At 43.2% G+C, this 127,240-nt stretch overlaps 2 protein-coding genes and 1 long non-coding RNA gene across 3 annotated transcripts in view; 1 reads left to right on the top strand and 2 right to left on the bottom strand.

Annotated features, from left to right (window-relative positions):
• The window catches only part of NUAK2 (NUAK family kinase 2), a 31,123-nt gene extending 30,358 nt beyond the window's left edge, over positions 1 to 765 (bottom strand). Inside the window, exon 1 of the mRNA XM_056558068.1 lies at positions 606 to 765. Within this exon, the coding sequence (XP_056414043.1) occupies positions 606 to 755 (150 nt within the window). The 5' untranslated portion in view covers positions 756 to 765. The remainder of the gene's footprint in view (positions 1 to 605) is intronic.
• Positions 766 to 1,101: 336 nt separating this feature from the next.
• LOC130356471 (uncharacterized) lies at positions 1,102 to 25,458 on the top strand. Its single transcript, XR_008888892.1, has 4 exons — positions 1,102 to 1,231; positions 3,858 to 3,907; positions 22,739 to 22,849; positions 25,100 to 25,458. It is a non-coding gene; the product is annotated as an uncharacterized LOC130356471 (long non-coding RNA).
• A 34,011-nt stretch (positions 25,459 to 59,469) lies between these two features.
• KLHDC8A (kelch domain containing 8A) lies at positions 59,470 to 126,482 on the bottom strand. Its single transcript, XM_056558070.1, has 6 exons — positions 126,208 to 126,482; positions 78,345 to 78,771; positions 75,288 to 75,452; positions 64,422 to 64,637; positions 62,755 to 62,856; positions 59,470 to 61,399 (listed from the first exon to the last, which is right to left on the bottom strand). Exons 2-6 carry the CDS (start codon positions 78,718 to 78,720, stop codon positions 61,206 to 61,208), a joined length of 1,053 nt encoding a protein of 350 aa, XP_056414045.1. The 5' UTR covers positions 78,721 to 78,771; positions 126,208 to 126,482; the 3' UTR covers positions 59,470 to 61,205.
• Positions 126,483 to 127,240: the final 758 nt, after the last annotated feature.

The following is a 127,240-nucleotide window of genomic DNA, read 5'->3' as shown; positions in this document are numbered from 1 at the left end:
TACTCTGTATATAATGTACACGCTCTCCTATACTCTGTATATAATGTACACGCTCTCCCATACTCTGTATATAATGTACACGCTCTCCCATACTCTGTATACAATGTACACGCTCTCCCATACTCTGTATACAATGTACACGCTCTCCCATACTCTGTATACAATGTACACGCTCTCCTATACTCTGTATATAATGTACACGCTCTCCTATACTCTGTATATAATGTACACGCTCTCCCATACTCTGTATATAATGTACACGCTCTCCCATACTCTGTATACAATGTACACGCTCTCCTATACTCTGTATACAATGTACACGCTCTCCCATACTCTGTATACAATGTCCACGCTCTCCTATACTCTGTATACAATGTACACGCTCTCCTATACTCTGTATATAACCAGTATACACAGACACATGTATACATTATCTCATATATACTCCCTGAGGAGTGAAGCTGTAATAAGTGAGCTGAGGAATTATTCATAAAGCACACCTGACACCGCCCGCTCATGTTTCCCGATCATGCATACACCAGGGAGAAGTACCATGTGCCATGCAGATTACACCCGCCCAGACACAGCCTGCAGCCGACTCTCACCTCAACCCCCTGCTTGTCCCGGGCTCTCTTCACCGTGCCATACGTGCCCTTCCCCAGAGTCTCCAGGAACTCGTAGCGGTGCTTCAGGTTGTGCTTGTGAAGATGCCTCTTGACTGCCAGGCGGCGCACACCGGCTTCCCTCAGCTCCATGGCGGGCACTGCACAGCCCGGTGACTGTATACAGGGCGCTATGACACTATACAGAGGCAGCGGACACAAAGCGCATTCAGTCTGCACGAGAACTAACACTAGGTGAGATACAGCATTCTACCGGGTCTCTCTTCAGCCCCGCCCACTCGTTACTGGTTGGCTGCGTTCATCACCTACAGCCTCTCGTCCCTCCTCCTCTACGAGCTGATTGGTTAATCTTCCAACTGAGTTACAAGAAGCGCTTTTTACGGGAAACGCAGCAGGTGAGGGTTGCTAGGAATGTAGTCATCGCCATGTGTGGACAGGACAGGACGGCCAGAGCACGGCTTCTTACTAATGAAAGGAAGTTTATACCAAACAACATTAATAAAAGGAATGACAGAATGGAATGTCCGTAGGCTATCACAGGGAAGTAGAATGTCTATAGAGAATAAGGAAACAAACTAGAACACTATGGGAAAAAAAAGGTAGAGAAGGTAGGTAAAGAAGTGTCTGTGAAATAGACAAGTTTGTGTGGTATGAAGGGGTGTGAGGGGCAGGCAGGGGCGTACCTAGAGCATTTGGCACCTGGGGCGGACCCTTTGTTTGGCACACCCCCCTTAATTACACCCCCTCCCCCCAGGAGCGGACTGACAACACTCGGGGCCCCCGGACCAAAAAAAAAAAGGCAAGGGCCCCTGCTAGGCTCTGCAGCTCGTCAATCTTCTGCCACGCTCCTATTCCACCTAAATCCCACACACAATAAACTAAAATTTATATATGTAAGAAACATTTTAACGTAGGGAAATTTCCATGACCAATAATACTGGTATACAAGGAGTAAATATATACCACCACACAATAACTGGATAATACCGCCATACTGTATAAAACCATTATATACAGACCAGTATACTATAAAGGATCTGTACACAATATAAGTGATTATATACAGGACCATATGGCGGTAGATATTAGCTGTACACAGGATGTGTTTACCATATAAGTGATTACAGTTACATTTTGGGACTCACAATTACGTCTTTTCTGATCAACGTCCTCTTTCCTTTTCTTCTCCGTCTGGATAAGACCGCCATGTGGATCTCTTAATATCTGCAGGAAAAACATGTCAGACTCTGCATATATTCAGTGCCCTCTTCTCCTCTACACAATCTTTCCATATATAGGCCCACAAACTGTAATAATTCCCTCCTTGGTGTCCTGCACAGTAAAAGGGCAGGTAGGTAGGTAGCCATGTAACGCCCTCTTTCCCATAGGTATATGCAGAGTTACATCTCCCCCCCCCTCTTTCCCATAGGTATATGCAGAGTTACATCCCCCCCCTTTCCCATAGGTATATACAGAGTTACACCCCCCTCTTTCCCATAGGTATATGCAGAGCTACACCCCCCCTCTTTCCCATAGATATATGCAGTTACACCCCCCCTCTTTCCCATAGGTATGTGCAGAGCTACACCCCCCTTCCCCATAGGTATATGCAGAGCTACACCCCCTCTTCCCCATAGGTATATGCAGAGCTACACCCCCTGTTCCCCATAGGTATATGCAGAGCTACACCCCCCCCTTCCCCATAGGTATATGCAGAGCTACAACCCCATCTCCCTCCCTTTCCCATAGGAATATGCAGAGCACCCCCCTCTCCCTCCCTTCCCTATAGGTATATGCAGAGCACCCCCCCCCCTCTCCCTCCCTTCCCTATAGGTATATGCAGAGCACCCCCTCTCCCCCCCTTCCCTATAGGTACAGTATATGCAGAGCACCCCCTCTCCCCCCTTCCCTATAGGTACAGTATATGCAGAGCACCCCCCCCTTCCCTATAGGTACAGTATATGCAGAGCAGTCCCCCCTTCCCTATAGGTACAGTATATGCAGAGCACCCCCCTCTCCCCCCTTCCCTATAGGTACAGTATATGCAGAGCACCCCCCTCTCCCCCCCTTCCCTATAGGTACAGTATATGCAGAGCCCCCCCCCTTCCCTATAGGTACAGTATATGCAGAGCACCCCCCTCTCCCCCCCTTCCCTATAGGTACAGTATATGCAGAGCACCCCCCCTCTCCCCCCCCTTCCCTATAGGTACAGTACATGCAGAGCACACCCCCTGCCCCCCTTCCCTATAGGTACAGTATATGCAGAGCCCCCTCCCCTATAGGTACAGTATATGCAGAGCACCCCCCTTCCCTATAGGTACAGTATATGCAGAGCACCCCCCTCTCCCCCCTTCCCTATAGGTACAGTATATGCAGAGCACCCCCCTCTCCCCCCCCTTCCCTATAGGTACAGTATATGCAGAGCCCCTCTCCCCCTTCCCTATAGGTACAGTATATGCAGAGCACCCCCCCTCCCCTATAGGTACAGTATATGCAGAGCCTCCCCCCTTCCCTATAAGTATATGGAGAGCACCCCCCCCCCCCTAATAGGTAAAGGCAGGGTTAAAAATAAATAAATAAAAAAGGATGCTCACCTGATATCCCACGCAGCGATCTCCTCAGCTGCAGGGCCCACGTCTTCTCCCCTCCACAGTACAGGCACCGGATGAGTGACGTCACCGGCGCCTGTACTGTGTGCTGCATGGGGGCGGAGGTCACGCCTCCTCTGTGTAGCTGCAGATGCCTTCTCCTGTATGTGCGTGTATCGCGCATACAGGAGAAGGCACCGCTGTCTGCTGGGGATCTGGGAAGAGCGTCCCGGACCTCAGCAGCGGTGGCGGCGGGTCAGTCCGCCCCTGGCACCCGCCTTGAGAGTGGCACCCAGGGCGGGCCGCTCCCCCGGGTCGCCCCCCCCCCCCTTAGTACGCCACTGGGTGCAGGGCAGATGTTGTTACCCTAGGGGCAGATGGTATTAACCTCTTGTGTTTGTGACACCAGGGCGTGGTTTAGCCTTTACCACCCGAAGGTATACCGCTAGATCCTGGGCTAGACACGGGGGCAATGAAGACAGAGTTACGGACAACGGTAGCTTTACTGAGGGTAGACAGTTGTTACAGTCTATGCAGTACAGCCAGGGCCCACGGAGGTGACCAGTTACACAGAGACCTCGCAGGTTTGCTGGGACTTGTAGTAGACTGTAAGTGAAAGTTTGTTTTGTCTTTTTTTGCATTGCAGCCCGGGCAGGATGGAATCGAAAAAGTCCGCACCGGACATCTCCTTTAAAGGTACAATACACAATATAATACATAACCTATTTACATGGGGGGGAAACAACTCCTGGGGACACTGCCTGACAGGGCAGGGAAGGTACGAGAAACACCATCCTGTACTGGGCCACCACATTTGTAAGTGTAGTCCTTGGGTGGCGCACCTTTGCGAAATGATAGTGCCTATTGCACATTTTCTTTCATTATTTAGATTTATCAAAACCTGTCCAGAGGAAAAGTTGCTGAGTTGCAACAGAGAAGAAAGCTGTCAAAGTCTCTAACGCGTTTCATGCCAGTGGCGCTTAATCATAGAGTGATTACTCTATGATCAAGCGCCAATGGCTTGAAACTCGTTAAAGACTTTTATCCTGTATTTCTGAACCTTTGTATGTAACCTTTAATAAAGCCGGAATTGTTTTTCCTATACATCGATAGTGCTGGACAGCTTTCTTCTCTGTTGCATCTAAGTTGAAGCCATGGGCGGTGCTGGTGGGTCCGAGCACAGGCATGTGCATTAGAACGGGTGAGCTGTTACCTGCTTCTACTATATGAAAAGTTGCCGAGTTGCCCATAGCAACCAATCAGATCGCTTTTTTCATTTTTTTTTTAAAGGCCTCTAAAAAATGAAAGAAGCACAGCTTTTCCTCTGGACAGGTTTTGATAAATCTCCCCCTCAGGAGGATCCACCAAAAAAAGATTACTACGAGTAGACACAGGAAATTTATCAAAACCCATGCAGAGGAAAAGTTGACCAGTTGCTCATAGTAACCAATCAGATTGTTTGTTTATTCTGAGGTCTTTTTACAATTAAGCCCTTAAGGACTCAGCCCTTTTTTGCAAATCTGATGACTGTCACTTTAAGCATTAATAACTCTGGGATGCTTTTACTTTTCATTCTGATTCTGAGATAGTTTTTTCGTGACATATTCTACTTTATGTTAGTGGTAAATTTTGTCAATACTTGCATCATTTCTTTGTGAAAAATTCAAAAATGTGAAGAAAATTTAGCATTTTCTTTACTTTGAAACTCTCTGCTTCTAAGCAAAATGGACATCCCAAATAAATTATATATTAATTCACATATACAATATGTTTACTTTATGATTGCATCACAAAATTGACAAGTTTTTACTTTTGGAAGACATCAGAGGGCTTCAAAGTTCAGCAGCAATTTTCCAATTTTTCACAAAATTTTCTAAACCTGATTTTTTCAGGGACCAGTTGAGATTTGAAGTGGATTTGAAGGGTCTTCATATTAGAAATACCCCATAAATGACCCCATTATAAAAACTGCACCCCTCAAAGTATTCAAAATGACATTCAGTAAGTGTTGTTAACCCAGTTTCACAGGAATAGCAGCAAAGTGAAGGAGAAGATTCTAAAACTTCATTTTTTTACACTGGCATGTTCTTGTAGATCCAGCTTTTGAATTTTTACAAGGGGTAAAAGGATAGAAATCTCCCTAAAATTTGTAACTCAATTTCTTTCTAGTAAGGAAATATCTCATATGTGTATGTCAAGTGCTCTGTGGGTGCACTACAAGGCTCAGAAGGGAAGGAGCGACAGTGGGATTTTGGATAGTGAGTTTTTCTGAAATGGTTTTGGGGGGCATGTCACATTTAGGAAGTCCCTATGGTGCCAGAACAGCAAAAAAATAAAAAAAATAAAAATAAAAACACACATGGTAAACTATTTTGGAAACTACACCCCTCAAGGCACGTAGCAAGGGGTTCAGTGAGCCTTAACACCCCACAGCTGTTTGACAACTTTTCATTGAAGTTGGATGTGTAAATAATTTTTTTTTTTTTTCACTAAAATACTGGTGGCGGGACTCCCACGATCAGGCATCTTATACCCTATCCTTTGGATAGGGGATAAGATGTCTAATCACTGGAGTACCCCTTTAAATACTTTTTATGTATTTGTTTTGCTTTCTTTGGCCGCCTGCCTTTCATTGTATATTTCTGGTGCATTCATTACCTTTTTAGGGCTCGTTTACACTGAAGATATTCCGCAGGCAGACTTCTGTCGTTCATTCTTTGGACAGACGTACTTTCAACTGGTGGAATTCTGCCGCAGAAAATCTGCAGTGTGCACAGAGAAGCAAAATCTCATTAAAAACAAAGGAACTCTGCTGTAAGCTAAAGCTGACCCCTCTGATATGTATTTAAAAAAAAAAATTGTTTACTTTATTTACCTTAAATATTAGTTGTCATCCATATAGGATTTAGTTTCATTCATTTATACTTATTCCCCATAGGTATACATTTAGCAGTATAGTTATTCAGATCTGATTTGAAGATCTCTCATTTATCATCTGTATCAGTATTTGACACCTCCTCCCTGTCTATGTCCTGAAGTGCAGCATTTAACCCGGGAAATGTGTCCTTTTAAAATTAAATACATTTGCCTTTCCAATGTGTTAGTTGTAGAAAACAGCTGGCTGAAAATAACTATATTGTGATCCCTTTGTCACACATCTTCATCAAGTTCTATGTGGCAAAAAAAGACTCGTTGACTCTTTTCATAGACCTCAACCATATAGCTCTTATATCTTCCATCACTTCTATGATACTAAATGTGAACTAGTGCAAACAGAGGCAATTGAGGCAAGCATGGAAGGCCGATGCCTCTACCAACCAGAACTGTGTCATGGCATTCTTCTCTATGCAACTAGCATGATGTCATCTGTGATTCAACCCCATACAATGAAACAGCAGATGCCAATGATCAGATCAGAAGCATCAGCAATACACATTGGCTCAGCTTGCACTTCTTTTGTCTACAGGGAGTTGGCTTTAGGTCTGGACATGTTGATGGACAAGTCTTTAAAGGAGTACTCCACTGGAAAAAAAAATTCTTAAATCAACTGATGACAGAAAGTTAAACAGATTTGTAAATTACTTATTAAAAAAATCTTTATCCTTCTAGTACTTATAGGCTTCTGTATGCTCCACAGGAAGTTCTTTTCATTTTGAATTTATTTTCAGTCTGACCACAGTGCTCTCTGCTGACACCTCTATCCATACCAGGAACTGTCCAGAGCAGGAGAGGTTTGCTATGGGGATTTTCTCCTACTCTGGACAGTTCCTAAAATGAACAGAGGTGTCAGCAGAGAGCACTCTGGTCAGACAGAAAGGAAATTCTAAAAGAAAAGAACTTCCTGTGGAGCATACAGAAGCCTATATGTACTAGAAGGATTTAAGATTTTTTTAATAGAAGTAATTTACAAATCTGAAATTGGAGGTGGGGGGCTCACACTAAATAGGTGATGAATGAGTATCGAGGTGCTGTATGATACACGTTAACCCTACGTGTCTAGGTATAATATAGGAAAATATATGGAGATACAGACCTCTAGATACTCATATGCTAATACTCTATGTGGGATGTCAAGATGGGATATGTAGTGATTAATGGTCTGGTGTCGGGATGTGGTGATAGTATTTTAATTATTGTGTATTACTGACTGGATGTTATGTCAGATAGCTAAAAAAAAAACATAATTAGATTAGATAAATGTAGTATTAATAAATAGATTATATATAATAAAATTAATTCAGGCTAAGTCATAGAAGTTATATTAATATAGATTTTAATGATTTAGTATTTCGTGTGTGGTTGTGCAGGGCCCTTACACTGACCACACCTTTAATGACTAATTAAAACAAAGAAGATAAAATACATTGAATAGATATAAATATATGCAATAGATAGTGTTACGCCGAGCGCTCCGGGTCCCCGCTCCTCCCCGGAGCGCTCGCTTCTCTCTCGCTACCGCAGCGCTCCGGGCAGCTCCACTGACCCGGTGCGCTGCGATACCGTCTCCAGCCGGGATGCGATTCGCGATGCGGGTAGCGCCCGCTCGCGATGCGCATCCCGGCTCCCGTACCTGACTCGCTCTCCGTCTGTCCTGTCCCGGCGCGCGCGGCCCCGCTCCCTAGGGCGCGCGCGCGCCGGGTCTCTGCGATTTAAAGGGCCACTGCGCCGCTGATTGGCGCAGTGGTTCCAATTAGTGTGTTCACCTGTGCACTCCCTATTTATACCTCACTTCCCCTTCACTCCCTCGCCGGATCTTGTTGCCATTGTGCCAGTGAAAGCGTTTCCTTGTGTGTTCCTAGCCTGTGTTCCAGACCTCCTGCCGTTGCCCCTGACTACGATCCTTGCTGCCTGCCCCGACCTTCTGCTACGTCCGACCTTGCTTCTGTCTACTCCCTTGTACCGCGCCTATCTTCAGCAGTCAGAGAGGTTGAGCCGTTGCTAGTGGATACGACCTGGTCACTACCGCCGCAGCAAGACCATCCCGCTTTGCGGCGGGCTCTGGTGAAAACCAGTAGTGACTTAGAACCGATCCACTAGCACGGTCCACGCCAATCCCTCTCTGGCACAGAGGATCCACTACCTGCCAGCCGGCATCGTGACAGTAGATCCGGCCATGGATCCCGCTGAAGTTCCTCTGCCAGTTGTCGCCGACCTCACCACGGTGGTCGCCCAGCAGTCACAACAGATAGCGCAACAAGGCCAACAGCTGTCTCAACTGATCGTGATGCTACAGCAGCTACTACCACAGCTTCAGCAATCATCTCCTCCGCCAGCTCCTGCACCTCCTCCGCAGCGAGTGGCCGCTTCTGGTCTACGACTATCCTTGCCGGATAAATTTGATGGGGACTCTAAATTCTGCCGTGGCTTTCTTTCCCAATGTTCCCTGCACTTGGAGATGATGTCGGACCAGTTTCCTACTGAAAGGTCTAAGGTGGCTTTCGTAGTCAGCCTTTTGTCTGGAAAAGCTCTGTCATGGGCCACACCGCTCTGGGACCGCAATGACCCCGTCACTGCCTCTATACACTCCTTCTTCTCGGAAATTCGAAGTGTCTTTGAGGAACCTGCCCGAGCCTCTTCTGCTGAGACTGCCCTGTTGAACCTGGTCCAGGGTAATTCTTCCGTTGGCGAGTACGCCGTACAATTCCGTACTCTTGCTTCAGAATTATCCTGGAATAATGAGGCCCTCTGCGCGACCTTTAAAAAAGGCCTATCCAGCAACATTAAAGATGTTCTGGCCGCACGAGAAATCCCTGCTAACCTACATGAACTCATCCATCTTGCCACTCGCATTGACATGCGTTTTTCCGAAAGGCGTCAGGAGCTCCGCCAGGATATGGACTTTGTTCGCACAAGGCGTTTTTTCTCCCCGGCTCCTCTCTCCTCTGGTCCCCTGCAATCCGTTCCTGTGCCTCCCGCCGTGGAGGCTATGCAGGTCGACCGGTCTCGCCTGACACCTCAAGAGAGGACACGACGCCGCATGGAGAATCTCTGCCTGTACTGTGCCAGTACCGAACACTTCCTGAAGGATTGTCCTATCCGTCCTCCCCGCCTGGAAAGACGTACGCTGACTCCGCACAAGGGTGAGACAGTCCTTGATGTCTACTCTGCTTCTCCACGTCTTACTGTGCCTGTGCGGATATCTGCCTCTGCCTTCTCCTTCTCTACTATGGCCTTCTTGGATTCCGGATCTGCAGGAAATTTTATTTTGGCCTCTCTCGTCAACAGGTTCAACATCCCAGTGACCAGTCTCGCCAGACCCCTCTACATCAATTGTGTAAACAATGAAAGATTGGACTGTACCATACGTCTCCGCACGGAGCCCCTTCTAATGTGCATCGGACCTCATCACGAGAAGATTGAATTTTTGGTCCTCCCCAATTGCACTTCCGAAATCCTCCTTGGACTACCCTGGCTTCAACTCCATTCCCCAACCCTGGATTGGTCCACTGGGGAGATCAAGAGTTGGGGGCCCTCTTGTTTCAAGGACTGCCTAAAACCGGTTCCCAGTACCCCTTGCCGTGACTCTGTGGTTCCCCCTGTAACCGGTCTCCCTAAGGCCTATATGGACTTTGCGGATGTTTTTTGCAAAAAACAAGCTGAGACTCTACCTCCTCACAGGCCTTATGATTGTCCTATTGACCTCCTCCCGGGCACTACTCCACCCCGGGGCAGAATCTATCCTCTGTCCGCCCCAGAGACTCTTGCTATGTCGGAGTACATCCAGGAAAATTTAAAAAAAGGCTTTATCCGTAAATCCTCCTCTCCTGCCGGAGCCGGATTTTTCTTTGTGTCCAAAAAAGATGGCTCTCTACGTCCTTGCATTGACTACCGCGGTCTTAATAAAATCACGGTAAAGAACCGCTACCCCCTACCCCTCATCTCTGAACTCTTTGATCGCCTCCAAGGTGCCCACATCTTTACCAAACTGGACTTAAGAGGTGCTTATAATCTCATCCGCATCAGAGAGGGGGATGAATGGAAAACGGCATTTAACACTAGAGATGGACACTTTGAGTATCTGGTCATGCCCTTTGGCCTGTGCAACGCCCCTGCCGTCTTCCAAGACTTTGTTAATGAAATTTTTCGTGATCTCTTATACTCCTGTGTTGTTGTATATCTGGACGATATCCTGATTTTTTCTGCCAATCTAGAAGAACACCGCCAGCATGTCCGTATGGTTCTTCAGAGACTTCGTGACAATCAACTTTATGCCAAGATAGAGAAATGTCTGTTTGAATGCCAATCTCTTCCTTTCCTAGGATACTTGGTCTCTGGCCAAGGACTACAAATGGATCCAGACAAACTCTCTGCCGTCTTAGATTGGCCACGCCCCTCCGGACTCCGTGCTATCCAAAGTTTTTTGGGGTTCGCCAATTATTACAGGCAATTTATTCCACATTTTTCTACCGTTGTGGCCCCTATCGTGGCTTTAACCAAAAAAAATGCCAATCCCAAGTCTTGGCCTCCTCAAGCGGAAGACGCCTTTAAACGGCTCAAGTCTGCCTTTTCTTCGGCTCCTGTGCTCTCCAGACCTGACCCATCTAAACCCTTCCTATTGGAGGTTGATGCCTCCTCTGTAGGAGCTGGAGCGGTCCTTCTACAAAAAAATTCTTCCGGGCATGCTGTTACTTGTGGTTTTTTTTCTAGGACCTTCTCTCCGGCGGAGAGGAACTACTCCATCGGGGATCGAGAGCTTCTAGCCATTAAATTAGCACTTGAGGAATGGAGGCATCTGCTGGAGGGATCAAGATTTCCAGTTATTATTTACACCGATCACAAGAACCTCTCCTATCTCCAGTCTGCCCAACGGCTGAATCCTCGCCAGGCCAGGTGGTCTCTGTTCTTTGCCCGATTTAATTTTGAAATTCACTTTCGGCCTGCCGATAAGAACATTAGGGCCGATGCTCTCTCTCGTTCCTCGGATGCCTCGGAAGTTGAACTCTCTCCGCAACACATCATTCCTCCTGACTGCCTGATTTCCACTTCTCCAGCCTCCATCAGGCAAACTCCTCCAGGGAAGACCTTCGTCACTCCACGCCAACGCCTCGGAATCCTCAAATGGGGTCACTCCTCCCATCTCGCAGGCCATGCGGGCATCAAGAAATCTGTGCAACTCATCTCTCGCTTCTATTGGTGGCCGACTCTGGAGACGGATGTCGTGGACTTTGTGCGAGCCTGCACTGTCTGTGCCCGGGACAAGACTCCTCGCCAGAAGCCCGCTGGTTTTCTTCATCCTCTGCCTGTCCCCGAACAGCCTTGGTCTCTGATTGGTATGGATTTTATTACAGACCTACCCCCATCCCGTGGCAACACTGTTGTTTGGGTGGTCGTTGATCGATTCTCCAAGATGGCACATTTCATCCCTCTTCCTGGTCTTCCTTCAGCGCCTCAGTTGGCTAAACAATTTTTTGTACACATTTTTCGTCTTCACGGGTTGCCCACACAGATAGTCTCGGATAGAGGCGTCCAATTCGTGTCAAAATTCTGGAGGGCTCTCTGTAAACAACTCAAGATTAAATTAAACTTTTCTTCTGCATATCATCCTCAATCCAATGGACAAGTAGAAAGAATTAACCAGGTCTTGGGTGATTATTTACGACATTTTGTTTCCTCCCGCCAGGATGATTGGGCAGATCTTCTACCATGGGCCGAATTCTCGTATAACTTTAGAGTCTCTGAATCTTCCTCCAAATCCCCATTTTTCGTGGTGTACGGCCGTCACCCTCTTCCCCCCCTCCCTACTCCCTTGCCCTCTGGTTTGCCCGCTGTAGATGAAGTGACTCGTGATCTTTCCACCATATGGAAAGAGACCCAAGATTCTCTTTTACAGGCTTCATCTCGCATGAAAAAGTTTGCCGATAAGAAAAGAAGAGCTCCCCCCATTTTTGCTCCCGGAGACAAGGTATGGCTCTCCGCTAAATATGTCCGCTTTCGTGTCCCCAGTTACAAACTGGGTCCACGCTATCTTGGTCCTTTCAAAGTCTTGTGCCAAATTAATCCTGTCTCTTACAAACTTCTTCTTCCTCCTTCTCTCCGTATTCCTAATGCCTTTCATGTCTCTCTTCTTAAACCACTCATCATCAACCGTTTCTCTCCCAAATTAGTTTCTCCCACTCCTGTCTCCGGTTCTTCTGACGTCTTCTCAGTGAAAGAGATACTGGCCTCCAAGACGGTCAGAGGAAAAAGGTTCTTTTTAGTGGATTGGGAGGGCTGTGGACCTGAAGAGAGATCCTGGGAACCTGAGGACAACATCCTAGACAAAAGTCTGCTCCTCAGGTTCTCAGGCTCTAAGAAGAGGGGGAGACCCAAGGGGGGGGGTACTGTTACGCCGAGCGCTCCGGGTCCCCGCTCCTCCCCGGAGCGCTCGCTTCTCTCTCGCTACCGCAGCGCTCCGGGCAGCTCCACTGACCCGGTGCGCTGCGATACCGTCTCCAGCCGGGATGCGATTCGCGATGCGGGTAGCGCCCGCTCGCGATGCGCATCCCAGCTCCCGTACCTGACTCGCTCTCCGTCTGTCCTGTCCCGGCGCGCGCGGCCCCGCTCCCTAGGGCGCGCGCGCGCCGGGTCTCTGCGATTTAAAGGGCCACTGCGCCGCTGATTGGCGCAGTGGTTCCAATTAGTGTGTTCACCTGTGCACTCCCTATTTATACCTCACTTCCCCTTCACTCCCTCGCCGGATCTTGTTGCCATTGTGCCAGTGAAAGCGTTTCCTTGTGTGTTCCTAGCCTGTGTTCCAGACCTCCTGCCGTTGCCCCTGACTACGATCCTTGCTGCCTGCCCCGACCTTCTGCTACGTCCGACCTTGCTTCTGTCTACTCCCTTGTACCGCGCCTATCTTCAGCAGTCAGAGAGGTTGAGCCGTTGCTAGTGGATACGACCTGGTCACTACCGCCGCAGCAAGACCATCCCGCTTTGCGGCGGGCTCTGGTGAAAACCAGTAGTAACTTAGAACCGATCCACTAGCACGGTCCACGCCAATCCCTCTCTGGCACAGAGGATCCACTACCTGCCAGCCGGCATCGTGACAGATAGCTGTAATAAATTGGTGCAATGGATTGATCCAATAGAGATTGATGCAATAAAAAATTCATGCAATAAAAAATAAATGCAATAAAAAATTCATGCAATAAAAGAACAGCAGTCCCTAATTGCAGCAGCTGGAGATGAAGTTCTATGGGAAAGAATATTTCTTAATTCCTCAATGGTTGTGCACTGTAGCAAAATTCAAAGTGCTATGCAGAGTTCAAAGTGCTTGTGCAAAATTCACTGTAGCATAATTCAAAGTGCTGAGCAGAGTTCAAAGTGCTATATAATAAAATAGGAAGTTCAAAGTGCTACACAAAGAATGATTCCAATCCTCCACTGGGTAAGTAGATATTTATAAAGAAGTTACTGTTGCAATTGTAGCAGTTTTAACAGAGGACCGTTGTAGCAACTGTATCCTAGTACATAAGAAAGTTGTTGGTGCACAGCACCGCTCACCGCTTCCCTGATGTGCTCCGATCTGTAGAACGGTCCTTCTCAGGCTGGCACAGCTCGGCAGCTGGCCTGATGGAAAAAACCTGGGATCTGCCCTGCGCTGGCTCAGGATCTAGGTACCGGGAGTTGGTGAATGCCGGGAAGCCGGTAATGCCGTGGAGCCGATGTTCTGCACTGGGGGGAGGCTGTACTTGGATGGTCCGGAGGCTGGCACAGATCTGCGTGTGGCCGATGGATAGAGCGGGTGCAGATGAGCTGTAAAGGTTACAGAGCCACGTCCTCGTGCGAAAGTGCGCACTCCTAGGTTGAACAGTGGTCCCAAAACAGGGGGGTTCCAGCAGTTGCAAATGGGACTTAGCTGATTGAGTTAGGTATGATGCCAAACGCGTTTCGGGGTGTCCCCTTCTTCAGTGGCTATATAATTACATTTATCTAATCTAATTATGTTTTTTTTTAGCTATGACATAACATCCAGTCAGTAATACACAATAATTAACATACTATCACCACATCCTGACACCAGACCATTAATCAATACATATCCCATCTTGACATCCCACATAGAATATTAGAATATGAGTATCTAGAGGTCTGTATCTCCATATATTTTCCTAATTTACAAATCTGTTTTAACTTTCTGGCACCAGTTGATTTAAAAATAAATGTTTTCCAGCGGAGTACCCCTTTAATGCACTTTAACTCCTTAAGGACTTAGGGCATACCTGTACACCCTGAATCTGCTCCCGTTCTATAACATAGCGGATCGGGCCCGGCCTCTAACAATGACTGGGACTCGGGGCTAATAGCGCGCGGCACTGATCGCGGTGCCGTGTGCTAATAACCCTTTAGACGCAGCGTTCAAAGTTGATTGCTGCATCTAAAGTGAAAGTAAAACGCTGCCGGTTAGTTGGGGGCTCTTCGGGACCTGAACAGCTGTGGCATGAGCAGTCAAGCCGCAGAATCATTGATCAATGGTTTCCTATGAGAAACCATTGATCAATGTAAAAGACCAGTTAGTGCAGTGTTATAGCCCTCTATAAAGATCATATACCCCTTCCCATTTAAAAAAAAAAAAAAAAAAAAAAAAGTGTAAATAAAAATAAACATTTGGTATCGCCGCGTGTTGAAATGTCCGAATTATAAAAATATATTGTTAATTATACCGCACGGTCAATGGCGTACACTCAAAAAAAATTCCAAAGTCCAAAATAGCGTATTTTTGGTCACTTTATATCATAAAAAAATGAATAAAAAGCAATCAAAAAGACCGATCAATACAAAAATGGCACCGCTAAAAACTTCAGATCACGGTGCAAAAAATGAGCCCTCATACCGCCCCGTACACAGAAAAATAAAAAAGATATAGGGGTCAGAAGATGACAATTTTAAACGTAAAAATTTTCCTGCATGTAGTAGGAAAAGTACGACAAAATCCTATATAAGTAGGGTACCATTTTAATTATATGGACCTACAGAATAAAGAGAAGGTGTAATTTTTACCGAAAAATGTACTGCGTAGAAACGGAAGCCCCTAAAAGTTACAAAATGGTGTGGTTTTTTTCTTCAATTTTGTCACACAATTATTTTTTTCCATTTTGCCCTAGATTTTTGGATAAAATGACTGATGTCATTACAAAGTAGAATTGGTGGTGCAAAAAATAAGCCATCATATGCATTTTTGGTGCAAAATTGAAAGGGCTAGGATTTTTAAAAGGTAAGGAGGAGAAAACAAAAGTGCAAAAAACAGAAAAATGCTCAGTCGTTAAGGGGTTAATGTTTTCTGCCCTAGTATTTTGGAGTAAAATTACAGTAGTATTAAGACTGGGCCGAAGATAAAGTAATTGAGATGTTTGAAGAATGGCAGTTACATTCTACGATGGGTTTTGTAGTCGATCAACTTCTAGAAAGCCAAATGTGTACATAACAGTTCATAGATTTCCGTAAAGAATAAGGAAAAATCCAAGTATGACCTAGTCAACAATTTATGAGAAATCTTTTCAGGGAGCCCTGGAGAATTTTTGCACTTTTGTTTTACTTTCAAAATGACAGCCGATGTTCTCCTTTAGAATGCCTCCATAAACATAGTAATTCAGAAAGCTGATCCAGAGAGTGCCCCCATAAACAGTGCTATCTAGCGTATGCCCCCATAAACAGTGTCATTCAGAGAGCTTTCCCATAAAGAATGTCATTCAGAGAGGGCCCCCATAAACAGTACCCTCTAGAATGTGCAACAATATGATACAGTGAGCTCTCCCATAAACAGTGTCATCCAATATCAACCTTCTTTAAAAGGCCCTTTCAGATAAACCAGATAGATAAAAAATTGGCAGTGAGTGACTGCCAAAATGATAACTTAATCAATCATGTGGTCATCCACTAGCATCATTGTTGACAGCATTTCCCCTGTTTACACAGGTTGATGGGTGTAACACTTATGTTTAAGTAGACAGGACACAGGTGGTAGTGGATCTGCTGGCAGATGACACGGACCGTACCAGGGAGCGGAGTCTAAGGTGCCGCTGGTTTTCACCAGAGCCCGCCGCAAAGCCGGATGGACTTTCTGTAGCAGGCGGCACCCAGGTCTCTACCCCTTGCATGGCTCGATCACATAGGCGACTGAGGAAACTCATGGTCAGGAAAGCAGGAGGTCAGGGCAGGTGGCACAGTAGCGAAGTCAGGGACATAGTAGGTGGTCGGTAGGCAGGTGGCAAAGGAGCAAGGTCAGGTCACAGAACAAGGGTATGATACACGGCAAGGTAATACTCTGGAACGCTTCCTATTAGGCACTAGGGCAACAAAGATCTGGCAGGGAAGTGTGGGAGGTTTAGGAATTTATTAAGTGAGCACAGGTGTTATTTAATTAATGGGCGCACTGGCCCGTTATATTTCAGAGCTCCGGCGCAGCACAGAAGCCAAGGAGAGTGCAGGAGGAGCAGGTGGTGAGTGACAGGCTGGAATTCGCATGCGGGCACGTCCCACGGATCCCAGCCACGCCGGCGGCAGCAGGAGACAGGGCCATGCACTCACGGCCAGCGTGTGCGGCCGGAGCGCTAAACATGACCATGGGGGCCATCTAATGTTGACTTTAAGGCCTGCATGATCCCTGCGATCATAACTAATCATTTGCTTGTTCATTCACTTATTGCTATGCCTTTTAGGCCAGATTCACATCTGTCAGTTTGGATCATCAAACCTGCAGTCAAGCCAGGGTCCCAGTGGTCCGATCTCTTGTACTGGCCCCTGTCTTGGCACCGGATTTGTGCTGTTAGAGCGCGTTTCGTACCCAGCACATCAGCTGGTTGAAATACGCCCCCTCCATTCATCTCTATGGGAGGGGCAGAAAAGAATGGAGGATGCGTGTTTGTACCAGCTAAAACGTCACACACAGCAGGGGGTCCCAGCGGTCGGAGCCCCCGTGATCAGATATTTATCAACCTATCCTGCGAATAGGGGATACATTTCTTTGCACTGGAAATGCAACCATAGGAATTGTTTATCTGTTCCTGGTCCTTATGTAAACTTGAGAGAAAGAAGTTACCCTGAAGGTATACATTTTTAGGACCTGTTATTACTTCCAATGAACACTATTAGAGCCTTATCTGACATGGCAACTTACAGTATAACTGTACAGATGGTGTTCAGCTGCAGCAAATCTAGATAAGATGTTTCAGGTTTAACTTGAGTTTACATATAACAATTAGTGGAAAGATTACAATGAGAAATAACTACATATAACCCTAGCCACATTGTGTACGGAGTGTGAATTAGCTAAAAACAGCTTCATATGTTTTTTTAATTTTTTTTATGTGAAGGTGGTACAAAACTGGTTTAAGAAGTTAGCCACTTTTAAAGGGACTCTCCGATTTAAATAGAAAATTACAGCCTTCTAGGGCTGTAAAATAATAAAATACAGCATGCTCATCTTGGTGCGTCCAGTACCAAGTTCTAATGATGAGCTCTCTCTGCTCCACTGATGTTGTTCTGTGCCACCTGCAGATGGGCCTCAGTAACAGGTTGTAGATTGGGACATCGGGGAGAGAGTGTCAGACAGGGTGGTAAACAGATGCCCCAGGGAGACTGGAAAGCTAGTGCTGGACTGGGCAAGGTAACTATAGAGTATTTTTTTTATTTTACACACCTATCGGGCTGTAATTTGTTTTTTTACTTAGATCGGAGAACCCCTTTAAAGGGGTTGTGCGCTGTCCTGACTTTCGGAGCTCCGCTCACAGCGTCCAGAAGTTCATTACTCCAAACGCTGTGTGCGGGCTTCTGTGTTCGCAGCCGCCGGGCGTGACGTCACGCCCGGCCCCTCGCGACGTCTCGCCCGCCCCCTCGTGACGTCTCGCCCGCCCCCCCAACGAAAGTCTATGGGAAGGGGGCGCGACCGCTGACGTCACGAGGGGGCGGGCGAGATGTCACGAGGGGCCTGGCGTGACGTCACACCCGGCGGCCGCGAACACGGAAGCCCCCACACAGCGTTCGGAGTAATGAACTTCCGGATGCTGTGAGCGGAGCTCCGAAAATTAGGGCAGCGCACAACCCCTTTAAGGCTAGCTTGACTGTGGTGAACATTTGGCACATATGCCAGGAGAATATTCTGATGTATATGCTAATGTGCCCTTAAGACTTTAAAGGCAAAACATTTGCCAAAAGGGGTTCCCATTAGGCATACATTTAGTCAGTACAGGATACTGTACGTTCCATTGTATCGAAAAACTGACAATACAATACGTCACCCAAGATCTGGCCTGGTACTCCAACCATATGGTTATCTACCTTTCTGCTGAGTCTATGTTGATAGAAGATAAGCTTTTGGTGACCCATGCCCTCAGGCCCGTAGGTCTTGTATACTGGATGACCTTCCTTTTGGTGTGTATTCCAGAGTGTACTTAAATTCTTTAAATATTTTACTTTCCAATGCTGTACATCTCAGAAATTTACACAAGAATTTTTACAATATACAATTGTTCACTGCTGTAATAGTAGTTCTGGGAAAAGTAAATTTGTGTTTCCTTGTGTGATAATCCAGTGATTATCTGTTATGTCACTTCAGTGCAGTAGATGAGACAGCATCCGCTATTATCCAGCTTTATGCTGTAAGCACTAACACAAATAAATAGCCTCTGAATTACTACTTTTTTTTTTCTTTTTTTTTTTTAGCTTACTATGAAACTGGCTTGTGTGTTGTCCTGTAAAGGCAAGCCATGCAGCAATAAGCTCATTGTGTAAGGAAAATATATATAATGAATATATATATATATATATATATATATATATATATATATTCAAAGATCATTTAAAGCAGATTTTTTCAGCACCTAACAAAGAGAAATCCCGGGTCTCCTTTTGTGATGTCCATAGGCTATAACAAGATATATGGAAAGGGAGCTGTATTGGTGGGGCAATCATGGGTTGACCATGCCTATATCTACATTATTTGACGTTCCATTTACAGGATGTCTGCCATTTTGACTCCTTCTAGCCCTCTGATATGGTTCCACAAATGTAGCCGGCATTTTTCATGATGGCTTTGCAAAGGCTAGTCTCATCACATTGTACTTGCATATCTCTAAATCCTAGTTAAAGACATTGAATGCCTTCAGCAGTAGTACATCAGTGAGATAGAACTTCTTTCCCCTAATGGTATACCTTTGTCATGTGGCTGCACACTGCTTTCTCCAGCTTGTGATGGGTTTCTCTCTGTCACCTCTAACAAGCAGAGGAAGGTGATACCAATGTGAAGCTGCATAATACAGAGAGATCTGGGGAAACTGGAGGATTGGGTTGAGAAATGTCAATTTAATTTTAATGTATATAAATGTAAGGTTATGCTCTTTAGCTGTAAAAACAAAATGTACAATTTCATGCTAAAGAAAAAAAATATAAGGTAAAACTTTTAACTAAAAGATTTAGGGCAGGGGTATTCAACTGGCGGATCGTGGTCCAGATCCGGACCGCAGTGCCAGTCATCCGGACTGCCGCCGTATCTCCCCACATTCATTTATATAGGTGTCTCTAAGACACCGATACAAATGAATAGCAGTGGCCCGGAGCAAGGGAGCACTGTGTTCCCTGCCCGGCAATTCTCCTGTGATGCAGGCGGCGTGATTAGCGCTGCCTGCATCATCTGCTCTGGCCAGGCCTGACTAGAAGAGGCCAGGCAACGGAGCAGCATGGGACCTGGGGCGGGGAGACAAAGTTCAGGTAAAAATTTGTGTTCCCCCCACGTGTGACTCTCCAGTTGTTTTACAACTACAACTCCTATCATGACCTTCTGTCTGTGCATGAGGGGAGTTGTAGTTTGCAACAGCTGGAGAGTCACAGTGGCAAAGTTCATGTGGGGGCACAGGGACATCTTTCATTCTGGGGGCACAGTGGCATCATTAATTCTGGGGGCACAGCGGCATCATTAATTCTGGGGTCACAGCGGCATCATTAATTCTGGGGGCACAGTGGCATCATTAATTAAGGGGGCACAGTGGCATCATTAATTCTCGGGGCACAGTGGCATCATTAATTCTGGGGGCACAGCGGCATCATTAATTCTGGGGGCACAGTTGCATCATTAATTCTGGGGGCACAGCGGCATCATTAATTCTGGGGGCACAGTGGCATCATTAATTAAGGGGGCACAGTGGCATCATTAATTCTGGGGGCACAGTGGCATCATTAATTCTGGGGGCACAGCGGCATCATTAATTCTGGGGGCACAGTTGCATCATTAATTCTGGGGGCACAACGGCATAATTAATTCTGGGGGCACAGTGGCATCATTAATTCTGGGGGCACAGTGGCATCATTAATTCTGGGGGCACAGCGGCATCATTAATTCTGGGGGCACAGCGGCATCATTAATTCTGGGGGCACAGTTGCATCATTAATTCTGGGGGCACAGCGGCATCATTAATTCTGGGGGCACAGTGGCATCATTAATTCTGGGGGCATAGTGGCATCATTAATTCTGGGGGCACAGCGGCATCATTAATTCTGGGGGCACAGTGGCATCATTAATTCTGGGAGCATAGTGGCATAACAAATTCTGGGGGGACAGTGGCATAATTAATTCTGGGGGCATGGCGGCATAATTAATTCTGGGGGCACGGCGGGATAATTAATTCTGGGGGCACAGTAGCATAATTAATTCTGGGGGCACAGCGGCATCATTAATTCCGTGGGCATAGTGGCATCATTAATTCTGGGGGCATAGTGGCACAACTAATTCTGGGTAACAGTAGCATAATTAATTCTGGGGTAACAGCTGCATCATTAATTCTGGGAGCATAGTGGCATAATTAATCCTGGGGGCACAGCGGCACCATTAATTCTGAGGGCATAGTGGCATAATTAATTTTGGGAGCACAGCAGCATCATTAATTCTGAAGGCATAGTGGCATAATTAATTCTAGGGGCACAGTGGCATCATTAATTCTGGGGGAACAATGGCATCATTAATTCTGGGGGCACAGCAGCATCATTAATTCTGGGCGCATAGTGGCATAATTAATTCTGGGGGCACAATGGCATCAATAATTCTTTGGGGCACAGAGGTACAATCAGTCGGTACAGGGCACAGTGTTTGTCAAAAATATATTTGGGGTCATAGTGTGTGGCAGTAATATTGCAGTGGAATAGCGTGTGGCAGTAAGATTGCAGGGGAATAGTGTGTGGCAGTATTATATTCAGGGAGTACAGTGTGTGGCACAATTATTTTCAGGGGCACAGTGTGTGGCAGTAATATACCCGGTGTACAGTGTGTGGCAGTAATATACCAGGGGCTCAGTGTGTGGCAGGATTATATTCAGGAGGTACAGTGTGTTGGCATAATATACCAGGAGTCCTGTGTGGCAGTATTATATTAAGGGCATGCAGTCTGTGGCAGTGTTATACTTAGGGGGCACAATGTGTGGCAGTAATGTATTCAGGGGTACAGTGTGTGGTAGTAATATACCAGGGGCCCAGTGTGTGGCATTATTATATTCAAAGGGTACAGTGTGCGGCAGTATTATATTTAGAGGGTACAGTGTGCGGCAGTATTATATTTAGAGGGTACAGTGTGTGGCATTATTATATTCAGATGGTACAGTGTGCGGCAGTATTATATTCAGGGGTACTGTGTATGGCAGTATTATATTCAGGGGCTCAGTGTGCGGCAGTATTATATTCAGAGGGTATAGTGTGTGTGTGGCAATATTTTATTCAGAGGCTACAGTGTGTGGTAGTATTATATTCAGGGGTGCAGTGTGTGGCTGTATTCAGGTCATACATCCTCCACAATTCAGTCGCTCGTTTGCTCTTTCCTTCATGGCACTGAGGCTGCTATGTGTGAACCAGGCCTTAGCATTAAGCTCGGACCTTTACCGAATGTCAGACCTGAATAAGCGGACCCTCTCTAAAAATAGTTGAGTACCCCTGGACTAGGAGGTACTACTGGACAATAAGCTAGCGGCTGTCAAGGGTAATAGGTAATAAAATCATGGGAAGTATCAAGAGAGGCATAGAGGCCTGTGTCAGAAACATGGGATGAAATAAATGACTGCAGGAATAGTGGTGGTGAGCTAGCAGTATATGGGCAAATAGTACTTTATAAAGAAAGAGTGCTGTAATTTTACTTCAATGTAAATTGCATAAAGTATTAGTGGGGTTGGCCAATGAACAGCATTTATCACCTATAGGTGATAAATGACCACTGTGCTCTCCTGCCACCATGAGAATACAGGTCCCATGATCCCCTGTGTGAATGGAAGGGTAGTGTTCACATGTGGATAGGTGACGGATGTTGTATGTGGGCCAACCCCTTTAGGTCATGAGTGCCTTAGGATCAAAAGGTGCAGATTATAGCTATTCACAGCTCTACACCAAAGAGAGCATTCACAGGGCGTATTCTCAGCCCAGGTTTCATCAGCTTATTTCTTGCCAAAAATGGATAAGGTTTCCATTAGAGGAGATTAGGGAAATCTCTTCTTTCACAAATATAAGACAAACATTTTCTTGCTAGTTATGTCCTAAAAGCAGTGTTTTTTTTTTTTCTTGTTTTCTTCTCTATTTTAGTTAACATATCTTGTGAGCAAGTGGGAAGGAAAGTGTTAACCTAGTTCAGGTGGGGCAAAGAACGGTGGTCTTGTTACTGTAAAGAAGGTATGAAAGTTGTCATTTCACAGGGTAAGACATTTTGTTAATTTCAGCAAGTCTATTTTTTTGGGTGACAGGTGCATTTTATAGTCATGTCGAACCCAAGGTCTTGTCTGTAAGTAAATGAAGAGACTGGTTACACAGGCCAGTGGCAGACAATACACCCACTTAAATGGCATTCCTGTTATTCAGTGTGAAAGCACTGTACAGTTCTGTAGCTTAGGGCTGGGCGGTATGACCAAATATGTGTATCACGGTATTTTTTGAACTTACGGCGGTTCCACGGTATATAACTGTATTTTCACCCTGCCCCAATCATGTGACCCGCACGCGGTGTTCGGCTCCCCCCCCCCCCCCAAATCATGTGACCCACCAGCGCTGTTCTGCTCCCCCCAATTAATGATCAGCCCAGCGGGGTACTACTCACAGATGTCACCTTCAAGCACTGCCCTCCTCCTCTTTGTTGGGGGCCGCCGGTGATGGAACTCACTGTACGCCAGTGGTCTCCAACCTGTGAACCTCCAGTTGTTGCAAAACTACAACTCCCAACATGCCCGGACAGCCAATGGGAGTTGTAGTTTTGCAACAGCTGGAGGTCCGCAGGTTGGAGACCACTGCTGTACACTGGATACCTATGCCCGGGCTGCAAAAGATACAGAAAATAAACTGTAACTCGCCTACGTTGGCCTTACTCTGGGGATTGGAACGTCGGACAGCAGTCAGCCTATCACCGGCCGGAGCGATGTCCCACCCCAGCCGGCTTCTTACATGACAGTGGGCTCAGCCTATCACTGGCCGGTGCGGGACATCGCTCCGGCCGGTGATAGGCTGCCGGCTGTCCGACGTTCCCGTCCCCAGCGTGTGGCTGATGTAGGTGAGTACAGTTTATTTTCTTTGTCTTTTGCAGCCTGGGAATAGGGTTACAGCGTACAGCAGTGGTCTCAAACCTGCAGACCTCCAGCTGTTGCAAAACTACAACTCCCGGCATGCCCGGACAGCCGTTGGCTGTCCAGGCATGCTGGGAGTTGTAGTTTTGCAACATCTGGAGGGCTGCAGGTTGGAGACCACTGGCGTACGGTATAGAGTTTCAGCGCCCGGCGGCCCCCAACAAAGAGGAGGAGGGCAGTGCTTGACATATGTGAGTAGTACTCCGCTGGGCTGATCATTAATTGGGGGGGGGGGGGGCAGAACAGTGCTGGCGGGTCACATAGGATTAGTTACCCGATGTGGAGACAGCGCAGCGCTGGGCTGATAATACATTTCCGAGGGGGATGGGCCCAACTGGTATTGCGGTATGGGGGAAAATTCATATTGTGTACCCCAAAAAATTTGGTATGAACTGGTATACCGCCCAGCCCTACTGTAGCTCCAAGAAATCCTTTAGATACTTAGTTGTTTGCTGGCTATTTCTGTTGTACTTACTACTTTACCTAGAGACACAGTGACCCTTAGACAGCTTTCCTTTACACTCGTATACACCCTGGGGATATCGTTATGGGATTACAGCAGGAGAATATTGCTGAATTACAGAGCCTACAGTACTGTCTATTACCCTGTAATTACTCATTTTATGGCTCTTTACGTCAATTCTGTACGTTACCTGGAAGCTCCATGCAGCCAGTTGTCCTGCAAAAGTTATAAGATGGTAAATTTTACATACATTGGTGGGGAATATGTTAAAATGTTTACACTAAAGTTAACAAATATCGCTCAAAGACTAATAGCCCTTTTCCACTTCTCTTTTTATTGAGAAACGTGTGTTTTGTTTTCTCTCTGGGAACTGATAGAATTACCAAGACTTATGCCACCACGAACAGAAGTGACAAATTCATTAGAAAATGCGTTCCTAAATCAAAATAGTACTTGTCCCTCATGGCTTGTCCAACTGCAGTGGATTTCTGGTGTAAATGATGGTAAATCTAACAGGGCGCTAACTTCTAAAAGTGAGGTAGTTGGGATAAAAAGGGAAAAGGATGCAAATGTTTGTGATGTTTACACATCAGAAAACTGCTGTGGGAGCTTATAAATGTAATCCCATCATTTTTCTAAATAGACAGAATAAATAGAATATATAGAAAATAAATACCCTATACAGTGTATCATGGAGGGAGATTTGCTTAGGCATATGCATGAGAAACCTTGAAATGCGTTGTTTTGGCAGATGGGCGCTTTCTAATTTTGGAGACCAGATTAACAAATAAAGCACTAGGTTCAGTATTGTTTATTCAATGCTTTAAGCACCTTCCTAGTTCATCAAGCTGCCCTTTCTTTCCTAAGCAGGAGGTTTAGCGTCTGTGCTGGATTTGATCCTTGTCACATGGATTCTTACAGAATGATCAGAATCTGGAGTTGCTCCCCTGCTGGGGGTGAAGTCAGGACTCTCTTACCCTGGACAGCTCAGGAATTTGGTGTGGAGGTCATGGATCACTGCTCTGAGGAATGTACCCAGCTGGTCAATTCTTTGCAACCATCTGAAGTTTGGATAAACAGGTCTAGTTTAAAAAGGCTATCTAGGAATAGAAAAACAGTGCTGATTTCTTCCAAAACAGCACCACACCTGTCCTCAGGTTGTTTCTGGTATTACAACTTGGCTCCATTTACCTCAGTAGAACTGAGCTGCAAAACCATACCCAACCTGTGGACAAATGTTGTGCAGTTTTTTTTTTTTTTTTAAGAAATCAGCTCTGTTTTTCTGGATAACCCCTTTAAATGGGCACTCTCATTAAAACTATTTTTTACTATTGCACTCCTTATGGTAAATAAAAAATCTTTCTAATGTACTTTGTTTAAAAAAAAAAGTTTTCTATGTTTTATTTATGTTTAAAAAAGCTGCCACTAGGTGTCATCTACTTGTCCAGAGCACATTTACTCCCATCTCTTGCACAGACTTTGGACTCCTGCTGACATGCCAGAAGTCCAAAATCAGGAAATGCAGTCTGGAGTGCTGAGAGGGGTGTGTGCAGCCAATCATAGCTCATCTCACACACTGAACTGCTCTGGGCTGTGTGTAGCAGAGTGAGGGGGGAAAGTTCTCCCCTGTATGGCATCAGATGATGTCATGCCCTCGGGGGAATGCCCCTTCCCAATCTGTGAATCTGACTGAGACTAAGCAGAAAATACAGAGCAATATCAAGGTAGAAAACTAAAAAATAATAAAAAATAAAAGCAGGGGGTAGTTTATCATGAAAGGGCAGTGAACTGGGAGGATTATAACATTTAACAAGATCATGACAGGTACTTTTTAATTCATTTGTCTAGTCTCTATGATGGATTTTGTGACAGGTCCTTCTATTGCTGTTTGATTTTGCCACATGCAGAAACTACAAGTTACTACTTGGGAAAGAGTATGCCTCACTCTCATGCGCCTGGTATGCCAAGTATGCCATACATCTCCACAACTGCACCAAATCTGAATTTTTTTTTCTTCAGAATGGACATTTTGTGGGTGTGTTCTGGTACACCATAAGATCATATATTTATTTATTTTTTTATAAATATTACGTATGATATATTTTTAGAAAGGACAGTGGGGGAACTTACTGTGGTGGCCCTGTACAGAAGTGGGCCTTCTGTACACTGTTTGGTCCTTTCAGGTGGACTCAGTCCAAGTCCCCTGGCCCCACACTCCTCATGACTCTCATCACCATCTTATGTATAGAGTAACCACTTAAGGACTCAGGGCGTTCCTGTATGCCCTGAGTCCGCTCCCTTTCTATAACGTGGGGCCACGGCGTGACCCTGCATCATAGCGGGTCTGGCCCAGCCTCTAACAATGGCCAGCACCCATGGCTAATAGCGTGCGGCACTGATCGCGGTTAACCCCCCTTAAGACGTGGCGTTCAAAGTTGATCGCCGTGTTTAAAGTGAAAGTAAAGTACTGCTGGTTAGCTCAGTGGGCAGTTCGGGACTGCTGCAATCTCGCCGCGGCGGTCCTGAACAGCCCACAGACATAGGGAGGGTCCTTACCTGCCTCCTGCGTCGCCGATCGCCGTATGACTGTTAAGTGCCTGAGATCCAGGCATGAGCAGTCAAGCGGTGTTATCCTATGAGATTACAAAGATCGTTGTAAAAGATCAGTGTGTGCAGTGTTATAGCCCCCCTATGTAAATAAAAATAAACATGTGGTATCGCCGCATGCGGAAATGTCAGAATTATAAAAATCTATAATTAATTAAACCGCACGGTCAATGGCGTACGCGCAAAAAAATTCCAAAGTCCAAAATAGCGTTTTTTTGGTAACTTTTTATATGATGAAAAAATGAATTGAAAGCGATCAAAAAGTCCGATCAATACAAAAATGGTACCGCTAAAAATAAAAAAAAAATTAAAAAAAGTTATAGGGGTCAGAAGATGACAATTTTAAATGTATACATTTTCATGCATGTAGTTATGATTTTTTCCAGAAGTACGACAAAATCAAACCTATATCAGTAGGGTATCATTTTAATCGTATGGACTTACAAAAAAAAGAGAAGGTGTAATTTTTACCGAAAAATTTACTGCATAGAAACGGAAGCCCCCAAAATTTACAAAATGCCTTTTTTTCTTCAATTTTGTTGCACAATTATTTTTTATTCCATTTCCCCATAGATTTTTGGGTAAAATGACTGATGTCCTTACAAAACAGAATTGGTGGTGCAAAAAATAAGCCATCATTTGGATTTTTAGGTGCAAAATTGAAAGAATTATGATTTTTTTAAAGGTAAGGAGGAAAAAACAAAAGTGCAAAAACGGAAAAACCATGAGTCCTTAAGGGTTTAATATATTATAGTTATGTGGTAAATAAGTTTATACCTTTAAATGTTGTTACTAAGCCTCTGTAACCAAGGAAGGTGCAAGTGACCAGGTAACTTGTTGGAGACCTATTGTACTCCTCCAAATTACTCCCATATATAGGCAAGTCTGTCAAGTCTAAAGTCAGCGTGGGACTTTGAGTCAAAGTCCACTACAAGTCCCAGCGAGCCCACAAGTCTCCTAAAGTCACCGGTCATCTCCATGGGCCTAACTGAGCTGTAAAGACTATAACACCTGTCTGCCTCAGTAAAGCTGCCGTTGTTCCGTAACCTTGCATTGGAGTGATTATTTGCCCCGCGCCTGGCCCAGGAACCAGCGGCCATACCTCGGGTGGTGTGGAGGATAACCCCGGTTTCGCATCACGAATACTAAGGGTTAATAACATCTGCCCTAAAGGTAATAACATCTGCCCTTCATCACCCCCTCACCACAACTTTTGGATTCAGGGCGTACCTGTCCTTTATGTGTCTGTACTGCCGAAAATTTGCCCGCCAATGCAAAAAGAAATTGCACCCAAAAGTCTACGGGAAAATTCTTTGTCGAGAGGTGCTTGTGAAATAGAGTGGGAGGTGAAGAAACGTTTATTGTCTGCCATTGTGAACAGTGTTGAAATTGTGCCCGCCATGTGTCAAATCCGTACTGAAGCTATGCCACGTGGTGAAATGCTTGTTGTACCTGAAAGGGTTAAAGCCATAGATGACAAACACGCGAAAAGATGCTTAAAAGTCCCGCTGCCAGAAGATGATGAACAGTGGCCAGCGACTCCGGAGGGAGTGTCGCCAATGAGACTGTCTCCACACCATCGATCCTGGGGGTCCTGGGCTGAGATGCCTACAGAGGAGTCTGATGTGAGTACTCTGGCGGAAGCTGCATTTTCTACCCCTTCCAGCCAGTTCAGCCCAGAGTCCACCCCCCAGGCCCAGAAGCCCGCAGCACGCCCCAGATCATCCCCCACTTCCAGAGTGGGTTTTCGGCGAAGAGTCGCAACTTATTAGGTATATGCACTAGTACCTACTTCCTCTGACCGGAAAAGAGCATCCCCCTGTCCCAGCAGTAGTGTCCAAGAAGGCCAGACAGGAAGCCCAAGTAGCTGCCATCATAGAAGAAATGAGGGCGCAGAGGAGGCCTGAGTACGGCCCAAAAGAGATGCCATATGAGGTGCGACAGGCCCAACAATCAGACACCAAAAATTGGGAGCGCCTGTATAACTGCATGTTGGTTCACCCCAGAGCAGGAGAACCACCCCTAGAGAGGTGACTAGCCATAGTAATCAAATTTGACAGAATCTGGGGGTTCGGAACCTTAATGGACTGCTACCAAGGGGGCACCGTCCTTGTGAATCGTTGGGCAATCAAGAGAGACTACCTCCCTACACATCTACACTCCTTGGTGAGCGAACAGATAGTGGCGTACACCCCAGTCTGCAGTGCAAGAGGAGAATGGGCGGCAGCAGTGACAAGTGCAAAGAATTCCACACAGCTCCCCTTAGCTTCTCCTCGGAGGATTGGGAGTTGGATCCCTTTGGCCTATGACCTCCACAAGTCAGAGGTCAAGTCATGGAGATAGAGTTCCTGCCAAAGGCACCCGTCATGGAACCTAAGTATTGTTCAGAAACAAAGAAGAAGTCATCTACAGATGTTCCCAGGCCTACTCCTGGTGTTAAGGAGGTTTGGCCTACTCAACGGGCACCAACTAAAGTGCCTCGGCCTACTCCTGCTGAGGAGGAGGTTTGGCCGGCCCAACAGGCACCAATGCTTTGTCCCCCAGTGGCGCAAGCTGCTGTGGTACAGATGGTGATAACAGTGAGCCCCACCATCACTGATTCCAAGCTATTCCAAGTGTTTGGAACACACAAGCCAGTCCCTTGGAGGGAGCACAGTCTTGTGGTCCCCGCTACATGTTCCAACCTAGAAAGCACCCTGACAGGTGAAGTTGTGATGGAAAATTTTCAGGATGAACTCACATGTTTTAATATTGTTTCTTTTCCTACCATTCAGTCATGAGACTAACATTGTTGTGTGGAGTACCACCATTGTTTTGCAGGTTTTATGTAACGCTCAAGCAATGTGCCCGGCGGACTAGCCATGAACTACCAGTACCCAAAAATTGTAAGCTTTTGTGCCTGGCTTAAAACGTGATCCATTACTACAGACTCTTAAGTACCAGAACCAGATAGCTCTCTTGCAGACGGCAGAACGGCACCCCCCATCAAGAGGACGCTCTAGGCAGCAGCCTATTTTGCCTATAGGTGGAGCCGGCCCTGAGTGACCTTATGGGCTTGGAGAATCTGCAACAAAAATGTGTCTGATTTTTGTATAAGATAGATAGTAACCAATCTCAGCTCAATTTCCATTTCTCTGGTAAAATGAAGCTGAGCTGTGAATTGGATGCTATGGGCTAAGAAGACACATTTTTGTCTATATGCCTGATGGTACCATATCCACAGGTGGCTGTGTAATACTAAGCATCACTGCACTGTGAATTAAAGGCTAATGCAGTGTTTTCCAAACAGTGTGCCTCCAGCTATTTATTGCAAGACTACAACGCCCAGCATACCCGGACAGCCTTTGGCTCTGTATTTCATGTAGCTGCACCAGCTAACTTGTGCCCAGTATTGGTAATGGTCACATAAAGATACCCTATCCTATGTATAGATGTGACCTTGAGATCTTTTCTTGTGTTGAATGTATATTTCCCAATACAGATCAAAAAACTGATTCTGTATTCATTTTAGGTTTGTAATTTTAAAGTAACAAAGCAGAATGATCTGTAAAGCTAGTGTGGGTGGGTGCAATGAAAAGGCAGATGTTATTACCCTAGGGGCAGATGGCATTAACCTCTTGTATTCGTGACGCCAGGGCGTGTTTATCCTCCACACCACCTGAGGGATGGCCGCTGGTTCCTGGGCTAGGCGTGAGGCAAATAACTCTGATGCAAAGTTACAGAACAGCAGCTTTACTGAGGCATACAGATGGAATAGTCTTTACAGCTCAGTTAGGCCCAAGGAGATGACCAGTGACTTAGGAGACTTGCGGGCTCGCTGGGACTTGGACTTAATTATGCAGACTAACGCTGACTAGACTTCACCCCTTTGGTTGCTTACCATGCTTTGACATTCACCTGAAGGGGCACTTGGTGATAGAAACGTGGCTGTGTGGTTAGGCCTAGGTCTCCCTTAGGAAACCAGACACTCTCAGGTCTTGACTGTACTGCTCCTCAGCAAGAACTCAGACTGAACTAGCTCCTCCCTTGGTTTATATGGGAGCAATTTGGAGGGGTCCTATTTGTCACTACACAAGTCACCTGTGGTCACTGACACCTTCCCTGGTTACACAGGACTTGGTAACAACATAAAGGCATATGAACATTAGAAAGACAAATCAATGAATAACATAGGACACTGTTATCCATTTAGGATACACATAATGAAGGTGGACTCGGGGACACTGAAATAGATTCTGCCGCACAGGACAGAAAGGGTACAGCTCCTGTACTGGGCCACCACAAGCTCCCCCTCTTAACAAGCTCCCCCTCTGTGTGCAGTCCTGGAGGGCGGAAGAGATGAAGTGACCACTGGAGGCCACGATGTAACAATAGTAAAGACAGTTCCTGGGGCATTGCGCCAAATGTCCTGCACAGGGCTGAACTGAGGAAGAGTCCATGTGGCATTTTGAAAAACGTCCATACATGCTCAAACTTTAGGGTGTTGTAACTGGGATAAAATGAACAACATACTGTATGAGTTTCCTTGACCTTATAACTGCTTTGTGGTAAGTGGTTTTGGATCGGGCTGCCTACCCTGATGCCTGTGCTGATGGGGCCCATCAGCTTAAGCTTCTTCTCCCCATAACAATTGATTAGCAGTTATTTACCTTTTTACAACACATGACAATATTACATATGTACACAATAGCTCTGCCACTTGTGTGCTACTTACGACCTTCAGGTGATCTGTCTGGCCACAGGAGAACTCTGTGGGCAGGAAATAATAGACATTAGACATAACATAACACATTTTGTGGACTGAATATACATTGACTATATGGCTACAGTCCTAACTGAAGAGGACATGTAACTATCACAAAATATACTATCTACATTACTGACTAATGTATATTTAGATTGACTTTCTGTACATGAAATTACTCAAGAATTAGAGACTAGACAATAGTACATTTTTGGACTACTGACTTATATATACATAAGTGCTATTTACACTAACAAGCATTTTATGGCAATGAAGTAAGTAGATATGCTTTTCCTGATAGGCACAGGATACTTCCTGTACAGATGCCATGGATAGAAAGAACATTAGACAATATAGACATTTGTGCAAACATCTTTATATGCACTTTATTACAAGGTGTCCAATAAATTAATTTCACTAAAATACTTCTGGGATGCAAGAGTCTGCAGTAAAGGATCATGGCATTAAGCCGGGCACATAAACTTACGCAGAATGGTTACAAATAGTTCTTGGTTAGTCCACCAGGCGCATCACTTGAGCGTTACTGTAGAACCTGTAAAACAATGGTGGTACTCCACAAAACAAAGTCTCCCGACTTGGTAGTAAAATTAAACAAGGTGAATATATTGGAGCGTAACCTGGAAATTTTCCATCCTAACCTCGCCTGTCAGGTTTCTTTCTAGGTTGGGACATGTAGCGGGGACCACGGGACTGTCGCCTACTAAGGGACTGACTCTGGTGTTCCACGACACCTGGGACAATGTAGAATCAGTGATGGTGGGGCTCACTGTTACCACCATCTGTACTGCAGCAGCTTGCGCCACTAAGGTACAAAGGGTTGGTGCCTGTTGGGCCGGCCAAACCTCCTCCTCAGTAGGAGTAGGCCGAGGCACTTTAGTTGGTGCCCAATGAGCAGGCCTAACCTCCTCAATGCCAGGAGTAGGCCCGGGCACTTCTGTAGATAACTTCTTCTGGTGATACCTAGGTGCCATGACGGGCACCTCGGGCAGGTACTCTTCCTCCTTGACTTGACTCCGGCTTCTGACTGCTGGAGGTAGTAGCCCGAAGGGATCCGACTCTCAGTCCTCCGTGGGGAAGCAGACAAAGGGGAGCTTTGTGGGGTTCTTCAGTCTAGTCACAGCTGCCGTCCATTCTCCTCTTGCACTGCGGACTGGGGTATATTCCACTAGCTCCCCACTCTCTAGGGAGTGTAGGTGCAGGGGAAGGTAGTCCCTCTTGATGGCCTGATGGTTTACAAGGATGGTGCCCCCATGGAAGCAGTCCATTAAGGTTAACCATTTAGGATACACATAATGAAGGTGGACTCAGGGGACACTGAAATAGAGTCCCCTATACACGACAGAAAGGGTACAGGAGAGCAACTTCTGTACTGAGCTACCACACAAGCCTCACACTACATAATCGGCCACCGGAGATTCTGAGTGCAGCCAGCAGCGACTGAATCAGTTGGCGCTAGGTCCACATGGACATTGATGTCCCAATTGATGTAATTGTGGGAATTTTTGTCTCGGAATTCTGTGATGGAAATTCTACAGAGAAAATTCTGCAGTGTGAATGGGTTAAAGAGTACCTGTCACCAAGTAAACTTTTTATATATGTTACATGATGTAATTTCAATGTAAATCATTATGATTAGCTCTGTTCTCTTCTTAAGCGCTATGAATACAGTGAGTTTGGCCTCCCAGCGGGGCAGAAGACCAACTCAGGAAGTGTGACGGCAAAAAGAGATCAGACGGGCAGGAGCAAGCGATGCGCCCGCCGAGCGGCGTGCTCCCTGACTTCACCGCCGTCATCAGGCTCAGTGCAGCGCTGGAGGCTGAAGAGGAGTTCTGCGCAATCAGAAGTACAGGGAGCGTAGCAGAGTTGTGAGGGCAGAAGCAGTCCCCCAGCAGGCTTTAGCCACGTTACATCTGCTGGGGCATGCCCACATCCTTCTGCCAGCAGCTCACACTGTGTGAGCAAGAAGAAGGTTAAGAAACAGAGCTTTTTAAAGCTCTAAAAAAAAGTGTAAGGGTAGGGGATGTTAGGTGTAGTTGGGGCACACAGTGGGAGTTAGTTTTGTATAGTTAGTTTGATGACAGGTACTCTTTACCGGAAAACCCATTCAGCTGCATGCTACCTTCTGAGCGAAAGTATGAACCCAGGCGAAGAGTGTAGCTAGCTGAGGCCGGTTTTATAAAGACCATTTTTTTGTGTGGCTTTTTTATGGCATATTTGTGTTTGTCTTTTTCTTTGCCCATAATGATGTTGCAAATGTTAAATCTTAGTCTGTAGTGGAGTGTAATGGGGTACTTCAGTCCTAAGACATCTTATTCCCTGTCTAAAAGAAAGGGGATAAGATGTCTGATCATGGGGGTCCCCTGCTATCTCGCATGCAGCACCCACAGCGCTGCAGCCCCCTCCCATAGACTTACGTTGTGGGGGCAGGGCGTGACGTCACATGGGGGCGGAGTCGTGACATCATGATACTCCAGCCCTGTAGTCGTGACCCGGCAGACTCCGAGGCTGCATGCGAGATAGCAGGGGTCCCCAGCAGCGGGACCCCCGCAATCAGACATCCTATTGGATAGGGGATAAAATGTCTTAGGGCCAGAGTACCCATTTAAATCCACTTCATACAGCATTTCGGTTTCTGGTGTTTCTTTCAAATTGCAGCATGAACAAAAAAAAAACAACACATCCAATGTAATGAAATAAAAATCACCATCAAAAACACATTTAAATGATGCTATAAAAAATAAATTCATGGCATATTTTTTTTTCTTTTCGTTTGAAAACACTTTTTTATGTTACGGATGCCTTAAGGCAGCATTAGGAATAGAAAGCCATAGCTGTGAACCTGATTTAAATTATAACATTCCATTCAAAACTAGTATATGACTGCAGGATATAACATTTCTACAAGAAAATGGGATGAAAGACAGGTCTGAGCAAAAGTCAGATATAGATCCGGCACATAAGCAAACACCGATATCTAGATATAGCAGCATTGCTAAAATCCTTTAAAGGGGTACTCCGGTGGTCAACGTGTTTTTCAGTTTTTGACTTACCCTATTTGTTTTGTTTCATTTCTATTCTTGTTGTTTAGCCTACTCTATTTCCGTTCTTTGTTGTCTTTTTATCCCCCCACTTTGTTCTCCTATCTTTGCTTCTATTTCCTGTTTCTTGCTGTGCTGAAAACTACAAATCCCAGCATGCCACATGCCTTGCTGGTTTGGGGCGGCTCCTTTTTTTTTTTTTGTTCCGCCCTTTACCCATCCTACTATTTTCCCGGGTCAGCCCCCTTATACACAGCACACTAATATAATCAGCCCTGGTTGGGATACACTGTCATACACACACAAAAGGGACAACAACTCCCAGCATGTGTCATTCAAGAGTCTTTAGTCTGTGGTATAACACCAGCATGCTGCCTCTGTAGTCTCCTGGGGGTTGTAGTTCACCCCACCTCTGTAGGGCATACACCAGTGTTTCCCAACCAGGGTGCCTCCAGGTGTTGCAAAACTACAACTCCCAGCATGCCCTGACAGCCTTTGGGCATGGTAGGAGTTGTAGTTTTGCAACAGCTGGAGGCACACTGGTTGGAAAACACTGGTGTAACATGATGTGATGCTGAATAGGCTAGAACAGTGTTTCCCAACCAGTGTGCCTTCAGCTGTTGCAAATCTACAACTCCCAGAATGCCCAAAGTCTGTCAGGGCATGCTGGGAGTTGTAGTTTTGCAACAGTTGGAGGCACACTGATTTGTAAACACTAGCACACACACACACACAGCAGGGACTACAACTCCCAGCATGTGTCATTCAGGAGTCCCCCCCCCCCACCCCTTGACATATAGAGATCATTCCCAGTATGAGATTTATTCCCCTGCAGTCCATACATCCCCAGCCCGTGCACCTTCTCATCCTCCCCTTCAGATAACATTTATCTTCTCTGTGAGGTCCTTCTCCTGTGCAGACCTGAGTCCTTAGAAAACAGAGCAGGGGGGAGGGGAGGGGAGGAGCTGTGTACTCAGCTGGATGAGATGAGGGGGCGTGGCTTATTTCTCATGCAGACAGAAAAAAAAAAGAGCTATGACATCTTGTCCACCACAGACTCAGAACTGTGGACAACAGTAAAAGAAAACCCTCTGAACTACAGAACTTCCTGCCCAACAAACAGGTAAGAAAAAGACAGACATGCTGCCAAAACATATCACACATGTATATTGCAAAAATACTAAACTTACAAAGAAGATGCCATATAGTCAAAAAAAATTAACCACCGGGGTACCCCTTTAAAGGAAATCTGTCACCAGTTCACCTGCGCTAACCTGTCGGTACCGAGAGGTTAATGCAGGTGACACTGAGGACAACGGTACTTACCTTGTCCCATTCCGTGGAGATAATCTCCGGTAATCTTCTCTTTTAGCTCCAGCTCCGGGCACCCAGCTTGGGGCACTGGCAGAGTTTAGTGACGTCACCGCTGCTGCTCCCTGCTGGGTCCCGCTGCTAGAGAACAGCTAAGCTCCGACCATGCCCCAAGCCGCTGCTGCTGTTGAAGCTTAACGGAGAAGATTACCGGAGATCCCCGCCACGGAACGGGACAAGGTAAGTACCGTTGTCATCACTGTCACCTGCACTAACCTGTTGGTACTGACAGGTTAGTGCAGTGGACACTGGTGAAAAATTTCCTTTTAAAGTGTACCTGTCGTCAACAAAAGCTTTTTATATTATGTAGATAATTCCATTATATATATATATTTTAATATACATTGGTTAAAAAATGTGTATATTTTTGTCACTGCAGCTACTGCATGTGTGTTTCTATGATGAGTCCAAGCAGGGCTATGAGTGGACAAGCAGGGCTCTGTACACTGAGGACAAGCAGGACTGTGTGCACTGATAATGTATATTACAAATATACATATTATGGTATTATCCACATTATATAAAAAGTTTTTGTTGACACTTTCAGCATGACAATGATCCCAAACACACCGCTCGGGCAACGAAGGAGTGGCTTCGTAAGAAGCATTTCAAGGTCCTGGAGTGGCCTAGCCAGTCTCCAGATCTCAACCCCATAGAAAACCTTTGGAGGGAGCTGAAAGTCCGTGTTACCCAGCGACAGCCCCAAAACATCACTGCTCTAGAGGAAATCTGCATGGAGGAATGGGACAAAATACCAGCAACAGTGTGTGAAAACCTTGTGAAGACTTATAGAAAACACAGGCAGGATACATCCTATGAGCTGCAGATTGTGCCCCTGAGCATTACCAAGAAAACTGTGGACTGAATTGAAGCATAATGCAAACAGACATTTTATATACAGATCCTTGTTTATGAAGATCAGCAAAACAGGACCCATAGAAATGTATTTCATTGTACTTCTGTATGCATCAGAACTTATATAACCTTGGGGTAGGGTAATATATGCCGTATATTGCTGTGTATTTGCTGCTGCATATTTTACTACTCATTGAAGTCAATGGGTAGCAAAATCAGCTGCTGAAAACACGTACGAAAAAATGGCACATGTGACCCTCCCCTTAGAGAGTTTTTTTTTCTGCCTAGTGGACCCCATTGCTTGCTGTATTAGGAGGATGTGGAGGATTTTCTGCTGCAGATTTGATGTGGAGGATTTTCTGCTGCAGATTTCAGTGTAAACTAAATGACTGAGCACAGCTTCTAATTGGCAGTTAAAAATCCTGCGCATCAAATCTGTGCAGGATCCTGTACGTGTAAATCTACCCTTATAGAGATTTCCAAAACATGCAGTTAAAAACTTCTCAGTTTATTGAAAGCTTGAACATGGACATGTTTCTGGTGCCAAGACATCCTAAATCATAGAAAATGCATTGCTTCTTGTGGAGAATACAGCATGGCATGGAGGCATTATATAGCAGCACATGGCTCCAGAATTTACTCTGCCTTGTGCGTAAGGCCTAAATGTTTGAGCTGCTGCTTTCAATGCCCCTGGGGCAACTCTCCTGCTGCTAGTCCAGCTTCTATGGGAAGGTAATACGCAATGCTTTAAATGTGGATGATTCTTGGGAAAACAGGTAGTGTCACAGCATACAAAAGAATGCTATTCTGCATGAATGCCCCATTTATAAAGGTTTCTGGCACTGTCAAAGGTGGTGAAAAAAATGAGTTGTGTCCATTTAGTCACCTATGCATTGACATATTTTCTCACCATTGTTCTGTGTAGGACTCTGGCATTGTTCAGAAGCTGTGCCCCTCAGTATACAGCGTCATGTTGAGGTATATGGTGCTACTGTAAAATGACATGGGATAATGGCTATGTTCACATCATGTTTGTGATCTATGCCTAATGTGTACATTGGAAAAGCACATTACACATGTCCATCTTGTTACATGAGCCAGAAAGAAGCCAAAACTGTAACCTCTTCACTGCCACATTGCTGTTGCTCATTGATATATCACTGAAAAAGTATTGTATGCTATTCCATACAACAGAGTGTAAAAAAAAAATGCATATTGTGCTGTATACTTTTTCTTACAATCTGAATTATAGTTAGTGGGTACCATTGTATGTTGTCACATATGTCTGTCACATTCTTTTAACATATATCTTATGTACCTTATACAATACATACAATATTTAGGGCCATCATCATATCTATATCACATACTTATCATATAGTCCTGGCATACATTATAAACATGACAGAACAGAGCCCAAGCAGGGGTGAATGTAAATTCAATGAATATATTGTAGTATTTTATTGCCCTCTAGTGGAGGAATAGAAACATGCATAATAGACCTTTGAGCAAGTTACATACATAGATGGTTAGAGAACGTATCCACCTCATTGAAATTAGATCATATTTGGAATATGAAGGGACGGGGACAAGTTACAAAATAGCACCTGTAGAGAAATCTTTTGGAAATTATCTAAAGTTCATAGATATGTAAATCAAGTTAATACATCCAGGACTTGTTGAATAGGGTACCAAATAATTCTTATGTTACAGTGAATGTTATAGACTATTCTGAGGACAGGTCTGCCCTCCTTTTGCCCAAAGCAGCACAAAAACCATTGTACTGTTTGGGTAATAGGAGTGAGCAGAGAATACACCAGACAGGTAGTTTAGGAGTATTGTGTATTCATGAGTGTTTCCCCCCACTCCTCTTAGTGATGATTAATGTATCTGCATATACATCAGCTAGTCTTTGCATTTTTTTACCAGCCTATGGGAGTTTTTTTTTTAAATGCTTATAAAAGATCCCATGAATGAATATCATCATCATGTCATGTTTGTGGTGGTGTTTTTTATGAAAGGGGTATTCTGGGATCTAACATTTTATCTCTTATCCAAAGATGTTTGATCACGGGGGGGCCCACCGCTTGGCCCCCCCGCGATCTCGCCGCAGCACCAGCATTGTGTGCGGAGCTGCGTCTCCAGTTTCGTGACGTAATGCCATGCCCCCTCCATTCTTGTCTATGGGAGTGGGCATAATGGACGGAGGTTTCTGGAACTGGAGATGCAGCTCCACATACAATGCTGCAGCGAGGTCGTGGGGGATAAAATGTTAGATCCCAGCATACCCCTTTAAGTAACATGCATTTATCTGGAATTTTTCAAGCACTACAGAGAAGTTTGTGGGAAACAATCCCCAGGACGGCCATTTTAGGTCCCCAAAAAAAGGCCCAAGCTGCCTTTTTCCCCATTGAATTCTATAATTTAATGGGATATACACACAAGAGAAAAAGGAGTCATTTCACCAATTCATATAAATCATATATTTCTTTATTAAGTTGCATAAAAACAAGAGAGGAAACAATCCCCAAGGGGAGACGACAAGTGGCAAAAAACAAAAAGGTGTCACTCCGAGCCCCTCCAGTAACCCTTAACAATATACAATTATGAAGTATTGCTGTCCCCAATAAAGTGCATATGCATAAATCAGGTAACAGGATACCTATATGTGCAATAATGCAAAACAGTACTAAAGTGCAACAATATTACATAGTAAAAAATAACACTATCCAGTGTCCCATAAGAAAAGTCAAAAGCAGCACCACAGGGTATATATACAAGATTAGAGGGTATACATACAAAAAATATCACAAGTAGGGAGGAGGAGGAGATCGGAGCGACACATGTGCTCTATGTGTCATAGATGTGTCATAGAGCACATAATATATTTGGGTCAGTTCTATTGATTATTTCACCTAATGGTGGTTATCCACTAACATTATTATTAGACCCACAATCGAATACAGGTTTTTGGTTTATAATTTAATGGGATAATATCCATTGGTTTTCCTCACAGTTAAATTTTACAACCGTAATCATTAGAAGTGTAAAATTGAATGCAAGAGATTTCTTTTTTTTTGCCTATTTATGTACATATTTTGAGTGTAAACATCCCTAAAAAGTTTCAATAGCAAAATTTCAGATTTCGTGGTATAGCTTGTACAGTAGACCAAAAAACACTGGAAAACATTATTTCAAAATAAAACAAAGAACAGCTTCCTTCCCTGTCATAGCCAATGTGATTCCTAACCTATTTTTAGGTCAGGTCGGGGGGTTCTCTACAGCCTGTGTAGGCACCATTAAGTCATACATTATTCTGTACTGATACAAGGCTGGAGAACAGTGGTCTATGCTGTGGACAGGAGTCTAAAGAAGAGAAGACACCTCTGTAGACAGGGGTTTGGAGTAGAGGATTCTGGGTTTTGAGGTCAGGGGTCTGGGGGACAAAGTGGTTTGGGAGACTCTGGATCCAACCCTGATCTGTGGCAAGACAGGAGCCACATCTGTCTGTATTCCTGGTGCGCTGTGATGACATGTCCTTGTAAAGACCGTAACAGGAGATGTCAGTAGCCCAGCAACTGCCAGATGCGGTGCAAGAGCTGTGTCTGAGCTTCTGCTTCATGGTCATTGCCGGCTCCATTTGGTGACTGAGTCAAAAGCTCAGTCAATAACCCCTTTAGATCTCATGATCAAAGTCTATTGTGGGGCCCAAAGCCAGTAAAATACTGGTGTCGGTCTTTTTACCAAATCATAAGTGTAACTCCAAAACCAATAAAAGATCAGACAAGGCTGATATTCACCAGACTGCAACATGTACAACCGATATAATGTTAATCACAGAGTTCTGATGTGTAGGACTCTCATGTGCTCTCTGATAGCATCACTCCTGACGTGTTTCTATCACAACGCGTGAAGTCTTCAGGGGAGACCACATAAACCCATAGCACAGCATCCGTGAGAATAGGAAATCACAGTTACAGTAAACCTAATATAGCAAATGGTTTGTGTGAATGTAAGTAGGCTTATACACTACCTCAATCCCTCACTTGGTGCTAATGAGCCTTGTAATTAAGAGATCAAACATAAACTACATGTCATATAGATATGGTGATACCAATAATAGCAACCTAAAAGCACGAGGAGATTGCCGCCATCTAGAGGATACCTAGAGGAAAAGAGAAGATAAATTACCATCAGGAGGATAATAATAAGTATATCTATGGAGATTGCAGCTATGTGGCTACTCACAGCCATTCCAGGCTAAGTAACTGTACAGCCGTCCTGAGAACCTAAACCAAAGAATACAATCCCCCATAAATATGTGTTCTAGTGGAAAGAAAGAAAGGGAGTTGTTGCCCTGCGGGTACCTATATGTCTCCTGGTCAGGCTCACATGTAAGAGTGCAGACCTGCAGTGGCAGGGAGCCGCTGGCTTGGCTACTGTGCACCCTGCCATGTGGACTGAGCGTCTGTCGTCATATTCTCTGCCAAAGCCACCCGTCACAAGGCCGCAGCTCAGTTACAATGTAATTCCGGCAGAAAAAAACAAATAACTAAATCACAAAATGTGATATTGGCGGTTTATTAAAAAGTATCCTTGTAAGCATGATGGACATAATCTGAAACAATTAAGAATTGGTCTCCCGGAAGGGAGATAATACATTCTGATAAAGCTTAGTTCTGCTTCTCTCTGTTGGTTAGAATAGCTTCTTTTGGGTAAGAGCGGTTCATACAAGACGACCAAAGACTTTGCATGACCTGGAGGCATTTTGCCAAGATGAATGGGCAGCTATACCACCTACAAGAATTCGGGGTCTCAGACAACTATTACAGAAGACTGTCACTGATGCTAATTTTTGAACATTCTGTTATAACCTACCATTTAAAAATGGTACATATATTACCAATTCTTCAAGGGTATGCAAACTTTAGAGCAAAACTGTAGGCATAGATGTACAAACCCTGCAGTTGCAGTTCAGCAGGCTTCTTGTCATTAAAGGAGAGCTCCGGAATATAAAAATTGTCACCCATGCTGCCGGCAGTAAAAAAAATAAAGATGTACATACCTTCCTCCGCTCCCCGGGGGCTCCGGTAACCGGCTCCGGTCTCCGCCGCGATCCACTTCCTGGTTGCCGGTGGTCGGATGAATCAGCCAATCACCAGCCGCAGTGCAGTCCGACTCGGCCAGCGATAGGCTGAGCGGCAGTGTGAAAACGCTTCAGGACACAAAATTCTTCACTACACCGGCACCTGCGGCCGGGGCTGAAAACGCCAGCCAAGTCGGACTGCGCTGCGGCTGGTGTTTGGCTGATTCATCCGACCACTGGCAGCCAGGAAGTGGATCGATGTGGTTACCGGAGGCCCCGGGGGAGTGGAGGAAGGTATGTACCTCTTTATTTTTTTACTGACGGCAGTATAGGGGACAATTTTTATGTTCTGGAGTTCTCCTTTAAGACTATTTACATCCACCTCAGTGGACCTAGGCAAATTGGCTGTGAGCAAGTAAGGGTTAATTGTCCTACCTATTCCTCTGACCTGGGCATTGTTCTTGAATCCTAATAAGCATTCATGTATGTAAGAGAAAGGGTTACTAGTCAAGTGTATGATCTAATTATAATTTAGATTGATGAATACATTAGCAAGATGCAAATCTCCTTCACAGACAACGTGTGAGAATTTCTCTTCTCACGCACATCCTAAGTGTCCATCTCACTTCCTCAGATCCGTGTAATAAAAAAAAGAGATTAGCATCAATAGATTAGAGGGAGTAGGAGGAGTGCTGTTTCTGGGAACACAGGAAAGACAGCAGGGCTAACTTCACACCAGAGCTTAAAAATGAGACCAAATGAGTGTAATATCAGGGCATAGGGTATATGCAGGATACTCTAGTTATTCTATGTATGTGTTTGGCCTCAATGTTCACTTGATAGCATGTGTGCATCGAATGCAGTGAATTCTGGATGGCCTGACACTTTTACTGCAGTGAATGTATACAGGAGCAGGGACTCCTGACGTTTGACAACCTCCTGCAGGTTCTTTTCATTGACCCTACCCAATGCGCTGGGCACCGCTTACCCAATGCTCTGAACCTAGCCCAACAAATTTGAACTGATCAGTGTATGTCTCACCGTTTAGTGTAAAGGAGCAGTGACTCCTGCCTTTGACAAGAGTCCCTGCTTCTGTACCTGATTTGCCCGAAATTAATCCCAATAAATTCAAATTCGGACAAGTCATAATTTTTTGGGAACAATTGAAGCAAAATCAGTTCTAAAGAAATTAAATCACTCATCTTTCCCAGGCTGACTGTGTGAAAATGCCCACCATGCAATGCTAATAAAACCTGTCAATATAAACAAAATGAACAAGAGAGAGGTGCTGACAGACAGTTTTATCTACAATAACATAGAATAATGCCATGCTGTGTCAGTAGTTCCAAGTTCTCCACCAGTTTTGAAGCGAAGATGTGTTGTCCTGCCAAGAAAAGCACTGGCAGAGGAAAAACATCAGAAAGGTGCAAAAAAGTAAAAAAAAATATATATAAATATATACATTGCAATTTCATTTTTAAATACTGATGTAATTGTTACGCCGAGCGCTCCTGGTCCCCGCTCCTCCCCGGAGCGCTCGCTACACTCTCGTTACTGCAGCGCCCCGGTCAGATCCACTGACCGGGTGCGCTGCGATACCGCCTCCAGCCGGGATGCGATTCGCGATGCGGGTGGCGCCCGCTCGCGATGCGCACCCCGGCTCCCGTACCTGACTCGCTCTCCGTCGGTCCTGTCCCGGCGCGCGCGGCCCCGCTCCCTAGGGCGCGCGCGCGCCGGGTCTCTGCGATTTAAAGGGCCACTGCGCCGCTGATTGGCGCAGTGGTTCTAATTAGTGTGTTCACCTGTGCACTCCATATATATACCTCACTTCCCCTGCACTCCCTCGCCGGATCTTGTTGCCCTTGTGCCTAGTGAAAGCGTTCCCTTGTGTGTTCCTAGCCTGTGTTCCAGACCTCCTGCCGTTGCCCCTGACTACGATCCTTGCTGCCTGCCCCGACCTTCTGCTACGTCCGACCTTGCTTCTGTCTACTCCCTTGTACCGCGCCCATCTTCAGCAGTCAGAGAGGTTGAGCCGTTGCTAGTGGATACGACCTGGTCACTACCGCCGCAGCAAGACCATCCCGCTTTGCGGCGGGCTCTGGTGAATACCAGTAGTGACTTAGAACCGGTCCACTAGCACGGTCCACGCCAATCCCTCTCTGGCACAGAGGATCCACCTCCTGCCAGCCGGCATCGTGACAGTAGATCCGGCCATGGATCCCGCTGAAGTACCTCTGCCAGTTGTCGCTGACCTCACCACGGTGGTCGCCTAGCAGTCACAACAGATAGCGCAACAAGGCCACCAGCTGTCTCAACTGACCGTGATGCTACAGCAGCTACTACCACAGCTTCAGCAATCATCTCCTCCGCCAGCTCCTGCACCTCCTCCGCAGCGAGTGGCCGCTTCAGGCCTACGACTATCCTTGCCGGACAAATTTGATGGGGACTCTAAGTTTTGCCGTGGCTTTCTTTCACAATGTTCCCTGCACTTGGAGATGATGTCGGACCAGTTTCCTACTGAAAGGTCTAAGGTGGCTTTCGTAGTCAGCCTTCTGTCTGGAAAAGCTCTGTCATGGGCCACACCGCTCTGGGACCGCAATGACCCCGTCACTGCCTCAGTACACTCCTTCTTCTCGGAAATTCGTAGTGTCTTTGAGGAACCTGCCCGAGCCTCCTCTGCTGAGACTGCCCTGCTGAACCTGGTCCAGGGTAATTCTTCCGTTGGCGAGTACGCCATACAATTCCGTACTCTTGCTTCTGAACTATCCTGGAATAATGAGGCCCTCTGCGCGACCTTTAAAAAAGGCCTATCCAGCAACATTAAAGATGTTCTGGCCGCACGAGAAATTCCTGCTAATCTACATGAACTCATTCATCTTGCCACTCGCATTGACATGCGTTTTTCCGAAAGGCGTCAGGAGCTCCGCCAGGATATGGACTTTGTTCGCACGAGGCGTTTTTTCTCCCCGGCTCCTCTCTCCTCTGGTCCTCTGCAATCCGTTCCTGTGCCTCCCGCCGTGGAGGCTATGCAAGTTGACCGGTCTCGCCTGACACCTCAAGAGAGGACACGACGCCGCATGGAGAATCTCTGCCTGTACTGTGCCGGTACCGAACACTTCCTGAAGGATTGTCCTATCCGTCCTCCCCGCCTGGAAAGACGCACGCAGACTCCGCACAAAAGTGAGACAGTCTTTGATGTCAACTCTGCTTCTCCACGTCTTACTGTGCCTGTGCGGATATCTGCATCTACCTTCTCCTTCTCTACTATGGCCTTCTTGGATTCCGGATTTGCAGGAAACTTTATTTTGGCCTCTCTCATCAACAGGTTCAACATCCCGGTAACCAGTCTCGCCAGGCCCCTCTACATCAATTGTGTTAACAATGAAAGATTGGACTGTACCATACGTTACCGCACGGAGCCCCTTCTAATGTGCATCGGACCTCATCAAGAAAAAATTGAGTTCTTGGTCCTCCCCAATTGCACTTCCGAAATTCTCCTTGGACTACCGTGGCTCCAACACCATTCCCCAACCCTGGATTGGTCCACGGGGGAGATCAAGAGCTGGGGTATCTCTTGTTTCAAGGACTGCCTTAAACCGGTTCCCAGTACTCCCTGCCGTGACCCTGTGGTTCCCCCTGTAACCGGTCTCCCTAAGGCCTATATGGACTTTGCTGATGTGTTTTGCAAAAAACAAGCTGAGACTCTACCTCCTCACAGGCCTTATGACTGTCCTATTGATCTCCTCCCGGGCACTACTCCACTCCGGGGCAGAATTTATCCTCTGTCCGCCCCAGAGACTCTTGCTATGTCTGAGTACATCCAGGAAAATTTAAAAAAGGGGTTTATCCGCAAATCCTCCTCTCCTGCCGGAGCTGGATTTTTCTTTGTGTCCAAAAAAGATGGCTCCCTACGTCCTTGCATTGACTACCGCGGTCTTAATAAAATCACGGTAAAGAACCGCTACCCTCTACCTCTTATCTCTGAACTCTTTGATCGCCTCCAAGGTGCCCACATCTTTACCAAACTGGACTTAAGAGGTGCTTATAATCTCATCCGCATCAGGGAGGGGGGTGAATGGAAAACGGCATTTAACACTAGAGATGGACACTTTGAGTATCTGGTCATGCCCTTTGGCCTGTGCAACGCCCCTGCCGTCTTCCAAGACTTTGTTAATGAAATTTTTCGTGATCTCTTATATTCCTGTGTTGTTGTGTATCTGAACGATATTCTGATTTTTTCTGCCAACCTAGAAGAACACCGCCAGCATGTCCGCATGGTTCTTCAGAGACTTCGTGACAATCAACTTTATGCCAAAATGGAGAAATGTCTGTTTGAATGTCAATCTCTTCCTTTCCTAGGATACTTGGTCTCTGGCCAGGGACTACAAATGGATCCAGACAAACTCTCTGCCGTCTTAGATTGGCCACGCCCCTCCGGACTCCGTGCTATCCAACGTTTTTTGGGGTTCGCCAATTATTACAGACAATTTATTCCACATTTTTCCACCATTGTGGCTCCTATCGTGGCTTTAACCAAGAAGAATGCCAATCCTAAGTCCTGGCCTCCTCAAGCGGAAGACGCCTTTAAACGGCTCAAGTCGGCCTTTTCTTCTGCTCCCGTGCTCTCCAGACCTGACCCATCTAAACCCTTCCTATTGGAGGTTGATGCCTCCTCAGTAGGAGCTGGAGCGGTTCTTCTACAAAAAAATTCTTCCGGGCATGCTGTTACCTGTGGTTTTTTTTCTAGGACCTTCTCTCCGGCGGAGAGGAACTACTCCATCGGGGATCGAGAGCTACTGGCCATTAAATTAGCACTTGAGGAATGGAGGCATCTGCTGGAGGGATCTAAATTTCCAGTTATTATTTACACCGATCACAAGAATCTCTCCTATCTCCAGTCTGCCCAATGGCTGAATCCTCGCCAGGCCAGGTGGTCTCTGTTCTTTGCCCGGTTTAATTTTGAAATTCACTTTCGCCCTGCCGATAAGAACATCAGGGCCGATGCTCTCTCTCGTTCCTCGGATGCCTCGGAAGTAGAGCTCTCTCCGCAACACATCATTCCTCCTGACTGCCTGATCTCCACTTCTCCAGCCTCCATCAGGCAAACTCCTCCAGGGAAGACCTTCGTCTCTCCACGCCAACGCCTCGGAATCCTCAAATGGGGTCACTCCTCCCATCTCGCAGGCCATGCGGGCATCAAGAAATCCGTGCAACTCATCTCTCGTTTCTATTGGTGGCCGACTCTGGAGACGGATGTTGTTGATTTTGTGCGGGCCTGCACTGTCTGTGCCCGGGACAAGACTCCTCGCCAGAAGCCTGCTGGTCTCCTTCACCCTCTGCCTGTCCCCGAACAGCCTTGGTCTCTGATTGGTATGGACTTTATTACAGACTTACCCCCATCCCGTGGCAACACTGTTGTTTGGGTGGTCGTTGATCGATTTTCCAAGATGGCACATTTTATTCCTCTTCCTGGTCTTCCTTCAGCGCCTCAGTTGGCAAAACAATTTTTTGTACACACTTTTCGTCTTCACGGGTTGCCCACGCAGATCGTCTCGGATAGAGGCGTCCAATTCGTGTCAAAATTCTGGAGGGCTCTCTGTAAACAACTCAAGATTAAATTAAACTTTTCTTCTGCTTATCATCCTCAATCCAATGGGCAAGTAAAAAGAATTAACCAGGTCCTGGGTGATTATTTACGGCATTTTGTTTCCTCCCGCCAGGATGACTGGGCAGATCTTCTACCATGGGCCGAATTCTCGTATAACTTCAGAGTCTCTGAATCTTCTTCCAAATCCCCATTTTTCGTGGTGTACGGCCGTCACCCTCTTCCCCCCCTCCCTACTCCCTTGCCCTCTGGTTTGCCCGCTGTGGATGAAATAACTCGTGATCTTTCCACCATATGGAAAGAGACCCAAAATTCTCTCTTACAGGCTTCATCACGCATGAAGAAGTTTGCTGATAAGAAAAGAAGAGCTCCCCCCATTTTTTCTCCCGGAGACAAGGTATGGCTCTCCGCTAAATATGTCCGCTTCCGTGTTCCCAGCTACAAATTGGGACCACGCTATCTTGGTCCTTTCAAAGTTTTGTGCCAGATTAATCCTGTCTCTTACAAACTTCTTCTTCCTCCTTCTCTTCGTATTCCTAATGCCTTTCATGTCTCTCTTCTTAAACCACTCATCCTCAACCGTTTCTCTCCTAAACTTATTTCTCCCACTCCTGTCTCCGGTTCTTCGGACATCTTCCCTGTAAAGGAGATACTGGCCTCCAAAAAGGTCAGAGGGAAAACCTTTTTTTTGGTTGACTGGGAGGGCTGTGGTCCTGAAGAGATCCTGGGAACCTGAGGACAATATCCTAGATAAAAGTCTGGTCCTCAGGTTCTCAGGCTCTAAGAAGAGGGGGAGACCCAAGGGGGGGGGGTACTGTTACGCCGAGCGCTCCGGGTCCCCGCTCCTCCCCGGAGCGCTCGCTACACTCTCGTTACTGCAGCGCCCCGGTCAGATCCACTGACCGGGTGCGCTGCGATACCGCCTCCAGCCGGGATGCGATTCGCGATGCGGGTGGCGCCCGCTCGCGATGCGCACCCCGGCTCCCGTACCTGACTCGCTCTCCGTGGGTCCTGTCCCGGCGCGCGCGCGCGCCGGGTCTCTGCGATTTAAAGGGCCACTGCGCCGCTGATTGGCGCAGTGGTTCTAATTAGTGTGTTCACCTGTGCACTCCATATATATACCTCACTTCCCCTGCACTCCCTCGCCGGATCTTGTTGCCCTTGTGCCTAGTGAAAGCGTTCCCTTGTGTGTTCCTAGCCTGTGTTCCAGACCTCCTGCCGTTGCCCCTGACTACGATCCTTGCTGCCTGTCCCGACCTTCTGCTACGTCCGACCTTGCTTCTGTCTACTCCCTTGTACCGCGCCTATCTTCAGCAGTCAGAGAGGTTGAGCCGTTGCTAGTGGATACGACCTGGTCACTACCGCCGCAGCAAGACCATCCCGCTTTGCGGCGGGCTCTGGTGAATACCAGTAGTGACTTAGAACCGGTCCACTAGCACGGTCCACGCCAATCCCTCTCTGGCACAGAGGATCCACCTCCTGCCAGCCGGCATCGTGACAGTAATGAATATATTTTAAGGTTGAAAATATTTTTATTGAATTTTCAAAATACAGTCACAGCAGTGAAGTGAAAAAGAATGGGCAGGAGGAGGGGGATTAGTCAACTGTTGTTTCTGTATATCTTGTTGTCTCTGAGGGTATATAGTTTGAAGTTTATCAAGTGCTAAACTATGCTCTCATAGCAGGAAGTATTTTAATCTGCTCAACGTTCTCTGCTCTTCCATTCTCTTTAGGATGTTGATTGCATTTACCTCCATAACTTTCAGGGGGGTAATTGAAGAGCTCCAAAGCCGGGCTATAACTTGCCACATTGCCTTGATAACGAAGCTAAGCAGGGGTAAGAATAGTCAAAACTGATAAGAGGAAATTATGTATGAATAAAAACATTAGGTGTATGTATACTAATGCTAAAAGTCTCAATAATAAGATTGAGGAACTGGAACTATTTATGTTGAAAGAAGACCATGACATAGTGGGGATAAGTAAGACATGGTTGCATGCAAGCTATGACTGGGGCGTTATTCTACAGGGTTACAGTCTGTTCAGAAATGACCAATCAAGTAAGAAAGGGGGAGGGGTTTTGCTCCTACCTAACTCATGCTTTGATCATCAAAATGGTCATGTGGAGTTACTAGGGGTGAAAATAAGAAAAGGGGGTAAGAATAATAAATTACTGATAAGAGTTTGTTATGAGAATCAAAGTATAATGGAGGCAGCAGAAAACCTACTAATAAGACAAATCGATATCTGGGCAGCAAAAAGGTTGAAGTCATTTTTATGAGGGACTTCAACTACCCCAATATAAACTGGGAAGCTAAAACCTGTAGGTCCAGCAAGGTTTTTGGCAATAATAAAGGACACTTACCTTTACCATATAGTGCAGGGCCCAACAAGATAGGAGGGAGCACTTATGAACCTTATACTAACCAATAGTGTTGCTCGCGAATATTCGCAATTCGAATTTTATTCGCGAATATCGCATATTCGAATATTCCGCTATATATTCGTAATTACGAATATTCGTTTTTTTTTTACAGTACACATCACAGTGATCATCCCTCTCTACTTCCAGCTTATGTGGTGTAAGAAGGCTCTAATACTACTGTGTGAGACTGGTGCGCTTATGCTTATTTTTGTATATGCAAATTTCCGCATATGTTAATTTTCGCACACGCAAATATTCGCATATGCGAAAATAAAACGAGAATATTACGAATATGCGAATATTCGCGAATATGACGAATATTCGTCCATATATTCGCGAATATTCGCGAATTCGAATATGGCCTATGCCGCTCAACACTACTAACCGTAACCAATAGGCCAAGAGGATTTATTGTTTGCTTTTGGTAGAATACCTTGGAGGTTGTGTATTTTATAGGGGGTTTGACTCCATTGCCTGTATTTGACTTGATGTTTCTGTGGTATTACTTTGCCTGCACTGTGCCTTCCATATTGATTGAATTTATACCTATGGAGTGACGTTTACTACCTACCCTACCTTGCCTCCCTATGATATGTGTTGCTGAGTGAGATTATTAAATGCCATAATATATACGTATTTGTGTTTTTAATATATTTTTATATGTTTTAATAAAGATTTATACATTTCATCTAGTTCAACCAAGGGAAGGGGTATGTGTAAATGAAGGGGGAAGGGATTCTATATTTATACATAAGCATTAATGTTATTTTGTTCTAGGAATGTATCTAACCCTGTTTTGAAGCCCTCAACTATATGACCAGTTCCTGTTCCATAAATTCACAGTTCTTATGGTAAAGAAGGCTTGTTGCCCCTTGAGACTAAACCTTTTTCTCTCCAGATGGAGGGAGTGCCCCCTTTTCTTTTTATGGTGTTTTACCTGGAATAGTTTTTCCCCATATTTTTTTTGTATGGGCCATTTATATAATCAAATGAGTTGATCATATCCCTCCTTAAACGTCTTTTCCCAAGACTAAACAACTGTAATTCCCTTAATCTTTCCTCGTAACTAAGATGTTCCATGAGCCTTATTAGTTTAGGTGCACGTCTCTGTACCGTTTCCAGCTCCATAACATCCCTTTTATGAACCGGTGCCCAAAACCTAACAGCATAGTCCCGCGGAGGGCAATAATGATTGTATATAAGTAGTTTGTAGGACGCATAACCAAAAGGCCAGACATAATATCCGAAGTAGAAGTGTGGGGGTCATCTTGGTAAAAGTGACCACAACATAATAGGTTTTCATTTATCCTATAAGAAGATGTATACTAATGAGGGTTACAAAAACATTAAACTATCAGGAAGCCTTATTTCCTCCAAATAAGAGAGGATCATAGTGACATTGAGTGGGACGTTGTCCTCACGAATAAAAGTACACATGTTAAATGATAAGATGACAGTGTTCAGACTACTGAAACAAGAATGTAGTAGAACGATTTAAAAAAATATTAGAAGGATAAATTCTGTAAAACAAATTGACAAATAGTGCCACATAGAGGAGGACTGCCACGGAAAGTAAAAAGAACCCAAAATTCCCCCTGCCTACATAAATAATATGAAACTTAAAACTAAAAATGTTGCCCTCCTAAGAGTGTAATGGTGAAGGAGGATGAGGAAAATTTACTGAATATCTTCTTCTATTCTGTATTTATACAGAAAAATACAATGTCAGATAACATGATAACATAAGTTGGGATAATCAAAGTTGTCTAGCAAATCTCACCTGTTTAACCCAACAAGAAGTGCAACGCTGTCTTATTAACACAAATCACTTTGCCCAGATGACATCCATCCCAAAGTTTTGCAGGAATTAAGTACTGTGCTAGACAGACCATGTGGTACATATATTCAAAAAGGAATCAAAAAAGGGACATCCTGGAAATTATAGGCCTCTGTTGTGATAAAAATTTTTGAGGGTTTTCTGAGAGATGCTATTCTGGAGTATCTTAATAAAAAATGACCTTCTAACACAGCACCAGCATGGGTTTATGTGTGATCAGTCCTCTTGGACTAATCTGATCAGCTTGTATGAGGAGGTCAGTTGTGGGTGTTGTATTTGGAGTTTTCTAAGGCATTTCATACTGTGCTACACAAAAGGTTAGTACATGAAATGTACTAACCTTTCTTAGTGATAGGAAGGAGAGGGGGTGTGTATCAATGGAACTTACCCTGGTTGAGTGACAGTTACTAATGGAGTACCATAGGGGACAGTACTGGGTCCACTTCTTTTCAATATGTGTATAAATGACTTTGTAGGGGGATTACAGAGTAGTATTCCAATATTTACAGATGACACTAAACTTGGTAAGGTGATCACTGGAGATGAGCGAACTTACAGTAAATTCGATTCGTCACGAACTTCTCGGCTCGGCAGTTGATGGCTTTTCCTGCATAAATTAGTTTGGCTTTCAGGTGCTCCGGTGGGCTGGAAAAGGTGGATACAATTCGGATCGGAGGAAGGTCACAGGTTGACCGAAACATTATATGTTAAATGGATTTAAAATTAAATAAAATTCATAATACTGAAACAAGGGCCAAGTTGTTATGTGCACAGAGGAAGATATATTATTAGAGGGATCTGGGGAAGCTGGAGGCTTGGGCACAGACATAGCAAATGAAGTACAATTTAAATTTAAGCTTATGCACTCTGGCCAAAGAACAAAATGTACAATTATGTGCTAAATTATAAAACATTAGATAAAACTACTACTAAAAAGGAATTGTACTGGGCACAGGTGGACAGGTAGCTCAACTTTAGTGACCAGTGCCAGACAGTGGCTGCCAAGGCTAATAAAGTAATGGAAATTTATGGTATGGGAGGATTACAGTATCAAGATAGGCTGCTAAGCTTAGGGTTATTTAGTTTGGAGAAAAAACATCTTAGGGGTGATCTGATCACAATGTACAAACATATGAATGGACAGGACAGAGGTCTTTCTAGGGATATTTTTAAACCTAGGCCGGTAACCATGACAAGGGGGCACTTTTTAGATCCAGAGGAAAGAAGGTTTTACCATCATCACAGACAGAGATTCTTTACTAGAGCAGTGAGACTATGGAACTCTCTGACGCATGATGTTGTGATATCTGACTCAATAAACAAGTTTAAGGGGGGCCTGGATGTTCTTCTGGAAGTTATGAATATTAGGTTTATGAGGATAGAACATTGATCCAGGGATTCATTCTGGTAGTCATATTGGAGTCGGGAAGGAATTTTTTCCTCTGTCATGGGGCAATTGGCATCAGCCTCATAAGGGATTTTTTTCCCCTTCCTCTAGATTGACAAGGTAGAGTTTTCGGTTAAACTTGATGGACTCATGCCTTTTTTCAACCTTATAAACTATGAAAATGTTCTTTTAGATACTAAATCTATGATGCAATTTTCATGACATTTCCTGTATTTGTGGGACACATAAATAGAGATGATCCAGTGAGGTAAATCACTAAAATAAGTATTGTTTATTCCTTCATGATTAAAAGTCATGCTCTCTCAGCAATGACTAAGGGTGCGGCTGCACATAAAACATGTAGGTTTTAGGATTCTTTTTTGTATGTTGGTATCGTCAATGCTGTTTGGCTTTTAATCGTTTGACTTTTAAATACCTCGCTGGATCATCTCTATTTTTTTTTCATCCCGGAGTTTGAGTGGCAACTGTGTCCATGCTGGAGGATATTCACCATCCACATTGGTGAGCTGATTTCTCTTTATTATTACCCATTTGTGGGACATATGCATGAGATTTTTCAGATAGTGAACCTCTACGATACCCCACATAGTCTAGTCAGTCTCTAACAAGTGTATATTAAGACATTAATATTTCCAGTGTTTTTTAAATGACTGGAGGGTGGAGCCTAAATAAAAAAAGAGAAATTATGCCTTACCTGTAATTCCATCACTGCTTTAGCCCCACCAAGCTCCTGTCGCCCCCGCTAGGCCATCTGCTATCACATCATTTGCTCATGTGACCTTCCAGCCAGTCACTGGCCTCAGCAGTCACATACCATACACGCAGAAAGAGACCCCATTAAAGTGAAAGAAACAACCTGTGTATGGTGTCAAAAAGTATACACAGTATAAAGTTATTAACCATACTGACTGGATCTCTTCATACCAGTTATGCTCTCCCTCTTGTAGCTCTGACATTTTACGTCACAGGCTGTGAATGCAGATCTCCTGCCTCCCTCTCCTCCCCCCCCCCCCCCTCCTGTTTGCTTAGGGAGAGACCATTCATGTCAATAATAATGCTCATTAGATTATTAGGTAGCAGGAAGCCTTTCTCAGATCAAAACATCAGTGAGCCTGTTATGAGTGAAATTACTGTGACTTAGAAAGACTTCCTTCTGCCTTAAAATCTAATGAGCAGTAGTATGAGCTCCCCTTCTTCACATTAATGGACTGTTTCTAAGCAGACAGGATGTGAGGGGGGCAGGAATCGAGCAGCTCTGCATCAAAGGCTGTGATAGAATGTCACATCTACAAGTGAGACAGCTCAATCTGTGCACTATGGCTAATAACATTATATTAGTATGGGGCTTTATTATACTTTTTGACACCATACACAGGTTGTTCCTTTTACTGGACTGGGCTGTATTAATTATTGAAAACTGGATGAAGAATAAACTAAAGAAAAAGTCAAGGAGACTTCAAGAAATAGAAGCCTATTATTGCTCATTTATATTCTGTTGCATAAATGACTTGACTCATGCAGACTGACAGACTCACATATTGGTATAATATAAAGTCATCGGAATGTTCCAATGCATTATTAGGTCGTCAGAAGGACAGTCCTAAGGAGATGGGGAAGATTATTTTCTTTCTTATACAAATCTTATACAAAACAAAAAACAAATGTGAAGAAATAGAATCTATTAAATATACTGAGCAGTATTGTACTGCTGCAATGTATCTCAAAGATTTATCAAAACTTGTCCAAAGGAAAAGTTGCTGAGATGCCTATAGCAACCAATCAGATTGCTTCTTTCATGTTTGAAAAGGCCACTGAAAAATGAAAGAAACGATCTGATTGGTTGCTATGGGCAACTCAGCAACTTTCCCTCTGGACAGGTTTTGATAAATCTCCCACCTGTCTTCAAATATGCCAGATTTATCACAGTATATGAGGTTGATTAATAAATCTGGTGTATCTGTGGACTGTATCTGTATGTTTAGAGCAACTATATATTGGCTTACTTTATGCCAGAATCATACCAAAATGTTGGCGCATTTTTGGTGCACAGCGATGAAAAAATACTTTCTGACAAAGCCCCAACCATTTCCCAATAAGCCGCAGTATGTAAAAGTGTTTAAAATACACAACAGATTTTGCGTAAGATGTAGTGCTAAATCTGCCCCAATATGTACCAGAATATTGGTGAATATTGATTGATAACTCAACCTCAGTGGCCCTCATTTACTAAGAGTGGAGTGTAGGTTTCTTTGTGGGTTTTAATTCCCTACAATTTTATTTCCACGGTTTTTACTAAGGTTTCCCTACATTTTCCACTTTCCCTACATTTTGCTTTTTTTACACATGCTCTGATCTGTCTGGTTTTCCTCAGCTCAAATCCACCACATTTTATGTGGAAACCTTAGTAAATATGTAGTTTTTTTGTGAAAATGTCGGGAACACTCCCCTTTTGAGACCACACCTCCTTTCCTTAGCGACCACGCCCTTTTTTCGTTTTCTCTTAGCAAAATGGAGAGTTAGTTGGGGCTTTTTTAATTCTGGCGCAAATTCTGGCGCAGACAGAATTTCTGACGCAATGCGACAGAATCTGGCGCACAACCCGACAAAACATGTTGGGTTGGAATAGTAAATTAGGGCCAGTGTGTATTAGTCTCAGACAGAAAGAAAAATACTTATGACACCATATAAGCATAGGGCTCCATAAAACAAGAATGTCCTGCCACGGCTTGCTGTACAAGAATAGACATGACAGCAAGGTCTTTCAAGTACACATCAAAGTTATCCTTCAACACCTGTAAAACAATGAGGGTAGATAATGTATTCTGCTTTTCCCAGCAATCCACATACTCCATCTGAACATCCATTTAGGATGTGTATTGCTGTCCAGGAAAGCTACAGTCTGTCCGTGTTCTCTGTGTACATTACAAATACTGACAAATGAAGCTCTGCATTAACAGATGTGATATCACTTTATTATTAAGTACACATGGGTCAGACGGCTTAGTGACCATTCCTGTTATCTAGGTCTATTTTATTACAAAAGTGGAATCCACAAGCTACTGCAGAAACACATTGCCCTGAAGACACATCATAGACTATGTATATTAATACTGTAGAGATGGATCACATCAGGTCTCATGATTGTACCTACAATACGGAGGGACATATTTGTACCTGACTGAACATTGTAACAAAACATAAAAGTATATTGCAAGTTTATTTAAAATAAATAGTACATAAAGCTACAAAAACTGCTTGTACTTTATAGATGGAAGTGAATAGCAAGGATCTGACATTCTTTTCCTTGTTATCACTTTCATTCTTCCTAAACCACCAGCATTAATAGATAGAGCTCTCCCTGAACCCAGAGGTTGTGTTCACACAATGGAATTTCCATGTGGAATCAGCATAAGAATTATGCACAGAGATTCTGCAGCAGAGTCCCATTGATATCAATGGGATTCTGCTGCGCTGTGCACACGGCAGAATTTCACGACATGTCTATTCTTTCTGCGGAGTCCGCATAGAAATGTAGCAGTCCTAGCATTGGCATGTTCTAAAGGCAAAATATAAACCAGCTCACCGCCATACAATCGCAGTAGTATATTCAGAGACATTCATAGGGATCAGGAAGCAGGAAGAACAATCCAAGCTGCATCCTTAGTGTGAACAGAATCTAAACAAAAGGTGCTAAAAATATTTGCAAAAGAACTCCAGCTCTCATGAAAAAAATAAAGAAAAAATACAGTCATGGCCATAAATGTTGGCACCTCTGAATTTTTTCAAGAAAATGAAATATTTCTCACAGAAAAGGATTGCAGTAACACATGTTTTGCTATACACGTTTATTCCCTTTGTGTGCATTGGAATAAAACCAAAAAAGGGAGGAAAAAAAGCAAATTGGACATAATGTCACACCAAACTCCAAAAATGGGCTGGGCAAAATTGGCACCCCTTCAAAATTGTGGAAAAATAAGATTGTTTCAAGAATGTGATGCTCCTATAATCTCAGCTGGGGCAAGTAACAGGTGTGGGCAATAGAATAATCACACCTGAAAGCAGATAAAAATGAGAGAAGTTCACTTAGTCTTTGCATTGTGTGTCTGTGTATACAACACTAAGCATGGACAACAGAAAGAGGAGAAGAGAAGTGTCTGAGGACTTGAGGACCAAAACTGTGGTGGAAAAATGTAAACAACCTCAAGGTTACAAGTCCATCTCCAGAGATTTATATTTGCCTTTGTCCACAGTGCACAACATTATCAAGAAGTTGGCAACCCATGGCATTGTAGCTAATCTCCCTGGGCGTGGACTGAAGAGAAAAATTGATGAAAGGGGTCAACCCAGCATAGTGCCTATGGTGGATAAGCAGCCCCAAACAAGTTCCAAAGATATTCAAGCTGTCCTGCAGGCTCAGGGAGCATCAGTGTCAGCGCGAACTATCCGTCGACATCTAAATGAAATTAATCGCTATGGCAGGAGGACCCAGGAGGACCTCACTGCTGACACAGAGACATTAAAAAGCGAGACTACATTTTGCCAAAATGAACTTGAGTAAGACAAAATCCTTCTGGGAAAACGTCTTGTGGACAGATGAGACCAAGATAGAGCTTTTTGGTATAGCACATCATTCTACTGTTTACCGAAAACAAAATGAGGCCTACAAAGAAAAGAACACAGTACCTACAGTGAAATATGGTGGAGGTTCAATGATGTTTTGGGGTTGTTTTGCTGCCTCATGGACGGGGTGCCTTGAATATGTGCAATCTGAAAGTAGGAGAAAGAGAAAGGCACACTCCTAGTGTAATATTGCCAGTGTACAGATGTTCAAGTGCTGGTTATTGCACCTTATTGTTGTGCGTTGTGCTGAGAGCACAACACCTCAATGTGCGTGTAGACTCGCTCAGATTTCATGATGCCTTGCACACATTCAAGAGTAATTAGGGTAAAAATGGGACGAGGTAACGGCGCCTTCCTTCAATAAAACTTGTCAGGGTTGTGTAAAACCAAAAAAGCTTTTTTGGTTTTACACAACCCTGGCAAGTTTTATTGAAGGAAGGCGCCGTTATCTCAATCCATTTTTACCCTAATTACTCTTGAATGTGTGCAAGGCATCATGAAATCTGAGGAAAACGGATTTTGGGTCGCACTGTAGAGCCCAGTGTCAGAAATCTGGGTTTGCGCCCGAGATCTTGGGTCTTCCAGCAGGACAATGACCCCAAACATATGTCAAAAAGCACCCAGAAATGGATGGCAACAAAGCACTGGAGAGTTCTGAAGTGGCCAGCAATGAGTCCAGATCTAAATCCCATTGAACACCTGTGGAGAGATCTTAAAATTGCTGTTGGGAAAAGGCTCCCTTCCAATAAGAGAGACCTGGAGCAGTTTGCAAAGGAAGAGTGGTCCAACATTCCGGCTGAGAGGTGTAAGAAGCTTATTGATGTTTATAGGAAAAGACTGATTTCAGTTATTTATTTCAAAGGGTGTGCAACCAAATATTAAGTTAAGAGTGCCAATAATTTTGTCCAGCCCATTTTTGGAGTTTGTTGTGACATTATGTCCAATTTGCTTTTTTTACTCCCTTTTTGGTTTTGTTCCAATACACACAAAGGGAATAAACATGTGTATAGCAAAACATGTTACCACAATCCTTTTCTGTGAGAAATACTTAATTTTCTAGAAAAACTGTATATAAAAACTGTATATAAAAATACAAAAATGTATTGGTACATGATTAAAAAGTTAGCAAGGTACACAAAAGAAAGGATAAAAGCTAGGTAAAAAAGTTGACGCGTTTTAAACCCGTCCGGTTCTTAGTCATGGCACATATGTGTTGTATGCTTATGTTATTTATATGTTTTGTTATGTATATCCCTGTTGGTTTAGTATATGACTTCACAGGTATAATTCCAGGAAGCATGTTAGTACTGGGCGTTGCACATACTAACTATAGGATATAAAGGACTTGTGGTTGGCCGTTATATCTGTGCCATGACTAAGAACCGTACTGGTTCAAAATGCGTTGGGGTTTCTACCTAGCTTTTATCATTTCTTTTTTTGTACTTTGTACAGAATTAGTACATGATTTTAATGTTTGCATTGTTGTATTTATATATATATATATATATATATATATATATATATATATATATTATTATTTTTTTTTTTTTTCATGGAAGCTGGAGTTTTTTTTTACAATTTTTTTTGCACCTTTTCTTAGATACTGGTATTTTCTGCCGACGCTCCGCTGGGGGGGGGGGGGGGGGGGGAGGGGGAGTGTGTGTATCTGCATGGAAATTTTCCATGCGGACATTCTCCCATGTCAACATAGCCAAACAGAGAGAGAACTATCAGTCAGGCCAGTGCACAGGAAGAAGTCAACTGTGACCACCCTGATGACATGTGGTATAGACAGTATGAAAGTGATGACAGGTTCCCCTTATACATTCAGTTATTATGTCAAATGACTATGCATATGCACATATGCACATATCCAGGGCATAGTAACACTGCCAAAACATTAGATAAATGTTGATGGATCCAGCTGATGTCAACCGAGACAAGTGTGCAAAATGACATCAAGCGTGAGAGCTGTCTTATGTATAGAGAGGTATACATAACTGCCATATTTTTATAACTGTAATCGACTTCAGTGGAGTAAGTCACACTTGCATTTGCATCTAATACAAGTGTGTACCATGTAAAATTAAAATGGGAAAGCAAGATGGCTTTTGTTTCATCAATGGATATAAGAAATCCTAAGTGATACCTTTTAATATGCCTGCTTCACATTTTATGGGGGCCAAAAATAGTTCATGTGAAAATAAAAAAGTGCAAAGAAAAGATCAGGTTAAAAAATAAGGGTAAGGCCTTGTTTCACAGTGGTTTATAAATAAATAAAAAACAATAAGAGAAAAGACATATACTCCACTTTTTGTATGCAATCTTAGTTTTGGCAGAATAAAATGCACAATAAAATTTGTGAGAAAAAATAGCAATATGTGAATATGGCCTCTAACAACCATATTGTATCTAAACAGGAAAGTGTATAAACATGTGCAAATGGTTTATACATGGTTATTACACCAATTTTAATAGGCGCACAAAGCACTGTGCATGGACAGCACACAAGCATTATTCAGCGCAACTGCAGAAAACAACATTTTAACTCAGAATTCTCCTTAATATATCTAAGCAATCTTCTAAAGTTCATCTACACAATTGTTTATTCTGAATTAAAGCATCTGTATAATTCTGTTCTTCTGCCCAATCTGATATTGGGCATAGAGAGATGCAGGGGGCACTTTGGGTACAGCATGTAAAATGTGTGTGTTTTATTGAATAGAATAGTAATTCTAGTGACACTTTAGTTCCATATAATTCTTTAAAAGTTAAGGAGCTCTTATGGGCTGAATTTATAACAGTTCTTGGTCTAGTTTACTGGTTTATATACATATAATTATGTGCCTGGCCGGTGCCATGTACATTATTGGATATAAATCCTGTATTTTGAAGGGTGCACACTGCTATAACGTGGTCGGGCTTGTCCACTCATATCATATGAGTTTGTGCACAAATAATAATTAACTTAAAAATAATAAATAACTTTGTGACATGTTAAATATTATTTAGATCTATATAGATATTTTCATGATCCAACAAGCTTGTAAACATTTAATATGCATTTTTCGAGTTGGTCAATTACCCCAAAATTTACGTGAAGGTTTTGAAGTAGATAGAAATTTCCTTGATGCTGGATATTAGACGTCACTTAATTAGCCTTTGGCAATAGCAATCTGTTTCTTTGTATACGCTCACAAATTCCAGATGCCTTGCATACACCATCAAAATTGGAAGGATGCTTTGGCATAGATGGCTTGACAAACAAGAACAGTCTTATGCCCAGAGTATGAAGCACACACACTGAAACTTGTTCAAACCTACATACAGTACCTACAGCATACTATGAAACACCTTGGTCAAGATTCTACCAAACTCAACATGTCTACTGCAGAACTGGGGCCTTGGTTTACACCCCCTATGGCATAGAGTCTGTTCTTCAGGACAATAGTTGCACAGGCACATCTTGGGTTGGGCATGGGACTTATGTTTTCCCATCTGTTCTTTAATGGATGGAAAATCTCTGCTGTTTCCAAAACTGAAGGCTGGTTTCCTGATGAGGAAAAAACATAAGTTATTAATATTACACTTGGAATTTTAACCATAACTGGGTATTCCGCGCAAAAAAATCTTATCCCCTGATCGCGGGGAGGCCGCCGCTGGGACCCCCTGCGATCTCCCTGCAGCACCCGCATTCTATGCGGGGCTGCGTCTCCAGTTTCAGAAACCTCCGGATTTCCGGGACTGGAGACGTGATTTAACATCATGCCCCTTGTGACATCACGCCACGCCCCCCTCCATTAGTGTCTATGGGAGGGGGTGTAACAGCCATCACGCCCCCTCCCATAGACTTGAAAGGAGGGGGCATGGTGTGATTCACAAGGGGCGTGGCATTAAATCACGTCTCCAGTCCCAAAAAACCCGGAGGTTTCAGAAACCAGAGACGCAGCCCCGCATAGAATGCGGGTGCTGCAGGGAGATCACTTGGGGGTCCCAGCGTTTTTTGGCCAGAATACCTCTTTAATACATGATACTTCTGCTAATGTCCTTATTATAAAGTGGTGACTTCTGTCTCACAGAGTAAGGACCCTATTACATGTGCTGAAGCGCAATGTAAATCAGCAGCAATCTATTAGATCAGCGCTTGCTTACTGAACCTATCATTGCACAGGGAGGGCCACATGTGCGGTTGCTGGACTGTTAGCAAAGCACTCTGGTTCCATCATTTGTCAGCCGAACATCCCCATGTACGCGAAAACATTTTTTTTTTACCAGGTCAGAATAAAGTGATCAGCTTACCAATGAGAAATGTTGGTGGATCGCTGGCCCTACTACATAGGGGGATATTGGCCTGTACTGCCAATAATCTCCCCATGTTATAGGACCCTAGGGTGCTTCACATGGCCATAACATGACTGCATTTTTGACTCCATATGACAGCTACAAGTCGCGGCCTGTTCATAGGTGTGATGAACCGAACTGGAAGCCGTGAGTTCGAATCACAAGTAACATGGTTTAGGTGAGACTTGTCAGGGTAATACCGATGCAAAAATGCTGCCATTTCACATTTGTGTGAAACCAGCCTAGGTGTCTGGTAGTAGGCTGCTTCTTGGCACATCACAGTATGTTAACGTGATCAGAATACCTTGTTAATCCATTCCTATTATTGTCTCACCTGTCACATCCAAACCCCGTGTAATCTATGCAGACAATCTGCATTCTGTATGATGTGCCTATGCTTCAGGCCTCAAACGGAAGTATTTTGTCTATTCGTGTTATGTAATGAGGTGAGGTTCAATGAAAATAGACTTTGCACAATGAGAATGTTCTTGATATTAATTCTGTATAGAATGCAATAAATATTATCTAGGATATAATCTTGAACATAAAAGACATTTTAAGCCTTACCGAGACCTCCAGCCACAACAACTCTCCCGTGTATTGCCCCTGCAACAAAATCCGCTCTTCTTTTTCTTAGAAAGCAGGAACGATCTGTCTTCATCCAGCCCCCTGAAAATCAGAGATGTCAGCTCCTGGGAATTTCTTTTAACTAGATTTAATATAATCTGAGAATACTACATATCCAGCAATTTCGTGACTTTAAGAATGTCTTAAATAGGGTCAAACTGAGACTCTGTTCTACACTAGCCTTTTGTATGTCACATTGTCACATATATAACACATCTGCCCATCCTAAGTGGTAGTATTGTGCCAAGGCACCTACATAGTTCTAGACACAGGATTGACACCGAGCAGTAGTTTGTACTGCCAGTTTCCAAGAAACTTAATGAACCACTACAGTAATTCAGTTGCTTGCTTAGCAGCAGTCCTATGTTGAGTTTTGTGGCATTGTCCAGCTTGCATTGTGTATTTTCTGTGTTTGATCCAGCCTGCCCGACTCCATTTAATCTTGGATATTCATTTTTGTATCACTGACCTGACTCTTTGACCATATAATACCATGCCTGTTACTGACCATGATCTGCATGGTCAGTTACCCTACTATCTGTTGGAAACTATCCTGAGGACAGTAACCTAGGTAGAAGTTAAGGTCACACTTAGTTGTGGTATTAAGTGTGAAGAATAGGAGGACCCCTTGGATCATGCATCTCAGATTAACTTGTGCCAACCCAATAAGGGTCTCTAAGAATTGCTCTCTGCATTTGCTGTCAAGCTTCTTTAATGTGACGTCTGATTTAGTTATGCTGCTTGCTGTACATCTACTGTATATATTTCTGTGAAGAAAACCTGCCATCTGCCTAACTGTTATCATCTGCCCGGCAATCGGCACAAAAATATGCTCTTAAAGTAAAAAAAAAAAAAAAAAGAGCAGACAACCATTTTAATCACTGTAAAGTAAAAAGTAATTTTGCAGCCAGATGCAGAGACTAGTGTACACCTGAAGGAATAGGAATCTGGGAAACCCCATTCTCCAAAGGTGGGGCCCACTTCCTATGAAACATTTTTGCACATTCTGTAAAACACTGTTAACGCAGATTAGGCCTGGGCTCATGACCATTCCTATAAATTTGGGTAAACTGGTGATGTAGTTAAAGGGAACTCTGGTGGAAAACAAATGTTTTCAAATCAAATGGTGCAAGAAAGTTAAACAGATTTGTAAATTACTTCTATTTCAAAATCTTAACCCTTCCAGTACTTACCAGCTGCTGCATACTACAGAGGACATTGTATAGTTCTTTTCTGTCTGACCACAGTGCTCTCTGCTGACACCTCTGTCCGTGTCTGGAACTGTCCAGATTAGAAGCCAATCCCCAAACCTCTCCTGCTCTGGACAGATCCTGACATGGACATGGACAAGTGTCAGCAGAGAGCATTGTGGTCAGACAGAAAGGAAATTCACATATTTTTAGTATATCTGTAGTATACAGCAGCTGATAAGTACTGGGGTGGATTCATATTTTTAAATAGAAGTCACTTACAAATCTGATTAACTTTCTGGCACCAGTTGATTTGAAAAAAATTTTTTTTCCACCAGAGTTCCCCTTTAACATAAATTGAGTTTACAAGAATATATAAATGTTTATTATCAAGTTTTTATTTATGCTTGAACTTGCCTTGTTCCATATCAAATATATCCACAGTCTTTGTAAATTTGGGCCGCCGGTATGTTCCTCCTTGTCGTAATCCTCCCAAACTGTAGAGGGAGCCTTCACTTATAACATATCTTGAATATGCTCTTTTGTTGGGAATACTGGGGAATTTGATCCAGGAACGGGTGTCTGTGTCAAAAACCTCAAAGGCATTTACCGCATACTTCGACTGCCTACCGCCTATAGGTAGAGAAACAATACATGTACATCATATAATTGTGCAATAAGGCTATGTAGATGATGACTCTTTCACTGTCTGACTATCCACATTGCAATATCAATACTAGGAAGATCTTGCCTAATATAAAATCACATGAGATTTCCATATCACACATAGGATGCTGGGAAAGCTGCCTAGAATTCAGATTCTTTCTTCCTGGTAATTTCACACCTCACATATCCACATAGATAACAATGGTAAACATTTTGTTTGGAATACTTTTGCTATATACTGTAAACTGGGAAGTGTTAGGTTTTCTAAAATGCCAGAATATTACAACAACTTTGCTAAGCTGTAAAGCGGCATAGAATGTAGAAGTTCAGGTTTTGGTAGGATTATGCAGATCCACAATTACCCGTGACAGCTTGCAGCTATGAACCTCATAGCCTTAAAGGGGTACTCCGGTGGAAAACACTTTTTTTTTTTTTTTTTTTTATCAAATGGTGCCAGAAATTTAAACAGATTTGTAAATTACTTCTATTAAAAAATCTTAATCCTTCCAGTACTTAGCTGCTGAATACTACATTGGAAATTCTTTTCTTTTTGGAACACAGAGCTCTCTGCTGACATCATGACCACAGTGCTCTCTGCTGACATCTCTGTACATTTTAAGAACTGTCCAGAGTAGGAGAAAATCCCCATAGAAAACATATGCTGCTCTGGACAGTTCCTAAAATGGACTGAGATGTCAGCAGAGAGCACTGTGGTCATGATGTCAGCAGAGAGCACTGTGTTCAAAAAAGAAAATACTTTCCTCTGTAGTATTCAGCAGCTAATAAGTACTGGAAGGATTAAGATTTTTTTAATAGAAGTAATTTACAAATCTGTTTAACTTTCTGGCACAGTTGGGGAAAAAAAAAAAAAAAAAAGTTTTCCACCGGAGTACCCTTTTAACCCCTTAACCTCTTAAGGACCAGGCGTTTTTCGTTTTTTGCACTTTCGTTTTTTCCTCCTTACCTTTAAAAAATCATAACTCTTTCAATTTTGCACCTGAAAATCTGTATTATGGCATATTTTTTGCGCCACCAATTCTACTTTGTAATGGCATCAGTCATTGTACCCAAAAATCGACGGTGAAACAGAAAAAAAAATAATTGTGCGACAAAATTGAAAAAAATACAGCCATTTTGTAAATTTTGGGGGCTTCCGTTTCTACGTAGTACATTTTTCGTTAAAAATTACACTATATCTTTATTCTCTAGGTCCATACGGTTAAAATGATACCCTACTTGTATAGGTTTGATTTTGTTCTACTACTGAAAAAAAATCATAACTACATGCAGGAAAATGTATACGTATAAAATTGTCATTTTCTGAGCCCTATAACTTTTTTATTTTTCCATGTTCAGGGGGCTATGAGGGCTCATTTTTTGCGCCGTGATCTGAAGTTTTTGTTGTTACCATTTTTGCATTGATCGGACTTTTTGATCGCTTTTTATTCATCTTTTCATGTTATAAAAAGTGACAAAATACGCTATTTTGGACTTTGGAATTTTTTGCGCGTACGCCATTGAATGTGCGGTTTGAAAAGCAGTATATTTTTACAATTCAGACATTTCCGCATGCGGCGATACCACATATGTTTATTTTTATTTTTAATTTACACAGTTTTTTTTTTATTCTTGGAAATGCCGGGTGATTCAAACTTTTATTAGGGGAAGGGATAATTGAAAGGGTTAATGATTTTTTTACACTTTTTTTATGCAATATTATAGCTCCCATAAGGGGCTATAACATTGCATTTACTGATCTTTAACAGTGTTCAATGCATCTCCATAGAGATGTATTGATCATTGTTTTCGGCGATTGATTGCTCAAGCCTGGATCTCAGGCTTGAAGCATTCAATCGGCGATCGGACAGCGCAGGAAGGAAGGTAAGAGACCTTCCTCCTGTGCTATATTATACCGATTATACCGTGGCGATCCCGAACAGCTCCCTGAGCTAACCGGCCACTTTCACTTTCGTTTTTAGCCGATCAGTGCCGCGCGCTATTAGAGGCGGGTCCCGGCTTCACTATGACGCCGGGCCCGCCGTGATATGATGCGGGGCTACCGTGTAACCCCGCGTTATATCACAGGAGCAGGACTCAGGGCGTAAGTTTACGCCCTTGGTCCTTAACAGGTTAAGGACTCAGCCCATTTGGACCTTAAGGACTCAGACAATTTTATTTTTACGCTTTCGTTTTTTCCTCCTCCCCTTCAAAAAATCATAACTCTTTTATATTTTCATCCACAGACTAGTATGAGGGCTTGTTTTTTGCGCAACCAGTTCTCCATTGTAATGCCATCATTCACTTTACCATAGAATGTATGGCGCAACAAAAAAAAATACTATTTGTGTGGGGAAATTAAAAAGAAAACCGCAATTTTGCAAATTTTGGAAGGTTTTGTTTTCACGCCGTACAATTTATGTTAAAAATGACGTGTTTTTAATTCTCTGAATCAATACGATTAAAATGATACCCATGATTATACACTTTTCTATTACTGTTGCGCTTAAAAAAAATTGCAAACTTTTTAACCAAATTAGTACGTTTAAAATCCCCCTATTTTGAAGACCTATAACTTTTTCAATTTTCCGTATAAGCGGTGGTATGAGGGCTCATTTTTTGCGCCGTGATCTGTACTTTTTATTAATACCATATTTGCTTATACAAAACTTTTATATAATTTTTTATAATTTTTTGGGGGAATAAAATGTTATAAAAAAGCAGCTATTTTGGACTTTTTTTTTTTTTTACGTTCACGCCGTTCACCGTACGGGATCATTTACATTTTATTTTAATAGTACGGATATTTACAAACGCGGCGATACCAAATCATTTTTTTTACACTTTTTGGGGGGTAAAATAGGGAAAATGGGACAATTTACGTTTTTATTGGGGGAGGGGTTTTTTCACATTTTACTTTATATTTTTTTACTTTTTTTTACTTTTATTTTTACACTCTTATAGTCCCCATAGGGGACAATTTATAGCAACCATTTGATTGCTAATCCTGTTCAGTGCTATGTATAGGACATAGCACTGATCAGGGTTATCGGTCATCTTCTGCTCTGGTCTGCGGGAAGGCAGATCAGAGCAGAAGACTCCCGGAAGACAGCGGAGGCAGGTGAGGGGACCTCCGTCTGCTGTGCAGGATGATCGGATCGCCGCGGCAGCGATGCGGGCGATCCGATCATCCTGTTAAGTGAGCGCGATGCTGCAGATGCCGTGATCTGTATTGATCACGGCATCTGAGGGGTTAATGGCGGACATCCGCGTGATCGCGGGTGTCCGCCATTACCGGCGAGTCCCTGGCTGCGATCCATAGCCGGGACCTGCCGCGCATGATGCCGGCATCGCTCCGATGCTCGCGGTTATGCTCAGGACATAAATGTACGTCCTGGTGCGTTAAGTACCACATCACCAGGACGTACATTTACGTCCTGCGTCGTTAAGTGGTTAAGCAGATGCATATTGTTCTAAGAAAATTTGTAGGGAATGTACAAGGCAGCAAGCCTTCTAATACATTAAGTAGAGATGAGCGAATTTAAAAAAAAAAAATCAATTTTGCCGATTCGCTGAATTTTCCAGAAAAATTAGTTTTGTCCGAATTTATTCGCAGTGAATCGCTATTAAAAACGGCTATTTCTGGCCTACAGAGAGCCTCAATAGGGGTGTAGAACACTTTGCCTTGTCCTAACATGCAAAGGTAGTGTTCTGTGAAATAATACTGTTATTCAGTATGACATGAAGATTACAGGCATCGCTATTAGAATCACTGCCGCAGAGCGTCTAAATGTGGTAGCAGGGAGACCAAATGGGGTAAAAATTTAAGAGAATAAATAGATTTTTATGTAATTTTTACTTAATTTAATTTGGATTTACTTACATTTTTGAGTACCCATTCTGGTAAGAATCGAGCTGGCGATTTACAGCAAGGCGAGCTACCACCTGTTCCAGCCCGGTGATGAAGGTGGGTGAAAAAAGGAGAATTGTGTGGCATCAGGCGGGTGGCAGGATCAGAATAGTAGCTGAGGCAGGTAGGCAGAAGAAAACGGTCTCTTTTCAAAAGTGTTAGTGTGCACAAGTAAGTATTGAGGATATGCATTACATAAGACTTAACTTTCAATAATATGCCTAGGATAAAATATATGGCCCCCAATTTTTGTTTTTTTATCAAACCATAGGAAAGATGTGCAAAAAACACAATGTGCCACCTACACCACCAAGTATTGATGTGATGCAAACACCTCTAAAAGGTGGAAGATAACAACGTATGGTCCATTGTAACCAGTGGGGGTAAATTCCTCTGTAAGGCCCTACTCTCACATTATTAATTCCCTTCTTGGCAAGCCTAAAAAGGGCGGCCACACACAGGAAATTATCCCTATTTCCACCTACAAACACTGCCATTTCCCAGGGTTTTTAGGTGGAAATAGGGATTGGTTCCTGTGTGGGGCTGCCCTTTTTAAGACGAGTTACACTTTCCTCGAAAAGGTGGAAGGGAACAACGTATTGTCCATTGTAGCAGGTGGGGGTAAAAACTTCCCCTGTAAGGCCCTACTCTCACCCTATTAATTCCCTTCTTGGCAAGTGTTACACTAAAAAAGGTGGCCCCACACAGGAAACTCTCTCTCTATTTCCACCTAAAAACCATGGGAAATGGCAGTGTTTGTACAGGGAAATAGGGAGAGAATCCTGAGTGGGGCCGCCCTTGTTAGGGTGAGTAAAACTTGCAAAGAAGGGAATTAATGATGCGAGAGTAGGGCCTTACAGGGGAAGTTTTTACCCCCACCGGATACAATGGACAATACGTTGTTCCCTTTCACCTTTTAGAGGTCTTTGCATCACATCAATATTTGGTGGTGTAGGTGGCACAGGGTGTTTGTTGCACACTTTTCCTTTTTTATTTTAAAGTACATATATTTTATCCTAAGAAAAGTAAAGTTTTAGCTAATGCATATCCTCAATAGTCACTTGTGGTCTGACGGTGAGGAATGTCTGTAAGTGGGGAGCAGCGCCCTAAATATGTTTGGCACTATCCATATTTGTGAAGTGTTGGTGTGGCACCATGGTCAATCTACTTTGATGCATCAGGCATTGGTCGGAGGAAATCCTGGCTGATCCATGCCTGATTCATCTTCACAAAGGTCAGTCTCTCCACATTTTTTGTGGACAGAGGAGTTCTCCTTGGGGTAACTATGGCCCCCGCAGCACTAAACACCCGCTCTGATGACACACTACTGGCCGGGCAGGACAGCTTTTCCAGGGCAAACTCTGCTAGTTGTGGCCACAAATCAAGTTTGGCTGCCCAGAAGTCCAGTGGATCTTCAAGTTGTGTTGGCATGGTTATGTCAAGGTATGCCACCACCTGCTAGTTCAGGTCTTGCTCCAGGTCTACCTGCTGCTGATGAGTTGCTTCACTATGCGGCTGAAGAAAGCTACACATTAGCGGCTGCAGACTCAGGCTGCTGCTGATGGAGCTAGTACTGCTCCTGCCACCACACCCCTCCCCAGCAGCCATGGCAGTGGAAGGTGAGCGCAGAGGGCCCCCCAAGTCAGACCTGTGAGAGGATGGACAATGGTGCAGATAGGCATCGGCCAACTGACTACGTAGGAGGTCCCTGTAGTAGGTCAATTTGTCCCCCCTCTCAGTGTAAAAAAGACCCCCATTTTATGTCGATAGCGACCCAGAAGTCATCCCGCTGCCGAATGGTGACAATGTGGCCGAGATGTAGGCACCATGTCTCCAGTGCCCTGACCAGCCATCTTTTCCAACATGTGTTGTAGTAGAAGAAGCAGTTGTGCATCCCATAATCTTGGCGACTGACTAATACTTTGGCTTCCTCAAAGGGCCTGAGCAAACGGCAGGTGTCACGTATGAGCTGCCACTGGTTGACATTGAAGTTACACAGGGGAGTCCTCCTATCCGCTTGGATCATCAAGAAATCGGTGATGGCTTTTCTCAGTTCATTTAGTCGGTACAACATACGGAGGGTGGAATTCCAAAGTGTGGAAACATCGCAAGTCAGACTATGTTGGGCACTAATATTCTGACTCTGCAGCTCAAGGAGGGTGTGCTTTGCAGCTCAAGGTGGCTGAAGTGCATGCAAAACTTCCTTACCATTGTTAGGATATCTTGCAGATGGGGGGAACACTTCAGGAACCACTTGACAACCAGAGTAAAAATGTGTGCCATGCAGGGCACATGTCTCAGGCTTCCCTGTCACAGCACAGACAAGATGTTCTTCCCATTGTCGGTCACCATTTCCAGTTTACTTGGATGAATGACTTTTAGCAATTCCTTCCCTGTGTGACTCCGTTCGCCAAAGCAAACCATGTGAAGAACAGCGTGACACCGCCGTGCCCTGCACACGTTATGCTGGAGGGGCAGAGACTTGTCCATGCAGTTGAGGCTGAGGACACTGTGGAGGATGAGGAGGTGAAGTCACACACTGTCACAGGACCAACGGCCTGAGAACGTGGAGGCAGAAGCGGCGTGACCTGTCCAAGTTGCTGTTGTTGTGGCTGTGCAGGAACAACATTCACCCAGTTATCTGTAAATTACATGTATTGTCCCTTACCGTAGTTACAGCTCCAAACATGTGCACTTTGGTACACACCTACAGGCTCAAGGACTGGCCCACCATCTGATCCACAAAATTGTGCAGGGCTGGTACTGCCTTCTTCGCAAAGAAATGACGGCTTGGCATTCTGCACTTCGGCTCGGCACAAGCCATCAGTTCTCTGAAAGGTGCGGGGTCCACCACTTGAAAAGGGAGGGACTGCAGCACCAGCAAACTTGGACAGGAGCACATTCAGCTTCTGCGCCGTTGGATGAGTGGGCCCATACTGTTGTCTCTTGGACATGGCTTCGCCGATGGATTGCTGGCAGAATGACTGACTCGAAGTAGGAGGAGCAGGAGCATCTGGAGCGAAAGAAGATGGGTATGACACACAGCTAACTTCGGCGAAGGTGGTGGAGCCTTGGCTGGCTGAAACAGAGCGGCGTGCCACTGGGTGATGCAGCAGGCTGGACCACCACATTGGAGCCACAGTTCTCGCTTTATGGTGACGCTGCATATGTTGACGCAGGGCCGTGGTGCCAACATTGGGACCCTGGCCACGCTTCACCTTCTACCGACACATCATGCATGTGGCAATATTAACCTCCGGATGTTTTGTGAAAAACTGCCACACCGCTGAGTAGCTGATTTTCCCCCCAAAAGTCTGCACTAATTGACTACTTCTGCTGCCATCTCCAGGAACCCCTGTTCGACTACCTCCCAGGAAGGTAGGTTGCTGCGAAGCAGGTTGTCTACCCCGGGCACGTTTGGCTCCAGACTTTCCACTTCTGCCACCATGCTGACTGCCAACCATTCTACCACCTTGCTTGCTCAGCTTCTGCCTCACGGGCAACCTGCAACCCTCTTCTCCTGATGATGATGAAGTCTCTTCTGCAACCGGCTCCCAAGTGCGATTGGCTTCATTATCATCATCGAGTTGTGTCTGCACGAGTTGTGTCCTCAACAGTGTCTGCTTCAGGAGCCTGAATACTTGCAACACCACCTCCCACGCCACTCTCCTAATCACTACTGGCCCGCCTAGTGGAGGAAGCGGCAGATGTCAATTCTTGGATGGTTAGTAGCTGCTGACTGTCCTCTAGATCGTCCTTACTAAATAGTGGAGGTGAACCCACAGCATAAGATACTTCTGTGGGGGGAGGGAACAGCATAGGACAGAGGCAATGGGAGGACAGGGACTGCTCGCGGGCCATGCCAACTGAGGTTGTGTCTGAGGATCCCACCGATTGTTGACTGGGGGTGTCAGATGTCACTTGTGATGAAGTGGATGCCCTTGTTAACCAATCGATGACTGCAGATGAGTAGCTGGTCGAGACACGACCGCTAGCTGATACCGGGAGCTCAGGCCTCTTGCTGCGACTTCTGCTGCCACTCGCTCCTAGTCTGCTGCGACCTCTGCCTGATGAATTTAGGCCTCTGCCACTCCTCTGTGCACGTCCAGACACATCTCTTGCCTGACATACTTAGTGCGTATATGAGGGGAGTACAATACGCTTAAAAAAGTATTTGTGTACAACACCAGCCGGTGAGCACTTCTGCCTGGCCTTTCACAGTGTCTATGCCCTTGAGACTTTAACAGGTACAAAATAGTACACCACTTAGATGTACGTATGTGGTATGTACTTATTAGGGGAGAAAAATGCGCTACAGTACGCTTAAAAAAGTATTTGTGTACAACACCAGCCGGTGAGTACTTTTGGCTGGCCTTTCACAGTATCTAGGCCCTTGAGACTTTAACATGTACAAAATAGTACACCACTTAGATGTGAAAAGGCTGAGAAAGGCTGAAGTGACTGGCCGCAATATTGCTCCCGATTATATAGGGCTGTGACATCACAGGGGTAGCTGGCTACTGATAGGCTGCATCCTGCATGCGATTCAGGGTCATCCTGCCTACCCTTGTTACCGCCTTCCCAGGATTCCTTGCCCCATGTCCTCACATGTGGATCCGCCATTTTAGATTCCCTGGAGCCTGCACCGCACTAAATGGAGATTAATGAAGCGATTTGCACTGCAGAATCATGGTGATATTCCCATTAGTTGCGTATCAAATTTTTCCTGAAATTCGTAATGAATTAGGATTCGTCAGATTCGATTCGCTCATCCCTAACAAAAAGTGTCACATGTTGTAGAATGTACAGCTTCTTAATGCAATGCAATATCATACCATAGTTTAGATATTATCATCACAAGATCTCCACTCCCCATTTTTTCTTCAGGGTAAAAAAATATTCTCTCTCTCTTCTTTCATTGTCATTGTGTAGCATATTATGTCACTAATTTCAGGCATGAAAAAAATGTACCAGCTCCTTATTTTGTCCTAAGAACACTTGTGTTACCGCCTCAGTATTAGTAATGTAATAATAAAGATATTTCTAATATGCAATTCTAATAGTGCTGTACAATCAATTATATAAACTGGTCAGGGTGGTTTAAGTTCTCTTTACATGTGTGTCATTTCCTCTGTTTCTAACAGTGCCAGATCCATCATACATGTATTTCCAATGGTGCCAAGTGGACTCCATTGACTTATTGTGGGCCCTTTGGGTTTTGCTGTGGTGTCCATTGTTTGACAGCAGAATTAGTGCTGCAGTCTCCATTACTATTGCAGTCAAAAGTGGTTGAACTGCCTTTTGATGACAGCGTGATCAGAGCCCATCACTTTTGTGACCATATTGTACACTACACACTTAAAATGTTTCTAACAATTACCCTAACAATTCATATTTACACAAGGCAAACAGCCATTCTGCCCACTGCAAAATTTAAAAGCGCAGCCATATTATTGTCACCTGTGTTGCCTTGTATGGAAATTGTTTCTAACATAATTGAAAGGTGATGACCAATATGGCTGCAATTCCTATTTCATTTGTTACATAAATATCTACTCCAATGTAACTTAAAGGAAATCTGTCAAATTGCTTCAAACAGTGTAACTAGTCACTGCACCAGGTAGGAGTTATAAGCACCATTACAGGAATACCTTGGGACAGAAGAACTTCTACTTGATTGGCTTTAGTTCACTCGCTGCTCGCACTCTCCTCCTGCAGTGGAGTGACAGCTTTTGTTCTGCGTGCTATAAGGGATGAAAATGATGGGCACCTAAGGGGATAGGCTCCACCCTGTGGGCACTTGCTTCTTATTTGCATATATAAAAAAAACACAAATTGCTCAACTCACAAGGAAAAGTTCCCAAATCTAAAGGAGCTGTGAATACTGTGTGAAGCCATTCGATGGATTTCCTTTCAGAATGCCAATAGGATTCTCTGTGTCGCCTCATTACCATTTCATAACTCGTTAGCTATGGATCTACAGAACAGCATGGAGGCCTCCATATAAAACACGTTACAATGTTGAATCATCTTCAAAAACTGCTTATATTTAATAATCAAATATACAAATTGCCAAGGTGAAAGGTGAAACTACACTGTCCAGTATGACCTATCCAGTGGTAAGAGTATACTGCAACTGTTGTTTCACTCATCATAACTGCAGAACTTACAAATGACTACAGCACCGATGGGCCATAGTCAGTTAGAATACACAATAATATCAGTGACTCACTGGTGACTTTCTGATTGCTGGTGGTCAACTCCTCACACTGTGGCTCAGCTAATTGCCGGCTGCAGCAATAGGCTGAGCGTCAGTGTGATGCATTGACCACCGACACTGGATATGTGGGTTTATAATTTGTCTGACTGTTCAGTGAAACAGATGGGCATGAACCTGGGAGTGAATATCAGGTAATGGGCGGGATTATACAGTCTGGAGTAATGAATGTTGTGCATTATGGAGCATGTACGCCTAATACATGCCCCCTGACGGTATAATTCCGCACATCACTTGATATTCACTCCCATTATTAAAATTAAGTTATAATAATTTTTAAGTTGTAATAATTTTTTTCAGTATTTAACATAAATATTCAAAATTACATTCAAAGTACATATTAGAAACCAGGCAGGCAAACAATACAGTACTATCAGTGTCAGGGTCAGTACACAAACATTACATGCACCAGCGAGGGATCCCTAGTACTTACCTAATACATAAATCTTGGTGCCACGGAGGAAGGATGTAGCACCATAACGAGGTGTCGGCATTGGTGCAAAATAGACCCAAATATCTTTTAACATGTCAAACTGCTGCAAGAAACAGTGTGGTCGCAAATCTGAACCCATTCCTCCAGCAGCATAAACCCTGCAGTCTGAGAAAGGACGAAACACATAAAAATGTCTATGGAATACAGTTTTTCATGAGATATGTTAAAGGGGTATTCCAGGAAAAACCTTTTTTTTTTTTTTTTTTTAATATTAACTGGCTCCACAAAATTAAACAGATTTGTAAATTACTTCCAATAATTATCAGCTGCTGAAGTTGAGTTGTTCTTTTCTGTCTGGCAACAGTGCTCTCTGCTGACATCTCTGCTTGTCTCGGGAACTGCACAGAGTAGAAGAGGTTTGCTATGGGGATTTGCTTCTACTCTGGACAGGATTAAGATTTTTTAATAGAAGTCATTTACAAATCTATTTAACTTTCTGGAGCCAGTTGATATATATATATAAAAAAAAGTTTTTTTTTTCTGGATAACCCCTTTAAGCAAAAAACATATAACACATACATAATGACATAAGTCTATTAAAAGGATAGTAGTAAATACATGTTATATTTGGTTCAGGTTATAGACATATTTAGTATTGGGCATAATATGTGCAGATTTATTTTCTAGGTTTAAATTACATTTAAAGCTTCTTAAAAAACAACTATATTTTTCCTAATCTTAATTATACCCTGTAATGCCAAAGTGAAAACAGAATGCTAGAAATCTTTGTTAATTTATTGAAAACAAAAAAGTAGAATATTGCATTGACATAAGTATTCAGACCCTTTACCCAGTACTTGAAGCCCCTTTGGCACAGGTTACAGCCTCCAGTTGTCTTGGGTATGAAGGTTTACACACCTGGATTTGGGGATTTTCTTCTATTGCTCTCTGCAGGTAATCTCAAACGCTGTGACTTTGGATGGGGACCACTGGTAGCCACTCATTTTCTGATCTCTCTCTAGGACCACTCAACGACATTCACAGAGATGTCCCTAAGCCGCTCCTGTGTTTTCTTGGCTGTGTGCTCAGGGTCATTGTCTTGTTATAAAGTGAACCGTCAGCTCAGTGTGTGGTTCAGAGCATTCTGCATCAGGTTTTCATTAAAGGGGTACTCCGGTGGAAACATTTTTTTTTTTAAATCAACAGGTGCCAGAAAGTAAAACAGATTTTTAAGTCTATTAAAAAATCTTATTCCTTTCAGTCCTTATCAGTTGCTGTATACTACAGAGGAAGTTCTTTTCTTTTTAAATTTATTTTCTGTCTGACCACAGTTCTCTCTGCTGACACCTCTGTCCATGTCAGGAACTGTCCAGAGTAGGAGCAAATCCCCATAGCAAACCTATCCTGCTCTGGACAGTTCTTGACATGGACAGAGGTGTCAGCAGAGAGCACTGTGGTCATACAGAAAAGAACTTCCTCTGGAGCATACAGCAGCTGATAAGTACTGGAAGGACTAAGACTTTTAATAGAGGTAATTTAAAATCTGTTTTACTTTCTGGCACCAGTTTATTTAAAAAAAATAAAAAAAAATGTTTTCCACCGGAGTACCCCTTTAAGATTATATCTGTACTTTGCTGCATTCAGCTTTTCCTCAATCCTGACCAAGTTCCAACCACCAAAAAACACCCCCACAGCATAATTCTGCCACCACCATACTTAACTGTGGGGATGGTATTGGGCAGGTGATGAGTAGGGTCTGTTTTCCTTAAAGGGGTTATCCAGGAAAAAACTTTTTTTTTTTATATATCAACTGCCTCCAGAAAGTTAAACAGATTTGTAAATTACTTCTATTAAAAAATATTAATCCTTTCAGTACTTATGAGCTTCTGAAGTTAAGGTTGTTCTTTTCTGTCTAAGTTCTCTGATGACACCTGTCTCGGGAAACGCCCAGTTTAGAAGCAAATCCACATAGTAAACCTCCTCTAAACTGGGCGGTTCCCGAGACAAGTGTCATCAGAGAGCACTTAGACAGAAAAGAACAACCTTAACTTCAGAAGCTCACAAGTACTGAAAGGATTACGATTTTTTAATAGAAGTAATTTACAAATCTGTTTAACTTTCTGGAGCCAGTTGATATATATATATATAAACTTTTTTCCTGGAATACCCCTTTAAGACATGACCCTTATAATTGAGGCTTAAAACTTCAATCTTGGTTTCATCAGACCAGATTTCAGGTTTCACAGTCTGAGAGTCCTATAGGTGCTTTTTTTCACATACTTTCATTTGTCTTTTATTGAGGAGAGGCTTCTTTCTGGCCACTCTGCCATAAAGCCCAGTGATGGTTGACTGTCTGTAAGTTCCTCCCATCTGTGCACAGGATCTTTGGAGCTCAGCCAGAGAGACTTTTTGCTTTACCTCTTTTACCAAGGCTCCTTCCTCCCAAATACTTTGTTTGGTGGGGCGGCCAACTGTAGGTAGAGTCCCAGTTGTTCTAAATTTGTGGAAATTTAGGTGCTCTCAGGAAATTTTAGTGCAGCATGCTTTTTTTTTTTTTTAAAACCTTTCTCTAGATCTGTGCTCTACAGGTAGTTCATGTTGCTCTGATATGTATTGTCAGTTGAGAGACCTTATATAGACAGGCGTGTCTTTCCAAATCCTGTCCAATCAGCTGAATTTACCACAGGTGACACCAGTAAAGATGTAGAAACATCTCAGAGATGATCAAAAGAAATGGGAGGAGCCAGAGCTAAATTTTAAGGGTCATAACAAAGGCCTGATGAATACTTGTGTCCATGTGAAGTTTTAGTTTTTCCTTTTTTACTAAATTTGCCAAGAATTCTAAAATTCTGTTTTCACATTCTTATTAAGAAATACTGAGTGCAGATTGATGGGGGAAAACCTGACATTTTTTATTTTAGCACAAGCCTCAACATAACAAAATGTGAACAAAGCAAAAGGGTCTAAAGACTTTCTGAATGCATTGTATATACACCTTTCTGGGATGATGTTTGTTCCCCTCTCTTAGCAGACATTAGAAGGAATCCTAAAGTTTACCTCGAGCAGTGATCGATATGCCCATGGCAGCCTCGCGTAAGGAGCTCTTTTTCTTCCACTTGCCCTCGTCAATATTGTAGACCTCTACGACCTTAAGAGGCGTCTGGTTTTCCCCCACTCCTCCAACCACCATGATTCTTTTGCCTAAGGAAACCACTGCAACTCCAGCTCTGGCAGAAGGCATGGATGCCAGGCTAGTCCAACAGTTCACCTCAGGGGAAAACACCTCAAATGTATTCATTGGGGTTCCTGCTTCATCACATCCTCCAATAGCAAAGATTTGTCCTCCAGCTTCTACCAGAGAACAGTATACACGTGGACTAGAGAGGGGTGCTAATGTCTGCCACTGGAAGTCTTTGGCAGGTGGTACCTCCATGTTGGATCAATACAGCAGCAGACATGCATCTGTCTGTTCAGCAGCTGACTCCTTGAATGGTAAAATAAGAAGAGGATAACAGAAAGTAAAGTATTAGTAATTGTCAATGGCCACTATTAATTTATGACACAGCTTTTAAATCCATTATGCACCATAGTAGCATCAATAAAAAAAAAAAAAATTGCCTTTCAGTATTTGTAATTATATGAGATTTGGCTGCAGCAGAGGATACCCAGTCTTCAGTTTATGAGACACACAGTCTGCATATTCTAAATTATGAACATTTCTGCAGATGCACAGCAGATGTTGGCTGTATATATGAGAATAATTCTGCTGATTACTTTCATTATCCATTAGAACACGCTGAACACATTTTTCATAGGCTCCATATCATCTAAATTTGAAAACATTGAAAAACATAATACTTTATATACACTATGAAATGAAGTAAAGAAACTTTATTTTAGATTGACACTTGGCGAAGCTTAAACCTGCAGAAACTTATGTATTCCTGCTTCAGCCAAACTTATGGATCGGCATCTCGCATTGACCTTCTTCTCTGTAATAAATTTGCATTACATTATATTAAGAAGGCCAATTATGGGGTAAGAACAATTTCCGATCATGTTCGTCTTTATGCAGAGTGGGAGTTTGAGGGGCAGGGAATGAGCAGACCTAACTTTAGACTCAACTCTCACTGGTTGACAGTATTGAATAATAAAGAAGAAATAGCTAGGGAACTGGAAGCATTTTGGGATATCAATTTAGGAACAACTGATGGGTTAATATTATGGGATACTATGAAAGCCTATTTGAGGGGGATATATCTCACACAAATAAGTAGAAAGAAAGAATGGAATGAAAAAGAACTTACGCTTAAGAGGGAAGTAGAAACCCTACAAGAACTACATGCTAAAACCCCTACTGTAGGCTCTTTCTCTAATTTAGAGGACAAACAGCGAAAATATAGTGATTTGATTAGAGAGAAACCCAAACACAGATTATCCTTTTTAGGATGCAAACTTCAGAGTGGTCCGCCTAATAAAATGCTATCTAATTTCCTAAACGGCCAGCAAAGCTCCTCCCCCATCCAAACAATCAGGGACAGGAATATTTGATAAAAAATTAATTGGGTTAGAATTTACATCCTATTTTTCAGAATTGTATACATCTGAAGGTACCTCAAATGTGGTGGAAATAGAAGCTTTTTTGAATAAAATTAACCTGCCAGTACTTGCTGCTCAAACTTGTCTTGAACTGGATAAAGAAATAACAGTAGAGGAATTGCAATTAGCCTTAGGTACAATTGGAGGTAACTCATTCCCTGGCTTAGATTGCCTTCCTTTCCAGGGTTTTAGGGAATTAAGCGATTGCCTTTTGCCCAAGTTGATGGCGACTTTAGTTGAATCCAGTAAGGGGGGAACCCTGCCTAGGTCCATGCGGGAAGCAAACATTGTCCTAATTAAAAAGAAAGGGAAGGATGAGCATGATATGGGGGCATATCGCCCCATATCGTTGCTAAATACTGAAGTTAAAATCTTTGCTAAAGCTTTTTCTAATAGACTAAAGAAAATAATGCATTGCTTGGTGAGTGAAGATCAAAGTGGCTTCATGCCCGGCAGAACAATATACCCTAACATACATTGAGTTTTCACAAGTATTCAAACAACTAAGCCTGGCTCTATACTATCGCTCAATGCCTCTAAGGCATTCGATAGAGTTGAATGGGAATATTTGTGGATTGTGTTAAAGAAATTTGGGTTGGAAATCAGATTAATGGGCTATATTAAAACTTTTTATAATTGTCCGGAAGCCAGAATTATCATCAATGGTGAACTTTCTAAAGAAACCTTATTTAAACACGCTTGATGGACATAAAATTAGCTAAAGGCTTAGAATTCTTAAGTATTTTTAAGTAACTTTAAAGGCTGTGCAGTATTTGATGCTAATGGAAATCTTTACCATTACCACTGCATCGGAATCCTATGACCTTAGATCTTTTTGGGAGCAATGTGACAGCAAGCCAGAAGTCTTGTTATTCCATTTTGTGCCACAAACTTTTGCAAAGATCAGTCCAGGATCACCAAGTATACCAAAAACCACTAAGGGTGGGTTTACACTGCATTTGTGTGACAATTGCACTGTTTCCATTCCAATACATTTAATTTTGATGTCGACAAAAACAGTCAACTTAGCTGTAGTGTACGGCAAAAAAAGGTATACATTGCAATCCAAAAATCAGTGAATCTATGGCATACAGCAGTATAAGTTGTTACCATACGTTAATGTATACATGTTTTTTCTTTATAGATATATATTAGGGCAGCACGATATGGGGAAAAATGTGCAATTGCAATTATGGGCCTAAATATAGCGATTTCGATATAATAAATAAATAGTGAAAGCCCCCCCCCATTTTATGTCCAATCTCCTCCATTTCACATATATCCACCTATTTTATGCCCAACACCCATTTCACATCACCCCAATTTAATTTCTATCTAACCCTGTCACATTCTCTCCCCATATCACATCCCCCCGTCACATTCTCCCCCGTCACAGTCTCCTCCCTGTCACATTCTCTCCCCATATCACATCCCCCGCCCTCATATAACATTCCCCCCCCCTCGTCACATTCTCCCCCGTCAAAGAGAGGGGATAAAAAAGTAAAAAAAAACAGGGGGCGCTCCCTGATAAGGTGTATCCACTGGTTTGTATCCTTCACCTCACCTAGGTGATATACCGACCTTGTGAATAGCTGCGCTGGACTGTGCAGCTCTGGAGAGAGTAGAGATGATTGCGGTTGCTAGCTGCTGTACTCTTGCCGGTATCGGGCCCCAATATTGGTGACCAATGGGGAGTAGTAAAAGGGGTAGTAAGTTAGAAAAACGGTTGGATGAGGCGCTGCCTGCTTTGACAGATCGAGACAGCACAGCAACACACAGGACCTCTTTCCCAGTACCAAGTACCAACAGCAACTGGGAACTGTAAGTGGACCTGAGGAAGGCATTAGTGTATGCCGAAACGCATTGTCCCTGTTATACCAATAAAGATTTTATTGTCCTGTGCTGCGAGTCCTTCTTACCCGACCTAAAACTGGGCAGCGCCTCACCCAACCGGTTTTTCACCTAACTACCCCTTTCACTACCCCCCCCCCCCCCCCCGTCACATATCCCCCATCACATTCTCTCCCCCCCCCCCCCCCCCCCACACTGTCACATTCTCCCCCCTGCAAGTAGCTTTTTGTACTGCAGCAAATACACTGGGTTTCCCTGACGGTTTTCAAATCTTCCACGGGATCCGGGAAACCTAGTGTGTTTGACTGATGGGAAAAGGTCTATTGCGGCTGCAATCATTGGCTTGACACGTGACACCATAGCGGCCAGTGATTGGCGGAAAAGGGAAAGGTCCTACTGCTTGTATGGAAAAGAGAGGAGGCATAAGACCTCACGGAGACAAACGGCATCTGCAGGGACCGGGAGTAGGTGAGCAGAAGTTTATATCGTGCAGCCCTATATATACACACACACACACACATACATACAGAGATAAAAACAAAGTGTGAACCCTCCCTAATCCAGCATGAGCACATTTTAGGTTTGCATTGCAGACATTTATTGCAGGAAGAATTATCAGCTGTTGATAATTTTTACTAAATGTTCAGTATTCATTCAAAAGGGGTACATGCTTAAGGCACAGTAAGATAAGCAATGCAGGGCGCAGGATTATTGAGGGGGGGGGAGGGGGGATTCCTAACTTGCCCATTGCATTGCTTCCATTGTTCTTTTAAGTTACAGCAGCAGGAACTTCTTACTGGCTGCTGTAACTTGATCCCGGCAGTAGCTGTCGGGATGGGCAAAAGAGGGTAGAGGTGGCAGTCTACAGAAAGGCTCTGACCTTTGTTTACCACAGCTATCTCTCCACTGCTGGCATGTGGAAGCCCTGAAGAAAAGGTAAGCTTGTATAATGTGTATTTATATACATGTAAGGCTATAATCAGGGCTCAAGGCCTGCAGGAACTCATGGGAACGGAGTTCCTGCACTTTTTCACAACAGGAACGTAGTTCCTGATAGTAGGAGTCCTTCAGGACCAGCCCTTAAAGGGTACTCTGCCCCTACACATCTTATCCCCTATCCAAAGGAAGGGGGCAGAGGCTCCTGACATCACTGCCATGACCCCTCAATGCAAGTCTATGGGAGGGCGGTGTGATGGCCATCACGCCCCATCCCATAGACTTGCATTGGGGGTCGTGGCCGTGATGTTACGAGCCTTTGGCACGTCACCCAACACTCTAAATGAACGCCGGGTGCAGCAGGGAGAATGCGGGGGTCCCCAGCGGCGGGAACCCCACGATCAGACATCTTATTCCCTATCCTTTGGATAAGGGATAAGATATCTAGGGGTGGAGTACCCCTTTAAGTGAAAATCTTGGGTAAGTTCCCCCACTTTTCTTTCCCAGGACTTGACCCCTGGCTATAATTCTATCATCTCAGTCTACGTTGCCCATATATGCCAGACAGTTCCTGCCATACCTGCCAAACAGATCCATAATATAGGAATATTGGGTACAGAGAAAGCACATGACATTATATAGGTGACATAACCTTACTATTAAAATACAAGGAATAAGTTTAGCGAAACCAAAGATGCTCTAAAAATAAATAATTATAATTATAAAAATAATTATTGTGCAGAAACACATCGTAAAGCTCTTGCATTGTTAGCATTAGCTTTTTATTTATTGGGTATAGCTTTCAAGAAATGCAGCTTCCAGATCATAGAAAGAACTGTGTGCATGCAGTTACAGCTGCACAGTCCTCTCTATATAGCGGGAGATTTATCAAAACCTGTCCAGAGGAAAAATTGCCCAGTTGCCCATAGCAGATTGCTTCTTTCATTTTTGAAAAGGCCTCTGAAAAATGAAAGAAGCAATCTGATTGGTTGCTATGGGCAACTCAGCAATATTTTCTCTGCACCGGTTTTGAAAAATGTCCCCCCATATGTCCCCTCACTGCACTGATCTCTATGATGAGCGCACAAAGAGAACAAGAATCATATAGCCAGTACAATGCTTGAGCTTGGAAAGGTGCGTAATAGCCTAGACCACATGACCGCATTAACTCACCTTCCACCCAAAAGCACCAAAGATTTTAACATAATACCCTTTAATCTTGCATCTCTGCCTTGGACCATGAAGGCTACTTGTATTAACCAGTTCTGTGTATGCAATGTGTGTGTATCAATATCGGGGGCGGATCCAGAGTCTAGTCTCGGGAGGGGCACTATTAGAGTATTTTGTTTAAGACTCATAGGTCATGTTCACACGTCAGAATTTCCCATACGGAATTTGGCACGGACATTACGCTGTAGCACAGAGTCCCATTGAATTCAACAGGATTGTGCTGTGCTTATGGCAGAATATCCAGATGTTTCCAGCACGGAAATTCAGTTTTCTGTATCCGCAGAAAGAATGAACACGTTCATTCTTTCTGCAGACACCGCGCGGAATGCTTATCCATCTAGGAGACGGCTGTCTGCACAAAGATTTTTCCTGTGGACATTTTCTTTGCGGACAGATAGGATATGTTTAAACAGATATATCAATATTACAAAGATCATAAGACATTTTAACCCCTTAAGGACTCAGTGTTTTTTTGTTTTTGCATCTTCATTTTTTCCTCATCACCTTCTAAAAATTATAACGCTTTAAATTTTGCACACAAAATTCCATATGATGGCTTATTTTTTGCGCCACCAATTCTACTTTGCAGTGACATCAGTCATTTAACCCAAAAATCCATGGCGAAATGGAAAAAAAAATTCATTGTGCGACAAAATTGAAGAAAAAAAACACAATTTTGTAAATTTTGGGGGCTTCCGTTTCTACGTAATACATTTTTCGGTAAAAATGAAACCTTATCTTTATTCTGTAGGTCCATACGGTTAAAATGATACCCTACTTATATAGGTTGGATTTTGTCGTACTTCTGAAAAAAATCCTAAATACATGCAGGAAAATGTATCCGTTAAAAATTCTCATCTTCTGACCCCTATAACTTTTTTATTTATCTGCGTATGGGCCGGTATGAGGGCTTATTTTTTGCGCCCTGATCGGTACCACTTTTGTTTTGATTGAACTTTTTGATCGCTTTTTATTCATTTTTTCATGATATAAATTTTTTTATAATTCGGACATTTACGCACACGGCGATACCATATACGTTTATTTTTATTCACACTTTTTTTATGGAAAAAGGGGGGTGATTCAAACTTTTATTAGGGAAGGGGTTAAATGACCTTTATTATCTTTTTTTCACTTTTTTTTGCAGTGTTATAGCTCCCATAGGGGCTATAACACTGCACACACTGATCTTTTACACTGATCCCTGCAAAGCCATAGCTTTGCATTGATCAGTGTTATAGGTGGTCGATTGCTCAAGCCTGAATCTCAGGCTTGGAGCAATCAATCGCCGATCGGACGTGACGGAGACAGGTGAGGGGACCTCCGCTCGTGTGCTAGCTGATCGCGATGGTCCCGATCAGCCCGACTGAGCTGCCGGGAAGCTTTTACTTTCATTTTAGACGCGGTGATCAACTTTGATCATTAGCCGCTGGGATCGACCCGGTATGACCCTGCGTTATATACCGGGACCGGGCGCAGCGTGTACAGGTACGCCCTGCGTCCTTAAGACTTCCTTATTAGAATGTTTACATAAACAGGACTACACATAGGACACATGGTCACACATTTAGTTGGAAATATATCAAAACCTGTCCAGAGGAAAAGTTGACCAGTTGCCCATAGCAACAAAGTCCTTTTTAAAAATGAAAGAAGCGATCTAATTGGTTGCTATGGGCAACTAAGCAACTTTTCCTCTACACAGGTTTTATAAATATCCCCCACTTAGACTGGAAGAAAGGAGATTTTGTCTAAGGCAAAGGAAGGGTTTTTTACACTAATAACAATAAGGAGGTGGAATCCTCTGCCTGCAGATGCGCTTTTATGAGAGTCTGTACAGACGATTATACAACAACTGGATGAATACTTGCAAAAACATAACACTAAGGGATATAGGCCCTGATTTTTTTTAGCATGTTGTGATGCCCGCACTGTAGCATGTTGTGATGCACGTGGTGTAGCATGTTGTGATGCACGCGGTGTAGCATGTTGTGATGCACGCGGTGTAGCATGTTGTGATGCACGTGGTGTAGCATGTTGCAGAAAATTATTTCCAGTATAATAATCAAATATACCAATTGCCACAGAATGGGAAAGTGCTAAAGAAGTTACCATTTAAAACTACAGCTTCCAGTATGACCTTAACCCCTTCATGACCCAGCTAGTTTTGGCCTTCATGACCCAGTCCGTTTTTTCAAATCTGACGTGTCTCTTTAAGTGGTAATAACTTTGAATTGCTTTATCTGGCAAAGTGATTCAGAGATTGTTTTTTCGAGACATATTGTACTTTATATTAGTGGTAAATTTTTGTTGATACAAAAAGCGATTTTTGTGAAAAACTCTAAAATATTGTGAAAAATTGGAAAAATGTTCATTTCTCTAGTCATGCCAAATCCATTTTCATTTCTCTAGTCATGCCAAATAAATTTAGTTATTAATTCACATCCACAACATGACTACTTTATGCTGGCATTATTTGTTAAACATTCTTTTACTTTTTTACGACATTAGAAGGCTTATATTATTATGAGCATTTTTTCAAATTTTCTACAAAAGTTCAAAATCACATTTTTTGGGGGGGAAAATAAAATTTTTAATATATGTGTGTGTATATATAACCTATATACACACATTTTATATATATATATATATATATATATATATATATATATATATATACACACACACACACATATATAGATATATATGTGTATATATATATATATATATATATATACACACACATTTATTTTTTTACTTCTGTACAACAGCTCCCTAGTGTCTAGTGCACAAAACATGCAGTAACAGGTTTAGGACACTAGGGGGAGCTGTTGTACAACTAAACAGCTCCTTTACAAAAAAAAAAAGTGAAAGGGAGTCTAAAGCATGCCGGCAGGCACGGGTAAGGGACAACACGGGGGAAGGGGGACAGGTAAGGGACACTGGGGTCCCCTAGCAGGATCGGGACACACACTGTAATGTATTGTGGCCCATAAAAACCATATTACCCCCCCAAATATATATAATTTTATATCTATCTATATCTATATATCTCCTCTCTCTCTCTCTATATATATATATATACATAGTAATAATGCCCCATCCTGTGCCCCCACATATAATGATAATAACTCCTCCTGTTCCCCCACAAATTAATAATGCCCTCTGTCCTGTGCCCCTCACATATAATGCCCCTGTCCTGCCCCCTCAGGGGGCATTATATGTGAGGGGCACAGGACAGGGGGGGCATTATAAGTGAGGGGCAGTTGACGGGGGGGGGGGGCATTATAAGTAAGGGGCAAATGTCAGGGGGGCAGTGTATGTGCATTATTGTGCCCCTTACATGTAATGCCCTAATATCCTGTGCCCCTCACATAAAATGCCCCCCTGACATGTGCCCCTCATTTATAATTTGACCTTTTCTGTGCATTCATAATTACCTTGTACCATACCGCGCCCGAACAGCTCTCTCCAGCTGTCAGCTTTTTCACACGCTGCTCCGTTCTTGCAGTGGGAGTGAGAGCCGCGGGGAAGTGATCTCCGGGCGCCGGCGCGTTGATGTGATGTCATCGTGCCGGCGTGCCGTGGATGGCGTCCCGGCGACTCTCACTGCAACAATGGAGCAGCGTGTGAGAAAGGTGAGGGAATGATGGAGCAGGACAACTGACAGCTATGCTATGGTACAATTGTCCCGTTGCCGAGCCCCCCCCTGGATCCGCCACTGATCAATATATGTGTATATTGCAGCACTGGGGTCCTGGGTTGAAATCCCCATGTTCTCCCCATGGGGTTCCTCCAGGTACTCTGGTTTTCTCCCACACTCCAAAACACACTGATTTTAGGTTTAGATTGTGAGTCCCAATGGGGAAAGGGATCAATTTGAATGATAAGCTATGTACAGCGCTATAGAACGTGTATTCTATATAAAAATAAAGGAATTATAAAAATGATTGTATGTTGTGTGTGTGTGTAAAGTACAAAGCAAAGTTAAACGTTTTACTTTTGTGTGTATGTAGGAAGTAGGGTTGCTTCACTGAATCTTTAATGCTCCAAGTGATGAAATATATCCCGTAAAGACGTGTGTAAATGAAATCAATCCGTTTTGAAATGTCAAGACTCTGAATTGATAGTGGGAGGATAATATCGGACACCTGCTACATAAAGAGGGGTTCATTGATGAGAACCTGATGTATATATGCTGTACACTGTGAGCTACAAAAGACTATGGATTGATTTTTACAGATGACAACTGCTGTGCACAAAATTGCATTCAATGCAGTTGTATTGCCTTGGCCTGCAGCTGAAGCTCAATCTGTAGCATTCCATAAAATCTCCATTTACCCTCGTCTAATTGGGACTGCCCACTGATTTCTATTGATGCGATGTAATGCTTTATTCCTCTGAAATGAACACTTGCAGCTGGGTTCCTCCATGGGTGTCACCAATGAGGTCCTACTTATAAAAAATAAAAATAAAAAAAAATAAAAAAAAAGAAGGATAACCGGATCAGTCAACCTCTTGAAAATAAAAACATATCTAAATTTCCACCCACTTTCACAGAAATAATAAATTTCACAGGATAAATTTATTAAATGTAACTTAATGAAATGCAAAGTGAGAAAATGATGCTTTACCTGTTAAGGACGAAGGGTGTACAGGCACACCCTTGCGTCCTGGTCCTTAACCCCTTAAGGACCAGGGGTTTTTCCATTTTGCATTTTCGTTTTTTCCTCCTTACCTTTAAAAAATCATAACTCTTTCAATTTTGCACCTAAAAATCCATATGATGACTTATTTTTTTGCGCCACCAATTCTACTTTGTAATGAAATCAGTCATTTTACCCAAAAATCTACGGCGAAACGGGAAAAAAAATCATTGTGAGACAAAATTGAAAAAAAAAAAAAACTATTTTTAACTTTTGGGGGCTTCCATTTCTACACAGTAAATTTTTCTGTAAAAATGACACCTTATCTTTATTCTGTAGGTTCATACGATTAAAATGATACCCTACTTATATAGGTTTGATTTTGTCGCACTTCTGAAAAAAATCATAACTACATGCAGGAAAATTTATACGTTTAAAATTGTCATCTTCTGACCCCTATAACTTTTATTTTTCCGTGTATGGGGCGGTATGAGGGCTCAATTTTTGCGCCGTGATCTGAAGATTTTAGTGGTACCATTTTTGTATTGATCGGACTTCTTGATCGCTTTTTATTCATTTTTTCATTATTTAAAAAGTGACAAAAATACGCTATCTTGGACTTTTGAATTTTTTTGCGCATACGCTATTGACCGTGCGGTTTAATTAATGATATATTTTTATAATTTGGACATTTCCGCATGCGGCGATACCACATATGTTTATTTATATTTTTATTTACACTTTTTTTTTTTTTTTTTTTAAATGGGAAAAGGGGGGTGATTCAAACTTTTATTATGGAAGGGGTTAAATGATCTTAATGATCACTGCACACATTGATCTTTTACATTGTTCAATGGTTTCTCATAGGAAACCATTGATCAATGATTCTGCCGCTTGACTGCTCATGCCTGGATCTCAGGCAATGAGCAGTCATTCAGCGATCGGACAGCATGGAGGGGCTGTCCTATAAGCTGGAGGGGCTGTCCTGTAAGCTGTTCGGGATGCCGCGATTTCACCGCGGCCATCCCGAACAGCCCCCTGAGCTAACCGGCATTGTTTTACCTTCACTTTAGATACAGCGTTCAACTTTGAACGCCGCGTCTAAAGGGTTAATAACGCATGGCACCACGATCAGTGCCGCGCGCTATTAGCCACGGGTCCTGGCCGGGCCCGACCCGCGTTATAGAATGGTAGCGGACTTAGGACGTACCGGTACGTCCTTGGTCCTTAACAGGTTAAAGGGGTACTCTGGTAGAAAAAAAAGTTTTAATCGACTGGTGACAGAAAGTTAAACAGATTTGTAAATTACTTCTATTTAAAGATGTTAATTCTTCCAGTACTTATCAGCTGTTGTATGCTCCACAGAAAGTTATTTTCTTTTTGAATTTCTTTTCAGTCTGACCACAGTGCTCTCGGCTGACACCTCTGTCCATGTCAAGAACTGTCCAGAGCAGGAGAAAATCCCCATAGCAAACCTATCCTGCTCTGGACAGTCCCTGACATGAACAGAGGTGTCAGCAGAGAAGTAATTTACAAATCTGTTTAACTTTCTGGCACCAGTTGATTAAAAAAAAAAAATTTCACACAGAGTACCCCTTTAAGGACCAAGGGTGTACCTGTACCCCCTAAATCCTTAAGCTGCTTTGACGCTGTGCTTGCTTTAGAACAGTGAGTATCAGCTATCAGTAGCCAGACACTCACTGTTCATGACAGGCAGCGGCGATCCTGTGTAGACATAAAAAAAAATATCAAACACCAATAATTCTCTTTTTTAATCGAATCATATATCAGAAAAAAAATTATAAAGAGCAAGGAGAAAAAAAAAATCACCTCATACATCCCCATTTACAGAAAAATAAACATTATAGGGGTCCAAAAAAGGGCAATTTAATGCATATCAATTTTGTTAAGAAAAGTTAGCCTTTTTTTTTATAGTCGAAGAATAATAGAAAAACAATGTTATCTTTATTCTGTAGGTCAATGTGATTAAAACGATACCCAATTTATATCATTTTTACCATAAAATGCATTTTGTAAAAACAAAACCCCCCCAAAAAAAGTTGCAAAATTGCAGTGTTCCGCCCACAAATATACATTTTTTTGTTTCATGGTGAATCTTATGGTAAAATGAAAGATGTCAGTACAAAAGGTACATTACAATTGGTCGTGCAAAAAAACAAGCCCTTATATGGGTCTGTAGGTGAAAAATAAATGAGATATGGATTCATTTTAAAAGGAAAGGAGGAAAAAACAAAAGTGCAAAAATGAAAATTGGCCTGGTCCTTATCCCCTTAGGGACTCGGCCCATTTTCACCTTAAAGGGGTACTCCGGTGAAAAACTTTTTTTTTTTTTTTTTAAATCAACTGGTGGAAAGTTAAACAGATTTTGTAAATTACTTTTATTAAAAAAATCTTAATCCTTCCTGTACTTATTAGCTTCTGAATACTACAGTGGAAATTCTTTTCCGTTTGAAACACAGAGCTGTCTGCTGACATCACGAGCACAGTGCTCTCTGCTGACATCTCTGTCCATTTTAGGAACTATCCAGGGTAAAAGGAAATCCCCATAGCAAACATATGCTGTTCTGGACAGTTCATAAAATGGACAGTCCTGTGTTTCAAAAAGAAAAGAATTTCCGCTGTAGTATTCAGCAGCTAATAAGTACAGGAAGGATTAAGATTTTTTAATAGAAGTAATTTAACTTTCTGGCACCAGTTGATTAAAAAAATTAAAAGTTTTTCACTGGAGTACCCCTTTAAGGGTACGTTCACACGGGCGGATTTTTTTGCGGGTTTTCCCCTACGTATTTGAAAGTGGGCGGGCTCTTCTTGGCTGTCCGCAGCAGATTTTCCGCAGTGGAATTTACGCTGCGGAAAATCTTCTGCAAACCTCATTGAAGTCAGTAGGGACTGCGGCAGATTTTCTGCAGTGTAAATTCCGCTGCGGAAAATCTGCTGCGGACAGCAAAGAAGAGCCCGCCCACTTTCAAATACACAGCGGAAAACCCGCAAAAAATCCGCCCGTGTGAACGTACCCTTAGGGCCCATTTTTGAAATTATGACTACTCTCACTTTATGCATCAATAACTGTGAGATGCTTTTACCTTTTATTCTGATTCCGAGATAATTTTTTTCGTGACATATTCTACTTAAACATACTGGTAAATTTTCGTTGTTACTTGCATCCTTTCTTGGTGAAAAATCCCAAAATTTCATGAAAATTATAAAAAAAATGTAACTTTGAAACTTTCTGCTTGTAAGGAAAATGGACATTACAAATAAATGATATATTGCTTCACAAATACAATGGGGTAGATCAAAACCTGTGCAAAGGAAAAGTTGCCCATAGCAACCAATCAGATCGCTTCTTTCATTTTGCAGAGGCCTTGTTAAAAATGAAAGAAGCAATCTGATTGGTTGCTATGGGCAACTCAGCAACTTTTCCTCTGAACAGGTTTTGATAAATCTCCCCCAATATGTCTGCTTTATGTTGGCATCATAGAGTTGACATGTTTTTACTTTTTGAAGACATTAGATGGCTTCAAAGTAAAGCACCAATTTTCAAACATTTCACAAAAAAGTCAAAATCAGAATTTTTCAGGGACCAGTTAAGTTTGGAGTACAGGTACGCCCTGAGTCCTTAAGGATTGGGGATGCATGGCGTATGCATAAGCCCTGTGTCCCAAGTGGTTAAGGGGTTAAAGGGATATGCCAGCCTAACACATTTCTCACCTATTTACTGCATGGGTAAAAAATACATAAGAACTCCCATCTCCCACTGCAAGTTTGAAAAGGGCCGGGTCTCCGTGCACTACCCACAGCAGATTTTTGCCAGCGGTATCTCCCCTGTTGAAAATCCGCCGCAGACCCCATTGAGCAGATTTTTAACAGCGGAGGTTACGCTGGCGAAAATCAATTGCGGGTAGCGCACAGAAACCCCCCTTTTTCAAATTTGTAGTGGGAGATCCGTTGCGAATTTGAAAATAAATCTGCTCGTGTGAACAAGCCCTAAGGGTATGTTCACACGTATGCAGATTTGATGCACAGGTTTTTCTGCTGCAGATTTCAATGTAAACTAAATGACTGAGCACAGCTTCTAATCGGCAGTTACATATCCTGTGTATCAGATCTGCGCAGGATCCTGTACTGTATGTGTGAACGTATCCTGATGAGTATTCTGACCTTAAACATTTAGCATCTCCACTCCATTTAAACTCATGTCAGTGTGGGTCCCAGCTCTTTTGCCTACACCTGCCTAATATTTATTAACTGCGTGATAAAATCTGTAACTGTGGATATTACAACTGCAGATCTGCAATTAAAAATCTGATGTGTATAAATACACCCAAAAAGGAAAACATTTTGACAAAACTGATGCCTGGTGCATCTATACATGGATGATACTTTTTGTTATAATTTTATGCAAAGTGTAATAGGCTCTACAGTCAAAAACAGATAATAAAAAAACACAATGGCCCTGATTTATCAATCAGCCTGAAACCATAATGGTCTGGTTTTTCCCATAGCAACCAATCATAGCTCAACTTTCACTTTACAAGAGCTCGTTAAGATATGAGCTGTGATTGGTTGCTGTGGGAAAAACAGACAATTATAGTTTACGGCTGATTGATATTTATTCAGTGAATAATTATAGAAAAAGGCTTATTGGGGGGAGATTTATCAAATAAATGGCTATAGCCATCCCACCCAGTGAATGTTTCCAACTAGAGATGAGCGAATTTTAAAAAAAAATCGATTTGGACAGTTCGCAGAATTTTCCCCCAAAATTTGTTTCGGTCTGAATTTATTTGCGGCGAATCTCTATTAAAGACGGCTATTTCTGGCCTACAGAGAGCCTCAATAGGGGTGTAGAACACTTTATCTTGCTGTAACACACAAGGGTGTGTGCTGGGTTAGTGAAATAATACTGTTATTTAGTATGACATGCAGATAAGAGGCGTTGCTAATAAAATCACCTCCAGGCACAATGACAGAGCCTGGAGGTGGCATCAGTATGAGGAGACCATATAGTGGCTGAATGACACAGCGTAGAATTGGTGGCAGTATGAGGAGACCATATAGTGGCTAAATGACACTGCGTGGAGGTGGCGGCAACATGAGGAGACCATATAATGGCTGAATGACACAGCCTGAAGTTGGCGGCAGCATGACCAGACCATATAGTGGCTGAACGACCCAGCGTGGAGGTGGCAGCAGCATGAGGAGACCATATAGTGGCTGAATAACCCAGTGTGGAGGTGGCGGCAGCATGAGGAGACCATATAGTGGCTGAATGACACAGCTTGGAGTTGGCGGCAGCATGAGGAGAACATATAATTAGAGATGTGCAAATTTTTGAAAAATTTGATTCGGACGATTCGCCGAATTTTCAAAAAAACATTTTTGGGTTCCGAACATAGTGGCTGAATGACACAGCCTGGAGTCGGCAGCAGCATGAGGAGACCATATAGTGGCTGAATGACACAGCCTTGAGTTGGCGGCAGCATGATGAGAACATATAGTGACAGTATGAGACAGCTTGGAGCTGGCATCAGCATGAGGAAAACATATGGTGGCAGAATGAGACAGCCTGGAGGTGGCAGCAGCAGCATCAGGAGTCCTGAAAGTGACACGGAGGCAGAGTGGTGAGGTGGGTGCCAATACCAGTACCCGGTGACGAAGCTGGGTGAAAAAATTGAGAACTTGGCATCATATGTGTGGCATCAGGCGGGTGGCAGGATCAGAATAATAGCTGAGACTTTTGTAAAAGTGTTAGTGTGTACAAGTAAGTATTGAGGATATGCATTACGTAAAACTTAACTTTTAATAATATGCTTAGGATAAAATATACAGTCATGGCCGTAAATGTTGGCATCCCTTAAAGGACATCTGCAGCGTTACAAACACTTATCCCCTATCCTCAAGAGAGGCGACAAGTGTTTGATCGCGGGGGGTCCGAACGCTGGGGCCTCCGGGGATCTCCTGTACGGGGCCGCGGCTCTCCCGTGCAGGGGGCGTGCCAGCCGCAGCATGACGTTGCGGCCGGCACGCCTCCTCCATACATCTCTATGGGAGAGGCGGGGAGGAAGCATTTGCTTATGGCGGCGCCCCGTTAGGGAGATCGGGGGGGGGGTCCCAGCGGTCGGACCCCCACGATCAAACACTTATCCCCCCTGTGGATAGGGGATAAGTGTAATGCCGCTGCAGTTGTCCTTTAAGTTTTTCAAGAAAATGAAGTATTTTTCACAGAAAAGGCAGTAACACATGTTGTGCTATACACATGTTTATTCCTTTTGAGTGTATTGTAACTAAACCAAAAAAGGTAGGAAAAAAGCAAATTGGACATAATGTCACATCAAACTCCAAAAATGGGTTGGACAAAATGATTAACACCCTTAACTTAATATTTGGTTGCACACTCTTTGGAAAAAAATAACTGAAATCAGTTGCTTCCTATACCCATCAATAAGCTTCTTACACCTCTCAGCAGGATTGTTGGACCACTCTTCCTTTGCAAACTGCTCCAGGTCTCTTTTATTGGAAGGGTGCTTTTTCCCAACAACAATTTTAAGATCTCTCCACTGGGATTTAGATCTGCACTCATTGCTGGCCACTTCAGAACTCTCCAGCACTTTGTTGCCATCCATTTCTGGGTGCTTTTTGACGTATGTTTGGGGTCATTGTCCTGCTGGAAGACCCAAGATCTCAAATGCAAACCCAGCTTTCTGACACTGGGCTGTACAGTGCGACCCAAAATCCATTGGTAATCCTCAGATTTCATGATGCCTTGCAAACATTTACGGCCCCCCAATTTTTTTTAAATCAAACCAAAGGAAAGGTGTGCAAAAAAACACCATGTGTCAACTACACCACCAAGTATTGATGTGATGCAAAGACCTCTAAAAGGTGGAAGGGAACAACGTATGGTTCATTGTAACCGGTGGAAGTAAACACTTCCCCTGTAAGGCCCTACTCTTGCATTATTAATTCCCTTCTTGGCAAGTGTTACTCGCCCTAACAAGGGCGGCCCCACACAGAAAGCTCTCCCTATTTCCACCTATAAACACTGCCATTTGCCAGGGTTTTTAGGTGAAAATAGGGATTGATTCCTGTGTGGGGCCGCCCTTTTTAGGACGAGTAACACTTTTCTTGAAAGGTGGAAGGGAACAATGGTCCATTGTAGCATTGTAGGTGGTCTACCCTGGGCACATTTGGCTCCAGACTTTCCTCTTCTGCCACCATGCTAACTGCCAACCATGCTACCACCTCGCTGGCTCAGCTGCTGCCTCATGGGCAACCTGTAAACCTCTTCTCCTGAGGATGATGAAGCCCCTTCTGCACCCGACTCCCAAGTGCAAGCGGCTTCATCATTATAGAGTTGTGTCTGCACGCCACTGATGTCCTCCTCAGGTTCCTCAACAGTGTCTGCTTCAGGAGCCTGAATGTTCGCAACACCACCTCCCACACCACTCTCCTCATCACTACTTGTCCGCCTAGTAGGAAGCGGTGGATGTCTTCCCCACTTCTTGGCTGGCATTAGCTGCTGACTGTCCTCTATTACATCGTCCTTAATAAATAGTGGAGCTAAACCCACAACATAAGATACTTATGTGGGGGAGGGAACACCATAGGACAGAGGCAATGGGAGGACAGGGACTGCTCCCGGGCCATGCCAACTAAGGGTTGTTTCTGACGAACCCACCTACTGTTGACTGGGGGTGTCAGATGTCACTTGTGATGAAGTAGATAACTGTGTTAACCAATCGATGACTGCAGATGGGTTGCTGGTCGAGACACAACTGCTAGCTGATACCGGGAGCTCAGGCCTCTCGCTGTGACTTCTGCTGCCACTCGCCCATCATCTGCTGCGACCTCTGCCTGATGAATTTAGGCCTCTGCCACTCCTCTGTGCATGTCCTGGCACTTCTCTGCCTGACATACTTAGTGCTTATATGAGGGAAGGACAATATGCTCCACTACGCTTAAAACAGTATTTGTCTACAACACCAGCAGGTGTGTACTTTTGGCTGGCCTTTCATAACCCTTGAGAATTTAACAGGAACAAAATGGTACACCAATTAGATGTACACGCAGGTTACACTTAGTAGAGGACAATACGCTTTTAGTGCTCTTCTCACCCTAACTGTCTGGCTACTATTAGTTTTTCAGTTCTTGTTCACACCAGTGCTGCAGCACACTGTCACTGTGTAGTACACACAAAATTGCACTCTCTCTCTCTCTCTCTCACTCTCTCTCTCAATCTCTCTCCCTTCCCTATCAGTGCTTCTAGGCTGGATTTGGGTTTGAGGTGAATCACTGTAAAAAATCTTTTCTGTGCAACACACTGCTCTCTGTCCCTCTTTTTCTGCAATAGAATGCTGATGTGAGTGGCCGATAGATGGCTGCCAATTATATAGGGCTGTGACATCACAGGGGTGGGTGGCTGCATGCTGCATGTGATTCAGGGTCATCCCGCAAACCCTTATTCCCGCCTTCCCAGGATTCCTTGCCCTATGTCCTCACACGTGGATCTACTATTTTAGATGCCCTGGAGCATGGACCCCACTAAATGGAGTTTAACCCCTTAAGGACCAGGCCATTTTACACCTTAAGGACCGGAGCGTTTTTTGCAATTCTGACCACTGTCACTTTAAACATTAATAACTCTGGAATGCTTTTAGTTATCATTCTGATTCCGAGATTGTTTTTTCGTGACATATTCTACTTTAACTTAGTGGTAAAATTTTATGGTAACTTGCATCCTTTCTTGGTGAAAAATTCCAAAATTTTATGAAAAAAATGTAAATTTTGCATTTTTCTAACTTTGAAGCTCTCTGCTTGTAGGGAAAATGGATATTCAAAATATATTTATTTGGGGGTTCACATATACAATATGTCTACTTTATGTTTGCATCATAAAATTTATGAGTTTTTACTTTTGGAAGACACCAGAGGGCTTCAAAGTTCAGCAGCAATTTTCGAATTTTTCACAAAATTTTCAAACTCACTATTTTTCAGGGACCAGTTCAGTTTTGAAGTGGATTTGAAGGGTCTTCATATTAGAAATACCCCATAAAAGACCCAATTATAAAAACTACACCCCCCAAAGTATTCAAAATGACATTCAGTAAGTGTATTAACCCTTTAGGTGTTTCACAGGAATAGCAGCAAAGGGAAGGAGAAAATTCAAAATCTTCCTTTTTTACACTCGCATGTTCTTGTAGACTCAATTTTTGAATTTTTGCAAGGGGTAAAAAGGAGAAAATTTTTACTTGTATTTGAAACCCAATTTCTCTCGAGTAAGCACATACCTCATATGTCTATGTTAATTGTTCAGCGGGCGCAGTAGAGGGCTCAGAAGGGAAGGAGCGACAAATGGTTTTTGGGGGGCATGTCACCTTTAGGAAGCCCCTATGGTGCCAGAACAGCAAAAAAAAAAACACATGGCATACCATTTTGGAAACTAGACCCCTCAGGGAACGTAACAAGGGGTAATGTGCACCTTAATACCCCACAGGTGATTCACGACTTTTGCATATGTAAAAAAATATATATATTTTTTTTACCTAAAATGCTTGGTTTCCCAAAAATTTTAAATTTTTAAAAAGGGTAATAGCAGAAAATACCCCCCAAAATTTGAAGCCCAATTTCTCCTGATACAGAAAACACCTCATATGGGGGTGAAAAATGCTCTGCTGGTGCACTACAGGTCTCAGAAGAGAAGGAGTCACATTTGGCTTTTTGAAAGCAAATTTTGCTCTGGGGGCATGCCGCATTTAGGAAGCCCCTATGGTGCCAGAACAGCAAAAAAAAACACATGGCATACCATTTTGGAAACTAGACCCCTCGGGGAATGTAACAAGGGGTAATGTGAACCTTAATACCCTACAGGTGTTTCACGACTTTTGCATATGTAAAAAAATATATATATTTTTTTACCTAAAATGCTTGGTTTCCCAAACTTTTTACAATTTTAAAAAGGGTAATAGCAGAAAATACCCCCCAAAATTTGTTAGGCAATTTCTCCCGAGTACGGCGATACCCCATATGTGGCCCTAAACTGTTGCTTTGAAATACGACAGGGCTCCAAAGTGAGAGCGCCATGCGCATTTGAGGCCTAAATTAGGGACTTGCATAGGGGTGGACATAGGGGTATTCTACACCAGTGATTCCCAAACAGGGTGCCTCCAGCTGTTGTAAAACTCCCAGCATGCCTGGACAGTCAACGGCTATCTGGCAATACTGGGAGTAGTTGTTTTGCAACAGCTGGAGGCTCCGTTTTGGAAACAGTGGCGTACCAGACGTTTTTCATTTTTATTGGGGAGGGGGGGGTTGTATAGGGGTATGTGTATAGGTAGTGTTTTTTACTTTTTATTTTATTTAGTGTTAGTGTAGTGTAGTGTTTTTAGGGTACAGTCACACGGGCGGGGGTTCACAGTAGTTTCTCGCTGGCAGTTTGAGCTGCGGCAGAAAATTTGACGCAGCTCAAACTTGCAGCCGGATACTTACTGTAATCCTCCGCCCATGTGAGTGTACCCTGTATGTTCACATTGGGGGGGGGGGCATCCAGCTGTTGCAAAACTACAACTCCCAGCATGTACGGTCTATCAGTGCATGCTGGGAGTTGTAGTTTTGCAACCGCTGGAGGCTCCGTTTTGGAAACAGTGGCGTACCAGACGTTTTTCATTTTTATTGGGGAGGGGGGCTGTGTAGGGGTATGTGTATACGTAGTGTTTTTTACTTTTTATTTTATTGTGTGTTAGTGTAGTGTAGTGTTTTTAGGGTACAGTCGCACGGGCGGGGGTTCACAGTAGTTTCTCGCTGGCAGTTTGAGCTGCGGCAGAAATTTTGCCGCACCTCAAACTTGCAGCCGGATACTTACTGTAATCCTCCGCCCATGTGAGTGTACCCTGTACATTCACATTGGGGGGGGGGGGGAGGTAAACATCCAGCTGTTGCAAAACTACAACTCCCAGCATGTACGGTCTATCAGTGCATGCTGGGAGTTGTAGTTTTGCAACAGCTGGAGGCACACTGGTTGTGAAACACCGAGTTTGGTAACAAACTCAGTGTTTTGCAACCAGTTTGCCTTCAGCTGTTGCAAAAGCTACAACCCCCAGCATGTACGGACAGCGGAAGGGCATGCTGGGTCTTGTAGTTATGCAACAGCTGGAGGCATACTACTTTGGCTGGGGATGCTGGGGATTGTAGTTATGCAACAGCTGGAGACACACTGGTTTGCTACTTAACTCAGTGTGCCTTCAGCTGTTGCAAAACTACAACTCTCAGCAGTCACCGACAGCCAACGGGCATGCTGGGAGTTGTAGTTATGCAACCACCAGATGCACCACTACAACTCCCAGCATGCACTTTAGCTGATTGTGCAAGCTGGGAGTTGTAGTTATACAACAGCTGAAGGTACACTTTTCCATAGAAATAATGTGCCTCCAGCTGTTGCAAAACTACAAGTCCCAGCATGCCCATAAGGGAATGCTGGGAGTTGTGGTGGTCTGCCTCCTGCTGTTGCATAACTACAGCTCCCAGCATGCCCTTTTTGCATGCTGGGAGCTGTTGCTAAGCAACAGCAGGAGGCTGTCACTCACCTCCAACGATCCAGCCACATCAGGTCAGTCCCTCGTCGTCGCCGCCGCCGCCGCTCCTGGGGCCCCGATCCCAACAGGGACGCCGGGGATCGGGGTCCCCAGCACCCGGGGTGCACGTCCCGCACCCGCTCACGTCCTGCGGAAGAGGGGTGGAGCGGGTTGCGGGAGTGACACCCGCAGCAGGCGCCCTGATTGGTCGGCCGGTAATCCGGCCGACGAATCAGGGCGATCGTGAGGTGGCACCAGTGCCACCTCACCCCTGCTGGCTATGGCTGTCAGAGACGGCCCCGATCAGCCAATAATTCCGGGTCACCGGTTCACTGGAGACCCGATTGACCCGGAATCCGCCGCAGATCGCTGGACTGAATTGTCCAGCGATCTGCGGCCATCGCCGACATGGGGGGTCATCATGACCCCCCCCCTGGGCGATATGCCCCGATGCCTGCTGAACAATTTCAGCAGGCATCGGGCACCGGCTCCGCTCCAGATGGTTGCGGGGGGCCGGTAAAACACATGACGTTCTCATACGTCATGTGTCCTTAAGGACTCGGAAATGGAGACGTATGAGAACGTCATGTGTCCTTAAGGGGTTAAAGGGGTACTCCGGAGAAAACCTTTTTTGTTTTAAATCAACTGGTCGCAGAAAGTTAAACATATTTGTAAATTACTTCTATTAAAAAATCTTAAACCTTCCAGTACTTATTAGCTGCTGAATGCTACAGAGGAAATTCCTTTCTTTTTGGAACACTGATGACATCACGAGCACAGTGCTCTCTGCTGACATCTCTGTCCATTTTAGCAACCATGTATAGCAGATGTGTGCTAAGGGCAGCATGATGGCTCAGTGGTTAGCACTGCTGCCTTGCAATGCTGGGGACTTAGGTTCAAATAAAGCGTTATTATTATTATAATAACGTCAGCAGAGAGAACTGTGCTCGTGATGTCATCAGAGAGCATTCCAAAAAGAAAAGAATTTCCTCTGTAGTATTCAGCAGCTAATAAGTACAGGAAGGATCAAGATTTTTTAATAGAAGTAAATTACAAATATGTTTAACTTTCAGCCACCAGTTGATTTAAAAGAAAAAAGGTTTTCACCGGAGTACCCCTTTAATGAAGCAATTTGCGCAATCGAACTGTGGCGATATTCGCATTCGTTGTGAAATGAATTTTTCCTGAAATTTGTAACGAATTTGGATTAGATTCGATTTGCTCATTCCTATTTCCAACCTATAGCTCTACCTATGTGTGAATTTTTGTGTCCATTTCACTTAAAACACATTTCCATTACAGTACGCTTAATTTTGCTGTATACAAGCACATATTCCACAATTTGTGTATACCTTGTGTAACATATACGTTACTTTTTTAAGTAATGCACCAGCAGTACTAAATAGTACCGCATCCACACATTCCTTTTACTGTTCTGATAGCTCAATGGTCACTGGTCTTTTTCGCACATTTAATATCTGTCAATGACTCACAGAGCAAAGTCAATGTAGTAAAACAGTGATTCCCAACCGGGGGGGGTTTCGGGACTGCCCGGGGTGCCGTGGGATTTTGCCACGAATTATAATTTTTTTTTAAATGTCCGCCCCGGCCTGCGCGTATATAACTCACGGCGCCGCAATGGGGAAGGGAAGCCTGCATGCGCACTGCGCACACAGCGTCCCCAGGCGTCCCCCTTGCGGCACAGTGAGCCAAAAATGGTGCCCTGCTATAACCATGAGATGCTGTGGAACTGCAAGCTGTGCTGGAAACCCGTACTGTGGAACTGCAAGCTGCACCGGATTCCCGTGCCAGCTTGCTTAAGATACTGTACCCTTTCCACCCGTGTTACCCCTTCTCAACCCTGGGCAAACCCCTCCCCCCGTCACTCATGTCCACCCTCCTGTCATCCATGTCCGCCTTGTCCACGTTCCTGTCCATCCCTGTCACCCATGTCCACCCTCCTGTCATCCATGTCCACCTGTCACCCATGTTCACCCCCCCTTTCAACCCTCTGTCACCGCAGTCCACCCGTCTGTCACTCCTGCCCACCCCTCTGACCCTCTGTCTCCCATGTCCATCCTCCTGTCATCCATGTCCACCCCCCCGTCACCCATGTTCACCCTCCATTGTCCACCCTTCTGACCACATCCTTTTCACCCATGTCCACCCCTCTGCCACCCATGTACACTCCTCTACACCCCTGTCCCCCATGTACACCCCTCTACACTCCTGTCCCCCGTGTACACCCCTCTACACTCCTGTCCCCCGTGTACACCCCTCTACACTCCTGTCCCCCGTGTACACCCCTCTACACTCCTGTCCCCCGTGTACACCCCTCTACACTCCTGTCCCCCGTGTACACCCCTCTACACTCCTGTCCCCCGTGTACACCCCTCTACACTCCTGTCCCCCGTGTACACCCCTCTACACTCCTGTCCCCCATGTACACCCCTCTACACTCCTGTCCCCCATGTACACCCCTCTACACTTCTGTTACCCATGTACACCCCCTCTACACTTCTGTTACCCATGTACACCCCTCTACACCCCTCTGTAACCCATGTACACCCCCTCTACACCCCTCTGTCTCCCATGTCCATCCTCCTGTCATCCATGTCCACCCCCCCGTCACCCATGTTCACCCTCCATTGTCCACCCTTCTGACCACATCCTTTTCACCCATGTCCACCCCTCTGCCACCCATGTACACTCCTCTACACCCCTGTCCCCCATGTACACCCCTCTACACTCCTGTCCCCCGTGTACACCCCTCTACACTCCTGTCCCCCGTGTACACCCCTCTACACTCCTGTCCCCCGTGTACACCCCTCTACACTCCTGTCCCCCGTGTACACCCCTCTACACTCCTGTCCCCCGTGTACACCCCTCTACACTCCTGTCCCCCGTGTACACCCCTCTACACTCCTGTCCCCCGTGTACACCCCTCTACACTCCTGTCCCCCATGTACACCCCTCTACACTCCTGTCCCCCATGTACACCCCTCTACACTTCTGTTACCCATGTACACCCCCTCTACACTTCTGTTACCCATGTACACCCCCTCTACACCCCTCTGTAACCCATGTACACCCCCTCTACACCCCTCTGTCTCCCATGTCCATCCTCCTGTCATCCATGTCCACCCCCCCGTCACCCATGTTCACCCTCCATTGTCCACCCTTCTGACCACATCCTTTTCACCCATGTCCACCCCTCTGCCACCCATGTACACCCCTCTACACCCCTGTCCCCCATGTACACCCCTCTACACTCCTGTCCCCCGTGTACACCCCTCTACACTCCTGTCCCCCGTGTACACCCCTCTACACTCCTGTCCCCCGTGTACACCCCTCTACACTCCTGTCCCCCGTGTACACCCCTCTACACTCCTGTCCCCCGTGTACACCCCTCTACACTCCTGTCCCCCGTGTACACCCCTCTACACTCCTGTCCCCCGTGTACACCCCTCTACACTCCTGTCCCCCGTGTACACCCCTCTACACTCCTGTCCCCCATGTACACCCCTCTACACTCCTGTCCCCCATGTACACCCCTCTACACTTCTGTTACCCATGTACACCCCCTCTACACTTCTGTTACCCATGTACACCCCTCTACACCCCTCTGTAACCCATGTACACCCCCTCTACACCCCTCTGTCACCCATGTACACCCCCTCTACACCCCTCTGTCACCCATGTACACTCCTCTATATTCCTCTGTCACCCATGTACATTCCTCCACACCCCTCTTCTACCCATGTACACTCTTCTACACCTCTCTGTCACCCATGTAAAAAAAAAAGTGCAGAGCCTAATAGGTTTGTTTTGCAGGTTTAACGGTGAATAATTGTGGCTGGATGAAATAGTCATGATGGCCCGGACCAGATGGAGAAGAAAAGGGAACGATGCTGATTAGAGAAGACGTCATTTGGGAGTTGCTGTCTAAAGCAGCACTGTAATCTACATTCCCACAAATTAATAGATATAGTGCATTGCAGGGGTTTCTTTTTGCTCGTCAACCTCGGTAGGGGTGTCCCTGCGGAAAAGGTTGGGAAACACTGCTGTAAAATATGTCTGCAAATTTGGACTGGTTTATGCAACATTTCCATATATATCTTGGAATTATTGCATCCAGACAGAGTAGACAATAAATAATGTAACCCACATTCCTAGAATCTCTGTTATGATGAAATACAAATATTTGTATAATTTCTGCATGTTTGCTTAATTAGTTACCGCTTGATCTCAAGTAAACCAAATAGTGCCATCTCTTGGCTCTGCTATTTAGTGCATTATAGTGTGTATGTAAGAATAGATATGACTAAAATCCCTTCACTATTAAAAAAGGTTTTGGAAATACAAATATTTTTAGATAAATTGTGCAGAAAAAAGGGTTGCCCTATATAAAAAAAAAATATTTGGTGGTGTCCAGACCATTAGGGATGCAGGGGTTTTATAGGATTCTGAAAGCTGCAGCTAAAGCTGTTTGGTACGGTGAATTGAGAAGGTAAAAACCTTTGAAGCACTAATTTAAATTGTGAAATGTATCAGGAAGAAGACCTGCCTCAGTATTTAGTAAGGGAAACCAATTCAATTCATCATTTGCAAAGACTTTTAGAACATTTTGTTTCTTTATTCAAAGAGGATGCACTGCAGCAGGCATTGCCGGATCTATTGTTTTGAAAGGTGCTAATGCATATTTCTCTAAAAAATTAAATATGAAAAACTACATCCTGAATAAACGTGACTGGTTCATTTTCGTAGTACTATCTATATAACGCTCTGTTGACAATCCCCACATACCATGTCAACACAGAAGTGTGTGAGCTCACTTCCATCTTACAATTTTTCTAAGTTACATTCTACATTACTCTTGTTAATTATAAAGAGTATCATACGGAGGAAGAGATTGCTCATTCATCACATCAGACAGATAAAGGTTTGATAGATGGTTTAGTCTAAAAACCTATAACTAATTTTTGTTAGCTGCTTGAGGCCACTGTGTAAAAACTGGAAGAATATATATGAATATATATATATATATATATATATACACACACACACACACACACACACACATACATACATTATATATATATATATATATATATATATATATATATATATATATATATATATATATTATATATATATATATCTGTGAGAACATGTGTACTTTACAGGTATCAATGTGTCTGGTTTTCAAAAACAAGAACAAAAACTACTCAAAGAACATATGTAGGAAGAACTTAAATACTTTAAAATGATTACAGGCTTTTCAAAGGTCTGTGAGGGAAGTCAGCTTGTTATACATTTTCATATATTCTTCTTTTTCTATATTTAATACTCCATCTTTTATATCATCAGCCATGTTGTCTATAAGTCAACATCTTGTTTGTACTTTTTCATTATGAACTGATCATGAACTTCATTAGTAATTATAGAAAGGAAACTTATCAAGGTTACAATTGCTGAGCTTAGGCTGGGTTCACACCACGTTTTGTTAAATACGGTTCCCGTATACGGCTGGGAGGAGGGGGGCGGGGCTTAATCGCGGCGCCCGCACTTTAATTTAATGCATGTCTATGAGCCGACCGGAGTGAACCGCAGCCTCCGGTCGGCTTAGTTTTCGGCCGTATGCGGTTTCCCGACCGTAGGCAAAAACGCGGTCGACCACGTTTTTGCCTGCGGTCGGGAAACCGCATACGGCCGAAAATGAAGCCAACCCGAGGCTGCGGTTCACTCCGGTCAGCTCATAGACATGCATTAAATACTGTTCCCGAATACGGCTGAGTGCGGGCGCCGCGATTAAGCCCCGCCCCCTCCTCCCAGCCGTATACAGGAACCGTATTTAACAAAACGTGGTGTGAACCCAGCCTTAGAGGCAAGCTTCCAGGCCTTCAGTTTTGAGGCCTCACACACATCCTCCTACTGCTTAGAGATAAGATACATATGTTTGTAGCCATGTATAATTTTTATATAAGAATCATGCTTTTTGTAGTAAACATCAGAGTATACAGCTAGAGTCTGTATACAGCTGGAGTCTGTGTCATTCTTCCACCAGGTCTAGTCATTTATAACTATTGATTTGGAATCAAACAACATATTGAAGGAATCCATTGAATACCATATCAATTTGGCATCCCTGAGTGGGCTCGAAGATTACTGAAAAAGCTGCATAACTGAACCTTCAGACCTCGAATAAGAGCAGTGACACCTGGAACTACATATTAATAAAACAGCGCTGTAGGGTAAGACTTTATCTTCCCATCGCTATCTGTGCTTCCCGGGCTTATCCTGCTCCTTTGTCCGAGGGGGTAGGTATGTATGCTTTCAGTATAATGTCTTTCCTTCGAGTCAAAAGAACCCTTTATAGAGGATATGTTGTTTAGGTAATATGTGGTTGGTCTCTGTTTTTCCATATATGAGTGTTTTTTCTTGTGGGGTTTGTATAAGACAAGGCAGCAAGTCAGACAGGAAGCTTGTTACGCCCGTGGGAATTTCGGTCCACGCCACACACCGGGCGGGGACCGGACCAGGATGACTGCTGATATCCATCAGCAGGCACCCGTGCCAACCCACTTGGGTAGTCAATTCAGACCAGCGATTCGGCGATTTGTGGCGATTCCGGGTCAATCGGGTCTCTGGTGACCCAGAAAAAAAGGGTGAATGGGGCTGTGGTTTATGATAAAATATTAAGTCACCTTTTTATTTTGCATAATTTTGCCTTGAATAATGTAAGGCTTCGAAGAACAAACTGTCCTGTCTTTCTGGGGTGCAGCATTGAGACATTGTTGTCTTATTGGGTTAAAATTCTGTTCTCGAGAAAGATTGATATATTTTCAGAATTGCATTTTGGTTTGTGTGGGGGGAGAGTCAACCCGGGGGAGCGAGCGCTTGCTGGATGACACACAGTGGCGCACACGTTAGATTAGCTAAAGGGCGCATGTGCTAGGACCTGTGTGTCAATCGCACAGCGGTCCCAGTGCTGACATATAGGGGGTGGCAGCGGTGGGGCATCACGTACCTCGCGCCACGCTTATCCGACCGTCAGTGGCTTTCATCAAAAGCATTTTTTGGGGTAATGAAAGCCTGCAAATATTAGGTAAAAACATTGCCATACCCACCACCTGCACACAGTACAAAGGCTGTGTGCAGGTTATTGCACCCAGATTTCATGACAGTTGAGCTTTAACCCTCTCCTTTATCTGAGCTCTTTAACCCCTTAACGAAGCAGGACGTAAATGTATGTCCTGGTGCGGTGGTACTTAACGCACCGGGACATGCATTCACATCCTAAACATTACCGCGAGCATCGGAGCGATGTTTGGGTCATGCGCAGGAGGTCCCGGCTGCTGATAGCAGCCAGGGACCCGCCGGTAATGGTGGACATCCGCGATCGTGCGGATATCCGCCATTAACCCCTTGGATGCCGTGATCGATACAGATCACGGCACCTGCAGCACTGCGGTCACTAAAATTAATGATTGGATCACCAACAGTGTTGCCGCAGAGATCGGATCATCCAGAATGGCAGACGGAGATCCCCTCACCTGCCTCTGTTGCTTTCCATGGGTCTTCTGCTCTGGTCTAAGATTGAGCAGACCGGAGCAGAAGATGACAGATAACACTGATCAGTGCTATGCCCTATGCATAGCACTGAACAGTATTAGCAATCAAATGATTGCTATAAATAGTCCCCTATGGGGACTATTAAAGTGTAAAAATAAAAGTTAAAAAAAGTAGAAAATAAAAGTAAAAAAATTTGAAAAATCCCCTCCCACAATAATAATGTAAATTGTCCTATTTTCCCCATTTCACCCTCAAAAAGTGTAAAAAAAAATTTTTTAAAACATATTTGGTATCGCCGTGTGCGTAAATATCTGAACTATTAAAATATAATGTTAATGATACCGTACAGTGAACGGCGCGAATGTAAAGAAAAAAATTAATTGCTGTTTTATTTTATATTTTATTCCCAAAAAAATTATAAATTTATGAAAAGTTTTATGTATGCAAATATGGTATATAAAAAAAAGTACAGATCACAGCACAAAAAAATTTGCCCTCATGCTGCCGCATATACGGAAAAATGAAAAAGTTATAGGTCTTCAAAATAGAGGGATTTTAAACATACTAATTCGGTTAAAAAGTTTGCATTTTTTTTAAGCGGAACAATAATATAAAAGTATGTAATCATGGATAACATTTTAAACTTATTGACCCAAAGATTGAAGAACACATGTCATTTGTACCGTAAATTGTACGGCGTGAAAACGAAACCTTCCAATATTAGCATAATTGTGTTTTTTTATTTTATTTCCCCACACAAAAATAGTATTTTTTTGGTTGCGCCATTCATTTTATGGTAAAGTGAGTGATGGCATTACAATGGACAACTGGTCGCACACAAAACAAGCCCTCATATTAGTCTGTGGATGAAAATATAAAAGTTATGATTTTTTGAAGGCAATGAGGAAAAAACGAAAACGTTAAAATAAAATTGTCTGAGTCCTTAAGGCCAAAATGGGCTGAGTCCGTAAGGGATTAAAGAAGTCCAGCTCACCTCTCCCTGTCTGAAAAATCCTACACAGGATGAAAGAAACTAACCGTGACTCCAAATACATAATAATGAATGACTGTATAGAGTTAATGTTACAAGAGACAGCAGGGTTCTCCATTACAGAACCCACACGTTCAATTCTTTGCAGATGGGAGCAGATGTCCAGAGGATGGCGGAATCTTCATGGGGTATGCAGTTAAGCTACTCTACATTACACCAAGTAGACAAAACGGAACCACTCTTTACTTTTTGCCCAAGGCAAAAAGTAGAGTTGGCTGCACTAACTAGGGCCTACAGACTTGGCTGGGGATAAAACCGCTAAAAGACTTATCTGGAAGGCTTTTCTAATCTCTTCAGGCGAACCAATCAAAGATGCAGAGATTTGAAGCACTCATGGAGGCATTGCTAATGCCAGAGGAGGTGGGAATTGTCAAACTTAGGGCCCATACCAAAGCCAGTACTCCAGAAGCCAAAGGTAATTAGTTGGCTGACACCATTACAAAGGCAGTTGCCGCACTGCCATGGAAAGGGAAGGGGAAGCCAGTCCTAGTGATATCTGCCAAAGATGTGGAGTAAGCGTTTAAAAAAAATCTTTCACAACAGGCAGATGTTGCTGTAAAGGAAACTTGGAAGAAATTACAGGGCAGAGGAGGAAAGGCAGCATATGGGGACTGCTGCAAAAGTCTGTCTGCCTAGAGCTCTGTTCCCAATGATGGCCAAAGTAATACATGGTAAAAAAACATTTGTCCAAAGGGGACACCGTAGTAGCTTTTCTTCGAGCCTGTGTGACCTGTCCCCCCCACCCCCCGAAAGTATACCCACAGCCACTCTGTCCACTTTAGAGAGCTCATGCTGTGTGTATGTCTTGGTGTGTGTTGCTCTCTTTTCAGGCTGACCTGAAAATACATGCTTGATGCCGTATGGCATGGACTCAGGTGTGAACACACACCTAAGGATTACAGGCGGACTTTTCTTTACGTTTTCTTTGGTTCTGCATTTAAAAACGGTTTTCTGTGTGCCAAGTGTGAATAAAACTCTGAACTTTGATTTGAAAAGTACTGTTTCCTTGCCTCTATACTGAAACCGCACCTATTTGCAAGAGCCAGTCATCACAACATGTTTAATCCCTTTGTGTGTATTGGAACTAAACCAAAAAAGGGAGGAAAAAAAGCAAATTGGACATAATGTCACACCAAACTCCAAAAATGGGCTGGACAAAATTATTGGCACCCTTTAAAAATTTTGGAAAAATAAGATTGTTTCAAGCAGGTGATGCTCCTTTAAACTCACCTGGGGCAAGTAACAGGTGTGGGCAATATAAAAATCCCACCTGAAAGCAGATAAAAAGGAGAGAAGTTCACAAGTCTTTGCAGTTTGTGTCTGTGTGTGCCACACTAAGAATGGACAATAGAAAAAGGAGAAGATAACTGTCTGAGGACTTGAGAACCAACATTGTGGAAAAATATCAACAATCACAAGGTTACAAGTCCATCTCCAGAGATCTAGATTTGCCTCTGTCCACAGTGCGCAACATTATCAAGAAGTTTGCAACCATGGCACTGTAGCTAATCTCCCTGGGCCTGGATGGAAGAGAAAAATTGATGAAAGGTGTCAACGCAGGATAGTCCGCATGGTGTATAAGCAGCCCCAAACAAGTTCCAAAGATATTCAAGCTGTCAGTGTCGGCGTGAACTATCCTGCGACATTTAATCCCTTATGGACTCAGGGTTTTTCCACTTTCGTTTTTTCCTCCTTACCTTTAAAAAAATCATAATTCTTTCAATTTTGCACCTAAAAATCCATATGATGGCTTATGTTTTGCACCACCAATTCTTCTTTGTAATGACATCAGTCATTTTACCCAAAAATCTACAGCGAAATGGAAAAAAATCATTGTGCAACAAAATTGAAGAAAAAAATGCCCTTTTGTAAATTTTGGGGGCTTCCATTTCTATACAGTAAATTTTTTGGTAAAAATGACACCTTCACTTTATTCTGTAGGTCCATACGATTAAAATTAGACCTTACTTATATAGGTTTGATTTTGTGGTACTTCTGGAAAAAATCATAACTACATGCAGGAAAACGAATACTTCAAAATTGTCACCTTCTGACCCCTATAACCTTTTTATTTTTTCGCGAACGGGGTGGTATGAGGGCTCATTTTTTGTGCCGTGATCTGAAGTTTTTAGTAGTGTATTGATCTGACTTTTGGTTGCTTTTTATTAATTTTCTCATTATATAGAAGGTGACCAAAAATACGGTATTTCGAACTTAGGAATTTTTGGGATTTTTCTTGCGTGTACGCCATTGACCGTGCGGTTTAAATAACAATATATATTTTTAAATTTGGACATTTCCCACATGGCGATACCACATATGTTTATTTTTATTTACACAGTTTTTATTTTTTTAAATGGGAAAAGGGGGGGGTGGATCAAACTTTTATTAGGAAAGGGATTAAATGATCTTTATTAACTTTTTTCTTTCACTTTTTCTTGCAGTGTTAGAGCCCCCACAGGGGGCTATAACACTGCACACACTGATCTTTCCCATAGGATAACATTGATCAATGATTCTGCCGCTTGACTGCTCATACCTGGATCTCAGGCACTGAGCAGTCATTCGTCGATCGGACATGTAGCAGGAAGGTAGGGACCCTCCTTGTGCGTTCCAGCTGTTCTGGATGCCCAGATTTCGCCGTGGCGGTCCCGAACAGCCGCTTGAGCTAGCCTGGAGTAGTTTACTTTCACTTTAGACGTGGCAATCAAAGGGTTAATAGCGTGCTGCGTGCTATTAGCCACAAGTCACGGCCATTGTTAGAGGCCAGGTCCGACCCGCTATGATATGGGGCCACGCCATGGCCCTGCGTCATAAAAAAGGAGCGAACTCAGGGTGTACATGTACGCCCTGCGTCCTGCAATAGCGTTTGATTTCATTTAACCACTTAAGGAGACCCAGGAGGACCCCATTGCTGATACAAAGCAAGACTACATTTTGCCAAAATGAATTTTAGTAAGCCCAAATCCTTTTGGGAAAATGTCTTGTGGACAGATGAGACCAAGCTGAGCTTTTTGGTAAAGCACATTATTCTACTGTTTACCGAAAACGGAATGAGGCCTACAAAGAAAAGAACACAGTACCTACAGTGAAATATGGTGGAGGTTCAATGATGTTTTGGGGTTGTTTTGCTGCCTCTGGGACTGGGTGCCTTGAATGTGTGCAAGGTCTCATGAAATCTGATGATTATAAACGGATTTTGGGTCACACTGTACAGCCCAGTGTCAGAAAGCTGGGTTTGCATCCGAGATCTTTGGTCTTCCAGCAGGACAATGACAACACACACACATCAAAAAGCACCCATAAATGGATGGCAATAAAGCGCTGGAGAGTTCTGAAGTGGCCAGCAATGAGTCCAGATCTAAATCCCATTGAACAACTGTGGAGAGATCTTAAAATTGCTGTTGGGAAAAGGCGCCCTTCCAATAATAGAGACCTGGAGCAGTTTGCAAAGGAAGAGTGGTCCAACATTCCGGCTGAGAGGTGTAAGAAGTTTATTGATGGCTTTAGGAAAAGACTGATTTCAGCTATTTTTTTTTACAAAGGGTGTGCAACCAAAATATTAAGTTAAGGGTGCCAATAATTTTGTCCATTTTTGGAGTTTGGGTTGACATAATGCCCAATATGCTTTTTTTCCTCCCTTTTTTTAGTTTAGTTCAAAGGCAATAAACATGTGTATAGCAAAACATGTGTTATTGCAATCCTTTTCTGTGAGAAATACTTCATTTTCTTGAAAAATTTCAGGGGGTGCCAACATTTACGGCCATGACTGTATAAGCATCTGAAACTAACACATGGACAAGTGTTTTCTTTCATTCCAAATACAGACAGTCTTGAAGATACATCCGAAAATCTGCACTTTACAGCACTTCTGTAAAGCTAGAGGGAAAGGCTAATTGGATCCACTGCAAGAAAGTGCTGGTCCAGTGGAAGAATGAAGATCTGCATTTATATCCTTTTCATGTTGTGTCTATTAGTCACAGGAACCTACAAAAACCTACACCAAGAAAGGGAAAGTGACAAATTCTTCAAACACCATACACTGCTAGGTCAAGAACTAAATGTGTCAGACTGCTGGATATGTACGCACTCCCCTGTATCAGCTTCCAGCATGCCGTATCTAGCAATCCCAGTATCCATAGAAGAAATATTAAGCTTGACAACTTGTTCTGACACTCTAATAATGATACCCAATATGTAAGAAACCAGAACACCTCTGTGGGGATTCCAATAGTAGGAAGGGAAGAAGCCCCCTGGTGGCAGGGCAATTTGAGTGAAACTGATAATTACAAACACCAGCTATTGTATTTTTAAAGGGGGTACCTGGGTCCCTAGAAGTACCAAAGGAGTTACTGTATTGGGTAAAATTCCAGAAGAAGGGATAAAAATAAGTTTTGATTGTACAGCAAGAGGTACAAACCCCTTCAAACCTGACATCCTAGGAAGACATTTACATACACTAAATTGGGAGTACAATAACATGAAACCACTTGTAATGACGTTACAAACTACGTACCATACAATGATCCTGTTGGTTGTTCCCCAGGAGACCTTAGTAGGAATGTAGAGGTTGGTTACTGTGGACTGCTGGGACAGAAACCTAAGTGGTGTTATACAAATGACACAGTCGTACTGATAGACTAGGCCAAAAGACTTGTATACCACCACTTCCTTCTGAAATTTGCCAGAAAGAACTTATTGAGTATGTGGGTAACATCCTTACAAAGGTTACCAGTGGGTGTAAATGGAACTTGTACCTTAGCCAGACTGACCCCTGCTATTTGGATAGTATATTACAATGACAGACTTAAGAACTGGGACACATGTTGTATAAAAGGAGCAAATGACAATACCCCCAGAAAGAATGGTAGGTCACACAGAGTATGAATGGGGGCTGCTAATAAAATAATTAGTTCTATTTTACTGTACCCAATAGTAATCTAACTATCTTGATGACCAAATCTTTGACATTTTAGACGTCCTTAATACCACAATACTGGTGCAAAATCAACCGATTGTAGTGACTAATCAACATACACTAGTGCTAGATTATCTGACAGTAGCTCAAGGGGGTATGTGCCAAATTGTAGGACCAGCCTGCTGTAATTACATAGACACTGATGGAAATGTTAAAGCCCGTAGGACACTGCAGGACATACAGAGACTGAGACAGAAGTATGATGAACATAGATCCTGCAAACTGGTTCAAGGGTTTGGGAGGGTGATTTTCAGGTATAATGCGTGTTATGTTACAGATATTTTTCATACTGCTATTCATATACTCAGCATTCAAGTTATTTAACCTATGTTGCTCATATATGCAAAGTATGACTCCTATGGTATAAAGAATGGATTCCCTCATTTTTGAGACTTAAATAATCAAAAGTGAGATAACAGAAGACACGGAAATTGGGGAACCTGGCAGAGGAAAAGTAGTGATAATTCGGGAAAGTCCAGCAGGGGTGGTTTAGAACCCCTGAAGTACCTGGGATCAATCATGTCTTCATGTTTTCTAAATTTTGAATGGGGGATTGTGAGGTAAGTCTGCTTGTTATACGTTTTCATATATTCTTTTATATACTTTTTTTATATTTAATAATCCATCTTGTATATCATCAGCCATATTTTCTATAAGCCGCCATCTTGTTTGTACTTTTTCATTATGAACTGATCATGAACTTCATTAGTAATTATAGCCAGGAAACTTATCAAGGTTACAATTGCTGAGCTTAGAGAAAAGCTTCAATGCCTCTCACACATCCTCCTACTGCTTAGGCTGCTTTCACACTATAAAATTCATCCGTTTTAAAGATCCGTTTGATGTTCTATTATGAAAACCCTGAAAATCGGCCATTAAACGGCTGTTACAAAATCCCATACTGCTGTTAGAAAATCCCATTATAGTCTATGTGTTTTTTTACGTTATCCGTTTCAACCCGTTAATAGCGGATGTTATTTTGTGTCCGTTTTTATTAATGGGCTATAACGGGTTAAAACTGATAATGTAAAAATAGTTTGTAATAATTTTTTTATTTTATAGGTTTATAAATTGGACTTGATGAGCCAATGTCTTTTTTAACCCTATCAACTATGTATCCATATAATTTAATCTTTAATATGTTTTGTTCCCTAGTTTGAAGTCCTGTAGTTAAAAGCTTGTTTTACGTACAGACTTGCTCTAAGTCTAAGAAAAAAGGTTCTTACTCAACTTCATTCATTTGCAAATGTACAACTCAGAATTTCCAATGGCTGAAGGTAACAGGGGGTTAATCCTGGCATCGTGAGTATGGCATAGATATACCCAGTCGTTAACAATCAGCTTGATGAGTTCCTGTTACCAAGCAACTAACGCCCACATGAACTCACCACGCGGTACAACAAGAACAGCATGAGCGAACAGAAGCTAGGCCTTACAGAAAAAAAAATATTAAGACTAGGCGTCATTTCACCTGGGGAGATAATAGGTATTATAGTGACACATTCAATATTTTTAGAAAGGGCTCTGTTTCTGTGATGCAAGGTAATTCTTGACTTACAATGAGTCAATATATATTTCCAGCAGTAAAACTGCTTATAGGTGGCTAGAGAAGGAGGAACAGCTAGTAAAGGAGACTTAAATCCAGGTCACTTCACTATAGGCCCTGGGGGGACTGCAATGCATCTTTTGGTGATGTGGTCTCTAGATCTAAATCACAGTATGCAGTATTTATCAACTGGGACCTAGATTCAGTAAATAACATGACCTAGAAAACAAGAACTAATAATGCCAGCCTTCAGTTAATACCTACAAAGTCATTTGTACAAGCATGTAGCCTCCACAGTTCATCTCCCTGACATCCGCAATCTATTTAGTAATAATGTTACAGGGGTTTGCCTTTATCCATGTAGTAATTGGACACAGAATACATGTTGTATTGTAACTTATCTATAGTCTGATATCAGTTACATATGATGCAAATGTCTCTGGAGATTAAACCCTTAAGGACCGGGGGGTTTTCCGTTTTTTGCATTTTCGCTTTTTGCTCCTTGCCTTTAAAAAATCATAACTCTTTAAATTTTGCACCTAAAAATCCATATGATTGCTTATTTTTTGTGCCACCAATTCTACTTTGTAATGACGTCAGTCATTTTGCCCAAAATCTACGGCGAAACGGAAAAAAAATCGTGAGAAAATTGAAAAAAAAAACGCCGTTTTGTAAATTTTGGGGGCTTCCGTTTCTACATAGTGCATTTTTCGGTAAAAATGACACCTGATATTTATTCTGTAGGTCCATACGATTAAAATGATCCCCTACTTATATAGGTTTGATTTTGTCGGACTTCTGGAAAAAATCATAACTACATGCAGGAAAATTAATACGTTTAAAATTGTCATCTTCTGACCCCTATAACTTTTTTATTTTTCCGCGTATGGGGCGGTATGAGGGCTCATTTTTTGCGCCGAGATCTGAAGTTTTTAGTGGTACCATTTTTGTATTGATAGGACTTCTTGATCGGACTTTTTTTGCGCGTACGCCATTGACCGTGCGGTTTAATTAACAATATATTTTTATAATTCGGACATTTCCGCACGCGGTGATACCATATATGTTTGTTTTTTATTTACACTGGGTTTTTTTTATGGGAAAAGGGGGGTGATTCAAACTTTTAATAGGGAAGGGGTTAAATGATCTTTATTCACTTTTTTTTGCACTTTTTTTTTTGCAGTGTTATAGCTGCCATAGGGACCTATAACACTGCACACACTGATCTTTTACATTGATCACTGGTTTCTATAGGAAACCAGTGATCGATGATTCTGCCGCTTGACTGCTCATGCCTGGATCTCAGGCACTGAGCAGTCATTCGGCGATCGGACAGCGAGGAGGCAGGTAGGGATCCTCCAGCTGTCCTGTAAGCCATTTGTGATGCCGCGATTTCGCAGCGGCTATCCCGAACAGCTCCCTGAGCTAACCGGCATACTTTCACTTTCACTTTAGACACGGCGTTCAACTTTGAACGCCGCGTCTAAAGGGTTAATAGCGCGTGGCACCGCGATCAATGCCAATCACTGCGCTATTAGCCACGGGTCCCGGCCGTTGTTAGAGGCCGGGCCCGACCCGCTATGACGCGGGGCCACACGTTATAGATCGGGAGCGGACACATGTGTACATCATGTGTCCTTAAGGGGTTAAAGGGGTTATCCAGAGATACTAAAAGAACACAAATAATTTCTTTCAAAAATAGCTCCACGTCTGTCTCCAGGTTGGGTGTGGTTTTACAACTTGGCTCCATTCACTTCAATGGAACTGAGCTGTTGACCCACACCCAACCTGGAGACAGACGTGGAGCTGTTTTTGATAGGAAGTAGCTCTGTTTTTCTATTCCTTGATAACCCCTTTAAGTTGTTGTACCCAAGAATAAGGTGGGAGTAGTAGTGCAGAGGCAGTTTGGAGTAGTAGTACACCTAGCAAAGTCTACGATATCATGGTAGCTTTGTGGGTCTGGCTGAAACCTTAATATTCTCTTGTGTTCTCAAACTTTTTAGGGTTTGCACAGTAAAAAGTAGTCCCTGACCTTGGGAAGGGGCACATTGAGAGTTTGGGCACTTCAGACACAATGTACGGTTGGGGCATGAGGAGGGGTTTCGGTGGGAAAAGGGACAGGGAAGATGTGAGGCCAGGGGTAGAGTCTTTCCCTTGCTTTATCTGTTCCAGGGGCCCGAGTGTTATTCGTCTGCCTCTGTCTATACCTTTTGAGTATGTTCAGATGTGTTCCTGTAAGTGTAACGTCTATGTGTGGTAGAAAAATATTAGCAGAGAATTTAGGGCATGCTGTGGATTTTTAAATGCATAGCGTGGCCATTTTCTTGTGGAAATCATACAGATTTTTTACTGTGGATTTTACCCTCTGTAAAGGATGAAGTCTCTGGCAAATGTCAGGATATATGCTTATAGACCCGCTTAAAAAAAATTACCTATTCTAATAAGTTTATGGCTTGGTAAAGTTCTTCCTTAAAGTGGTCCTACCAAGACTTAAAGTTATCCTTCATCCACAGGAAAGGTAATAAATAGGCCATTAGTGAGGTGTAACCGAGACCTCCACCAATCACAAGAACGTTGGCCAATTGTTCCCAAAGTAAATGAAACAGCAGCATGCATGCTCCAATGCTGATCAATTTATTCTCTATGGGGGAGATTTATCAAAACCTGTACAGAGGAAAGACTAGTTGCCCATAGCAACCAATCAGATCGCTTCTTTCATTTTGCAGAGGCCTTGTCAAAAATATACAAAGGGATCTGATTGGTTGCTATGGGCAACTCAGCAACTTTTCCTCTGGACAGGTTTTGATAAATCTCCCCATATGTGACTTCCAACACTACCAAGGGTTAATTTCAGCTATGGTCTGACAGTGTTTTTCTCAGCCGGATAGGGGCTTTTTGGTGCTGGTTCCGCTCTTTTAAAGAAGCCCTATAGACCGTGAATGGAGCGGTATATAAGCATGTGTACTATAGAAGATAACTTCTGCACTCTCTTATCCTAACAGTGCTCAAATAGGAGCCCAATCTTTTCTTATTAAGTAGAGAAGATATACTACAGTGACTAAAGGTGAAACATACAGCACGCCCATCTCACGGCAACTGGCCTTATCTATCCACACCATCCTCCGCAGCAATTCAAATATCTGATGAAGGTCCAAAAATGTATGTATGTTTTAGGAATGCAAATAATCATTAATTTTAAAAATTGAGTGATAAGTTTTTTTTCTATTGAGCATGTGTACTACAGTTTTATTCATTTGAGGGACAATTTACCTCCATTCTCATGATAGGTGAAGGTCCCAGCAGTTGCACCCCTGATAAGCGACTTATTCCCAATCCACAAGATAACTTAATCTTGTAATAACCCCTTTAAAGGGTGTATACATTTTACCTAGCCCTGGTCCCCGCAGCTCCTGTTCAGCTCTGTCTGGTCCCCTGATCTTCTGTCTCCTTTCTGCTTTCAAAAAGAGAGCTTGATGAAAGATCTGACAGCTCAGCCAATCACTGACCAAGGCTGGAAAGCGCTGTGGCCAGAGATAGGCTAAGCGGGCAGGTCCTGCTCCGAGTGCTTGTCTCGGAAGCAGGAAGAACAGAGGAGATCAGGGGACCAGACATAGCCAAACTGGAGCTGCGAGGACCAGTGAGAACAAGATTCTGACTTATGAAGATCATAATCTGTAGGCAAGGCATCTGCAAAAAAAAAACTGACCTGAAATGCTGTTGTAGGCAACAATAGTCCAATGGATCATTTTCAACTTTGTGAAAATGTTATTTGCACCTACTGAAAATATACGGAGGTATTTACGGCAGATCTACATGTTATTAAATTCAAGGATTTACTTATTTTGTCTCCCTGCAATGTGGATGTTTACTTAAAGGGAAGCTGTATTTGGTGCTAAGAGCAGCAGACATTGTTAGGCTGGGTTCACACTACGTTTTCTCCCATACGGGAGCGCATACGGCAGGGGGGAGCTAAAAGCTCGCGCTCCCGTATGTCACCGTATGCACTCCCGTATGTCATTCATTTCAATGAGCCGGCCGGAGTGAAACGTTCGGTCCGGTCGGCTCATTTTTTGCGCCGTATGCGCTTTTACAACCGGACCTAAAACTGTGGTCAACCACGGTTTTAGGTCCGGTTGTAAAAGCGCATACGGCGCAAAAATGAGCCGACCGGACCGAACGTTTCACTCCGGCCGGCTCATTGAAATGAATGACATACGGGAGCGCAAGCTTTTAGCTCCCCCCTGCCGTATGCGCTCCCGTATGGGAGAAAACGTAGTGTGAACCCAGCCTTAGATAGTTGGAAGGGTATAAAAGAAAACTGGATCATTCCTGGAGCTGATGGTTGCCAAACATGTAAAAATCACCTTTTTATTTCTCAGATGAGTGTCAAGAAGGCTCAAGTGCCACAGCCCGGCACACCTCCCTGCTTACACCTTTTTGACTGACGTACAGAACCCTGTCAGTTGATAAGGGACTGGGAGGTGAGGGTAACAATGAAGGCATGCCAGGCTGTGGCAATTGAGCAGCTCAGCTCTGCCTCCTTGACACTTGGTTGAGAAATAAAAAGGCGATTTTATAAGTTTGGCAACAACCACGATAACTACCGCATCAACAGATCATGTAATAGAAAGAAAATAGTTCACCACAGTCTGATAACAGATTATAGGAATGTTGACAGTATTAAAGGAAAACTGTAGTGGTATATAACTTATCCCCTATCCAGGGGTCGGACCAACAGTCTCCAGGATGGGGCCCGGCAGTGTGCAGGAAGGGGGCTTGTCCGTCCCCAGCATGATGCGGCAGCCGACATGCCCCCCCCCCCATATATCCCATATAGATACATGGAGGGGGTGTGTCAGCCGCCACTTCATGCGGGACAAAATGCTTCTTTCATGCTGACTGCTGGGGCCCAGATAACGGCCGGACCCCCTGCGATCTATAACCTATCCCCTATCCTTCAGATAGGGGATAACTTACATACCACTACAGTTTTCTTTTAATCTATAGTGTCTCACACAGAGTTTTTTTTGGAAGACAGACACTGCAATTTTTGCCATAGCCAGAAGTGGATCCAGAAGGAAAGAGAAGTTTTTCTTTTATATTTCCTATTCCTGTGTAACCCACTTCTGGGTTGGCTCAAAAATTGCAGCATTTTTTCAAATAAATGCTATATGTGACACCAGCCTTATGCCAGTTATTTGGTCAGTATTTTAGCCAAAACCAAGAGTGGGTCCAAAACACTGCAAAGAATGCAAAGATGTTCATAATAGTTTTCCTCTGTGTCAGTTCCATTAATTATTTTGGGTAAGAATTCTGATCAAAGTACTTTATGTGAACCTTGCCTAACCCAACATCCTTTGTATTAAGAACCATCTCTCAGAATATAACAAATTAACTGTGCAGATAGCACAGAAAGTCCCAGGCCAGAGCTCCACGATGCTTCATAATAATCATTGTTTCTTACTCTTCCAACAGAAATCTAATGATAGCATAGACATGTAATTCAGACACTCTTCGCAAAGTAGTCTTCTTTAATTTCATAAAGTAGAGTACACCATACAAAAAGCTTAAAAGCTGAAAGAGGCATTACAACACCATGTCTGATATCTACACAGGTTCAGACAGCCTGAGTATTGACGCTCAACACTTCGGAGTTAACCACCTTACTCATGCGTGACTAGTCACACACGAGTAAGGGGGTGACCTCAAAACTATGGCATACTTTGGTGTATGCGCGAACAGCCTGCTGAATACCTCATTGCTGATTGACTTTAACTCTTCCATACCCTTGGCCAAAAAGAACTAGATATCCTGGGACATAGATACAAGCCTACCTGCTGGTACCAGTATGAAGTACTAAAGCAGGGCTAGGCCAGATTTGGCGGAGATTCCTGAGTAAGAAGTTTGTAGGGGACCCATTAGCAGTATTATATAATATGTGGATAATTTACACCAAACAGTTTAATTGGATTTTGTTGACATCAATGGGATATGCTAAAATGATAATATTTGGAAAGCCTATCTGTTCCTTTTGGCTGCTATTAGGGGTTGCATAAAGTGTCCAACTAATGGATTTCTCATTTACAATGCTGGACGACATGTTTTTATTCTTTTTATAAAATCCATGTCTTGTCCACTAAGGACAAGTGGAACAGGGCATTTAAAGAGCACATTGTAGATATGCAAAGTAATGACATCCCTGTCCACATCCAGGCTAGGTTCACATTTAGTATATTGGGCAGAATATGGTAATTTTAGTTAGTATATGGTTTTTTAGACATAGCTGGGAATTGGACCAAAACACCAAAAAGGGTGCACATTTTTCATTATAGTTTTTCTCTGTATCAGTTTCACTTCTGTCTTTTTGGCTAAAAAAAAAATTGCCAAAATACTATGTGTGAACCCAGGTTCACAATGAGGTCCAGTAACAAACATTGGTTCCACTTATACCTGCTTGATTGGAAGAACAAACAAGGTGGCTATAAGCTAAATAAGGTTAAGCTATTACTTTTTGGACTCATTGGGACTTAAAGAGGTACTCCTGTGTTTAAAAAAAAATTAAGTCAACTAATTAAGTCAACTAGTGCCAGAATTCTGAACAGATTTGTAAATTATTTCTATTTAAAAATCTTAATCCTTCCAGTACTCATCAGTTGCTGTATGCTCCACAGGAAGTTGCACTCTGCTGACACCTCTGTCTGTCTCAGGAACTGTCAAGACCAGGAGCAAATCCCCATGGCAAATAAAATAACCCTTGCAGTACTTATTAGCTGCTGTATACTACAGAGGAAGTTAAGATTTTTTAATAGAAGTAATTTACAAATCTGTTTAACTTTCTGGCACTAGTTGACTTAAAAAATGAGTTTTTCCCCGGAGTACCCCTTTAAGGTGTTTATCATGTTTGTCAGGGTAACAGCAAAGAGAAGTTGCTCATGCATGTAAGCAATGTGATGACAAACTGGTAGTGCACCTTGACAATTCACTAAAGAAAGTGACAGAATAGGAACAGTAGGAGCAAAACATGGCCTATTTCCATTTGTCCCAGTTTATGCTACAGTATATGTGCTTATTTCAGTTTCCCAATGTGTTCTGTAAATGAAATTGAGCCAGAATCAAATTTATGGACCCAATACAAGTCTACTTTTTAATGAGGAATAATTTATAATGGAATAATCATTAGACAAAATGGAAAGAATACTATTTTCAGGGCGAATTATATGGGGCACAAAGATTACCCCCCAGACTGGGCCTTGTAAGTGTACTTCTACTATAGATATATTGGTCTTAATGGAAGAGAGAGACTCCTGTATTAACAATGTTAGTTACGGTTATTCATATATTCTATAGTTTTATCCTACACACAATTAGATTTTACAGTTATCCAGATGTCACTATTTTATATGTGCCTTAAAACATGTAGGAAGGAAAGTGTCACCAACTTAATTTATATATACATGATGTGTATAAATATGTTATTTAGGTACTGGCAGAGCTAAGGGGGCGAGAGGAGGACACCCAGGGAGCAACAAGGAGGAGGCTGCAGAGGGGGAACAATGTTGTAAGAAGAGCGCATCAATGTTCTGCTTTAGGATCTATTCACACGTACAGTATTCTGCGCAGGATTTCAAGCTGTGTTCAGTCATTTAGTTTACATTGAAATCTGCAGCAGAAAATCCTGTGCATCCTAATCTGCGCAGAATACTGTACGTATAAATAGACAGAATACTGTACGCGTGAATACTGTACGTATAAATAGACAGAATACTGTACGTGTGAATACTGTACGTATAAATAGACAGAATACTGTACGTGTGAATACTGTACGTGTGAATAGGGTGCGTTCACATGTACAGTATCCTGAGCAGATTTGATGCACAGGATTTTCTGCTGCAGATTTCAATGTAAACTAATTGACTGAGAACAGCTTCTAATCGGCAGTTACATATCCTGCGCATGAAATCTGCGCAGGATCCTGAAGGTGTGAACCTACCCTTAATCTATAACAACATACAAAAGGTTTACATCCATACATAACTTAAAGTGTGACCTACTTGATGTGCAAAGTTTAAAGGGGTACTCCCGTGGGAAAACACTTTTTTTTTTTTTTTTTAAATCAACTGTTTTCAGAAAGTTAAACAGATTTGTAAATCACTTCTATTAAAAAAATCTTAATCCTTCCAGTACTTTTTAGGGGCTGTATACTAAAGAGAAATCCAAAAAAGAAATGCATTTCCTCTCATGTCCTGACCACAGTGTTCTCTGCTGACCTCTGCTGTCCATTTTAGGAACTGTCCAGATCAGCATATGTTTGCTATGGGGATTTTCTCCTGCTCTGGACAGTTCCTAAAATGGACAGCAGAGGTCAGCAGAGAGCACTGTGGTCAGGACATCACAGGAAATGCATTTTTTGGGGGGGGATTTCACTTTAGTATACATCCCCTAAAAAGTACTGGAAGGATTAAGATTTTTTTTTAATAGAAGTGATTTACAAATCTGTTTAACTTTCTGACACCAGTTGATTTAAAAAATAAAAAAAAGTTTTCCACAGGAGTACCCCTTTAAGGTGTCAGGCAACCCATGCCTCCAGGCTCTGGAGATGTACTTCTGGTGCTGGCTTGATATTTCCAAGGGCACAAAATGCCTTTTATCTGTTTTATTCTGTATTATTGTTTGCATTCAATAGAGACAGAGGAAAATGATTCTGAGAGGTGACATAAGAGCTGAAGCCAAGGAGACATAATTCATTATGCATCTTCATGAATAGAGTGTTAGTGCTGCAGTTTGCTCTCATCCTTACATTCTAGCTGTCATGTAATGTAGAATTTTATTTATTACTGTTAAAAGGTGCTAAAGAAAGAAAAAAAAGAAAGAAAAGAAAGAGAAATGCAGCTGCAAACCTCAACTAAAAGTTTACACTGGGCTGAATTGGTTCATGACATCCATTCACATAGACAGATATTATGACTAAGGATGCTTTTACACTATAAAATTCATCCGTTTTAAAGATCCGTTTGATGTTCCGTTATGAAAACCCTGAAAATCGGCCATTAAACGTCCGTTAGAAAATCCCATTATAGTCTATGGGATTTTTACATTATCCGTTTTAATCCGTTATAGTCTCTTATTAATAACGGACGTTATTTTGTGATGGGCGAATGAACAGAAGAAATAGTGCATGCATTACTTCTTCCGTTACTATCTTCTGTCACAAAATAACGTCTGTTATTAATAATAGACTATAACGGATTAAAACGGATAAGGTAAAAATCCCATAGACTATAATGGGATTTTCTAACGGACGTTTAATGGCCGATTTTCAGGGTTTTCATAACGGAACATCAAACGAATCTTTAAAACGGATGAATTTTATAGTGTGAAAGCAGCCTAATGTACATTGGTAAAGTCTAAACGGTATTATTATCTGTTTATAAACAATAAACATGACCATTTCTCCTAATGACCTTGAATATGACTCTGGCGACATTGTAGAACAGTGGTCTTCAATAGAGATGAGCGAACTTACAGTAAATTCGATGCGTCACGAACTTCTCGGCTCGGCAGTTGATGACTTATCCTGCGTAAATTAGTTCAGCCTTCCGGTGCTCCGGTGGGCTGGAAAAGGTGGATATATTCCTAGGAAAGAGTCTCCTAGGACTGTATCCACCTTTTACAGCCCACCGGAGCACCGGAAAGCTGAACTAATTTATGCAGGAAAAGCCATCAACTGCCGAGCCGAGAAGTTCGTGACGCATCGAATTTACTGTAAGTTCGCTCATCTCTACTCTTCAACCTGCGGACCTCCAGATGTTGCAAAACTACAACTCCCAGCATGCCCGGACAGCCAACGGCTGTCCGGGCATGCTGGGAGTTGTAGTTTTGCAACATCTGGAGGTCCGCAGGTGGAAGACCACTGTTGTAGAATATGTTCAATAGTAAACTGTAATTGGAAGCCTGACAAATAGCAAAGTTCAAATAAGGTTATAGTGAAAGTGTATAAAAGCCCATTATTTAATCAGAGCTCATCGGCACTAGATACAAACCCACAGAAGCATAAAGAGAAATCTCTCATTCCATCTGAAGTTCTCTGTTGCACCTACAGTATCCCCAGCTGTGAGATTTTTCACTCCATGTCTATAAGCAGAACTAGAAAATTCCATAGCGAATCCTTTTTAAAAGGGACAACCTCACATAATAAAAGGAAGGGTTCAGGAACATGTCACAGCCGCCACAACAAAGTGTAGGTGTTGATGGCTTCAGTCACACAGAGAACAGCTTGGGCTCCTCTAATCTGCTTTCATCCTACTGACTAAAACATCAAACCATGCTTAATCCTAATTCTTTATTCAGGATAGCCTGCTGTCTAGATTTCATTACTGGTTTCTCCCTAACCACTTATTATGCCAAATCTTTCTAAAGACAATTACAAATTAAACGCGTGGAAAAATTAAGGTGTGAACTGCAGGGAAAATAGTCATTAGAACAAACTCCCAGGTCTTTTAGAAGTATGCTGTACCATATAGAACGCTTTTAGGGAATTCTCCACGACATCATCTGTTTAATTAGCGTTATGTCGTCCATATATTTAAAAGCATTGCTGCTTGGGAAATCCAGTGATGTTTTGCCCCAGATATGGGAGATGTGGCCCCGAGCCTGAAGAACAGCTCGTAAGATCTATTGGAGGGTTGCGTACCATCGTGTGAATGCAGAAATTAAATTGTCTACTAACGAAATGGTTAGAAGGGACATTATGGGTTTGTATCCATGACACCGAAGGTGACGGAGCCAGCAGGCTATGGCATTAAGCAGGATTCCGGTGATGCCCTCGCAGATTGGGTATCCTTCAGCATCCTGAATGCACAGCTTAGTAAAATGTTCAGAACCGGGACTAGTAGGGGTTAATACAGAAATCAATGTACTCACCGCGGTCTCCAGTGTGATCAGTTTTCCGCTTACTGTCGCCAAGTTTGATCCTGCGAAAGTCCAAATCCAGTAGCTTCCTCAGCGCTCGTCTCTCCCAATATTCTGTTCCTCTCCTCTGAAAGCAAACATGCCTGCTCTCCCTCTCAGCATGCTTCCTGCCATTCCTCCCCTTATTCCTCACATGCATACAATGTTGTGGAGTCTGGGCTTTTTCTTCTTCCCCTCCCTCCTCGCAGCCCTTAGGGAATGACAGAAGCTGTGATTGAAGAATGCTTCAGACAGAAAAAAAAATGCCTGGAGAGACGGGAAATGTATGAGAAAAAACGGATAGTCAATTGCAAGCTCGATTTATGCTGGCGATAGATGGAGCGATTTTTTGTTACAAATGACAAACAATTCACTATTATAACTTCACAACAAGACTGTTTTAAATGACCTGAGTGTTGCGGAGAAACTTTTATCGATAGTATGGATGCCAGTGATTTCTGTGGATCGAGGGGTTGTAGTGCGTCACTTGTAGGTAAAAAATAGGTGTTTTTCACATAACTTTTTTTTTATAAAAACACAGCTTTTTTTAGGTATTTTTTTTCAAAAGAAATATAAAAGTGAGGACTCGTCTACACTTGGATGCTGGATCCACTTCTGGCTGTGGCTTAATAATGCACAGTAGTTAAAAAAAAACAAAAAAATGTTGTGTCTGACACCAGCCTTAGTAAGTCCTGGGTATTCCATATTTCTCAAACTTTTGACCCATGACATTTGTATGCCTTGTAAAGCTGTGTTTCCATTTGTCAGTTTACTGGAAAAATGGCAATGATGTTTTTGAGCCAAAGCCAGAAGTGGATCCATGAGGAAGGAGAAGTATAAATCCTCTCTTTAGATGTCCTTTTCCTTTTGAAAACACTTCTGGCTTTGGTTCAAAAACGGCAGTGGCAGATATCCAAAAATAGACAAGTGGAGAGACAGCCTTAGTTATGAGACATATTGATCAACGTCTTGTAACAATTGTTCTTATGCAGAAGCAGATGTAAAG

The sequence above is a fragment of the Hyla sarda genome, chromosome 2, assembly GCF_029499605.1.
Source record: "Hyla sarda isolate aHylSar1 chromosome 2, aHylSar1.hap1, whole genome shotgun sequence".
NCBI classification, from domain to species: Eukaryota; Metazoa; Chordata; class Amphibia; order Anura; family Hylidae; genus Hyla; species Hyla sarda.
The sequence above is the reverse complement of the archived record's forward strand: the minus strand, read 5'-3'. Positions and strand labels throughout refer to the sequence as shown.

Bases quoted from the DNA above. Each gene is read 5' to 3' on its own strand.
- KLHDC8A (XM_056558070.1), bottom strand. From the start codon at position 78,720: ATGGAGGTACCACCTGCCAAAGACTTCCAGTGGCAGACATTAGCACCC. The intron at 75,453-78,344 runs GTAAACTTTAGG...GTCCTTTCTCAG, and splicing joins CATATCGATCACTGCTCGAG to ACTGCAGGGTTTATGCTGCT. The intron at 61,400-62,754 runs GTAAGGCTTAAA...TTTCCTCATCAG, and splicing joins TGTTGTGGCTGGAGGTCTCG to GAAACCAGCCTTCAGTTTTG.